This window comes from Pelodiscus sinensis, chromosome 1, assembly GCF_052426305.1.
Source record: "Pelodiscus sinensis isolate ZL-2025 chromosome 1, ASM5242630v1, whole genome shotgun sequence".
NCBI classification, from domain to species: Eukaryota; Metazoa; Chordata; order Testudines; family Trionychidae; genus Pelodiscus; species Pelodiscus sinensis.
Window position 1 is genome coordinate 357,244,725 of NC_143052.1, and position 113,257 is coordinate 357,357,981.

Sequence of the window (113,257 nt, forward strand, 5' to 3'; positions counted from 1 at the left end):
CCGAGGCTTTGCAAAGCCGCGGGGGGGCTCGGGCTGCCTTGCTGCTTGAGTCCCCCCGCGGCTTTGCAAAGCCTCGTGGAAGACGGCAGCAGAGCAGCCCAGGCGCGCCTGGGCTGCCTCGCTGCCCGAGCCCCTCCGCGGCTTTGCTCCGCGTCTTCCTGGTCTGCAGACCAGGGAGACGCGGAGAAAGCCCCGGAGTACACGGGCGGCAGGATCGCGAGGTCCCGCAGTCCGTGTCCTCCGGGGCGAGCCCCGTTTGTAACTGCGGATCCAACATAAGTCGGATCCGCGTAAGTCGGGGACTGCCTGTACATGGCTTAACTTTTATCTGGTCAACTCTTCAGAACTACCAAGTTTCATTCTCAATTTTCTGTCTGAATTTTTCCTGCCCATCAGTTCTGACAAATTTTGCCTGAGCTTAGGGGAACTGGCTTGTAGAGCCCTGAGTATCTAAAATATCACTGAAACAAAATACGGGACTATGTAGCACTTTAAAGACTAACAAGATGGTTTATTAGATGATGAGCTTTCGTGGGCCAGACCCACTTCCACTTCTGGGCCACGAAAGCTCATCATCTAATAAACCATCTTGTTAGTCTTTAAAGTGCTACATAGTCCTGTATTTTCTTTCAGCTACACCAGACCGGCTACATTTCTATCACTAAAATATCACTGGTTGGGAACTCTTCAATGTGTGTCCATTTAAATGCAATCATTCCCATTGTTTATTTTCCTCTCTTTCATAGACATCCTTACTTTTCGATTGTCAAGAGGTTTGCTTCGAACTAACGCGTTCCGGAGAGCACGTCCTGGTTCGAATCAGCTGGGGTGCGGAATCGTGCGTTGGTGAGATTATGAGAATGTAGCACGGGATATTTAAATTCCCGCTTCATTAGCAATTTCAGTTGGCTACATTTGCATCCGTAGTTTGAACGAGGAAGCAAGTGTAGATGTACCCGAAGGGATCTTCCACCTGGTACATATCTTGGCAAAGATTTGTTTTTGTTTTTTGTTTTCCCTTTCCCAGATTTGATGTTACCAGGTGAACCTGTGGAATCTCTAGCTAGGATTTGATTGCATTAAGGATGAATGAAGAACGATTAGCATTCCCCCCCCCCCCCTTGTTTCCTGGGGCTACCTATTAAGCTTTCTCACATAACAAGTTGTGAAAATTATTGATTCCCTGGACACCATCAGATACAGGACTTGCATTAGTGGGTCAGCTGCTCATATTACATTTCTGTGAATGATGAAATATTAATGTTTCTCTGTGAAGAGCAACCAGTTCTCTTCAACCTTGAGAACAGCTCCCATTCGTGCATGTCATGTCACGTACCAATATCTCATATTACCATTTTCTCAATTTCCAGGTATTTGTACCACATCCATCACCCAGGAACGTGGGCACCTTCAAGACGTCAGGGGAACACACGGTGCATGTAAAAGACAGTTCTTCCTGAAGGACACCTTACCCCTACACTATGTCAGATTCCAACACAACCTACTTCACCAACCCCTCCACCTTCATTCTGCAGGGTATTCCTGGCCTGGAGATGGCTCAAGTCAGGATCGCCATCCCTTTCTGTGCCATGTATGCCACAGCCCTTTTGGGAAATTTCATCCTCCTGTTCATTGTGAAAATGGAGCCGAGCCTCCATGAGCCCATGTACTATTTCCTCTGCATGCTGGCTGTCACCGACCTGGTCCTGGGCACATCCACTGTACCCAAAATGCTGAGCATCTTCTGGTTCAATTCTAGGGAGATCAATTTCAATGCCTGCCTCACCCAGATGTTCTTCATTCAGTGCTTCTCAGCAATGGAGTCTGGGATCTTCGGGGCCATGGCTTTAGATCGCTACGTGGCCATCTGCCACCCCCTGAGACATTCCACCATCCTGACAAGCCCCGTGGTTGCCAAAATAGGCCTGGCCGTGATGCTGCGCAGTGGTATTCTCGTACTGCCCTATCCCTTCCTGGTGAGACGTTGCCCCTATTACAGAACAAATCTCATCCCCCATACCTACTGCGAACATATGGCCGTGGTGAAGCTGGCTTGTGATGACATCCGTGTCAGTAATTACTACGGCCTCTTTGTGGTGTTCTTGATTACTGGTCTGGATGTGTTTTTTATTGTGATGTCATATACACAGATCCTTAGGGCCATCTTCAGGCTCCCCACAAAAGACTCCCGGCTCAAAACCATTGGGACCTGCAATTCCCACGTCTGTGCCATGTTGGTGTTTCAGATCCCAGGTCTATTCTCCATTTTTACACACCGGTTTGGCCACAATGTGCCCCTGCATGTCCATGTTCTAAGTGCCAACATAAATCTCCTCGTGCCTCCCACGCTAAACCCCATCATTTATGGGGTGAGGACCAAACAGATACGGGATAGGCTGCTGAAGCTCATTTCACATAAATAGACCTAACTGTTTGCCCCTGGTGGCCTTGCTCTCATAGGGTATGTCTACACTACAAAGTTAATTCGAACTAACAGGCGTTAGTTCGAATTAACTTTGATAGGCGCTACACATACAAACCGCTAGTTCGAACTTAATTAGAACTAGAGGAGCGCTTAATTCGAACTAGGTAAACCTCATTCCACGAGGACTAACGCCTAGTTCGAATTAGCTAGTTCGAATTAAGGGCTGTGTAGCCACTTAATTCGAACTAGTGGGAGGCTAACCCTCTCCTGCTTGCCCTGGTGGCCACTCTGGGCACCACCAGGGAAACTCGTCTGCCCCCCTCACGGCCCCGGAGCCCTTAAAGGGGCACGGTCTGGCTACGGTGCCCGTGCCAGGTGCAAGCCTGCCAGCACCCAGCTAGCAGACCCTGCACATGGCACAGCATGAGCCAGCCACCTGCTGCCACCCAGCCCTCCGCCTCTTCCCGGGACCAGGCTGGTGACTCCCGGGAGCCTGCCTGGGGTTGCAAGAGGCAAGCGCCCACCTGGTTTAGTGCGGACATCGTGGACCTCATCCAGGTTTGGGGGGAGGCCTCCAATGTCCACGACCTCCACACTAGGCACAGGAAAGTGGCCATCTAGGGCAGGAGAGCTGCCAGCCTGGCCACCCAGGTGCAGGTTTGCATGAAAATCAAGGTGGTCGAGTGAGACCTTGACCCTGAGCCCTGATCTTAGAACATAAAAACATAAGAATGGCCGTACTGGGCCAGAGCAAAGGTCCATCTAGCCCAGTAGCCTGTCTGCCGACAGCAGCTAACACTAGGGACCCTGGAGGGGATGGACCAAAGACAACGACCAAGCCATTTGTTTCGTGCCATCCATCTCCAGGCTTCCACAAACAGAGGCCAGGGACCATTTCTACCCCCTGGCTAATAGCACTCCATGGACCCAACCTCCATGAATTGATCTAACTTCTTTTTAAACTCTGTTATAGTTCTAGCCTTCACAGCCTCATGCAGCAGGGAGTTCCACAGGTTGACTATTTGCTTTGTGAAGAAGAACTTTCTGTTATTAGTTTGAAGCCTGCTACCCATTCATTTCATTTGGTGTTCTCTAGTCCTTCTATTATGGGAATTTATGAAGAACTTTTCTTGATGCACCCTCTCCACCCCACTCATGCTTTCATAGACCTCTATCATATCCCCCCTCAGTCGCCTCTTTTCTAAACTGAAAAGTCCCAGTCTCTTTAGCCTCTCTTCATATGGGACCCTTTCCAAACCCCTAATCATTTTAGTTGCCTTCCCCTCTCCCACCCTCTCTCTTCCCCTCTCCCATCTCCTTTTCCCAGTCTCTCCCAGTTTTGTTCAATAAAGAGAGTTTCTATTTTTGAACACACGTGTCCTTTATTTTGTACATCTGGAAGGGGGGGTTAGGGAGGGGTAAGTGGAAGGAGGTGAGGGAGGAATCTGGTACGAGCCTCTGACGGGAAGGACTGGGGTGGCTCTGTCAGCTCCTCGGGGTGGAAGCTCTCCTGCAGCCCCGTGCTTGCCCCCCCCAATGGCAGCCTGTGGCAAGTGCAGCCGGGCTGGTGGCTGAGTGCTGTGATGTGCCGAGTGTGGGCACTCAGGGCACTCCAAGCCAGGACTGCTTTGCAAGTGGGGAACCCCTGAGAACTGTCTGTCCAGGGTGGGGGTCAGGACCCTTTTAGCACAGCCCTCGGCTAGCCTGAGACAGCAGCTTCACGCTCTAAGTCCTAGCCTGATGCCCTGCCGGCACTGCTTCCGGCCATCCTTAACCCCGGTTCAGGGTCCACTCAATGCAGACATGCTAGTTCGAATTAGCAAAATGCTAATTCGAACTAGTTTTTAGGTCTAGATGCGCTAATTCGAATTAGCTTAGTTCGAATTAACTAATTTGAATTAAGTTAGTTCTCATTAGTGCTGTAGTGTAGACATACCCAGAGTGAGCATTGTGCAAGGCTGGCTGCTAACCTGAGAATGGGCCCTCCTCCCTGAATCTCTTGCTGGGGAATAAGGGAGACATTAAACTCTTTCACATCTGCACTGTGCTCTATGAGCGTACCAACTGGAGTATCGGCATGTGTCAAGTTCACTGGGTTATCACCTGGTAGCTGGACACCCATCGCTCCAACTTTCTGCCAAAGCTCCGCCCCTGCTCTGTCGCTTACGCCTATTCTCTGCTACCCTTCCCTTGTGTCATTGGACCATCCTCTTCCCCACCAGGACCTATGAAGTAGCCATTTCAGATGTTGTTGGGGGGGGTACTACTCCTGGGATCACAGGGGATCGTTAGGCTCCTGAAAGCCCTCTCTCTCTCTCTCTCTCTCTGTCTCTCCAGCTGACTGAAGAATTAGCTGGCAACAACCCTATATCTAAGTCCTATATATGTAAAAAATAAAATAATGAATAATACTCACAGTCAGCTCTAACGCTAACATATTCTGTCATCTTGTAGCAAGTTACATACGGGACATGGGCTATGCTTACAATTGTAAAGTATTTTCTTACTTTGTTACTAAATCTGTAGAGAGACCCTGTTAAGTCTCTGTCCTAGGAGTGGGGAACAGTTTCGAGCTCTAGGGGCAGCTGACCCACATGAAAAACATCAGTCAGGGGTTACGCACAAGTGATGTGGCCCCCAGCTAGGAAGGAGACACACACAGACCCCACATTCCCCTCACACACCAGAACTGAGGGGGGCACAGGCTAGTAGATTTCCCACCCTACAGGGGAACAGAAGGTTTCTTGAGTGCGAACATGAGCTTCCCAAGGGAATGTTAATGGGAAGCAGGTTTAAAACTAATAAAAGAAAGTTCTTCTTCACACAGCGTGTAGTCAACCTGTGGAACTCCTTGCCAGAGGAGGCTGTGAAGGCTAGGACTATAATAGAGTTTAAAGAGAAGCTAGATAATTTCATGGAGGTTAGGTCCATAAAAGGCTATTAGCCAGGGGATAAAACGGTGTCTTTGGCCTCTGTTTGTCAGAGGCTGGAGAAGGATGGCAGGAGACAAATCGCTTGATCATTGTCTTCGGTCCACCCTCTCTGGGGCACCTGGTGCTGGCCACTGTTGGTAGACAGGATACTGGGCTAGATGGACCTTTGGTCTGACCCAGTATGGCCGTTCTTATGTTCTTATGAAGGGAATCCCAGATTCAGGTCACATCTGGCTCCCGGGACTGAAGTTCTCCACCCCATATTTTATGGAAATTGGTTTTAAATCATGAAGATACATAACTCAGCTGTGCTTTATGCAAACAAGCCAAAGAACCTCTCCTTCAAGAGCCTGTAATCCCATTGAATACATATGTTCTGTGTGTTTGCACGTACAATGAGGAGTCCTGAAGTGCATTAAGAGATTTATTAGGACCTAAACTCAGACACAAACCTCAGGTAGGAAACTAAAGGCAGTCAAAGCACTCCAGACCCAGTCCTTAAATTAGGGCTACTCAACATGCCCACAGCCCAATTGCGCCCCACGGTGCGGTTTGGGTTTACATGGGGCTCAAACCCAAACGTAGCCTGCAGGTGGGAGCCAAAACAAAAAAAGTAGTCGTCACTATATCGGTCTTCTCTTGAGATGCATTTTAGTAGTTCAATTCCTGGACTGGCATTGCTCATGAAAGTGCTTTCAAATGGGTGGTAATCAAGTAACTATTTCATTTTATTAATGCCGGGAAAAATGACTTAGATGTGGCCGGTGTGTTGTGAAGTCTTGCCTTAATCTTTGGATTCATGCCTGTTGGTGTGAAAGAAGCTCGCTAGCTGCAGACGATCTTGGGGTACCCTGGGGGGGCAGAATTCAAGTTTCCTTCCTGATTTTTTCAAGGTTCTTTTAAAAAAATCATTTGCCGGTGGTAGCCTGTCTTCTAGAGTCAGTGCATCTGTGACTCTGAGGAGATTTTGTAAGCAGAGCCTATAGAGGCGAGGTATTCAAGGCCTCTTGTGGGCCCTCACCTTTTGCACTGGGAGTGCAGAGTGGGGAAGAGCCCTGACCTATTGGAAGAAGCATGAACCCCAAGGGGAGCTCTGGGAAGGGGGTACAGAAGCAATTAGAGTGTGCAGGAACCAGGCCAAAAACTCATCTCAGGGGCTTAGTGCTTCACATGCAGGCCTGGACTCCAAAGCTACGTCTACATAGCTTCCCTCTTCCGCAAAAGCCTATGCAAATGAAGCATGGATTAGCATATTGGCACGCTTCATTTCCATAATTAATTAGAGACTATTTTTGCGCAAGAGGTTTTTGCACAAAAAGGAGCCGTCTACACAGTGCCTTGTTGCACAAAAAACCCCTCTTGCGCAAGAGCCGTTCTTCCTGAAAAAATAAGGAAGGACGGCTCTTGTGCAAAATATGCTAATCCGCACCAATATGTGAATCCGTGCTTCGTTTGCATAGGCTTTTGCAGAACAGGGAAGCTGTGTAGGCGTAGCCCAAGAGGGAGGTACCAGAAGAGAAGCTGCACTCCGCGAGTGGGCCTAGAGCCCATTGGAAAAGCTTCAGAAAAGGGCATCAAAAATGGTTTGAGGTTTGGACTGTTTCCATGACGAGAGAGATTAAAAAGACTTCGACTTTTCAGCTAAGAAAAGAGGAGACTAAGGAGGGTTAGGATAGAGGTCTATAAAATCATGACTGGTGTGGAAAAAGTGAATAAGGAAAAGTGATTTACTTGTTCCCATAGGATAAGGACTAGGCATCGTCAAACAAAATTAATAGGTAGCAGATTTAAAACCCAAAAAAAGGAAGATTTTCTTCACGCAGCACACGGTCCATTTGTGGAAATCCTTGCGAGTGGATGTTGTGAAGACCAGAACTTTAACGGGGTTCAAAAAAGAAACAGATACATTCATGGAGGGTACGTCCATCGGTACTTTATAGTCAGGACGGGTAGGAACGGTGTCCCTAGACTCTGGAAATGGAGAGGGATCATGTGGTTTCCCTGGCCTCTGTTTGTCGGAGGCTGGAGAGGGATGGCAGAAGACAAATCACTTGATCATTGTCTTCGGTCCACCCTCTCTGGGGCACCTGGTGCTGGCCACTGTGGGCAGACAGGATACTGGGCTAGATGGACCTTTGGTCTGACCCAGTACGGCCGTTCTTATGTTCTTATGTTCTAACACCCTGTTCTGTTCCTTCCCTCAGGAGCCACTGGCATTGGCCACTGTCAGAAGACCGGACATCGGGCCTTTGGTCTCACCCAGCATGGCCGTTCTTATGCCCTGAAATTAAAATCTCTCTCTATTGTTCATGAAAGTGTTTTACATTGTTTTGTTGTCCCTAAAACAGTCTTAGAATATAAAAGGGCAATTTGTTCGGGAACAGAGGCTGGTGCATTGTTCTCCCCACATTGAGGGAAGGGCACACTGGGTAATATACCTGCACTTATCAGGCTTCTGACAAGGGTGAGATGGTTCAAGTAATGAGTCTAAGGCAGGGAATTGTAGGGAACAGCTGGGAGTCTCTACTGTTGGTTTATGAGTGGCTGGTGATAGGATCCATGTAGCAGCAGTTGTGTGTGTGAGTGTCTATATAGTGTGGTAAGTGCCAGACCGGAGATGGTTGTGGCTGTTCATAGACTCACAGAGTGTGAGCGGATCCAGGTGGTATACGAGAGGGTAGGCAGGATTCCAGTTCCAGGCTGTGTACCAGGGAAGTCTGCCACACCGGCGTACCCAATGGACAGGTCCTGCTACACCAGATTCCTTTCCCTTCTTCTCATGTGCTCATTTACTGTGCGAGAGACCTTCTGACCTTGGCCATTTCATCTCTTCCTGTGCCACAGTACAATGGGGATAGGTTCAGAGTGACTTTCTTTTCACACGTTATTTAAAGCTCTTTCAAGGAAAGACGCTGCACCGTATCAAAGTTTCACCTGAGAAGGGCTGATCTCTGGTCCTTCAGCGAAAGACCCGCGTCTCTGCAGACAGTGTTCCTTTCCCCCTTGGGTGTCTGTGTCCAGATCGCTCTGGTTTCTGTCTACACGGCCACCTCGAGCGTTTATCAGACCTTCTGCAGACCTAGGCATTATCCCCAATATTCTCCCTAGTCAACTGTAATTGTGAAATACCCACAAACACACCGAGCAGCCAATTCCTCCCTGACTCAGCCCAGAGCCCAGGAGTTCTCCTCCCCTGTTGGGAAGGCCCTTTAATTGCTGTTTACTTCTACAGATGGATGAAGCACACAGAAGGGTGGAGCAGCTTGTCTCCAGCTTGTTTACATCCCTCTTTCCACTGGAGGCTGAATGAACCCCATTGGGACAGCACAGAGCTGCATTATACATGGTGCACACACAGCCCTGTGCCGGTTCTCGGCGTGGGAGGCTGCTGCAGACGCTGGGCCGAGAGCGGCGTGGGACACGGCTGCCTGAGGAGGATTCCCAGGGAAGATCTTCTCATCTCAGATTTCTAAGGTACCTACATTGTTGCTCAGACGCTCACAAGCCGGACACACCCCGGGCAAGGCAGCGGTGAGGGGACACACTATGCACCTCCCGTCCTTTCTGCTTGGCACAGGTGCTGAGTCCCTTCCAGGATCATGGGCCAAAATGCCCCTTTTTTCCTGCGCACCCCACCCACCCCAGCTGAAGGCCCCCAGCCCCAAGCTGACTAGACCTGATTGGATGTTTAATACAAGTCCAAATTCTGAGGCTGTGGCCTGTAGTTTGCTCAGAGCCCACTAAGGCAAAAGTCCCATTGGAGTAGGAACTGAATAAACATCTCAGGAGCCAGCTGAGCATGAAAACACAGAGGTTGTCACCTCCTCCTTTTGCTGTTAAGGACCGTGGCTGTTCAGGGGAGGTAGATACCTGCTTTTAGCTGCTGGGAAACATGCAGGTGCTAGAAAATGATTCCTCACAGGAATCATTTTCAACCTGGGCAAGGAACCTTCACTCCGAGCTTCATTCCAGAAGTTGGCTGAACTGTTGTACCTGAATTTTTTTTTTAAGTTCAGCCAGAAGGAGACACCCAACATAGGAGAGTTCAGTGTAAGTGCTTAAAAGCCGGCAATCTTATAAGCAACTGAAAATGAGGTCTCTTAATTCAAGGTATTAGTCAGCTTTAACTAGAGTTGGTACCACCGGCAACACCTACAACGGCCAATCCATTTGTGAATCCTATTTGACTACTCTCTGCACCACTCTAATATTGGTGGCAAGGAGCTCCTCACGCCACATACAGACGGTGAAAACACTTTTCATTTCTCAGTCTTATATATTCTGATTTTCAATGGAATCAATGATCCCTCACTAGTATGCTGGGATACAAAAGAAATATAAATGCCTGATCTACTGGATTTATATATTGATTCACAGGTGTCAAGGTCAAAGGGACTATTAGATCAGCCAGGCTATTGGCTATTAATTCCACCCTGTAATCTCAGTACTGGTCCCATAACTTGGCTGTGCCTAGACTGGCCAGTTTTTCCAGAAAATCATCCGCTTTTCCGGAAAAACTTGCCAGCTGTCTACACTGGCTGCTTGAATTTCCGCAAAAGCACTGACTTCCTCCTGTAAGAAATCAGTGCTTTTTGTGGAAATACTATGCTGCTCCCGTTTGGGCAAAAGTCCCTTTTGCGCAAAACTTTTGCGCAAAAGGGCCAGTGTAGACAGCTGAGATTTGTTTTGCGCAAAAAAGCCCTGATCGCAAACATGGCGATCAGGGCTTTTTTGCGCAAATCACGTCTAGATTGGCCACGGACACTTTTCCACAAAAAGTGCTTTTGCGGAAAAGCATCCGTGCCAATCTAGATGCTCTTTTCCGAAAATGCTTTTAACTGAAAACATTTCCGTTAAAAGCATTTCCGGAAAGTCATGCCAGTCTAGACGTAGCACTTGTGTTTGACTAGGACCTGGTGTACACTAGCATTTTACATCATAAAGGCACAGAGCCACAGGCTGTGAATGAATATTTGATTAAATTTTAACATTTTGTTTGGAAGGATTCTGCTCACCAAACACTGCAGATGAATCAATATGCCTGCCCCAACCTCCTGTGTAAGTCTGTGGCTCGTGTGCACATTGTCTCGGCACTGGTTTTGTATTTGCTTCCACATGCTTGATGAAAATATTGAAAGCAACAGGCTGAAAAATGATCCATGGAAAATACAGCTAGGAGCAGCCCAATTCTCTAACAATGGCCCGATGACCCTTGCTTTCTCAGATCTGTTTGTGAGCCATGTTTTAGTCCATTTTTCATGTGCTCGATAGCGGGTCGTGTCCATTTTTCTCCTCTGAATCAAATGTCTCTGAAAACTCAAAGTCTGTTGTGCCAGAGAGATTCCCATGATTAACAGAAGGTTAGCTCTCACTAAAGGATGACGTTGGGTTGTTTGATAAGCTCTCCTATCTATAAACCCTGAATGATGTTAATTTTATTCCAAAAAATGTTGGAACTAATCCCATAAAACCTTTCCCTTGTTTGGTAGCCATGACACACTTATTGTAAAAAAAAAAATCTCATTTTTTAAAATAATTCACACACCACATTGGCCTGCCCTGGATTTCTACTTTTTCCTCTCTTGGTGCCTGATTATGTACTTCAGAAATAGACAAGGAGCTGATAGGCCACCTTGTCGTTCTGGTGTTTGTCATTCTAAAGTTCAATTGCAGATGCTGTTTAATATCTTCCTTGCCTGTTATTGGACTGCAAAGTATTTCACCTCCTCAAGATAAGAAGGTGGTGTTCTAGAGAACATGACCAATGAGGGAAGGCTGAAAGAATTGGGTTTGTTTAGTTTAGGAATGAGAATATTGAGGGGGGGGACATGATAGTGGTTTTGAGGTATTTAAAAGGGTGTCACAAGGAGGATGGAGAAAACTTGTTCATCTTGGCCTCTGAGGATAGAACAAGAAGCAATGGGCTTAGACTGCAGCAAGGGAGGTTTAGGTTGGACATTAGGAAAAAGTTCCTAACTGTCAGGGTGGTCAAACACTGGAATAAATTGCCCAGGGAGGTTGTGGAATCCCCATATCCCCAAACATCCTCTGGAGATATTTAAGAGTAGGTTAGATAAATATCTATCAGGGATGGTCTAGACAGTATTTGGTCCTGCCATGAGGTCAGGGGACTGGACTCGATGACCTCTCAAGGTCCCTTCCAGTTCTCGTGTTCTATGATTCTATTAATACCTAACACTGCTTATTGCCGAATGCAGCATTTATATGTTTCCTTTCTCTCCAGGGTATCCTAGTCATTTCCAGGACTTCTTTGTTTTTTATATACCCAATAACCTCCTTTTGGTGACTCACGGCCCTTCCAAGTGTGAATTTTTTTCCTAACATCTTTAAAATCTCTCATCAATTTTGATGACTTCCAAATTGTTTTTTCTCGCTATCCATTTTTCCTTGTTTCCATTTATTCTCTATTACTTTCTTTGCCTTCTAATCATTGCATTCAGTTTCCAGTTGAACTGAGTTTTGAGCAAAGTTGGCCATGTTCTTCATTGTGGAATCATGGCATTTTTGTTACCTGACAATCCCTTCTTCATCAGCTCACCATTTTCATTCCCAATTTTCAGTCTGGATATTTCCTCCCATTCCATTTTCCAGATAATTTGCTTCAGATTTGAGAAATTAACTTTTTGGAAGTACTAGGGTATGGCTACACTCGCCACCCTAGCTCGAACTAGGGTGGCTAATGTAGTCATTCGAACTTGCAAATGAAGCCTGGGATTTCAATATCCTGCGCTTCATTTGCATGTCCCATGGGAAGCAAGACTGAAGGGAAAAACAACTGAGGAGAGTTGGAAGTATTTCAAAGGGACGTTGTTAAGGGCCCAAAAGCAAACAATTCCGCTGTGTAGGAAAGATAGAAAATATGGCAAAAGACCAGCTTGGCTTAACAAGGAGGTCTTGCATGATCTCAAAATAAAAAAGGAGTCTCATAAAAAATGGAAACTAGGACAACTAACAAAGGATGAATATAGGCAAGCAACACGGGAATGCAGGGGCAAGATTAGAAAGGCAAAGGCACAAAATGAGATCAAACTAGCTACAGGCATAAAGGGAAACAAGAAGACCTTTTATAAATACATTAAAAGCAAGAGGAAGACCAAGGACAGGGTAGGCCCACTGCTTAGTGAGGAGGGAGAAGCAGTAACAGGAAACTTGGAAATGGCGGAGATGCTCAATGACTTCTTTGTTTCGGTCTTCACCGAGAAGTCTGGAGGTGTGCCTAACGTAGTGAATACAAGCAGAGAGAGGGTAGGTTTAGAAGATAGGATTCACAAAGAACAAGTTAAAAGTCACTTAGGAAAGTTAGATGTCAGCAAGTCACCAGGTCCTGATGAAATGCATCCCAGGATACTCAAGGAGCTGATAGAGGAGGTATCTGAGCCTTTAGCTATGATCTTTGAAAAATCATGGCAGACAGGGGAGATTCCAGAAGACTGGAAAAGGGCAAATATTGTGCCCATCTATAAAAAGGGGAATAAGAACAACCCAGGAAACTACAGACCGGTCAGTTTAACGTCTGTCCCAGGGAAGATAATGGAGCAGGTAATTAAGGAAATCCTATGCAAACACTTGGAAGGTAATAAAGTGATAGGGAATAGCCAGCATGGGTTTGTGAAGAACAAGTCATGCCAAACTAATCTGTTAGCTTTCTTTGATAAGATAACGAGCCTTGTGGATAAGGGAGAAGCGGTGGATGTCATATACCTAGACTTTAGTAAGGCATTTGATACGGTCTCGCATGATATTCTTATTGATAAACTAGGCAAATATAACTTAGATAGGGCCACGATAAGGTGGGTGCATAATTGGCTGGATAACCGTAGTCAGAGAGTTGTTGTTAACGGTTCTAAATCCTGCTGGAAAGGGATAACAAGTGGAGTTCCGCAAGGGTCTGTTATGGGACCCGTACTGTTCAATATCTTCATCAATGATGTAGATATTGGGATAGAGAGTACGCTTATTAAGTTTGCAGATGATACCAAACTGGGTGGGGTTGCGACTTCTTTGGAGGATAGGGACATAATTCAAAATGACCTTAGCAAGTTAGAAAAATGGTCAGAGGTAAACAGGATGAGGTTTAATAAAGAGAAATGCAAAGTGCTCCACTTAGGAAGGAACAATCAGTTCCATACATACAAGATGGGAAGCGACTGTCTAGGAAGGAGCATGGCAGAAAGGGATCTAGGGGTCATAGTGGACCACAAGTTGAATATGAGTCAACAGTGTGATGCTGTTGCCAAAAAAGCAAATATGATTCTAGGTTGTATCAACAGGTGTGTTGTAAGCAAAACTCGTGAAGTCATTCTGCCGCTCTACTCTGCACTAGTTAGGCCTCAGCTGGAGTACTGTGTCCAGTTCTGGGCGCCACATTTCAAGAAAGATGTGGAGAAATTGGAAAGGGTACAGAGAAGAGCGACAAGAATGATTAAAGGTCTAGAGAACATGACCTATGAAGCCAGGCTTCATGAACTGGGCTTGTTTAGTTTGGAAAAAAGAAGATTAAGGGGGGACATGATAGCGGTTTTCAAATATCTAAAAGGGTGTCACAAGGAGGAAGGAGAAAATTTGTTCCTCTTGGTTTCTGAGGACAGGACAAGGAGTAATGGGCTTAAAGTGCAGCAAGGGAGGTTTAGATTGGACATTAGGAAAAAATTCCTAACTGTCAGGGTGGTCAAATATTGGAATAAATTGCCAAGGGAGGTGGTGGAATCTCCCTCTCTGGAGATATTTAAGAACAGGTTAGATAGACATCTGTCAGGGATGGTGTAGGTGGAGCTTGGTCCTGTCTTGAGGGCGGGGGGCTGGACTCGATGACCTCTTGAGGTCCCTTCCAGTCCTATTTTTCTATGATTCTATGATTCTATGATTCTATGTTCCCGGGCTCCACCATTTTTAAATGCCCGGTAGCTCGAACTACCTGCCCGCAGCTACACGTGGCACGGGCTAGGTAGTTCGAATTAATACTCTTAATTCGAACTACCGATACTCCTCACTGCAGGAGGAGTAACAGTAGTTGGAATTAAAAGTGTTAATATTTAAATCTCGGGCTTCATTTGCAAGTTCGAATGACTATATTAGCCACCCTAGTTCAGACTAGGGTGGCTAGAGTAGCCATACCAACAGGCTACGTCTAGACTGGCCCTTATTACGAAATATCCATGATAATTTCCAACTTTGGAATAGGGAAATCCGCGGGGAATTTAAATATCCCCCGCGGGATTTAAATAAACATGTCCGCCGCTTTTTTTCCGGCTTGGGGAAAAGCCGGAAAAAAGCGTCTAGACTGGCGCGATCCTCCGGAATAAAGCCCTTTTCCGGAGGATCTCTTATTCCTACTTTCAGGAATAAGATGTTTTGTTAATCTTCAAGGTGCTACTCAACTATTCGTTGTTTAAGTTTTTCCTGTTACAGACTATCTTGGCTACCCCTGCTGATTCTTCATTTGCTTTTCCTATATCATCTGCCCATTCTTTGTCTCGTCTCTAAACTGCACAGTGCCAGACTTTTCCGTGTCTACATGTGGCAGCCTCCTGCATTCTCACAGCCTGTTTCAAAATCCCCCATTTTGACATGTTACATCAGTGGTCTCCAACCTTTTTACACCCAAGATCACTTTTTAAGTCTCAGAACAGGCGAAGATCTACCACCCCACCCCTTCCTTGAAGCCCCACCCTCTCTATTATCCTGTCCATCACTTGCTATCACCAGCCCTTATACACTCTGTTAAACAGTTTATTTTAAAATTATGCAATATATAAAATTAAAATCACATGTTTATAGTTATGAAATAAATGGTCTGTTTTTAATTCATGCTATTTAAATGTCAAATGAAGCATTTACAATTATACATTTTGTTCTCTGCTATTTTGTAAATCTAAAATCAAGTATTGATAATTATATATTTTTTTTCCAATATCAAAGTCTCAGTGTGACACCTGTGACTGAACAGTATCTTCCAGTGTCTTGAAGTCTGGGTGGTAGTCTGAGATTGCTAGTCGTATACAGTCCATCAGATGGGCATCTGTGATCCTGCGCTCAGCCTGGGAAGCTTGCTCCAGCACAGCTGGAGCTAGACACAGCCTCCCTGGGCTGAGCGCAGGGCAGCTGGGCTGGAGGGAAGAGAAGTGGCTGCCCGGCCAGCTGGCCATGGTGCTCAGCCAGGGTGCACCAAGCTCCACGTGGGCAGGTGCAGAGGAGAAGCTGCCAATAAGCTGGAGCACAGGGCAGCCTCTTTCAGCTGAAAGCCACAGTCTGGGCTGGGATGTTTCAGCCCTCCCGACCTCCCAGTTCCCACCATTCCTCGCAGCTACTCACCTGTGTTGTTGCTTGGTGAGTAGCTGCTCCTCAAATGAGGAAATCTAATGTAAATGTACTGTGCAGGCACGCAGTTCAGGGAGGGCTTAAGAGCTACTTTTAGAGCCCCTGAGATCTACCGGTAGATCGCGATCAACTGGTTGGTGACCATGGTGTTACATTGTTCATAGAGACCAAGTGGCTAAAACTAAGCATGAGTCCAGAGCCATTCTCCAGGACACCCATTAGATTTCCAAACATTGTCTTTGTTCGGTCACGGCAGTGAAAATACAGGTGTTTCCATGATGTGGAGAAATTGGAGAAGGTCCAGAGAAGAAAAACAAGAATGATAAAAGGTCTAGAGAACATGACCCATGAAGGAAAGTCTAAAAGAACTGGGCTTTAGTTTGGAAAGGAGAAGACTGAGAGGGAACATGATAGCGGTCTTCAGGTATCTAAAAGGGTGTCACAAGGAGGAGAGAGTAAAACTGGACTCCTTGGAATAAGTTGCCTAGGGAGGTTGTAGAATCTCTATCTCTGGAGATATTTCAGAGCAGGTTAGATAGGCATTTATCAGGGATGGTCTAGACAGTACTGGGTCCTGCCATGAGGGCAGGGGACTGGACTCGATGACCTCTCAAGATCCCTTCCAGTTCTAGTGTTCTTTTTTTATGATTCTATGTAGTATCTCACATTAAACTTGTCTTTCCATCCAGGCAGTCAGTCTGAGACCATCCCCCAAGATTCTGGGCATACATAGGACACCACAGGAATACGTGTTACCTGCAGGAAACAGCGTTCTTCCTCAGTAGGTTTTCACTTTCTCCATGTCAGATTACAACACAACCGACTTCACCAACCCCTCTACCTTCATCCTGTTGGGCATCCCTGGCCTGGAGACCTTCCATGGCTGGATCTCCATCCCCTTCTGCGCCGTGTACATCATTGCTGTCTTGGGGAACTTCACCATCCTCTTCATAGTCAAGAGGGAGCCGAGCCTCCATGGGCCCATGTACTATTTCCTCTGCATGCTGGCCATCACCGACCTGGTCCTTCCTACATCCATCATGCTCAAAACATTGAGCATCTTCTGGTTCAATTCCAGGGAGATCAGTTTCAGCGCCTGCTTCACCCAGATGTTCTTCATTAACTGTTTCACAGTGATAGAGTCTGGGATCTTTGTGGCCATGGCGTTTGATCGTTACGTGGCCATCTGTGATCCCCTGAGACATTCCACCATCCTGACAAATTCCCTGGTGGCCAAGACTGGTGTGGTTGTGTTGCTGCGTGGCATCATACTCATACTGCCCTATCCCTTGCTGGCAAGACAGTGGCCATATTGCAAAACCAACATCATCTCCCACTCACATTGTGAACACATGGCTGTGGTGAAGCTGGCCTGTGCCAACATCCAGGTCAGTAGTTACTATGGCCTCTTTGTGGCTCTCTTTGTGATTGGTCTGGATGCATTTTTTATCAGTGTGTCCTATGTCCAGATCCTCAGGGCCATCTTCACCCTCCCAAGAAATGGCGCCCGGCTGAAAACTTTTGGGACCTGCGGCTCCCACCTCTGTGTCATTTTATCCTCTTACACCCCAGCTCTCTTCTCCCTCCTCACGCACCGGTTTGGCCACAAGGTGACCCTGCATTTCCATATTCTCACTGCTAACATATACCTCCTGGTTCCCCCCATGCTGCACCCCATCATCTATGGGGTGAGGACCAAACAGATCCGGCACAGTCTTCTCCAGCTGTTTACTGTTAAGGGCAAGTAAATTTCTTCCTGATGCTCTGGCTCTCAGAGCAAGATCCATGTATTGTTGCTGGTAACATGACTCAGAAGCAGTTTTCCTGAATCACTTACTGGACAATGAAAGATATAATGAAATTCATTCCTGACCTCACTGTTTGTGTCAGTGTTATTAACTGTGGAATCTGTCTATTTACAATCCATAGGGTTGACATACTTTTCTGGTATTTGGACTTCTGATGTTCCTCCCACCCAACCCAGCCTCTTGTAGCCTGGGAAAGGGGTATAATAGAATTTTTGTGAGTAAGGCTTGCCAGTCTGACTAGAAGGTTCAAGGTTTTGCTCTCTATGCCCCAGATCACAGATGGTTATACTACTGGAGTAGGTCTGAGGGTCCACAACAGCACCCACATTCACAATGAGGATAGTATCAAATTACAAGAAGTTTTATGATGACAGGTTTTAAAATGGAAAAAAGCACACACAGCGATGATTGAATCACCTTTGTGGATAACTTTAATACAAACCTGGTTCTGTTGATTATACTTATCTATGGCTGTGTCTACACTGGCCACTTATTCCAGAAAATCAGCCACTTTTCCGGAATAACTTGCCAGCTGTCTACACTGGCCCCTTGAATTTCCGGAAAAGCACTGACGATCTAATGTAAAATCATGAGTGCTTTTCCGGAAAAACTATGCTGCTCCCATTCGGGCAAAAGTCCTTTTCCGGAAAACTGTTCCGGAAAAGGGCCAGTGTAGACAGCAGAGATTTTTTTTCCGCAAAAAAGCCCCGATCGCGAAAATGACGATTGGGGCTTTTTTGCAGAAAAGCGCGTCTAGATTGGCACGGACGCTTTTCTGCAAAAAGTGCTTTTCCAGAAAAGCATCCTGCCAGTGTAGTTTTGCTTTTTCCAAAAATGCTTATAACGGAAAAGTTTTCCGTTATAAGCATTTCCGGAAAATCATGCCAGTGTAGACGTAGCTATCGAAGTATACAGAGAGCATTACCTCACACAAAAACCTGTATTCGCCTCCCCTTCTCCCAACAGCCGAGATTGAAAGGTCTAGCCTTCCTCCACCTGTGGGACCTTGGTGCCGACTTCGAGTAGGAAACATAGGGTTCATCTACACTGCATCATTTTTCCACAATAACGGCCGATATTCCGGAAAAACAATACTAGCTTCCATACTGCCATTCTGTGATTTCAACAGAAAGTCGGCAGAATGGATGTCTTTTTCTGACAGCCGTAAACCTCTTTCCATGAGGACTAGGCCCTTTTCCAAAAAAGTTTTTTTCATAAGAGGGTGTGCGTAGATGCTCCACTGCTGCTATTTTGAAATAGCCCCTCCCTGGGGCCATTCTAAACTTATTCCTTCCCAGTCCCTCCTGGGGCTCTAAGTTGAGATAGCATGTCCCCATTAGGGGAGTCTGACTTGGCCTAATTTTAAGGCTTCCCTCTAGTGTGGACGCTCTTTTTCAAAATAAGCTTTTCCAGAAGATCTCTTCCAGAAAAGCTTATTCTGAAAGAAGCTTGTAGTGTAGCTGAACCCTTTAGAAACAGAGACTTAGAAAGGATAAGTAAAGTAAATCAAAGAGTTTACAGGAAGAAATACTTGACGTGGAAGACAACTATGTCTGGAGCCCCAAACTTCCTTATCTCACCGCTTTTATCCCTCTTTTTGCATCATTACTGCCTCTCCAAAGTTGGCAATCCGCACCCTAAGATTTTGTGGGTACACATACTTGATTAGATTATGGTATTGAGATATCTTTGGAATATGTATGAATACAACCACCTGCCATCACCTGGGATCTGGCCCTGGACATGGGAAAAGTGGGAGTTTTGTGGTTAAGTGCAAGAAGACCTGAGTCCTTAATTCAAGAAGATGGTTAGCTGGGTCTGGCATTTTCTGGTCTTATTTAGGTATCAAAAGCTCACAAAGAGCTGAGTCACACATCCATCCGTGTACTGACCCAACTGCCGATTTCGCCACAGGGTCTTTCATAATTTCCAAAAAGAAATATTAGGAACAAAGAATTTCTAGAAGATATAGTATCCCTTACGGATCCCACTATACTACCGCTAAAGCCAACTCATACAGGACAAATTACATTGTGCAGGCTTTGCGTTACCAGCATTCCTACTAAAATATATGTAAAAGGGATAGGCTAGGAAAAGGCAGCTTACACTCTTTCCCAAGCCCCTTCTCATCTCTGTGACGTTCCGGACCCCGGAGTACCCATTGTAGTTATATATATATATATATATATATATATATATATATATATATATATACCTATTATGCCTTGTGAAGTATCATTAAGCCTTATTCTGCTAAGAACTGGTAACTCATTGGGTTGCATGTACTTCATAGTATTTTATGAAAGCTTGCAATGTGTGAGTTATTACAATAACTGCAGCAAGGGAGGTTTAGGTTGGACATTAGGAAAAAGTTCCTAACTGTCATGGTAGTCAACCACTGGAGTAAATTGCCCAGGGAGGTTGTGGAATCCCCATCTCTGGAGATATTAAAGAGTAGGTTAGATAAATGTCTATCGGGGATGGTCTAGACAGTATTTGGTCCTGCCATGAGAGCAGGGGACTGGACTCGATGACCTCTCGAGGTCCCTTCTAGTCCTAGTATTCTGTGATTCTATGATTTTATGATGTTGGCCTGGAAACACTCCAAAACAGGCTTTCGGGTACAACAATGGGTTAGCCAGATGTTGTTAATTGTGGTCATCAACCCTCATCTAATGAAGAATCCTCCAACACCGGAACTCTATAGAAGGAAGCCTCCTGGGAGGGATGATAGAGACCAATCAGCATATCCAGCCATTGGGGCTGTATCTCCCATGTCATGTGCACAGACTTTCTAGCAAACTGGAAGAAACAATAAAAGACCGCGAGTGACACAACTTCTCTTCGCTCCCCCACACTTCAACACCTTTTGGCTTGTAGGGCAGGAGGCCTGCGGAGGGGAGCCCAGTCTGCAAAGTAGATGCAACTGGCTACTTGGGAATCTATAAGACTGCTTGTGTCATCAATCAGAGGGAGATACTGGCGAGTCCAATCCTGTCTAGTTAGTATAAGTCTTAGATTGTGATTTTGTCTCAATTCCCAGGTAACCTGGGTCGGAGTGTTTGCTATTGGCCATAATCACATCGAATTCATCATTCTGTCCTTAATAGATCTGCTTTATGTTTTAACTTAATCGGTGTCTTTGAGCCAAGCGATTTTGAATTTGTTAACAAAGGTGGGTGCATTACTTCACCACATCAATTGTAGGGAGGTGGGAGGTGAGGACTCCGTACCATAGAATCATAGAATCATAGGGCTGGAAGAGGCCTCAGGAGTCATCGAGTCCAGCCACCAACCCAAAGCAGGACCCACCTCAACTCAATCATTCCAGCCAGGGCTTGGTCAAGCCAGGACTTAGACACTTCTAGGGTTGGAGATTCCACCCCCTCCCTAGGGGACCCATCCCAGTGCTTCCCCACCCTCCTAGGGAAAGAGTTTTTCCTAATATCCACTCTGCCCCATCCCTGTTTGGGCACTAAAGTCACAGGTCCGGAGCGTCGGCCATAGGCCCTTAGGTGCTGCAATGCACCCCTTGGCAACAGTAGCTAGGCCAGAGCCTGGAATCCCAAAGAGGGCCCAGTCCTGGCATCTGCTGGGCAGGATGCCATGGGGCCTGGTGGGTCCACAGCTCCTATGGGAATTCAGCACAGGAACAAGAAGCTGTCCAGGCTGCTGGGTTCCCGCTGCTGTAGGCCATGTGCCTTGTGCTCCCCTGATTTGACAACTTTGTAGCCTGGCCCTGCCGGACTCCTGAGACCAGACTCTTGGTTTGCCTCAGGCCTTTCTGGGACTCTGACCTTCTGGTATCTGCCCTGGCCCAACTCCAGCTTTCAACACTGGGCCTGAATGCCCAGAGGAGGCAGGTAACACCAGGTGCTGAGAGAGCAGAAGCTTGACCGCTTGATCTGTCTAATAATTTCATATTTTCTTTCTTACTGGTTAAATGAAACCATTCCCCCCAGCTGCAGCACTGGCAAAATGGCTCCAGTGCAATCTTGTAATTAACGGCGAGTTTCCATTGTTGTTTCACAGAAAGGTTTGCATTGAGCCAGGTGGCCCACGGGCCAAACAGTTTGAGAACCACAACCTTAAACATGCCCTTCTTTTTGCAAATGTCCTTGCTTATTGGAAGAAAACAGAAGAATGACCTCAGTCCTTTTCCTATGTGTTAATTTGTGAGGTGGCATACCTCAGTTTCCACGTTTATACCACAGACTCACTCTGCATTAGTTTCCCAACAATGCCGACCTTTAAGGTTAGTTACAGATAATACCTGAATTATAGTATTTCTATGAGACCGTTACACATGAAAATGTATTTTAATTACCATTGAAAGTAGGAATAAGAGATCCTCCGGAAAAGAGCTTATTTTCCGGAGGATCGCGTCCAGACTGGCGCTTTTCTCTGGCTTATCTACAAGCCGGAAAAAAGCGGCAGCCATGATAATGCAAATTCCGTGGGGGATATTTAAATCCCCCGTGGATTTGCCTATTCCAAAGTGCTACATTTGCATCCCTATTATGGAATAGGGGCCAATGTAGACACAGCCTAGTAGTTTCCTTTCTAGCTAGTTCACAGTATTGCTGTAACCATGTTGGTCTCAGGATCCTAGAGACACATTCTGGGTAAAGAAATAGAGATGAGATTTCATGTGTACTCATTGGAAGTACATCGTTACAACACCCCTAGGCTACGTCTACACTGGCCCCTCTTCCGTAAGGGGCATGTAAATTTCAGCAGTCGTCGTAGGGAAATCCGCGGGGGATTTAAATATCCCCCGCGGCATTTAAATAAACATGGCCGCCGCTTTTTTCCGGCTTTTAAAAAAGCCGGAAAAGAGCGTCTAGACTGGCCCCGATCCTCCGGAAAAAGCGCCCTTTTCCGGAGGGTCTTATTCTTACTTCAAAGTAAGAATAAGACCCTCCGGAAAAGGGCGCTTTTTCCGGAGGATCGGGGCCAGTCTAGACGCTCTTTTCCGGCTTTTTTAAAAGCCGGAAAAAAGCGGCGGCCATGTTTATTTAAATGCCGCGGGGGATATTTAAATCCCCCGCGGATTTCCCTACGACGACTGCTGAAATTTACATGCCCCTTACGGAAGAGGGGCCAGTGTAGACGTAGCCCTAGAGTTCATAGAACACCTAGTGTTAATTTTCAAGGGTATGCCTACACTACAAAGTTAATTAGAACTAGGAAGCCTAGTTCGAACTACCTAGTTCGTGCCCCGTGTAGCCGCGCTGCACGGGGTTCGAACCAGTGGGGTTTTAAAAATGTCGGCTCCCCGCTTATGCAAATGAAGCCCGGGAAATTCAAATCCCGGGCTTCATTTGCAAGTGCGGTATGCCTACATTACCCTCCTAGTTCGAGAGGGTAGGCATACCCTCTAAGGGTATGTCTAGACTACATGCCTCTGCCGGCAGAGGCATGTTAATTAGACATACTGACATAGTCAATGAAGCGGGGATTTAAATATCCTCCGCTTCATTAAAATAAAAATGGCCTCCGTGCTGTGCCGGCTCAGCTGATCGTCGGCACAACTCAACAGTAAAGATGCATATCGGTCAGCAAGGAAAGACTTTGCTGAACGATCCCTTAAGCCTCTATTGCTCCAGGCCTCAAACCTCACAGCAGGCCTGCGATACCTGGGTTTATGTGCCAGGCCTTCATGTGACAACACTAACCTGACTATAGGGAACCCGTTTCCATAGCAGCTCTGGGGGATGGGAGGCTTCTATCTCTTGGACAAGCCCCAGCTGCCCTCCACCCACTCTGTTGGAGCTGCATTTTCTAAGTCTGTTTCCCCGAGGAGGCCCCACTGGCAGTGACCAGTTGGCAGGTCTTTGGGCGGGAGCATATGTGAGACTGGGGAGCTCACAAACCCCAGCTAGTTCTGGAATTCACCTGGAGAGGATGGTTCAGGCTCAGGCTTCCTCATCCAGCCTTTCCTCAGCCTCCTTCCCAAGCACCAATCCCCACTGGCGTGGGAGTCCATTTCCCTCTCCACAGGACTGACAGAGCCTGGGTATGGCCGGGAAGGCAGGGCTCCTGGATTCTCTCTGTCATCTGGCCTATTTTTCTTTGGGTGACCTTGGATAATTCACATCCCGCTGTGCCTAAGTTTTCCTATCTGTAGAATGGGGCCATATTCATACTGACATACAGACATTACTGCCGCTTCTCAAGATCCTACAGTGCAGGGGGCTGCACAGGATCATGATGGTTACTGATCAGTATTACTGATGTGTGATACCTTAACGAGAGCCCCATGTGCCTGCAGAAAGTCTTGTGTCTCCTGTCACACTTCTGTGTCCAGATCTGTGTCTCTATTATCTACCCATCCCTTTTGGCACTTACGGGGCATCACACTAAACCTTGTTATTTTTTTCCTAATCAACACAATTTTAAAAATACACAAATGCTCAGAGCAGACGATTCCTTGCTGACTCAGTGCAGAGCCCAGGAGTTCTCATCTACCTCTGGGAAGGTCCCTTAATTACTCGTTATGCCCACAGCTGGGTAAATAGCCCAGGGGCACAGACAGGCTGGTCTCCAGGTGGTTTACATTCAGGTCCCACTTCTCCTCTGGCATCTGAGCAAACCCCACCGGGCTGCCCAGAGCCGTGTTATAACCAGCGCCCACCCTGCCTCGGCACTTAGCAGAGGAAGCTGCTGCAGATGCCGGGCTGAGGGGAGGGGCACACACCTGCCTGAGGAAGACGCGTCCATCTCAGGACTCCCAGGTAACAATCTCGTGCTGAGGAGCTCCCCTCTGTTCTCTGCAGCCCGGCCCACCCCTGGTGACACCTCCAGCCCTGAGGTGGCTGCATGTCAGGGGCACCGGGGACCCTACAGGGTGACAGGTGTTTCTGGGTGTGCCGTACAAGGTGCCATTTTGAGCCCCAGGCCCATAGTTTACTCAGGTCATGCTGAGAGAGATCTGCCCTGGAGCCTCATGCAGCCTGAAGCAGACGCCCCACTTGGGAAATTTCACACCATATGCTTAAAGTTTCGAAAATGTGCAAACAACTGGAAATTAAGTTTTCTCATTGAAGGTGTCAGGGATCCTTAACACAAGTCAGTCTGACTAGTGCCACCAGCCATGGCCAATCCATCAGTGAGTCCCTTTCAGCTAAGCACTTCAATCCAGTAATGTCGGTGGGAAGGAGTTCCACAGGCCAAATGTGGTTATGTAAATAGATTTCTTTTATCAGTGTTACATGTTCACTCTCAATGGAGCAGAGTGTTCCCTTGTTCACGTGGAGTGGGACAACGTAAAAACAAATGCCGGATCTACTTTTTTTATGCACAGATTCATAGGGTTTTAGATGAGATTAGACCATTAGATAGAAACATAGAAGAGAAAGGGACCAGAAAGGTCATCTAGTCCAGTCACCTGCCCTCACGGCAGGACCAAGCCCCGTCTAGATCATCCCTGACAGGTGTTTGTCTAACCTGCTCTTAAATTTTCAGCAGGGTAGGCATCTTAGTCTGTATCTAAAAAAGCCTAAAAAATAATTAGTGATCTCACAGCACTTTGGAGACTAAGAAGAATGTTGAGTTTTCATGAGTTTTCCTGGCCGCAACCCACTTCTGCAGTTGACAGGAGTTTAAGGGGTCTAATTTCCAAAGACATTTCAGAGAAAGGAAGAGGAAGGGGAAGGTAAGGATTTGAGAAAAAAATGAGTCAATGAGTGTCCGTGATAATTGAAGCTGACGGAGTGGGTTCTAAGTACCCTTAAGTATCTCGTGTTTGTCCCTTTCTGTCATTAGGAAGTGGGATATAGCGGGTAATCTGGGTAAGGTCTTTGTTTAAACCTCTGTTGTAGCCATCACACTTGTAAATGAACTTTGCAGGGTGTACAAAACAACAACAGAACTCCTGCTGTAAATGAAATTAAGCCCTGCAGCTTCCCTTTGCAGCGTTTTTTTTAATTGGCTTGCAATGATGTGATCACTTTGAGATCTGTTAGTGAGAGCCAGGATAAGTTAAAATGTTCCCCAACAGGTTTCTGTGTGTTGTCTTTTCGAATATCTGTTTTGTGTTCATTAATCCCGTTGCAAAGAGACTGTCCAGTTTGGTCAATATCTGTGGCAGAAGGGCATTGCTGGCACTTGATGGCATAGATCACATGGGTGAATGTGCAGTTATATGAGCCTCAGATGTGGTGGTTTATGTGGTTAGGTCCTGTGCTATTTATTGGGAACTTGGACCCCTTAAACTCCATTTATCTGATGAAGTGGGTAGTTCCCAGCAATACCATCTACATTTTTATTAGTCTCTATGGTGCTGCAAGAATATTTGTTATTTTTAAACTTTCTTCTGCTCTTAAATATCTCCCGTGATGGAGATCCCACAAACTCCCTGGGCATTTTAGTTCAGCGCTTAACCACCCTGACAGGAAGTTTTCCCCCAAGTCCATCCTAAACCTGCCTTCCTGCAATTTGAGACCATGGCTTCTTGTCCTAGACTCGGAGGTTAAGGGGAATACTTTTCCCTCTTCTGCTTGTAACCATGTTTTAGATACCTGACAGAAGATCTGCCTCAGGGATTGTCAACCCTGCCAAGGGAGGTGGTGGAATCTCCCTCTCTGAAGATATTTAAGAACAGGTTAGATAGACATCTGTCAGGGATGGTGTAGACGGAGCTTGGTCCTGCCTTAAGGGCGGGGGGGTGGACTCGATGACCTCTCGAGGTCCCTTCCAGTCCTATTATTCTATGATTCTATGATTCTATGACCCTTAAATGCCACCGCTTCAGTAGAGACAGGACACATCTCAGCAGCAGGGTGCTCCCTGCAGCACAGCCAACCCAACCCAACCCCCAGAGTGATGCGAGGCCAATGGGAACGTTCGGTTATTGCTCTCATGCTGCTGACACCGGCCTTAGGCTGAAATAGCCCCCAGCACTCAGGGTGTTTTGTTGCTGAAGGAACTGGTGGAGATTAAAGGATGCGTGAGAGCAGCCTGAAAATCCTTCTCTGACTGTATGTCCAGAGATGGGCAGTTGGAGAATCCACCACTTGCCTTTGCACTTGGTTCCATTAGTTACTCACCTTCCATGCCCTTGTTACTAAAAGCAACTTGTGAGATTTTAGCTCCTCCCTCCCCCCCCACCCCCCCACATTGCGTCATTTTCTGCTTTACTCGGCTAGATTCAAAGCCCATTTTCACAGTGTACGATAAATCGATGAAGTTCTTTCAGCCTCTCAGAGTCCAGAATCTTCCCCAGGTTCCATAATTTGTGTGGCTCTTTTCTGCAGCCTCTCCAATTTCTCAACACTCCTGTGACATGCCGACCCCGGGGCTGTACGCTCTTGGTTCCCCAGTGCCAAGTACCGAGGGAAAATATTCCCATTACTCCAACTCACCCCTCCCCTGTTTCTGCATCCTAGGATTGTATCCGCCCTTTGGCCCAGGCATCGCACTAGGAGCTCACAAGGAATTGGGTCTGCACTGTGACCCCAATCCCATTTAGGGTCCCTGTGTTCCGTAACTCAGTGCCCTGGTCCGTGTGTTTGTCCTGTATTCTCAGTTCATCCCCTCAGTCAATTTGCCAGCCCCGGCCTCAACGTTACACGACTGAGCCTGGCTTTCGGTCACCCACAATTTATCTGCAGTGAGTTTCTATTTTCTATTGACTTCTGGATAATTGATGAAAATATTGAACAACATTAGGCCAAGCACGGACCCCTGCCGAACTCCCCTAGGAACAGCCCCATTCACTGACAGTGGCCCATTGGCAATGGCTTTCTCAGATCTCTCTGTTAACCAGTTTTCAGTCCACTTTGCCCGTGCTCTATTGGCACTGTGCAGTGCGCATTCTCTGTGTGAATATTCATCCCTTGTACAGTGGAACCCTCCCAGGACAAAAAATCTGTTGAATTTGCCTGGTTCTGGGCACCAGATTTCAGGTATTCTGGGGCAGCACCAACGACACTCCTTGTAAAGATGAGATGTTACGAAAACCAATCCCATCAGATTAAAAAAGTTCTTCTGATTCCAAAGCACCAGCCACATTCCGAGGTCAATTTATGACTTTCCCACAAACCTGCTGGAGCCTTTAGGATCTCAATTCTAAATCTTTATGTAAAGGGAAAGAAAGAAAGAAAGAAAGAAAGAAAGAAAGAAAGAAAGAAAGAAAGAAAGAAAGAAAGAAAGAAAGAAAGAAAGAAAGAAAGAAAGAAAGAAAGAAAGAAAGCTATAATTGGTGTGTATGGGTGGTAACAAAATCTTCCTTGATTCAACAAGTGGTGGATGCTGAACACTTTTCCTCCCAGGCTCCAATGACTGTCGGAGTAGCCAATCTATCTTGATGTAGTGGGAATCTCTTGCACGACTATCCCATTCACAGAGAAAACAGCAGTACTTTGTGTATCCAGTCTTCAGACCAAGCAAGAAAGCAACAACCTTCAAATCATCACAAAGCTGCCACTAATGATGGTCATAGTGTATGCACCTCAAATTTGTTTCATGTTGTCACAGGTTTCCTTCATATGGACTGCATGACCAACTGGAATTGATGGCAAAACATTGCCATTGTGCAGCAAAACATCCATGACTTCTAGGAATAACATGATGCAATTCACATCGGCTGTGTCTACACTGGACCCCTTTTCTGGAAAAGGGATGCAGATGAGACAAGTCGGAATTGCAAATGAAGCAGGGATTTACATCTCCTCCGCTTCATTTGCATGAACATGGCTGCCGCTTTTTTCCGGCTCGGGGCTTTGAAGGAAAAAAGCGCCAGTCTAGACGGGGATCTTTTGGAAAATAAAGCCTTTTCCGAAAGGTCCCTTATTCCTGATTTTAAGAGGAATAAACCCGTGTCCAAACCCAGTCATTCATAGATCCAGTCAAAGATGTATTTTAGTCATTTCTGGTTTAAATTGAGATCCCTTCCCTTTATAACTCACTTATCCCCCACCATTCGCAAGTCAAGGGTCATATACTGACCCAATAGCACATCTTGAAAACAAGAGCCAATCAACAATTTTAATCATCATTTTTGTTCTCAGTGACCCAGAATTAGTAAAGTTTGACTACATTTATTTCAGAAGCATTTTGGCTGTAGAGCAGTGTAATTGGTGAAGGAGTCAATTACAGTCACCAATTGCAAAGATCTTGGTGCAGGCTTGTAGCAGGGATGGGATAAGCTGCTGGCTTAAGTCCTGTTCCCGGGGCAACTGGGATTGGTGGACAGTCCTTTGTTCAAAGCTTCAGGACGAATCCTGAAGAGGTGAGGAGCAGGATCCAAGGCAAATGGAGGGATTTCCAGGGTACTTTATGTATCCTCAGCCTTGGGGTGGGAATCCCATTGTGCTTACTGTGCAAAGCACATCCCAAGGTGGGGTTCGGAGGCACAAGAGTAAGTCACTTTCCACGGGTAACACCAATAGGCAGAACGGACCCTGAGACTGCAGTGCATGAGACTGAGGCTGTAGAACAGACTCATTCTCATCTCTCTGGAAGTAACCTCAGTGCCACCCCATGGGCAGTGACCCACACCCAGTGGGTGTGTGGCTTCCACGTGCTTGGCTCCGTTCTCTGTGGGTGGACGCTTGGACCCACACTCCAGACGGAGGGTTTGCAGGAAAGTGTTTAGTCGAGTTGGCTGCCTCCCAACCTCCATTATCCATTGAATGTTTCTTGAAGGACCAATAAATCTGACTAGACTTTCCAAACACACTGGCTAATGATTCTGTTGGTGCTACTCCAGGATATAACCTCTGACACACAGACCCATAGCTAAGGCCTGTATCATCAAGGATATAAATATGCATAATATTTGCATAACATGCAAATGCTACAACCGTAACTAGGATATGAATAACACAGATAGGACACCCATAACCAGCCAACCATGAGCTCTTGGGAGACATCTCACTGGCAGACTTTGTGCTAGATTTCTTTCCAATATATTGTAGGGGTGTCAGCAGCGCTCTGCATGTTCCAATTACAACCCAAGGCTGTGTCTACACTGGCCTTTTATACTGGAAAATCAGTTCCTTTTCCGGAATAACTTGCCAGCTGTCTACACTGGCCCCTTGAATTTCCGAAAAAGCACTGACGATCTACTGTAAGAAATCAGCCGCTTTTCCGGAAATACTATGCTGCTCCCGTTTGTGCAAAAGTCCATTTTCCGGAAAACTGTTCCGGAAAAGGGCCAGTGTAGACAGCACAGTAGTGTTTTCCGCAAAAAAGCCCCGATCGCAAAAATGACAATCGGGGCTTTTTTGCGGAAAAGCGCATCTACATTGGCACGGACGCATTTCCAGAAAAAGTGCGTTTCCAAAAAAGCATCCTGACAATGTAGATGCACTTTTTCCGGAAATACTTATAACGGAAAACAGTTCCGTTTTAAGCATTTCCGGAAAATCATGCCAGTGTAGACATATCCCAAGAGTATCACAGAGGTATCTGAAGATTGTGTTTGCTTTGAACGCTATTTGTGTAACACTGCTATCACTAACAGCCAGGACTTTCCCCTGAAGTGTGTTCTAATTGGGGGCTTTCCCCTGGCACTTGACTTGTCAAAGTTTTGTATTATTTCTCCATTCTCATATTTTGAGTAACCAAGTCAATGGGGAATCTGTACGACATGATTGTCTCTCCAGGGTTTCTTTTCAGTAAGGGGCGATGAGGAAAACATGTATCCACAGCCCTGTTGCCCACTAGTAACTATTTTATTTTCTCTCATGATTCTGCATAGGAAATACTGACACATAAAATATAGAATTCTCATTAGTAGGGCCAGTGATTAATGATTCATATGTCCAAATAATGGAAATGTCTTTTTGTTGTGCAAAGAGCAGGGAATGTGCTTTACCCATGAAAAGAGTCTCCTGTAGTACGTGATGTTAACATTGTCTCTCCATCCAGGTACTGTGACCAGCCCACTAGAGCCTAGGCATATAAAGGAAGTTAAGGGAACGTACGGCACATGCAGGAGACACCGTTCTGCCTCAGCTTTGGATCCCTTCGCCCCTACTCCATGTCATATTCCAACGCAACCGACTTCACCAACCCCTCCACCTTCATCCTGCTGGGCATTCCTGGCCTGGAGGCGGCCCATGTCTGGATCTCCATTCCGTTCTCAGCCATTTATGCCATAGTCATCTTAGGGAACTTCACCATCCTGTTCATCGTGAAGACAGAGCCGAGCCTCCATGAGCCCATGTACTATTTCCTCTGCATGTTGGCCGTCACCGACCTTCTGTTGACCACGTCCACCCTCCCCAAGATGCTGAGCATCTTCTGGGTCAATTCCAGGGAGATCAGTTTCAGTGCCTGTCTCACCCAGCTGTACTTCGTTCAGTGCTTCTCAGCGATAGAGTCTGGGATATTGGTGGCCATGGCGTTGGATCGCTACGTGGCCATCTGCCATCCCCTGAGACATTCCATCATCCTGACACACCCTGTGGTGGCCAAGATTGGCCTGGCCGTGGTGCTGCGAAGTGGCATAGAGTCACTGCCCATTCCCTTCCTGCTGAGGCAATGGTCATATTGCAGAACCAACATCATCTCTCATTCCTTTTGCGCCCACATGGCTGTGGTGAAGCTGGCCTGTGGCGACACCCGCATCAGTAATTCCTACGGGCTCTTTGTGCTGTTTTGTGTGTTGGGTCTGGATGCGATATTTATTGCAATTTCCTACATGCAGATCCTCAGGGCCATCTTCAGCCTCCCCACAAAGGAGGCCCGATTCAAGACTTTTTGGACTTGTGGTTCACATCTCTGCACCATTGTAATCTTTTACATCCCAACTCTTTTCTCCTCCCTCATCTACCGTTTTGGACAGAACTTTCCTCTGCATGTCCATGTTCTCATTGGCAACATGTACCTCCTGCTGCCCCCCATGCTCAACCCCATCATCTACGGGGTGAAGACCAAACAGGTTCGGGGGAGGCTGCTTCGGCTCATTACTCAGAAGCAGTCTAACGTTTTCTCCTAGGTCCATGTCTTTCAGACAAAGCTCCTTGCTTTCCTGGCTGGTATGATGGCGCTGGGCCCCCTTCCCTAAATCACAACCTTTGCAGTCAGACTGATGTTGTTTCCTTCCCTTACTGTGTTGGATCAGGGTGACTCATGGTGGAATCAGTTTGCTTACGGCTCCATAACTCTCAGGGGGTATGTCTACACTACCGTCCTAGTTCGAACTAGGAGGGTAAAGTAGGCATACCGCACTTGCAAATGAAGCCCGGGATTTGAATTTCCCAGGCTTCATTTGCATAAGCGGGGAGCTGCCATTTTTAAAACCCCACTGGTTCGAACCCCGTGCAGCGCGGCTACACGGGGCACGAACTAGGTAGTTCGAACTAGAATCATAGAATCATAGAATAATAGGACTGGAAGGGACCTCGAGAGGTCATCGAGTCCAGCCCCCCGCCCTCAAGGCAGGATCAAGCTCCGTCTACACCATCCCTGACAGATGTCTATCTAACCTGTTCTTAAATATCTCCAGAGAGGGAGATTCCACCACCTCCCTTGGCAATTTATTCCAATATTTGACCACCCTGACAGTTAGGAATTTTTTCCTAATGTCCAATCTAAACCTCCCCTGCTGCACTTTAAGCCCATTACTCCTTGTCCTGTCCTCAGAAACCAAGAGGAACAAATTTTCGCCTTCCTCCTTGTGACACCCTTTTAGATATTTGAAAACCGCTATCATGTCCCCCCTTAATCTTCTTTTTTCCAAACTAAACAAGCCCAGTTCATGAAGCCTGGCTTCATAGGTCATGTTCTCTAAACCTTTAATCATTCTTGTCGCTCTTCTCTGTACCCTTTCCAATTTCTCCACATCTTTCTTGAAATGTGGCGCCCAGAACTGGACACAGTACTCCAGCTGAGGCCTAACTAGTGCAGAAATGAGCGGCAGAATGACTTCACGAGTTTTGCTTACAACACACCTGTTGATACAACCTAGAATCATATTTGCTTTTTTTGCAACAGCATCACACTGTTGACTCATATTCAACTTGTGGTCCACTATGACCCCTAGATCCCTTTCCGCCATGCTCCTTCCTAGACAGTCGCTTCCCATCTTGTATGTATGGAACTGATTGTTCCTTCCTAAGTGGAGCACTTTGCATTTCTCTTTATTAAACCTCATCCTGTTTACCTCTGACCATTTCTCTAACTTGCTAAGGTCATTTTGAATTATGTCCCTATCCTCCAAAGAAGTCGCAACCCCACCCAGTTTGGTATCATCTGCAAACTTAATAAGAGTACTCTCTATCCCAATATCTACATCATTGATGAAGATATTGAATAGTACGGGTCCCAAAACAGACCCTTGAGGAACTCCACTTGTTATCCCTTTCCAGCAGGATTTAGAACCGTTAACAACAACTCTCTGACTACGGTTATCCAGCCAATTATGCACCCAGAGAGAGGCTGAGGGCCAGGTGACCGGCTGAGACCAGAAGAGGCCAGGAAGGGGGTATAAAGAGGCCATGTGGTCGATGCCATTTTATTCTCAGCTCAGCACTTCATCCCAGAGGCAGCACTGCAGGGATCGAAGAGCCCGGAAGACCTGTGAACCCATCCTGATCTTAGGATGTGCAATAAGAACTTTTAAACCAGCAGCTGCAACATCTCTGCTAGAGCCTGCATCGAGAACTGGAAGATTCGGTGCATGTAACGTACTATTCTTTAACAACCTTACTCTCATGCTTTTCTTTATTGTAATAATAAACCTTTAGATATAGATTCTAAAGGATTGGCCCAGCGTGATTTGTGGGTAAGGTCCAGAGGGTAAATTGACCAGGGATCTGTGGCTGGTTTCTTGGAACCGGACAGAACTTGTTCAGGGTAGGTGGGATTGGGTGCAAGGACCCCCCCACCTGTGTATAGGCCCGGGGCCATCTGGGGCACGGATATTGCTGGGGTGTCGGAGGGGTTTTGCTTGGGAGGCTTCAGGCAGGTTGCTGAAGTGCTCTGTGGGACTGGTTTGTGGCCTGTTTGGAGAGGTCACCAGTCTGGGGGCTGTAAGGAGCCCCAGATTTGAGCAATTCGCCCTGAGCGGGCGCCCTCAGCTGTGCCCAGACACGGCCCGGTCCGTCACAACAGGGTCCAGAAAAGAGCAACAAGAATGATTAAAGGTCTAGAAAACATGAGCTATTAGGGAAGGCTGAAAGAATTGGGTTTCTTTAGATTAGAAAAGAGAAGACTGAGAGGGGACATAATAGTGGTCTTCAAGTGTCCAAAAGGGTGTTATAAGGAGGAGGGAAAAAACATGACCTATAAGGGAAGGCTGAAGGAATTGGGTTTGTTTAGTTTAGAAAGAGAAGATTGAGGGGGGACATAATAGCAGTTTTCAGGTATCTAAAAGGGTGTCATATGGAGGAGGGAGAAAACTTGTTCATCTTGGCCTCTGAGGATAGAACAAGAAGCAATGGGCTTAAACTGCAGCAAGGGAGGTTTAGGCTGGACATTAAGAAAAACTTCCTCACTGTCAGGGTGATTAAACACTGAAATGAATTGCCTAGGGAGGTGTAGCCAGACAGAAACCCCCCCTTGTAACATCCATTTTTGCTTGCCTGGAGCATACAGGGCACACAGAGCAGAAGGCCCAGGCTGCTGTGACCGTGAATGGCTGTAAACAGAGATACGCCAATTGCTGACCAAGAGGCTGCCAAGGAGTGCCCTTGACTCAAACCCATATTGATACGAACACACATCCATCCGCAGGAGGAGGAATCTCTCGCCCAGTAAAAAAATGTCTAGTATTCACAATTTAGTTATCTCTCTTGCAAGTGTAAATTAACTTGAAACTTGCTTGTAAGAACTGGCGCCACAAAATGGACCAGTACAATTCGGCATCTTAGATAAGAAAGAGAATACGGGCCCCTAGGGGTATATAGATGGGTCCAGCAGCACATTTTCTCTGAGTGTCAATCTACCATCTATCTGCTGGTCGGGTTAGGTGTTTGATCTCCCGAGGTTCCAAGGGGACGCCCACCTCGTATTCGTCTTTCCTAGGAATTGAGAGACCGGCCCTGGCCTGACACGCTGGAGTCGAGAGGCACAGAAAGGGGTAAAAATTGTACCTGGATGTGGTCCTTTGTAGAAGTATATATATACATAGTATTAGAGCTCTTTAAAGATTAAGCTGTCACTTGGTACCATTATTTCTATTTTCTATCTTTACCTTTTTCCTGTGATCATTTTTAAGACCTATATATATATATATATATATATATATATATATATATATATATATATATATGCTAGCATTTAAGAAATAGAGCAATAGCCATTGTAACCATATGCTCTTATAAGTCTTTTAATAAACCTGTAACTGTTTAAGCTTTAACCTGACTCCTCCAGTTGCTGTAACAGAACCAAGCACAATTTAAAAGAACTTCAGCCGGTCATAAAGGGACAGACATAGGGAGAGCTTGGGCGTTTGGATCTGTGTCACTCCCAGGTGACAAGATCCGTTGGGGAACCTTTCCAGCCTTTCCCAGGCTGCCCGCTGCGAAGGAACTTTGTGTTCTAGCAGTTAAAATCTAAGATGTAATAAGCTCTTCCTATATAACGGGGCATCTGTTGGCCTGCTGGCCACCCTCTGCGACGGGACCCCGGTCCTAGCAGTAAAGACACGGACGTTAAACCTTTTCTCGGAAGCATACACACACACACTGCCCTGACCGTCGGCTGACAGGAGGTTGTGGAATCTCCATCTCTGGAGATATATAAGAGCAAGTTAGATAGACACCTATCAGAGATAATCTGGATGGTACTGGGTCGTGCCATAAGGACCTTATCTTCCAGATGTTTGCAGACATATTCCTTTATTACTTGCTTCATTATCTTCATTATCAAATATGACAGACAACCACAAAATACCCATGGTAACAAACTGACGCTTACGATACTAAGTTGAGATCAATGACCTAATAGAAAAAGACACTTCACCATTAGTAAGGTGAGGAAATACAAATAAGGAGAAAAGGAAACATCCCCTACTGCATACGCATCCGATATAACACCATCAGAATAACAGATGATAAAATAGGCATCCCAGCCTCAGGGCAGGAGGAGAAGGAGACAGAGTCTTTGGGGGTGTGAGAATGAGGCTGTGGTGAGGACGGGGAAGGTTCCGGTGATGAGGAAGACGATGGCTAACACCTCGGTTGTTCTAGTAGGAGTGGTGTGAGTACTGGGTATGGAAATATTGATGGACATAACCTATTTAGCTTATGAAATTGAGGTGTTTGTGACTGCGTTAAATATGTTAATAAACTACATATATTCAGGAGTTTGTATAGTGTGAGTGTTGCATCTGTGCCCATCTGTGATCCCAACCACAGAATAATTGAATATTGGGCCTGACCCTGGGACAAAGAACCTGTCAGCCCTAAAGGAAAAAATTAAAAAACAAAGGGGGTATCCAAAAATATCATCAGCAGTCTCAGATCAGGCAACACGTTCCGTAATGGGCGGTGTAAACAGCAGGAAAGCTTCCCACAAGAGCTGGGCCATTCCCCCACTTCCATCTGTTTAGAATTCTTCAAAGACTTTTCTTACTGTTCCCTTGTGAGGTGCAACTTTTCCCTTTGGAAGTTTTGCTCTCACAGGATACACACAGCCCATCCCTCCCAGCCAGCCTCTGCCTCCCACGCCGGAAGGACGGTCACCCCTCCCCTCCTTCCCACGATGTTGTCGAGAACACAGCAAGCGGAGATCACCTCGGGGATTTTGTGTTCCACCACATTGAGGCTGGTCAGGAGGCACCTGAACTGCGCCATCAAGTGCCCAAAGGCGCATTCCCTATGCATGCAGGCCCTTCCCAGGCAGCCAATGAAGCAGTCATTGGACTGGTTCAGGTGGTTGCTTTATGGCTTCATCAGCCATGGCTTTATAGCTTTATCAGACCACGTCCCCCTTATGCACAGTGGCATCTCAATGTCCCTGACCCTGATGTTATGTTCAGGGAAGAAAGTGACAGCCAGGGCAGTGTGTGTGTGTTTGTGGTACAGGCTGGAGTTAAGGAAGACCTGGGCATCTTGCACCTTCCCTGACCCGCCAATGAAAATGTCTGTGAACTGTCCACGGTGATCCACCAGGGCCTGCAGGACCGTAGAAAAGTATCCCTTGCGATTTATATAGTGTGCTGCCCCGTGGTTGGGGGCACAGATGAGGATGTGGTTCCATTAAGAGCACCACCCGCAGTTGGGGAAGACCTGGGAGGAAAATCCAGCCACAATGGAGCTCCGGGGCTCCCAGGTGGATGACCCTGTGCAGCAGAATGGTGTTTATGGTCCACCCGCAGAAGGAGACAAACAAAGATCCAAAACAGAGAATCAGAGGGGGTGCCTGAGCCCTTTGCAGGTCGCCGAGCCCTCCCCAAAAAACACCCCAGGACAAGCCCATTCCCCGCCCCGCTCCCAGCAGGGCTGTGTGAACGTGGGGCTATGTTCATACTGACATACTGGGCTTCTCAAGACTTGGGATTGGTCCTGCCTTGGGAAGGGGCTGGACTTGTTGTCCTCCTGAGGTGTCTTCCAGCTCTTTGATTCTATGATTCTAAGATCCTTCTTTGGAAGGGGCTGCACAGGATCATGCTGGTTCCTGATGAATATTACTGATGTGTGACATCTTAACGAGACCCACATGTGCCCACAAAGTCTTGTGTCTCCTGTCACACTTCTGTGTCCAGATCTGGGTCTCTATTATCTACCCATCTCTTCTTGGCATTTACATGGTATCACACTCCAGGGAGACCTACACGTTAAACCTTGTTATTTTTTTTCCTAATCAGCACAATTTTAAAAACACACAAATGCTCAGAGCAGACAATTACCCCATGACTCAGCCCAGAGCCCAAGAGATCTCCTCTCCCCTGGGAAGGTCCCTTAATTACTCGTTATGCCTACAGCTGGATAAATAGCCCAGGGGCACAGATAGGCTGGTCTCCAGCCGGTTTACAATCGGGTCCCACTTCTCCCCAGTGTCTTATCAAACCGCACCGGGCTGCCCAGAGCCGTGTTATAACCAGCGCCCACCCTGCCTCAGCTCTTGGCAGAGGAAGCTGCTGCAGATGCCGGGCTGAGGGGTGGGGCACACGCCTGCCTGAGGAAGACGCGTCCATTTCAGGACTCCCAGGTAAGAATCTCTTGCTGAGAAGCTCCCTTCTCTTCTCTGCAGCCCGGCCCACCCCCGGCGACACCTCCAGCTCTGAGGTGGCTGCATGTCAGGGGCACCGGGGACCTGGGGTCTGGAGTGTCAGACAGCCTCAACCAGACACCCCACCTGGGAAATTTTTGGAAAATGTGCAAACAGCTGGAAATTAGGTTTTCTCATTGAAGGTGTCAGGAAGCCTTCACACATGTCAGTCTGACCAGTGCCACCAGCCATGGCCAATCCATCAGTGAATCCCGTTCAGCTAAGCACTTCAATCCAATAATGTCTGGAGTAAGGAGTTCCCCAGGTCAAATACAGTTATGTAAATAGACTTCTTTTATCAGTGTTATATGTTCACATTCAATAGAGTGGAGTGTTCCCTTGTTCATGTGGAGTGGGACAAAGTGAAAACAAATGCCAGATCTACTTTGTTTTTGGACACATTCATAGGGTTTTAGATGAGATTAGACCATTATATAGAAACATAGAAGAGAAAGGGACCAGAAAGGTCATCGAGTCCAGTTCCCTGCCGTTAAGGCTAGACCAAGCCCCATCTATATCATCCTTGACAGGTGTTTGTCTAGCCTGCTCTTAAATTTTCAGCGGGGTAGCCTTCTTAGTCTGTAACTGAAAAAAAAGACTTGAAAAATTATGAGTAGTCTTGCAGCATATTAGAGACTAACAAAAAGGGAGATGGTATCTTGAGCTTTCATGGGCACCACCTACTTCTTCAGATGAATGAAGTTTAAGGGGTCTAAGTTCCAAATAAAGAGCAGAGAAAGGAAGGGGATGAGGAGGGAAAAGGTTGGAGAAAAAGATGGGAAAAGAATGCTCAATGAGTCTCCATGTAAATGAAGCTGACAGAGAGTAAATGAAGGACTCTGAAGTATCTGGTGTTTGGCATTTTATGTCATTAGGATGTGGGAGATAGCGGGTAATCCAGTTAAGGTCTTTTTTTAAACCTCTATTGTAGCTTTCAAACTTGTACATGAACTTTGTAGGGCCTACAAAGAAAACAGCAGAACTTCTCCTGTAAATGAAATTAGGCCCTGCCGCTTCCCTTTCAAGCATTTTTTTTTAATTGGCTTGCAATAATACGGTCACTTTGAGATCTATTAGTGAGTGCCCGGGTAAGGTAAAATGTTCCCCAACAGGTTTCTGTGACTTTCCTTTTCGAATATCGGATTTGTGTCCATTAATCCTTTCTCATAGAGACTGTCCAGTTTGGCCAATATCCGTGGCACAGGGGCATTGGTGGCACTTGATGGCATAGATCACATGGGTGAATGTGCAGTTATATGAGCCTCTGATGTGGTGGTGTATGTGGTTAGGTCCTGTGCTATTTATTGGGAACTTGGACCCCTTAAACTCCATTCATCTGAAGAAGTGGGTTGTGCCCATGATTAACATCTACATACCATGAATGCAATTACCATCCTAACATCCAATGAAGGTGCAAACAAATCTTTATGCAGATTCCTGTGTTAGTATCCCCCCATCTATTGACTTTGATCCTTATCTGCTTCGTTTTCACTATCCAATCTTCAGGTACTTACTGATTGACTGTTCTGTCTTCCTCTTTTTCCCTTTGATTTTCTCATAACCTCTGCTCCTTGTTTCCCATCCTCCCCCCTTCTTTTTTTTCCTTCTCCCTTCTCCTCTATTTATTTTGTGTCTGCACATCCGAAACTTAAAACTCCGCTCATTTGAAGAAGTGGGATGTGCCCACAAAAGCTCATGATACCATCTAAATGTTTTGTTAGTCTATAAAGTGCTACCAGACCAGTTTTTCTTTTTTAAGTGTATCCTGTACAGACTAACTCAGCCACCCCCTGAAGCATCTACATTTTTGTTGGTCTCTAAGGTTCTGCAAGGGTATTTATTATTTATATACTGTCTTCTGCTCTTAAATGTCTCCCATAATGGAGATTCCACAATCTTCCTGGGCATTTGATTCCAGTATTATATCACCCCGACGGGTGGGAAGTTTTTCCTAATGCCCAACCTAAACCTGCCTTCCTGCAATTTGAGCCCATGGCTTCTTGTCCTAGCCTCAGAGGTTAAGGGGAATACTTCTCCCTCTCCTGATTGTAACCATGTTTTAGATACCTGACAGAAGATCTGCCTCAGGGATTATCGACCCTTAAATGCCACCGCTTCAGTGGAGACAGGACCCATCTTGATAGCAGTGTGCTCCCGACAGCACAGGCAAATCAACCCCCGGAGCGCTGCTAACGAGATCAAGGGGAGCATTAGGCTGTTGCTTTCATGTTGCTGACACCAGAGTGAGGCTGAAATAGTCCTAGCGCTCAGGGTGTGGATTTGGTTGTTTTGTTGCTGTGTGTAACAAGGACAGCTGAGGGAACTGGTGGTGTCTCGTTGTGAGATGTAGAGATTAAGGGAGGCATGAGAGCAGCCTGCAAATCCTTCTCGGTCTGGATGTCCAGAGACGGGCGGTTGGACAACCCACCACGTCCCATTGCACTTGGTTCCACTAGTCACTCACCCTCCGTGCCTTTATTACCAACAGCAACTTGTGAGATTTTAGCTCCCCCCGCCCAATTGGGTCATTTTCTGCTCTACTCAGCTAGATTAAAGACCCATCTTCACAATTTACGTTAGATCGATGAAGTTCTTTCAGCCTCTCAGTGACCAGAATTTTCCATGGTTTCTAATCATTCGGGTGGCTCTTTTCCACAGCCTGTCCAGTTTGTCAACATCCCTTGTGAAATGCTGACCCCGGGACTGCCCAAGGTTGGTTTCCCTAGTACCAAGTGCAGAGGGAAAATTCTCCCCATGCTCCAACTCACCCCTCCCCTGTTTCTGCCACCTAGGATTGAATCCGCCCTTTGGCCCGTGCATTGTACTAGGAGCTCAGAAGGAATTGGGTCTGCACTATAACCTTAATCCCATTTAGGGTCCTTGCGTTCCATAACTCAGTGCCCTGGTCCATGTATTTATCCTGTATTCTCAGTTCATCCCCTCAGTCAATTTGCCGGCCCCGGCCTCCACATTACACCTCTCAGCCAGGCTTTGGGTCACCCACAATTTACCTGCAGTGAGTTTCTATTTTGATTGACTTCCGGATAATTGATGAAAATATTGAACAACATTAGGCCAAGCACGGACCCCTGCTGAACTCCCCTAGGAACAGCCCCATTCACTGACAGTGGCCCATTGGCAATGGCTTTCTCAGATCTCTCAGTTAACCAGTTTTCAGTCCACTTTGCCCATGCTCTATTGGCACTGTGCAGTGCGCATTCTCTATGTGAATATTCATCCCTTGTACAGTGGAACCCTCCCAGGACAAAAAATCTGTTGAATTTGCCTGGTTCTGGGCACCACATTTCAGGTATTCTGGAGCAGCACCAACGACACTCCTTGTAAAGATGAGATGTTACGAAAACCAATCCCATCAGATTAAAAAAGTTCTTCTGATTCCAAAGCACCAGCCACATTCCGAGGTCAATTTATGACTTTCCCACAAACCTGCTGGAGCCTTTAGGATCTCAACCCTAAATCTTTATGTAAAGGGAAAGAAAGAAAGAAAGAAAGAAAGAAAGAAAGAAAGAAAGAAAGAAAGAAAGAAAGAAAGAAAGAAAGAAAGAAAGAAAGAAAGAAAGAAAGAAAGAAAGAAAGAAAGAAAGAAAGAAAGCTATAATTGGTGAAGGAGTCAATTACAGTCACCAATTGCAAAGATCTCGGTGCAGGCTTGTAGCAGGGATGGGATAAGCCGCTGGCTTAAGTCCTGTTCCCGGGGCAACTGGATTGGTGGACAGTCCTTTGTTCAAAGCTTCAGGACGGATCCTGTAGAGGTGAGGAGCAGGATCCAAGACAAATGGAGGGATTTCCAGGGCGCTTTTCGTACCCTCAGCCATGGGGAGGGAATCCCATTGTGCTCACTGTGCAAAGCACATCCCAAGGTGGGGTTCGGAGGCACAAGAGTAAGTCAGTTTCCACGGATAACACCAATAGGCAGAATGGACCCTGAGACTGCAGTGCATGAGGCTGAGGCAGTAGAACAGACTCATTCTTATCTCTCTGGAAGTGACCTCAGTGCCACCCCATGGACAGTGAATCACACCTAATGGGTGTGTGCCTTCTATGTGCTTGGCTCTGTTCTCTGTGAGGGGAAGCCTTGGACCACACTCCAAACTAAAGGTTTGCTGGAAAGTGTTCAGTTGAGTTGGCTGCCTCCCAACCTCCATTGTCCCTTTAATGTTTCTTGAAGAACCGATAAACCTGACTAGACTTTCCCAACACACTGGCTAATGATCCTGTGGGTGCTACTCCAGGAGGTAACCTCTGACACACAGACCCACAGCTAAGGTCTGTATCATCAAGGACTTAAATATGCATAATATTTGCATAACATTCAAATGGTATAACCATAACCAGGATATGCATAACACAGATAGGACACCCATAACCAGCCAACCATGAGCTCTTGGGAGACATCTCACTGGCAGACTTTGTGCTAGATTTATTTGCAATGTATAGTAGTAGAGTTAGCAGTGCTCTGCATGTTCCAATTACAATCCAAGAGCATCACAGGGGTATCTGAAGATTGTGTGTGCTTTGAATGCTATTTGCGTAACACTGCTATCACTAACAGCCAGGACTTTCCCCTGAAGTGTGTTCTAATTGGAGGGTTTTCCCTGGCACTTGACTTGTCAAAGATTTGTATTTTTTTCCCCATTCTCATATTTTGAGAAACCGGGTCAATGGGGAATCTGTACGACATGAATGTCTCTTCAGGGTTTCTTTTCAGTAAGGGGCAATGATTGAAAACATGAATCCACAGCCCTGTTACCCTCTGGCACATGTTACATTTTCCCACATGATTCTGTATAGGAAATACTGACACATAAAATATGGCATTGTCATTAGTATGGTCAGCGGTTAATGAATCATATCTCTGAATAATGAAAATGTCTTTTTACTGTGCAGGGAATGTGCTTCACCCATGAAAAGAGTTTCCTGTAGTGCATGTGATGTCTCTTGTTAACATCATCTCTCCATCCAGGTACTGTGAACTGCACCGTAGAGTCTGGGCATATAAAGTGAGTCAAGGGAACATACGGTATATGAAGGAGACACCATCCAGCCTCATCTTCGGATCCTTTCTCCCCTGCTCCATGTCATATTCCAACGCAACCGATTTCACCAACCCCTCCACCTTCATCCTGCTCGGCATTCCTGGCCTGGAGGTGGCCCATGGCTGGATCTCCATCCCGTTCTCAGCTATCTATGCTATAGTCATCTTAGGGAACTTCACCATCCTGTTCATTGTGAAGACAGAGCTGAGCCTCCATGAGCCCATGTACTATTTCCTCTGCATGCTGGCTGTCACCGACCTTCTGTTGACCACGTCCACCCTGCCCAAGATGCTGAGCATCTTCTGGGTCAATTCCAGGGAGATCAGTTTCAGTGCCTGTCTCACCCAGCTGTACTTCGTTCAGTGCTTCTCAGCGATAGAGTCTGGGATATTGGCAGCCATGGCGTTGGATCGCTACGTGGCCATCTGTCATCCCCTGAGACATTCCATCATCCTGACACACGCTGTGGTGGCCAAGATTGGCCTGGCCGTGGTGCTGCGAAGTGGCATAGAGTCACTGCCCTTTCCCTTCCTGCTGAGGCAATGGTCATATTGCAGAACCAACATCATCTCTCATTCCTTTTGCGCCCACATGGCTGTGGTGAAGCTGGCCTGTGGCGACACCCGCATCAGTAGTTCCTACGGGCTCTTTGTGCTGTTTTGTGTGTTGGGTCTGGATGCGATATTTATTGCAATTTCCTACATGCAGATCCTCAGGGCCATCTTCAGCCTCCCCACAAAGGAGGCCCGATTCAAGACTTTTTGGACTTGTGGTTCACATCTCTGCGCCATCGTAATCTTTTACATCCCAACTGTTTTCTCCTCCCTCGTGTACCGTTTTGGACAGAACTTTCCTCTGCATGTCCATGTTCTCATTGGCAACATGTACCTCCTGCTGCCCCCCATGCTCAACCCCATCATCTACGGGGTGAAGACCAAACAGGTTCGGGGGAGGCTGCTTTGGCTCATTACTCAGAAGCAGTCTAACGTTTTCTCCTAGGGCTGTGGCTTTCAGACCAAGCTCCTTGCTTTCCTTGGTGGTAACATGGTGTTGAAGCCCCTTCCCTGAATCACAACCTTTGCAGTCAGACAGATGTTGTGTCCTTCCCTTACTGTGCTGGATCAGGGTGACCCATGGTGGAATCAGTCTGCGTATGGCTCCGTAACTCTCAGGGGGTATGTCTACACTACCCCCCTAGTTCGAACTAGGGGGGTAATGTATGCATACCGAACTTGCTAATGAAGCCTGGGATTTGAATTTCCCGGGCTTCATTAGCATAAAGCCGGCTCCGCCATTTTTAAAAGCCGGCTTGTTCGAACCCCGTGCCGCGCGGCTACACGCGGCACGGGCTAGATGGTTCGAACTATGTAGTTATTCCGAACTATCTGTACGCCTCGTACATGATTTTTCAAAGATCATAGGCTTCCTAGTTCGAACTACCGTTACTCCTCGTGAAAACAGACTCCTCAGAGGGAGCTTGGAGAAAACAGAGAAGGTTTGGCCAAAGGGTGGAACCCTTGTGCCTCAAGAAGAGAATTTCCAGCCAGCTGGCAGATACGGTAGAAGACGGGGGGTGTCATTGTCACTTGTCTGCTCCTCCCACAACTCAGAGCCCGAAAGAAGCTCTGGGAGATGAAGGACGTTGGGTGGGGGAGGGGAACACAGGCTGCAGTGCGGATGGAGCTGCCACCTCAGGAACTTGTGAGCCTGCCTGTGTCATCAGCCAGGGAGAGACACTGTTGGTGCAAGTCCCATGTCATAGATTGTGAGTTTGTTTGATCCCTTAGGTAACCAGCTTTGACCAGATTCCTGTCACTTCTTATCACTCGCAATCTGTCGTGTTGTACTTAATAAATCAGACGCATATTTTATCTCACCCAGTGGGGTTTTGAGTTAAATATAGGAGAATCTTAGCTCGGCTTGCTGCATGTCTTCTTCCCTTAAACGTTAGTTAATTATACATAACGAAGCTTTCAGGCAGCTTATAACACATTGCAAACAAAGTATAGAAAATGAAATTCTTATACACGTTTCATGTAAAAGTCAGAATTTCCTTTTAATCTTTCAGGCCACAGTTGTAGCAACATCCAGTATCCATCTGAGCATATGGTCTACATCTGACAATATATAAATAACCACAGACTGTTTGTATTAACTCCATTTCCCTAACAATACAGGATCCCAGTTCAAGGGTCTAGCCCCTGCACCATGAATTTGTTAGCTGCTCATCAGTTCTAATCTCAGGTCATATAACAGGCTGGGGAGCATCCAGACTAGTGCGCTGAGCGACAAACAGCTGATCAGCTGTTTGTCGGCTCAGCGCGGCAGCCATGTAAATTTAAATAAAGCCGCGATCATTTAAATCGCGGCTCCATTTGACTTTGCCAAAACAAAAAATCTACATGGCTCCGTCGACAGAGCCATGTAGTTTAGACGTATCCTTGGAGTCTGGTGTCCAGCTGTGGGCACCACATTTCAAGAAAGATGTGGAAAAATTGGAGAGGGTCCAGAGAAGAGCAACAAGAATGATTAAAGGTCTAGAAAACATGAGCTATTAGGGAAGACTGAAAGAACTGGGCTTCTTTAGATTAGAAAAGAGAAGACTGAGAGGGGACATAATAGTGGTCCTCAAGTGTCCAAAAGGGTGTTATAAGGAGGAGGGAGAAAAATTGTTCTCCTTGGCCTCTGAGGATAGAACAATAAGCAATGGGCTTAGACTGCAGCAAGGGAGGTTTAGGCTGGACATTAAGAAAAACTTCCTCACTGTCAGGGTGGGTAAACACTGGCATAAGATGCCTAGGGAGGTTATGGAATCTCCATCTCTGGAGATATTTAAGAGCAAGTTAGATAGACATCTATCAGAGATAATCTGGATGGTACTGGGTCCTGCCATGAGGATCTTATCTTCCAGATGTTTGCAGACTTATTCCTTTATTATTTGCTTCATTATCTTCATTATCAAATATGACAGACAACCACAAAATGCCCATGGTAACCAACTAACGCTTACAATCCTAAGTTGAGATCAATGACCTAATAGAAAAAGACACTTCACCATTAGTAAGGTGAGGAAATACAAATAAGGAGAAAAGGAAACATCCCCTGCTGAATACGCATCCGACATAACACCACCAGAATAACAGATGATAAAAGAGGCATCCCAGCCTCAGGGCAGGAGAAGGAGACAGAGTCTTTGGGGGTGTGAGAATGAGGCTGTGGTGAGGACGGGGAAGGTTTTGGTGAGGAGGAAGATGACGGCTAACACCTCGGTTGTTCTAGTAGGAGTGGTGTGAGTACTGGGTATGGAAATATTGATGGACATAACCTATTTAGCTTATGAAATTGGGGTGTTTGTGACTGTGTTAAATATGTTAATAAACTACATATATTCAGGAGTTTGTATAGTGTGAGTGTTGCAGCTGTACCCATCAGGGTTCCCAACCACAGAATAATTGAATATTGGGCCTGATCCTGGGACAAAGAACCTGTCAGCACTAAAGGAAAAATGTAAAAAACGAAGGGGGTATCCGAAAATATCATCAGCAGTCTCCAATCAGGCAACACTTTCCGTAATGTGTGGTGTAAACAGCAGGAAAGCTTCCCGCAAGAGCTGGGCCATTCCCCTACTTTCATCTGCTTGGAATTCTTCAAAGAACTTTCCTTACTGTTCCCTTGTGAGGTGCAACTTTTCCCTTTGGATGTTTTGCTCTCACAGGATACACACAGCCCATCCCTCCCAGCCAGCCCCTGCCTCCCACCCCGGAAGGATGGTCACCCCCCGCTCCTACCACGATGATCACCTCGGGGATTTTGTGTTCCAGCACGTTGAGGCTGGTCAGGAGGCACCTGAACTGCGCCGTCAAGTGCCCAAAGGCGCATTCCCCGTGCATGCGGGCCCTTCCCAGGCAGTCAATGAAGCAGTCCTTAGACTGGTTCAGGTAGTTGCTTTATGGCTTCATCAGACCACGTCCCCCTGATGCACAGTGGCATCTCAATATCCCTGACCCTGATGTTGTGTTCGGGGTAAGAAAGTGACAGCTTCCAGCTTGTGGTAGAGGCTGGAGTTAAGGAAGACATGGGCATCTTGCACCTTCCCTGACCCGCCAATGAAAATGTCCGTGAACTGTCCTCTGTGACCCACCAGGGCCTGCAGGACCGTAGAAAAGTATCCCTTGCGATTTATATACTGTGCTGCCCCGTGGTTGGGGGCACAGATGAGGATGTGGTTCCATCAAGAGCCCTGCCCGCAGTTGGAGAAGTCCTGGGAGGAAAATCCAGCCACAATGGGGCTCCGGGGCTCCCATATGGATGACCCTGTGCAGCAGGCTGGTGTTTATGGCCCACCCACAGAAGGAGGCAAACAAAGATCCAAAACAGAGAATCAGAGGGGGTGCCTGAGCCCTTTGCAGGTCGCCGAGCCCTCCCCAAAAAACACCCCAGGACAAGCCCATTCCCCGCCCTGCCCCCAGCAGGGCTGTGTGAACGTGGGGCTATGTTCATACTGACATACTGGGCTTCTCAAGACTTGGGATTGGTTCTGCCTTGGGAAGGGGCTGGACTTGATGGCCTCCTGAGGTGTCTTCCAGCTCTTTGATTCTATGATTCTAAGATCCTTCTTTGGAAGGGGCTGCACAGGATCATGCTGGTTCCTGATGAGCGGTACTGATGTGTGACATCTTAACAAGACCCACATGTGCCCACAAAGTCCAGTGTCTCCTGTCACACTTCTGTGTCCAGATCTGGGTCTCTATTATCTACCCATCTCTTCTTGGCATTTACATGGCATCACACTCCAGGGAGACCTACACATTAAACCTTGTTATTTTTTTTCCTAATCAGCACAATTTTAAAAACACACAAATGCTCAGAGCAGACAATTACTCCATGACTCGGCCCAGAGCCCAAGAGATCTCTTATCCCTTGGGAAGGTCCCTTAATTACTCGTTATGCCTACAGCTGGATAAATAGCCCAGGGGCACAGATAGGCTGGTCTCCAGCCGGTTTACAATCGGGTCCCACTTCTCCCCAGTGTCCGATCAAACCCCACCGGGCTGCCAAGAGCCGTGTTATAACCAGCGCCCACCCTGCCTCAGCTCTTTGCAGAGGAAGCTGCTGCAGATGCCGGGCTGACGGGAGGGGCACATGCCTGCCAGAGGAAGACGCGTCCATCTCAGGATTCCCAGGTAAGAATCCTTTGCTGAGGAGCTCCTCTCTCTTCTCTGCAGCTTGGCCCACCCGGCTCTGAGGTAGCTGCTAGTCAGGGGCACTAGGGACCTGGGGCTTGGAGCATCAGGCAGCCTCAATCAGACACCCCACCTGGGAAACTTTTGGAAAATGTGCAAACAGCTGGAATTTAAGTTTTCTTATTGAAGGTGTCAGGAAGCCTTCACACAAGTCGGTCTGACCAGTGCCACCAGCCATGGCCAGGCCATCAGTGAATCCCTTTCAGCTAAGCACTTCAATCCAAAAATGTCTGTGGCATGGAGTTCCACAGGCCAAATACGGTTATGTAAATAGACTTCTTTTAGCAGTGTTACATGTTCACATTCAATAGAGTGGAGTGTTCCCTTGTTCATGTGGGGTGGGACAAAGTAAAAACAAATGCCAGATCTACTTTGTTTATGGACAGATTCATAGGGTTTTAGATGAGATTACACCATTAGATGGAAACATAGGAGAAAGGGACCAGAAAGGTCATCGAGTCCAGTTCCCTGCCGTTACGGCTGGACCAAGCCCCGTCTAGATCATCCCTGACAGCTGGTTGACTAACCTGCTCTAAAATTTTCAGCGGGGTAGCCATCTTAATCTGTAACTGAAAAAAAAGACTTTAAAAATTATGCGTCGTCTTGCAGCACATTAGAGACTAACAAAAATGGAGATGGTATCTTGAGCTTTCATGGGCACCACTTACTTCTTCAGATGAATGAAATTTAACGGGTCTAAGTTCTAAATAAAGAACAGAGAAAGGAAGGGGATGAGGAGGGAAAAGGTTGGAGAAAAAAATGGGGAAAGAATAGTCAATGAGTCTCTATGAAAATGAAGCTGATAGAGAGGGTTGTAAGGACTGTGAAGAACCTGCTGTTTGTCCTTTTATGTCATTAGGATGTGGGATATAGAGGGTAATTCAGTTAAGGTCTTTGTTTGAACCTCTATTGTAGCTTTCAAACTTGTACATGAACTTTGTAGGGCCTACAAAGAAAACAACAAAACTCCTCCTGTAAATGAAATTAGGCCCTGCCGCTTCCCTTTCAAGCAGGTTTTTTTTAATTGGCTTTCAATAATACTGTCACTTTGAGATCTATTAGTGAGTGTCCAGGTAAGTTAAAATGTTCCCCAACAGGTTTCTGTGCGTTGCCTTTTCGAATATCTGTTCTGTGTCCATTAATCCTTTCTCATAGAGACTGTCCAGTTTGGCCAATATCCGTGGCACAGGGGCATTGGTGGCACTTGATGGCATAGATCACATGGGTGAATGTGCAGTTATATGAGCCTCTGATGTGGTGGTGTATGTGGTTAGGTCCTGTGCTATTTATTGGGAACTTGGACCCCTTAAACTCCATTCATCTGAAGAAGTGGGTTGTGCCCATGATTAACATCTACATACCATGAATGCAATTACCATCCTAACATCCAATGAAGGTGCAAACAAATCTTTATGCAGATTCCTGTGTTAGTATCCCCCCATCTATTGACTTTAATCCTTATCTGCTTTGTTTTCACTATAAAGTGCTACCAGACCAGTTTTTGTTTTTTAAGTGTATCCTGTACAGACTAACTCAGCCACCCCCTGAAGCATCTACATTTTTGTTGGTCTCTAAGGTTCTGTAAGGGTATTTATTATTTTTATACTGTCTTCTGCTCTTAAATGTCTCTCATGATGGAGATTCCACAATCTTCCTGGGCATTTGATTGCAGTATTTCATCACCCCGACGGGTGGGAAGTTTTTCCTAATGCCCAACCTAAACCTGCCTTCCTGCAATTTGAGCCCATGGCTTCTTCTCCTAGCCTCAGAGGTTAAGGGGAATACTTCTCCCTCTCCTGATTATAACCATGTTTTAGATACCTGACAGAAGATCTGCCTCAGGGATTATCGACCCTTAAATGCCACCGCTTCAGTGGAGACAGGACCCATCTTGATAGCAGTGTGCTCCCAACAGCACAGGCAAATCAACCCCCGGAGCGCTGCTAACGAGATCAAGGGGAGCATTAGGCTGTTGCTCTCATGTTGCTGACACCAGAGTGAGGCTGAAATAGTCCTAGCACTCAGGGTGTGGATTTGGTTGTTTTGTTGCTGTGTGTAACAAGGACAGCTGAGGGAACTGGTGGTGTCTCGTTGTGAGATGTGGAGATTAAGGGAGGCATGAGAGCAGCCTGCAAATCCTTCTCGGTCTGGATGTCCAGAGACGGGCGGTTGGACATCCCACCACGTCCCATTGCACTTGGTTCCACTAGTCACTCACCCATCTTCACAATTTACGATAGATCGATGAAGTTCTTTCAGCCTCTCAGTGACCAGAATTTTCCATGGTTTCTAATCATTCGGGTGGCTCTTTTCCACAGCCTGTCCAGTTTCTCAACATCCCTTGTGAAATGCCGACCCCGGGACTGCCCAAGGTTGGTTTCCCTAGTACCAAGTGCAGAGGGAAAATTCTCCCCATGCTCCAACTCACCCCTCCCCTGTTTCTGCATCCTAGGATTGTATCCGCCCTTTGGCCCAGGCATCGCACTAGGAGCTCACAAGGAATTGGGTCTGCACTGTGACACCAATCCCATTTAGGGTCCCTGTGTTCCGTAACTCAATGCCCTGGTCCGTGTGTTTGTCCTGTATTCTCAGTTCATCCCCTCAGTCAATTTGCCAGCCCCGGCCTCAACGTTACACCACTGAGCCTGGCTTTGGGTCACCCACAATTTATCTGCAGTGAGTTTCTATTTTCTATTGACTTCCGGATAATTGATGAAAATATTGAACAACATTAGGCCAAGCACGGACCCCTGCCGAACTCCCCTAGGAACAGCCCCATTCACTGACAGTGGCCCATTGGCAATGGCTTTCTCAGATCTCTCAGTTAACCAGTTTTCAGTCCACTTTGCCCGTGCTCTATTGGCACTGTGCAGTGCGCATTCTCTGTGTGAATATTCATCCCTAGTACAGTGGAACCCTCCCAGGACAAAAAATCTGTTGAATTTGCCTGGTTCTGGGCACCACATTTCAGGTATTCTGGGGCAGCACCAACGACACTCCTTGTAAAGATGAGATGTTACGAAAACCAATCCCATCAGATTAAAAAAGTTCTTCTGATTCCAAAGCACCAGCCACATTCTGAGGTCAATTTATGACTTTCCCACAAACCTGCTGGAGCCTTTAGGATCTCAATTCTAAATCTTTATCTAAAGGGAAAGAAAGAAAGAAAGAAAGAAAGAAAGAAAGAAAGAAAGAAAGAAAGAAAGAAAGAAAGAAAGAAAGAAAGAAAGAAAGAAAGAAAGAAAGAAAGAAAGAAAGAAAGAAAGAAAGAAAGCTATAATTCGTGAAGGAGTCAATTACAGTCACCAATTGGAAAGATCTTGGTGCAGGCTTGTAGCAGGGATGGGATAAGCTGCTGGCTTAAGTCCTGTTCCCGGGGCAACTGGGATTGGTGGACAGTCCTTTGTTCAAAGCTTCAGGGCGGATTCTGTAGAGGTGAGGAGCACGATCCAAGGCAAAAGGAGGGATTTCCAGGGCGCTTTACGTATCCTCAGCCTTGGGGTGGGAATCCCATTGTGCTCACTGTGCAAAGCACATTCCAAGGTGGGGTTTGGAGGCACAAGAGTAAGTCACTTTCCACGGGTAACACCAATAGGCAGAACGGACCCTGAGACTGCAGTGCATGAGGCTGAGGCTGTAGAACTGACTCATTCTTATCTCTCTGGAAGTGACCTCAGTGCCACCCCATGGGCAGTGACCCACACCCAGTGGGTATGTGGCTTCCACGTGCTTGGCTGCTTTCTCCGTGGGTGGACGCTCGGACCCACTCTCCAGACAGAGAGTTTGCAGGAAAGAGTTAGGGCGAGTTGGCTGCCTCCCAGGCTCCATTATCCATTGAATGTTTCTTGAAGAACTTATAAACATAACTAGACTTTCCCAACACACTGGCTAATGATCCTGTGGGTGCTACTCCGGGAGGTTACCTCTGACACACAGACCCACAGCTAAAGTTTGTATAATGAAGGACATATATATGCATAATATTTGCATAACATTCAAATGGTATAATCATAACCAGGATATGCATAACAGATAAGACACCCATAACCAGCCAACCATGAGCTCTTGGGAGACATCTCACTGGCAGACTTTGTGCTAGATTTATTTGCAATGTATAGTAGTAGAGTTAGCAGTGCTCTGCATGTTCCAATTACAATCCAAGAGCATCACAGGGGTATCTGAAGATTGTGTTTGCTTTGAATGCTATTTGCGTAACACTGCTATCACTAACAGCCAGAACTTTCCCCTGAAGTGTGTTCTAATTGGAGGGTTTTCCCTGGCACTTAACTTGTCAAAGATTTGTATTTTTTTCCCCATTCTCATATTTTGAGAAACCGGGTCAATGGGGAATCTGTATGACATGAATGTCTCTTCAGGGTTTCTTTTCAGTAAGGGGCAATGATTGAAAACATGAATCCACAGCCCTGTTACCCTCTGGCACATGTTACATTTTCCCACATGATTCTGTATAGTAAATACTGACACATAAAATATGTCATTGTCATTAGTAGGGTCAGCGGTTAATGAATCATATCTCCGAATAATGAAAATGTCTTTTTACTGTGCAGGGAATGTGCTTCACCCATGAAAAGAGTTTCCTGTAGTGCATGTGATGTCTCTTGTTAACATCATCTCTCCATCCAGGTACTGTGAACTGCACCGTAGAGTCTGGGCATATAAAGTGAGTCAAGGGAACATACGGTATATGAAGGAGACACCATCCAGCCTCATCTTCGGATCCTTTCTCCCCTGCTCCATGTCATATTCCAACGCAACTGACTTCACCAACCCCTCCACCTTCATCCTGCTGGGCATTCCTGGCCTGCAGGAGGCCCATGTATGGATCTCCATTCCCTTCTGTGCCATCTATGCCATAGTCATCTTGGGGAACCTCACCATCCTGTTCATTGTAAAGACAGAGCCGAGCCTCCATGAGCCCATGTACTATTTCCTCTGCATACTGGCCATCACCGACTTGCTTCTGACCACATCCACCCTGCCCAAGATGCTGAGCATCTTCTGGTTCAATTCCAGGGAGATCAGTTTCAGTGCCTGTCTCGCCCAGCTGTACTTCGTTCAGTGCTTCTCAGTGATCGAGTCTGGGATATTGGCAGCCATGGCGTTGGATCGCTACGTGGCCATCTGCCATCCCCTGAGACATTCCACCATCCTGACAAACCCTGTGTTGGCCAAGATAAGCCTGGCTGTGGTGCTGCGCAGTAGCGTAGTTGTTTTGCCCTACCCCTTGCTGGTGAGGCAATGGTCATATTGCAGAACCAACATCATCTCTCATTCCTTTTGCGCCCACATGGCTGTGGTGAAGCTGGCCTGTGGCGACACCCGCGTCAGTAGCTACTACGGGCTCTTTGTGCTGTTTTGCATGTTGGGTCTGGATTTGGTATTTATTGCCATTTCCTACATGCAGATCCTCAGGGCCATCTTCAGCCTCCCCACCAAGGAAGCCCGATTCAAGACTTTTTGGACTTGTGGTTCACATCTCTGCGCCATTGTAATTTTTTACATTCCAACTGTTTTCTCTGCCCTCATGTACCGTTTTGGACAGAACTTTCCCCTGCATGTCCATGTTCTCATTGGCAGCATGTACCTCCTGCTGTCCCCTATGCTAAACCCCATCATCTACGGGGTGAAGACCAAACAGATCTGGGGCAGGCTGCTCTGGCTCATTTCTCAGAAACAGTTTAAAGTTTTCTCCTAGGGCTGTGGCTTTCAGACCAAGCTCCTTGCTTCACCGAGTGGTAAGATGGTGCTGGGCCCCTTCCCTAAATCACAACCTTTGCAGTCAGACCGATGTTGTATCCTTCCCTTATTCTGCTGGATCAGGGTGACCCATGGCTGAATCAGTCTGCTATGGCTCCGTAACTCTCAGGGTTACAGTCCTTCACATTGTCAGCCGCTGGTGCCCAGGGCTCTGTCCCCACCCACCTATTCCCCAGGCCCTGTGTCCTGGCTTGCTTCTTTCCCCATAGCCCCTACCTCTGCCCCAGCTAGTCCAATGTGCCCCTGCCCCTTTTGCCCCTTCCTCCTGTCACTGGCTGGATCTTCCCCACCTCCATCCCTGCTGCAGCTGGGTTCCCTCTGCTCTGGGGTTGGAGAGGAGCTTCTGCAGCCTGGCCAGGTACCTGCCTGCCTGGATGGCAGCATCTGAATAGGACAGTCCTGGGTCCATGACCCTACGCCTCCCATCTGCCTTTAGAGACCCCAACAAAGACTGGTCTCCTTTTCAGTGAGACTGTCCTGTTCAATGCCAAGTAGCTGGCAACCTTTCCTGTCATGCAGATAAAGAAGCCAACTGAGTGGGAAGTCTTGCTCTGTGTGAGTCACGGAAGTAGGGGTCCACTAAGGTAGGACAACGCCATCTCTAGACAGTGTCAGCGTCATGCAGGGAAGATGGAAGGAAGTCTCCTCAGAGGGAGCTTGGAGAAAATGGAGAAGGTTTGGCCAAAGGGTGGAACCCTCGTGCCTCAAGAACAGAATTTGCAGCCAGCTGGCAGAGACGGTAGAAGATGGGGGGTGACATCATCACTTGTCTGTGCCCCCCACAATTCAGAGCACGAACGAAGCTCTGGGGGACGAAGGAAGTTGAGTGGGAGAGGGGAACATGGCCTGCAGCGTGGATGGAGCCGCTGCCTCAGGAACTTGTGAGCCTGCCTGTGTCATCAGCCAGGGAGAGACACTGTTGGTGCAAGTCCCATGTCATAGATGGTGAATTTGTTTGATCCCTTAGGTAACCAGCTTTGACCGGATTCCTGTCACTTCTTATCACTTGCAACCTGTCGTGCTGTACTTAATAAATCACACCCATGTTTTACCTCATCCGGTGGGTTTTTGAGTTAAATATAGGAGAATATTAACTCTGCTGCATGTCTTCATCACATAACATTAGTTAATTATACATAACGAAGTTTGTAGGTACAACCTTGGCTGGGCCAGACTTCACTGCCCTTCTCCAGTGTCTAAAGAAACCCCCACATCCAAAGCAGTACTGGAGACCCAGAGTTCAGACAAAAGAAGTTTAGCAAGGATTGCCGAGGGTCAGCCTCCCTATATTCAAGTTCCCAAAGAAACTAAAATAATGAATTGAATTAAATAACTTTATAGAAATCTTATGACGAAACCAATAATCTAATTCTTACAACAGAACACAGGTATTTTATAGCCAGCAAATAATATCTATAATTACAGTAAACATACGTAAAGAGACAACTGAAAGTGAAATTTGAACAGTTCCGTCCACTCAAACACAGTGGCTGTGTCTAGACTGGCATGATTTTCCAGAAATGTTTTTAACGGAAAAGTTTTCCGTTAAAAGCATTTTCAGAAAAGAGCGTCTAGATTGGCACGGACGCTTTTCCGCAAAAGCACTTTTTGCGGAAAAGCGTCCGTGGCCAATCTAGACGCACTTTTGCGCAAAAAAGCCCCGATCGCCATTTTTGTGATTGGGGCTTTTTTGCGCAAAACAAATCTCAGCTGTCTACACTGGCCCTTTTGTGCAAAAGGGACTTTTGCCCGAACGGGAGCAGCATAGTATTTCCACAAAAAGCACTGATTTCTTACAGTAAGAAGTCAGTGCTTTTGCAGAAATTCAAGCGTCCAGTGTAGACAGCTGGCAAGTTTTTCCAGAAAAGCGGCTGATTTTCCGGGAAAACTGGCCAGTCTAGACACAGCCAATAAGAAAAGACTGAGAGTTCTCAGGAGCTTAGATTTGGTTCACCGATGTCTCCGTTTAAGCCCATGATATCAAATCTGTACCATATGCTGAGTCTGAACTCTCTCTCTACACTTGCTGGTAGGGAATCCTCAGTTGGAGTCCAGGCAGACTTTTCCTCTGCTATGGTCACTGCTAGGCAGGCAGCTCACTGATTAACTAGTCAGTTAGCTCCCAAGTGAACAGACTTCAAGAAACCCTGTTACAAGAAAATACAAAAAAACCCTGAGAACAACAGAGTAGAAACGACTCTTTTCCCCGTTGCTACATTTACCGAGGAGATGAAGAACCCCACGGACTGAGAAAGTGAACTAGACCAGTTTGACGACAATCAAAACAGCATTTAAAGCCAACAATTAACACATGTTATTGCCCCTCCCAGGTTCTCGTAGCTCTAAGTAGCATTGCCCGTGATCGCTGGTGCAGGGTTAACAACAACCTGCTGCCAAGTGCTGCAGAATGAGGAGCAGCAGCCAGTTCTCTGCTCCTGGCTTAGCTTCTTCCAGCTCACACAAGCCATAGAAAAGCATCTGCCCTGCCTGCTTGCTCATGACGTCTGACCCCAAATTACTGGACCCAACTCCAGAAGCTTCTGGGTGGAGGCTGAATCTGCCCTGCAACAGTAACACTCAACTCACTCCTATCTACCCCACAAGGGTCTCTTAAAGAGATCGCCCCCGATTAAGTGCATGGGTTACACAGGCAGCTTATAACACATTGCAAACAAAGTATAGAAAATGAAATTCTTATACAATTTTCATTGAAAAGTAAGAATTTCCTCTTAATCTTTCTGGCCACAGCTGTAGCAACATCCAGTAACCGTCAGAGCATATGGTCTACATTTGACAAAATGTAAATAACCACAGACGGTTCATAGTACCTCGATTTCCCTAACAATACAGGATCCCAGTTCAAGGGTCTAGTCCCTGCACCGTGACTTTGTTAGCTGCTTATCAGTTGTAACCTCACGTCATGTAACAGGCTGGTCTGGGGGCACCATTGAGAAGGTCAAATTTGGGCAAATTGCTTAGAACCAGGGCAACTTACAGCTCAAGACGGCAGGTCCTCCTCTATAAAGCACCAAACCATTTACACAGAGTAGTTCAGCTGCCCTCTGGCCAGCAACCAAATCCCCTTAGATACCCCGGCTTTACCTGTGCCACAGCCAGTTCTGTTCAATAGCTTCATCAACAATTTAGATGATGGCATAGAGAGTACGCTTATTAAGTTGGCAGATGATACCAAGCTGGGAGGGGTTGCAAGTGCTTTGGAGGAAAGAGTCAGATTTCAAAATGATCTGGACAAACTGGAGAAACGGTCAGAGGTAAATAGGTTGACGTTTAATAAGGACAAGTGCAAAGTGCTCCACTTAGGAAGGAACAATCCGTTTCACACATACGGAATGGGAAGTGACTATCTAGGAAGGAAGTGGGTCTTTGCCCACGAAAGCTTATGCTCCAATAAATCTTTTAGGGTATGTCTACACGGCATTCCTCTTTCGACAGAGGAATGCAAATGCAGTTGAGCGAAATTGCAAATGAAGCGTGGATTTGAATTTCCCGCACTTCATTTGCATAATCACATCTGGGCATTATTTTGGGGGGAAAATGTTATCTAGACACGGTTATTTCGAACGAAAACCCTTTTTTCATAATTACCCTTAAACCTCATTTTATAAGGAGTAAGGGTCATTTTGAAAGAAGGCTTTTCTTTTGAAATAACCACATCTAGACAGCGTTTCTTTTTTCAAAATAATGCCCAGACGCGATTATGCAAATGGAGTGTGGGAAATTCAAATCCACTCTTCATTTGCAATTTCGCTCAGCTGCATTTGCATCTCTCTCTGGAAAGAGTATGCAGGTGTACACATACCCTTCAGTCTATAAGGTGCCATAGGACTTCTCGTTGTTTTTGTAGTTTCAGACTAACATGGATAGCCCTGATACTTGTCTAGGAATGGGTCCTGCAGAAAGGAGTCTACGGGTCATAGTGGACAACAAGCTAAAAATGAGTCACAAATATGACACTATTGTGAACAAAAGGCAAACATGACTTTGGGATGCATTAACAGGCATGTTGTGAGCAAGACACGAGAAGTCATCCTTCCGCTCTACTCTGCGCTGGATAGGCCTCAACTGGAGTATTGTGTCCAGTTCTGGGCACCACATTTCCAGAAAGATGTGGAGAAATTGGAGAAGGTTCAGAGAAGAGCAACAACAATGATGGAAGGTCTAGAGAACATGAGCTATAAGGGAAGACTGAAAGAATTGAGCTTGTTTAGTTTAGAAAAGAGAAGACTGAGATGGGACATGATAGCAGTTTTCAAGTGTCCAAAAAGGTGTTATAAAGAGGAGGGAGAAAAATTGTTCTTCTTGGTCTCTGAGGATAGGACAAGAAGCAATGGACTTAAATTGCAGCAAGGGAGGTTTAGGTTGGACATTAGGAAAAACTTCTTCGCTGTCAGGATAGTTAAACCCTGTAATAAATTGCCTAAGAAGGTTGTGGAATCTCCATCTCTGGAGATATATAAGAGCAAGTTAGATAGACATCTATCAGAGATAGTCTAGATGTACTGGTTCCTGACATGAGGACCTTCTTATCTTTCAGATGTTAGCAGGTGGATTCCTTAATTACTTGCTTCGTTATATTCATTATCAATTGTGATAGACAACCCACAAAATGCCCATGGTAACAAACTGACATTTACGATACTAAGTTGAGATCAATGACCTAATAGAAAAAGACACTTCACCATTAGTAAGGTGAGGAAATGCAAATAAGGAGAAAAGGAAACATCCCCTACTGAATACGCATCAGATATAACATCACCAGCATAACAGATGATAAAAGAGGCATCCCAGCCTAGGGGCGGCAGGAGAAGGAGACAGAGTCTTTGGGGGTGTGAGAATGAGGCTGTGGTGAGGACGGGGAAGGTTCTGGTGAGGAGGAAGATGACGGCTAACACCTCGGTTGTTCTAGTAGGAGTAGCGTGAGTACTGGGTATGGAAATATTGATGGACATAACCTATCTAGCTTATGAAATTGGGGTGTTTGTGACTGTGTTAAATATATTAATAAACTACATATATTCAGGAGTTCCTATAGTGTGAGTGTTGCATCTGTGCCCATCTGGGATCCCAACCTCAGAATAATTGAATATTGGGCCTGATCCTGGGACAAAGAACCTGTCAGGCCTAAAGGTAACATTTTAAAAACAAAGGGGGTATCCAGAAATATCAGCAGCAGTTTCACATCAAGCAACACGTTCTGTAATGGGGGTGTAAACACCAGGAAAGCTTCCCACAATAATTAGACCATTCCCCAATTCCCTCTGTTTGGAATTCTTCAAAGGACTTTCCTTACTGTTTCCTTGTGAGGTGCAACTTTTCCCTTTGGAAGTTTTGCTCTCACAGGATACACACAGCCCATCCCTCCCAGCCAGCCTCTGCCTCCTACGCCAGAAGGACGGTCACCCCTCCCCTCCTTCCCACGATGTTGTCGAGAACACAACAAGCGGAGATCACCTCGGGGATGTTGTGTTCCCTCACACTGAGTCTGGTCAGGAGGTCCCTGAACTGCGCCTTCAAGCGCCCAAAGGCACATTCCTTGTGCATGCGGGCCCTTCCCAGGCAGCCAATGAAGCAGTCTTTGGTCTGGCCCACGACAGCTCATCACCTAATAAACCATCTTGTTAGTCTTTAAAGTGCTACATAGTTCTGTTTTTTGTTTCATGATTTTGTAAGGCATTAACAGGAGTGTTGCGAGCAAAATGTGAGAAGTCATTCTTCCGCTCTACTCTGCGCTGGTTAGGCCTCAGTTGGAGTATTGTGTCCAGTTCTGGGCACCGCATTTCAGGAAAGATGTGGAAATTAGAGGTCCAGACAAGAGAAACAAAATGATTCAAAGCTTCAGAGGGGAAGCCGAGTTAGTCTGAACAGGATAAACTTAAAAAACAAGTTATCTGGTTGCACTAATAAAACATGTAGATGGCATCATGAGTTTTTGTGGGCACAGCCCACTTCTTCAGAGGACTGCATTTTCTAAGTGTGTTCCCCTGAAGAGGCGCCAATGGCTGTGACCGGTTGGCAGGTCTCTGGGTGGGAGGAGACGTGAGGTCAGGGAGTTCCTACCTCCCAGGCCCAGGGAGCTCACAAACCCCAGCTAGTTCTGGAATTCACCTTGAGAGTATGGTTCAGGCTCAGGCTTCCTCATCCAGCCTTTCCTCAGCCACCTGCCCAAGCACCAATCCCCACGGGACTGGGAGTCCATTTCCCTCTCCACAGCACTGACAGAGCCTGGGTATGGCCGGGAAGGCAGGGCTCCTGGATTCTCTCTGTCGTCTGGCCTGTTTTGCTCTGGGTGACCTTGGATAATTCACATCCCACTATGCCTCAGTTTTCCTATCGATGGAATGGGACTGTGTCCATACTGACGCACTGACATTACTGGGGCTTTTCAAGAGTTGGGATTGGCCCTGCCTTGGGAAGGGGGCTGGACTTGATGACTGCCTAAGGTCTTTTCCAGCTCTATGATTGTATGATTCTAAGATCCTACAGTGCAAGGGGCTGCACAGGGTCATGATGGTTACTGATGAGCGTTACTGATGTTTGATACCTTAACGAGAGCCCCATGTTTCTGCAAAAAAGTCTTGTGTCTCCTGTCACACTTCTGTGTCCAGATCTGTGTGTCTATTATCTACCCATCTCTTCTTGGCATTTAGAAGGTATCACACCCCAGGGAGAGCTACACATTAAACCTTGTTATTTTTGTTCTTAATCAGCACAATTTTAAAAATACACAAATGCTCAGAGGAGACAATTCCTTGCTGACTCAGTGCAGAGTCTAGGAGTTCTCAGCTACCTCTGGGAAGGTCCCTTAATTACTCGTTGTGTCTGTAGCTGGGTAAATAGCCCAGGGGCACAGACAGGCTGGTTTACAATTGGTTTACATTCAGGTCCCACTTCTCCTCTGGCATCTGAGCAAACCCCACCGGGCTGCCCAGAGCCATGTTATAACCAGCGCCCACCCTGCCTCGGCTCTCAGCAGAGGAAGCTGCTGCAGACTCTGGGCTGACGGGAGGGGCACACGCCTGCCTGAGGAAGACGCGTTCCTCTCAGGATTCCCAGGTAAGAATCCCTTGTTGCGGAGCTCCCCTCTCTTCTCTGCAGCCCGGCCCAACCCCGGTGACACCTCCAGCCCTGAGGTGGCTGCTTGTCAGAGGCAATGGGGACCCTTCGGGGTGACAGGCATTCCTTCATATTCCAGACAAGGTGGAATTCTGAGCCCCTGGCCCATAGTTTGCTCGGGTTACCCTGAGAGAGAACGGCCCTGGAGCCTCAGGCAGCCTCAACCAGACACCCCACCTGGGAAATTTTTAGAAAATGTGCAAACAGCTAGAAACGAGGTTTTCTCACTGAAGGTGTCAGGAAGCCTTCACACAAGTCGGTCTGACCAGTGCCACCAACCGTGGCCAATCCATCAGTGAATCCCTTTCACGTAAGCACTTCAATCCAATAATGTCTGTGGCAAGAAGTTCCACAGGCCAAATACGGTTATGTAAACAGACTTCTTTTAGCAGTGTTACATGTTCACATTCAATGGAGCGGAGTGTTCTCTTCTTCACATAAAGTGGAACAAAGTGAAAACAGATGCCAGATCTACTTTGTTTTTGGACAGATTCATAGGGTTTTAGATGAGATTACACCATTAGATAGAAACATAGAAGAGAAAGGGACCAGAAAGTTCATCGAGTCCAGTTCCCTGCCCTCATTGCAGGATGAAGCCCCATCTAGATCATCCCTGACAGGTGTTTGTCTAACCTGCTCTTAAATTTTCAGCGGGTAGCCATCTTAGACTGTAACTGGAAAAAAAAAGACTTTAACAAATCTGAGTAGTCTTGTAGCACCATGGAGACTAACAACAATGTAGACGACATCTTGAGCTTTCATGGGCACCACCCACTTCTTCAGATGAATGAAGTTTAAAGGGTCTAAGTTCTAAATAAATTTCAGAGAAAGGAAGAGGATGGGGAGGGAAAAGATAGGAGAAAAAAATGGGAAAAAAATAGTCAGTGAGTCTCCATGTAAATGAAGCTGAGAGAGAGGGTTGTAAGGACTCTGAAGTATCTGGTGTTTGGCTTTTTATGTCATTAGGATGTGGGCGATAGCGGGGAATCCAGTTAAGGTCTTTGTTTAAACCTCTATTGTAGCTTTCAAACTTGTACATGAACTTTGTAGGGCCTACAAAGAAAACAACAGAACTCCTCCAGTAAATGAAATTAGGCCCTGCCGCTTCCCTTTCAAGCAGTTTTTTGTCATTGGCTTGCAATAATATGGTCACTTTGAGATCTATTAGTGAGTGTCCGGGTAAGTTAAAATGTTCCCCAACAGGTTTCTGTGTGTTGCCTTTTCGAATATCTGCTCTGTGTCCATTGATCCTTTCTCACAGAGACTGTCTAGTTTGGCCCAATATCCGTGGCAGAGGGGCATTGCTGGCTCTTGATGGCATAGATCACATGAGTGGATGTGCCGATATATGAGCCTCAGATGTGGTGATGTGTGTGGTTAGATTCTGTGCTATTTATTGGGAACTTGGACCCCTTAAACTCCATTCATCTGAAGAAGTGGGTTGTGCCCATGAATAACATCTACATACCATGAATGCGATTACCAACCTAACACCCAATGATTACCAACCTAACACCCTAACACCAAACAAATCTTTATGCAGATTCCTGTGTTAGTATCCCCCCATCTATTGACTTTGATCCTTATCTGCTTCGTTTTCACTATCCAATCTTCAGGTACTTACTGATTGCCTGTTCTGCCTTCCTCTTTTTCCCTTTGAGTTTTTCATAACCGCTGCTCCTTGTTTCCCGTCCTCCCCCTTCTTTTTTTCCTTCTCCTTTCTCCCCTATTGATTTTGGGTCTTCACATCCGAAACTTAAAACTCCAGTCATCTGAAGAAGTGGGCTGTGCCCACAAAAGCTCATGATCCCATCTCCATGTTTTGTTTGTCTATAAAGTGCTACCAGACCAGGTTTTGTTTTTTAAGTGTATCCTGTACAGACTAACTCGGCCACCCCCTAAAGCATCGACATTTTTGTTAGTCTCTAAGGTGCTGCAAGAGTATTTGTTATTTTTAAACTTTCTTCTGCTCTTAAATATCTCCAGTGATCGAGATTCCACAACCTTCCTGGGCAATTTATTCCAGTGCTTCACGACCGTGACAGGAAATTTTCCCCCAAGTCCATCCTAAACCTGCCTTACTACAATTTAAGCCCACGCCTTCTTGTCCTAGCCTCGGAGGTTAAGGGGAATACTTTTCCCTCTTCTGCTTGTAGCCATGTTTTAGATACCTGACAGAAGATCTGCCTCAGGGATTATCAACACTTACGTACCACTGCTTCAGTGGGACATGAAATATCTCTGCAACAGGGTGCTCCCAGCAGCACAGGCAACCCAACCCCTGGAGCACTGCTATCGAAGTCAAAGGGAGCATTTGGCTGTTGCTCTCATGCTGCTGACACCGGGCTTAGGCTGAAATAGTCCTAGCGCTCAGGGCGTGGATTTGGTTGTTTTGTTGCTGTGTGTAACAAGGACAGCTGAGAGAACTGGTGGTGTCTAGTTGTGAGATGTGGAGATTAGAGGGGGCATGAGAACAGCCTGCAAATCCTTCTCAGTCTCGATCTGCAGAGATGGGCGGTTGGAGAATCCACTGTGTCACTTTGCAGTTGATTCCACTAGTCACTCACCCTCCATGCCCTTATTACTAACAGCAAAATGTGAGATTTTAGCTCCCCCCGATTGGGTCATTTTCTGCTCTACTCGAGTAGATTAAGAGCCCATCTTCACAATTTACAATAGATCGATGAAGTTCTTTCAGCCTCTCAGTGACTAGAATTTTCCCCGGGTTCCAATCGTTTGTGCGGCTTTTTTCCACAGCCTCTCCAGTTTCTCAACATCCCTTGTGAAATGCCGAACCCAGGGCTGCATGCTCTTAGTTTCACCAGTGCCACGTGCAGAAATTAAATTAATGAAGATCGCCAATCTCCTAGAACTGGAAAAGACCTTGAAAGGTCATCAAGTCCAGTCCCCTGCCCTCACACCAGAACCAAGTACCACCCCTGACAATTTTTTCCCCAAATGGCCTTCTCAAGGATTGAACACACAACCCCAGGTTTAGCAGGCCAAAGCTCAAACCACTGAGCTGTCCCTCATGATGAAAGCCTCTCCAAGTTTTAACTCACCTCTTCACAATTTACAATAAGTCAATGAAGTTCTTTCAGCCTCCCAGCGACCAGAATTTTCCCCGGGTTCTAATCATTCGGGTGGCTCTTTTCCACAGCCTGTCCAGTTTCACAACATCCCTTGTGAACTGCCAACCCTGGGACTGCCCAACGTTGGTTTCCCCAGTGCCGAGTGCTGAAGGAAAATCCTCCCCATGCTCCAACTCACCCCTCCCCTATTTCTGCATCCTAGGATTCCATCCGCCTTTTGGCCCGTGCATCGCACTAGGAGCTCACAAGGAATTGGGTCTGCGCTATGACCGTAATCCCATTGAGGGTCCTTGTGCTCCATAACTCAGTGCCCTGGTGTAGGGGTTTGTCCTACATTCCCTCTTCATCCCCTCAATCAACGTGCCGGCTCCGGCCTCAAGGTTACACCTCTCAGCCTGGCTTTGGGTGACGCACAATTTACCTGCAGTGAGTTTCTATTTTCTATTGACTTCCAGATCATTGATGAAAATATTGAACAACATCAGGCCAAGCACGGACCCCTGCAGAATTCCCCTAGGAACAGCCCTATTCACTGACAATGGCCCGTTGGCAATGGCTTTCTCAGATCTCTAAGTTAACCAGTTTTCAGTCCACTTTGCCCATGGTCTATTGACACTGTGTCGTGCGCGTTCTCTATGTGAATATTCACCCCTGGTACAATGGAAACCTCCCAGGAAGAAAAACCTCTTAAATCTGCCTGGTTCTGGGCACCACATTTCAGGGATCCTGGGCCAGCACCAGCGACACTCCTTGTAGAGAGATGTTACGAAAACCAATCCCATCAGATTTCAATAGTTCTTCTGATTCCAAAGCACCAGCCACATTCCGAGGTCAATTTATGACTTTAGGATCTCAACCCTAAATCTTTATAGAACCATAGAATCCTAAGGCTGAAAGAGACTTTAGGAGTCATCAAGTCCAGCCCCCTGCCCAAAGCAGGACCAATCCCAAATAAATCAACCCAGCTAGGACTTTGTCAACACGGAACTTAAAAACCTCTAGGGAAGGAGACTCCACCCGCTTCCTAGGGAAGCCAGCCCAGTGCTTCCCCACCCTCCTAGGGAAATAGTTTTTCCTAATATCCAACCTAGATCTCCCCCACTGTAACTAGAGCCCATTGCTCCTTGTTCTACAATCTGTCACGACTGTGAACAGCCTCTCTCCAGCCTCTTTAGAACCCCCCTTCAGGAAGCTGATGGCTGCTCTCAAATCCCCCCTCACTCTTATCTTCTGCAGACTAAACAAACCCAAATCCCTCAGCCTGTCCTCGTAGGTCATGTGCTCCAGTCCCCTCATCATTTTGGTCACCCTCTGCTGGAACCTCCCAATGTGTCTACATCCTTTCTATAGTGGGGGCCCCAGAACTAGACACACTACTCCAGATGTGGCCTCCCTAGAGCCGAATAAAGGGGAATAATCACTTCCCTAGTTTTGTTGGCAATGCTCCTACTAATGCAGTCCATTATGCTATTAGCTTGTTTAGCTACAAGGGTACCCTGTTGACTCATCTCCAGCTTCTCATCCACTGTAACCCCCAGGTCCTTTTGTGCAGAACTACTCCTTAGCTAGTCAGTCCCCAGCCTGTAACAATGCTTGGGATTCTTCTGTCCTAAGTACAGGACTCTACACTTGTGCTTGTTGAACCTCATTAGATTTATTTTGGCCCAATCCTCTAATCTGTCTAGGTTGCTCTGGACTCTGTCCCTGCCCTCCAGTGTATCTACCTCTCCTGCTAACTTAGTGTCATCTGTAAACTTGCTGAGGGTGCAATCCAGCCTTTCATCCAGGTCATTAATAAAGATATTGAACAAAACCGACCCTAGAAGAGATCCTTGGGGCACTCTGCCGGAAACCGACCACTAACCTGACATCGAGCCTTTGATCACCACCCGTTGGGCCTGACAGTCTCGCCAGCTTTCTATCCATCTTACAGCCCATTTTTCCAATCCATACTTCCTTAACTTGCTGGCAGGAATATTTTGGGGGACCATATCAAAAGCTTTGCTAACGTCAAAGGCTGTATCTAGACTGGCCAGTTTTTCCAGAAAATAAGCCGCTTTTCCGGAAAAACTTGCCAGCTGTCTACACTGGCTGCTTGAATTTCCGCAAAAGCACTGACTTTCTATTAGCCCTGATTTGAAATCAGTGCTTTTTGTGGAAATACTATGCTGCTCCCGTTCAGGCAATAGTCCCTTTTGCACAAAACTTTTGCGCAAAAGGGCCAGTGTAGACAGCTGAGATTTGTTTTCCTCAAAAAATCCCCGATCGCGAAAATGGCAATCGGGGCTTTTTTGCGGAAAAGAGCGTCTAGATTGGCCACGGACGCTTTTCCGCCAAAAGTGCTTTTGCGGAAAAGTGTCCGTGCCAATCTAGTCACTCTGTTCTGAAAATGCTTTTAACGGAAAACTTTTCCATTAAAAGCATTTGCGGAAAATCACGCCAATCTAGACGTAGCCAAAGTGTATCACATGCACTGACTTTCCCATGTCCACAAAGCCAGTTACCTCATCATAAAAGCCAATGTTGAAAGAAAGAAAGAAAGAAAGAAAGAAAGAAAGAAAGAAAGAAAGAAAGAAAGAAAGAAAGAAAGAAAGAAAGAAAGAAAGAAAGAAAGAAAAATTTGTAATTGTTCAAGGAGTCAATTACATTCACGAATTGCAAAGATCTGGTGCAGGCTTGTAGCAGTGGTGGGATAAAATGCTGGGCTAAGTCCTGTTCCCGGAGCACCTGGGATGTGTAGACAGTCCTTTATTCAGAGCTTCAGTGCAAATCCTGTAGACCTAAGGAGCAGGATTCAAGGCAAAATAGAGGGCTCTTTATATATCCTCAGTCATGTGCTCACTGTGCAAAGCACATTCCAAGATGGAGCTTGGAGTTACATAAGTCCGTCACTTTTCCATGGGTGATGTCAAGAGGCAGAACCAAACCTGGGATCTCAGTGCACAAGGCTGATGTTGTAGAGCAGACTCAGTCCCAGTTCTCTAGAACTGGCCTCAGTGCCACCCCACAGACAGTGCCCCATACCTAGTGGGTGCGTGGCTGACACATGCATGGCTCGGTTCTGTGCGGGTGGACGCCTTGGCTCACGCTCCAGACCGAAGGTTTGCAGGAAAATGTTCACTCGAGTTGGCTGCCTCCCAAGCTCCATTGTCCATTGAATGTTTCTTGACGAACCGACTAGACATTCCCAATCATATGTTCCAATAACAATCCAAGAGCATCACAGGAGTATCTGACGATTCTGTTTGCTTTGAACGCTATTTGCATAACACTGCTGTCACTAAAAGCCATGACTTTCCCCTGAATTGTGTTCTAGTTGCGGGGTTCCCCTGGCACTTGACTTGTCAAAAAAAAAAATTTCCGTTCTCATTTTTTGAGTAACCAGGTCAATGGGAAATCCGTATGACATGAATCTCTCTCCCAGTTTTCTTTTCAGTAAGGAGCATTGAGGGAAACACATATTCATAGCCCTGTTACTGTCTAGCACCTATTATATATTCCCTCATGATTATCCATAGGAAATACTGAGAGATAAAATATGGAATTCTCATAAGTAGTGTCAATTGTTAATGATTTATTTTTGAATAATGGAAATATCTTTTCACAGTGTGAAGAGGAAAGAATGTGATGCAGCCATTAAAAGTCTCCGGTAGGACATCTGATATCTCCTATTAACACCGTCTCTCCATCCAGGTACTGTGACCACCACTCTGGAGCCTGAGCATTAAAAGGTGAACGTACGTTACATGCAGGAGAAACCTTCTTCCCTGCTCCATGTCATATTCTAATACAACCGACTTCACCAACCCCTCCACCTTCATTCTACTGGGCATTCCTGGTCTGGAGGCGACCCACGTCTGGATCTCCATCCCCTTCTCTCTCATCTATGCCATGGCCATCTTGGGGAACTTCACCATCCTGTTCATCGTGAAGACAGAACCTAGCCTCCATGAGCCCATGTACTATTTCCTGTGCATGCTGGCCGTCACCGACCTCTTTCTGACCACGTCCACTCTGCCCAAAATGCTGGCAATCTTCTGGTTCAATTCCAGGGAGATCAGTTTCAGTCTCTGCCTCACCCAGCTGTACTTCATTCAGTGCTTCTCAGTGATCGAGTCTGGGATTTTCGTGGCCATGGCGTTGGATCGCTATGTGGCCATCTGCCATCCCCTGCGACATTCCACCATCCTGACAAACCCTGTGGTGGCCAAGATTAGCCTGGCTGTGGTGCTGCGCAGTAGTGTAGTTGTGTTGCCTTACCCCATGCTGGTGAGGCAATGGTCATATTGCAGAACCAACATCATCTCTCATTCCTTTTGTGCCCACATGGCTGTGGTGAAGCTGGCCTGTGGCGACACCCGCGTCAGTAGTTACTACGGGCTCTTTATGCTGTTCTGTGTGTTGGGTCTGGATGCGATATTTATTGCCGTTTCCTATATGCAGATCCTCAGGGTCATCTTCAGACTCCCTACAAAGGAGGCCCAATTCAAGACTTTTTTAACTTGTGGCTCACACATCTGCGCCATCGTAATCTTTTACATCCCAACACTTTTCTCCTCCCTCATGTACCGTTTTGGACAGAACTTTCCCCTGCATGTCCATGTTCTCATTGGCAATATGTACCTCGTGCTGCCCCCCATGCTGAACCCCATCATCTATGGGGTGAAGAGCAAACAAATACGGAACCAGCTGCTCTGGCTCATTACTCGGAAACAGTTTAAAGTTTTCTCCTAGGGCTCTGGCTTTCAGACCAAGCTTCTTGCTTCTCTTTCTGGTAAGATAGTGCTGGGCCCCCTTCCCTGAATCATGTAATTTGCAGTCAGACCAATATGTCCTTCCCTTACTGTGCTGGGTCAGGGTGTCTTATGACAGAATCATAGAATCATAGAACACTAGGACTGGAAGGGACCTTGAGAGGTCATCAAGTCTAGTCCCCTGCCCTCATGGCAGGACCCAGTACTGTCTAGACCATCCCTGATAGACATTTATCTAACCTACTCTTAAATATCTCCAGAGATGGAGATTACACAACCTCCCTGGGCAATTTATTCCAGTGTTCAACCAGTCTGACAGTGAGGAAGTTTTTCCTAATGTCCAACCTATACCTCCCTTGCTGCAGTTTAACCCAAGTGCTTCTTGTTCTATCCTCAGAGGCCAGGAAGAGCAAGTTTTCTCCCTCCTCCTTGTGACACCCTTTACCTGAAAACCTCTATCCTGTCCCCTTTTAATCTTCTCTTTTCAAACTAAGCAAGCCCCCTTTTTTCTGTCTTCCTTCATAAGTTATGTTTTCGAGAGCTTTCATCATTCTTGTTGCTCTTCTCTGGACCTTCTCCAATTTCTCCACGTCTTTTTTGAAATGTGGCGCCCAGAACATTTTTGCCTAACCAGCGCAGAGTAGAGCGGAAGATGATTTCTTGGGTCTTGCTCACAACACACCTGTTAATGCAGCCCAGAATCAGAGAAGCCTCTGCCAGGCTGAATTCTGTGAACCTGCACCATAAACAATCTTGCAGCTCCTATTGGGTGGAAATCCAACTACACTTGGCCTCCGGAGCTGCTACAGGGGCATGGAAGGCAGGGACCTTGGCTGAGGAACCAGCTGGGCTCCAGCCGAACGCTCCTTCTCCCCAACCTTCTGTCCCCCTCCTGCAGCCTTATCCCATGAAACCAAATTCTGCTGCATCCCTGCTCTTGCACCCATACCCCTCCCAGTGCAGACCCTGCATTCCCTCCTACACCCATCCTTCAAGTCAAAAACCCCTCCCACACCATGCACCCAAATCCCCTATCCCCAGTCACAAGCCAATCCCTGCTCCATCTCTTACCCTTCTGCCCCAGGTCATAATCCCCACCTGCTCTGCTCCTAACCCCCTTCCAGACATTCCATCTGCTCCTGAACCTCTCCTGCATCCAAACCCACTTCAGGACCCTGGACACCTCCTTCTCCCCAGTCTCCTGCCTCAGGTCACAGCCTAGGTTCCCTGTTAGCTGCCCAGCCTTGCAGCCATGGAATGATCCCCATCCAGAGGATAAGATCTCCCATGCAGGCAGGGAGCTCAGCTGGTCGGTTGTGGAAGGTGCATCTCTCTGAGCAGCAGCTTCAAACAGAGCTGCCTGCTTCAAACGGAGGAGCTCAGACAGCAGGTAGGGAGGGGAGAAAATGCAGAGAAAGAGTGAAAAAGTGGCTGAGAGGGACATGTGTAGGGCAGGGCATTGTAGGTAGAAGAGGAGGGAGGGTGTAATTGGCTTAGGGGACTCAGAGAGGAGGGGAGTTTGGGGATGCCTTTCTCTGCCAGGAGTGGGGCTAGAGGCAGAGGTAGAGGCAGAAACCCAGCATCCTCCTCTATCCTTCTGGGCTGGGAAAGTGAGGGAGAGGAAGCTGACTGCATGGGGTAGATAGGAGACATAGGGGTGGGTAGGTGCTGGATTGGGTGAGGTGGAAGAAGGGTTTGTGATAGCTTCCCTTGCCCCGATGCTTTATGAAATGGGCGTATGGACATAAAGGGTATGTCTAGACTACATGGCTCCATCAACGGAGCCATGTAGATTTGTTTACTCGGCAAAGGGAAATGAAGAAGCGATTTAAAGAATCACCATTTCATTTAAATTAAAATGGCTGCCACGCTGTGCCGATCAGCTGTTTGGTGCTGTAATCTGGATGCTCCGTGGTCGACATCAAAGGCATTTGTCGACCTCCCCAGTAAATCTCATCCCATGAGGCACAATGAGGAGGATGACAAATGCCCTTGATGTCGACCAAAGTGCGTCCAGACTACGGCGCTGTGTTGCCAAACAGCTGATCAGCACAGTGTGGCAGCCATTTTAATTTAAATGAAGCGGCGATTATTTAAATTGCTGCTTCATTTCCCCTTTGCCTATCTCCCTAATCTACATGGCTCCGTCTACGGAGCCATGTAGTCTAGATGTGCCCAAATATACACAGCTCAAAGGTGCTTTGCTTCAGGTAATCTATCAATCTTCATGACATAATCCGCTGGATCTCTGTATCTTATTTTGCTGTGTGTATCATACTGGTGAGTAAAGTTAGACACGAGGCATGCGGAATGTTTCATGGTTTAAATATGTGACGGAAAGCCATCAAGGGTGTTTCCAATGCTGGGACCTCTCAAAAACTGGGCAAATCAAATCATATGTAAAAAGGTTTTTGATCTTAATTCTTAGCTGTGCTTGGTCTTAGGAAGCCGCGTGACCACCCCAGCTGGTAGTGAGTGGCCAGGTAACTTCTCAGGCAAAAGCGGGAATCGTTAAAACAATAGGAAACTAGCAAGTCTTGGTCTTTGGCTGGCACACCGGGGAGAAGGGAACCGGAGTCCCTAGGGAAGGAGAGATTCCCTTTGTCTTGGAGCCTTAGCTGCATAAGAAAAGTTTTAGGGTGAGTTTGTACTGACTTTGTACTGAGGTTTTAGTGTTAGAATTTGCTACATGTTTTCTGTTATTTTATGTCTGTAATCTACTTTGCTCTGCCTGTTCTCACTGATAGCTTGTTATATCCAACTGCTTGTACTTAATAAAATCACTTGTACAAGCCCAGTGTATATAATTGTTACCTGGGGGAGAAACCAGTGGGCACATTCTCCCTGTGATTGCTATAGGGGGCTCACCCAACTAATTCATTGGGATCTGATTCCATTTGGGGAGGGGGATCCCAGGAAGCTGGGCCCAAAACTACACTCGCCTTGGACCTGAAGAGACTCAGTGTCTGTGCTGCTCCTCGGGGGATGGGCAGTGATTTCACCTGGGGGCCTTGGTTGGGGCAGACCAGGGAGCAGGCCCTGCAGGACCGTGTGGTGAGGTGCCCCAGAGAGAGGGAAGGCGAGTGGCAGTGAGCTTGTCAGCAACCTGACAATCCCCCCCCAAGAGGTCGACTGTCACCGCCCCCCGTCACAGGGCTGATATTCCAGGAAGTGTCTATACTTATTGACACTCCTTGGGGGGGCAGGGATCTCAGCTCAGGGCCTCGGCTGGAGGAGACCAGCCCAACCCTGCACTGCTGATTAAAGTATAAAGGGCAGAGTAAAGTACATGGTTTAAGAGGGCATGGAGAAAATGGCCTGTTTGGCTGATGTGGGTGGCTCCCCCATGCCATTGCGGGGGCAGCTCTGTGAGTCGTGGCCCCTGAGAGCTGCTCTTTTCTGGGCAAGGGGCAGGGCACATGAGTCTGGTCAGTCACCCAGGGAAAACCCAGTCCCTGGCCAGCCCCCTCCAGCCGCCTGCAGCTGCAAACTGCACCCAGCTCCCTGTGAGCCTGTCTGGGGGGTTGCTGGGCAGAGGGAGGTTCACAGACAGGGCTGGAGGCTGCTCCAAAGTCGTGGGGCTGGTACGGCCGCAGCTGCTGCCCGGCTCCCTCCCACAGCCTGTGGCGGGGACTCATCACAGTGGAGTGACTACGGAGCTGGAGATCCCTGGAGAAACGGGCCCCAGTTCCCGAGGATGGGAGTGGTACAGAGGGCTGGGGAGGGCTGTAGGACTCCTTGCTAGACAGTCGCTTCCCATTCTGTACGTGTGAATCAGATTGTTCCTTCCCAAGTGGAGCACTTTGCATTTGTCTTTATTAAACTTCAACCTATTTACCTCTGACCACTTCTCCAATTGGTCCAGATCATTCTGAATTATGACCCTGTCCTCCAAAGCAGTTGCCACCCCTCCCAGATTCATATCATCTGCAAACTTAATAAGTGTCCTCTCTCCACAGGGCCAAATTTCGGAAAAACCTCCTCTTTCAACACATCCTCAATGAGGATTACAGGGATGGTGAAAGGACACTTCCACTTTTTCAGAAATTGTTCCAAAAATGCAGACGGATTCCTTGAATGTGACATAGCTTTTCCAGGATACCTCTGACCCGAATTTCCCCACCCGACTCCAGAAGCATCTGGGTGTGAAGTGCTGAATCTGCCCAGCAAGAGTAACACTCAACTCACTTTTACCTCCCTCACAGGGGTCTCTTAAGGCTTTGTCCAGCCTGCAGGCTTCTTTTGGGAGAAGTTCTTTTGGAAGAGACCTTCCAGAAAAACTTCTTGCGAAAGAGAGCATCCCCACTGCCAAAGCGCATCGAAAAAGAGATCTGCTTTTTCGAAAGATAGCGTTCACACTGAGGGTGTGTCTAGTCTACAGGAGTTTTTCGAAAAAAGTGGCCTTTATTTGAAAAAAAATTCCCCTGTGTCTAGACTGTTGCCATGTTCTTTCAAAAGTTAATCGAAAGAACGCGGCAGTTTTTTCTACTGCAGAAAACCTCGTTTTAGGAGGAAGAATGCCTTTTTTCAAAAGTGCTCTTTCGAAAAAAGGCACTACGTAATGCAGTAATTAGTGTGTGATCCAGACTGCCTGGGTGCTCTCTTTCAAAAAAGTGGCTTGCTTTATCGCAAGTACTGCTTGTAGTCTAGATGCTCTTTTTCGAAAGAGGCTTTTTCAAAAATATCTTTCAAAAAAGCCTTTTTCGAAAGAGGCTTGCAGTCTAGACATAGCCTGAATGAATGCTCTCTTGCATGTAAGCTGTGATTGCTAAAGACAGAATAAACATGAGGACACTGGTGCTTTTTTCTCTTTCGTCTTTCGCAAAAAGGCTTCTTCCTCATAGAAAGAGGTTTACCAATGTCGGGAAAACCCCTCTGTTCTTTCAATTTTTTTTCAAAAGAACACAGTTGCAGTGTGGACATAAGTGAAGTTTTTTTCAGAAAAACAGGCATTGTAGACAAACCCTGAAAGAGATCACTCTCTATTAGGCAAGTAGGTTACACGTCTATGATTTACCCGCCCCTTCTTGAAATTTACAGGGCATCACACCCTAGGGAAAGCTATACATTGCCCCTGGTTATTTTTTCCTAACTGGTATAATTGTTAAAAACACACAAATGCACAGAACCACTAATTACTCCATGACTCAGCCCAGAGCCCAAGAGATCTCCTCTCCCTTGGGAAGGTCCCTTAATTTACTTGTTATCCCTACAGCTGGGTAAATAGCCCAGGGGCACAGACAGGCTGGTCTCCAGCCAGTTTACATTCAGGTCCCACTTTTCCCCAGTGTCTGAGCAAACCCCACCGGGCTGCCCAGAGCCCTGTTATAACCAGCACCCACCCTGCCTCGGCTCTTAGCAGAGGAAGCTGCTGCAGATGCCAGGCTGAGGGGTGGGGCAAGTGCCTGCCTGAGGAAGACGTGTCCATCTCAGGTCTCCCAGGTAACACTCTCTTGCTGAGGAGCTCCCCTCTCTCCTCTGCAGCCCGGCCCACCCCCGGTGACACCTCCAGCTCTGAGGTGGCTGCATGTTAGGGGCACCAGGGACCCTTTGGGGTGACAGGTGTTCCTGGATGAGCCGTACAAGGTGCCATTCTGAGCCCCTGGCCCATAGTTAGCCCAGGTCACCCTGAGAGAGAACGACCCTGGAGCCTCAGGCAGCCTGAACTCACAGGGGTGCGACCAGCCCTTGGAGTGAGACGTGAGCACGGAGCGGAGGAGCCGGCTGTGTGAATGCTTCAGAGACTGCCCCTCCCCCTCTGGCATGTCAGGGCTCTGGTGTTAGGTTGTGGAGGATGGGTGGCTGTTTCCTGACCTGTAGAAACTAACAGATTTATCTTTCGTGGGTAAAAGCCTCTTCATGAGAAGAAACGGAGTGGAAATTACCGAGGCAGCAGGCTATAGAATCACGCTTGTTAGCCTGTCAAACAAAAGCTTTCAGGCTGGTTTGACAACATTCGTTCTTGACCAATCTGTGCTGACCACGACTTCTGCACTTAGTAATTTCTCAGTGTTTGCAAATGGATTCCTTAGATATTTCCTCCATTATCTTTCCTGGTGCAGAAGTTCAGCTAATTTGTCTGCAAACCCCTGAGTTGTCTTTAATTCCCTTTTTATAGATGGGCACTCAACATGACGTGTTCCAGTTTTCTGGAATCTCTAACATCTGCCATAATTTTCAACGATAATACCTAGCGACTTAGATATCTCCTCAGTCAGTTCCTTGAATGTTCTCGGATGCATTTCATCAGGCTCCAGTGACTTGAAGACATCCAAGTTGTCTACATAGTGTTAACTTTGTTAAGAATATAAGAACGGCCAACAGTCCATGTAGCTCAGTGTCCTGTCTGCTCACAGTGGGTTTCTGTCAAGGGCACTCCTCGGCAGCCTCTTGGCCAGCAATTGACATATCTCTGTTTACAGCCATTCACGGTCACAGCAGCAGCTCGGGCCTTCTATTCAAGGCTTACTGCTCTGTGTGCCCTGTATGCTCCAGGCAAGCCAAGATGGATGTTACAGGGGGGGTTCCTGTCTGGCTACAGAACCCAAAATCCTATTCAGGGTCCCTGCGTTCCATAACAAAGTGCCCTAATCTGCGGGTTTGTCCTTCATTCCCTGTTCAGCACCTCAATCACTGTACTTGTTCTAGTGTCCTCATTACACCACTCAGCCAGGCTTTGGGTTGCCCACAAGAAAAAAAGAAAGATTTTAAATTGTTGAAGGAGTCAGTTGTATTAATCAGTTTCAAAGATCTTGGTGCAGGCTTGTAACAGGGATGGAGTAAACTGCTGGCTTAAGTCCTGTTCCCGGAGCAGCTGGGATGGGTGAACAGTCCTTTGTTAAGAGCTTCCGTGCAGATCCTCCAGAGGTGAGAAGCAGGATAGAGACAAAATGGAGGGATTTCCACAGCTCAGTATACATCCTCGGTAACGTGGATGGAACCTCACTGTTCTCATGGTGTGAAAGTTTGTCCCAAGATGTAGTTTGCAGTCGCATAGCTAAGTCACTTGTCCATACACGGCTCAGTTCTGTGCAGGTGCATACATTGGCCCACACTTGCAGGAAAGGGGTCCACGTAGTTGGCTGCCTCCCATTCGCCATTGCGCATTGACAAAGACATTGGCTATCATTTCTTCTCATCTCTTCTTGTCTCTCTCTTTTCTCTTTTCTCTTGTCTTCTACTTTCTTCTCTGGGTGTTACTCCAGGAACTAACATTTGAAAGAATGACACACAGCTATTGTTCATGTTGTCAAGGACAAAAATATGCACACACGCAAATAATACAACCATGACTAGCAAATCATAAGCTCCTAAGAGACGTCTCACTTGGTCCAAGATTTGTATTGTATTACAATCCAATATCATCGCATGGGTATCTGAAGATTGTCTTTGCTTTGGACACTATTTCCCTGAAGTGTGTTCTAGTTGGGGGGTTTCTCTTGGCCCTTGTCTTGTCAAAGATTTTTTTTTCATTCTCTCTGCGGTGCTCCCCCATGCGTTATATAATGGACGTATGAGCACAAATGTGCGTAACTCAAAGATGTTTGGGACAAATTGCTTCATGTAGCCTATCAGTCGCCATGCCCTAATCCACAGGGTCTGTTTAACTTATTTGCTGTATCTATCATTCTTCTGTATAAAATTAGACATATGGGCTGCGTCTAGACTGGCATGCTTTAGCGCAAATACTTTTAATGGAAAAGTTTTTCTGTTAAAAGTATTTGCGCAAAAGAGCGTCTAGACTGGCATGGATGCATTTGCGCAAATGACATCTTTTGTGCAAAAGCATCCGTGCCCAGAATAGACGCACTTTTGCGCAAGAGAGCTCCGATGGCCATTTTAGCCGTCGGGCTTTCTTGCGCAAGAAATTAAGGTGCTTGTCTACACTGGCCCTCTTGCGCAAGTATTCTTGCACAAGTGGGTTTATCCCTGAGTGGGAGCATCAGAATATTTGCACAAGAAGCACTGATTTCTTACAGTAGAACGTCAGTGCTCTTGCGCAAATTCAAGCGGGCAGTGTAGACAGGCGGCAAATTTTTGCGCAAAAGCAACTGCTTTTGTGCAAAATCTTGCCAGACTAGACGCACCCACAGAGTGTGGAATGCTTTGTGGGTTTAATGAAACAAAAGACAGGACTATGCAGCACTTTAAAGACTAACAAGATGGTTTATTAGGGGATGAGCTTTCGTGGGCCAGACCCACTTCCTCAGATCAAATTCTGGTTTTACATGTGTGAATGAAACCCTCAGTGCTTCGATGACTAACTGTCAAACAATCTCTTTTGACCTTTATGTTTTAGGTCTGGGAAAATCACAGGTCCACCCCCAACAGGCCAGCTGACCTCCCATGCAAGTAGGGAATCTTGGAAAACAAGAGGAAAGCAAGAATCAGGGTCTTTTGGCTGGCGAGTGTGGCACACCCAGGAGAGGGAACCAGAGCTTCCAAGGAAAAGGAGACAGACCTGCTTTGGCCCAGAAAGAAACAGTTTTAGGGTGAGTTTGTACAACGTTTGAAATAAATTTGCACTGAAGTTTTGGTGTAGAAGTAGCGAAGCATTTTCTGTTATTTTGGGTTTGTAGTCTACTTGGCTCTGCCTGTTCTCAGCTATTATCACTTCAGTCCTACCGCTTGCACCTAACACGTTCACTTTTATTATCTATCCAACACAGTGTAAATAATTGTTACCTGGGGGAGCAACCAGTGTGCACATTCCCCCTTTCATAGCGAAAGGGGGCTTACCCAGGTAATTCACTGGGGTCTGATCCCATTTGGGGAGTGGTATCCCAGGAAGCTGGACCCAAAACTGCACTCGCCTTGGACATGAAGCGGTTCAGGGTCTGTACTGCTCCTTGGTGGCACAGTGACCTCAGCTCAGGGGCTTGGCTGGAGGAGACCAGAGAGCTGGACCAGCTGGATCAGGTGCTGAGAAGCCCCGGAGATCAAAAAGGAGGGTGGCAGTGGCTGTGTCAGCACCCTGGGAATAACCCCCAAGGGGTCCTTTCTGACCTCATCCCATCACCCTCATATTTTGAGCAACCAGATGAACAGGGAATCCGTACGACATGCAATCCCTCTGCTGGTTTTCTTTTCACTAAGGAGCAATGAGGGAAAACACTTATCCACAGACCTGTTCCCCTCCCCTGCATATTAGGTTTTCCCACATCATTTTCTTCAGGGATGATTGACACGTAAAATATGGAATTCTCATCAGTGTTTAATAATTCATTTTTTCTGAATAACAGAAATGTCTCTTCACTGTGCGAAGAGCAGGGAATGTGCTTCACCCATGAAAAGAGCCTTCAGAGGTGCATGTGATGTCTCCTGTTAACATCAGCTCTCCATCCAGGTTCTGTGACCATTCCCCTACAGCCTAAGCATATAAAGGAAGTCCAGGGAACATACAGCAGATGTAGGAGACACCGTTCTGCCTCAGAGTTGGACACCATCTCCCCTACTCCATGTCAGATTCCAACACAACCGACTTCATCAACCCCTCCACCTTCATCCTGTTGGGCATTTCTGGCCTGGAGGAGGCCTATGTCTGGATCGCCATCCCCTTCTGCATCGTGTACGTCATCACCATTGTGGGGAACTTCGCCATCCTGTTCATTGTGAAGACGGAGCCGAGCCTCCATGAGCCCATGTACTATTTCCTCTGCATGCTGGCATTCACCGACCTGGTCCTGTCTATGTCCACCCTGCCCAAAATGCTGGCAATCTTCTGGTTCAACTCCAGGGAGATCGATTTCAATGCCTGCCTCACCCAGATGTACTTCATTCACCTCTTCACAGCAATTGAGTCTGGGATTTTGGCAGCCATGGCTTTTGATCGCTATGTGGCCATCTGCCATCCCCTGAGACATTCCACCATCCTGACAAACCCTTTGGTGATTAAGATTGGCCTGGCCGTGGTGCTGCGCAGCGGCTTAGAGTCACTGGCCTATCCCTTCCTGACGAGGCGATGGCCATATTGCAGCACCGTCAGCATCAATGCACCGTACTGTGTGCACATCGCTGTGGTGAAGCTGGCCTGTGCCGACACCAGCATCAGTAGTTACTACGGCCTCTTTGGGCTGTTCTGTGTGATGGGTCTGGATGTGGTGTTTATTGCCATCTCCTACATGCAGATACTCAGGGCCATTTTCAGACTCCCCACAAAGAAGGCCCGATTCAAGACTTTTTGGACGTGTGGCTCCCACCTCTGTGTGATCATAATCTTTTATATGCCCAGTGTCTTCTCCTCCCTCATGTACCGTTTTGGGCAGAATTTTCCACAGCACGTCCATGTTCTCATCGGCAGCATGTCCCTCCTGCTGCCTCCCATGCTGAACCCCATCATCTACGGGGTAAAGACCAAACAAATACGGGGCCGGCTGCTCGGGCTCATTACTCAGAAATAGTCTAACGTTTTCTCTTGGTGCTCTGACTTTCTCACCAAGCTCCTTGCTTCCCTGGCTGATAAGTTGATGCTGGGCCCTCTTCCCTAACTCACATCCTTTGCAGTCAGACCAATGCTGTGTCCTTCTCTTACTGTGCTGGATCAGGGTGACCCAGGGTGGAATCAGTCTGCGTACGGCTCTGTAACTCTCAGGGTTATGGCCCTTCTCATTGTTGGCAGCTGGTGCCCAGGGCTCTGCCCCCAGCCACCAATTCCCCCATAGCTCCTCCATCTACCCACCTAGTCCAAAGTGTCCCTGCCTCTATCACCTCTTGTGACCGACCAGGCCGTGTCTGGGCACAACTGAGGGCGTCCGCTCAGGGTGAATTGCTCAAATCCGGGGCTCCTTACACCCCCCCCCCCGACTGGTGATGTTTCCAAACAGGCCACAAACCAGTCCCACAGAGCGCTTCAGCTGCCTGCCTGAAGCCTCACAAGCAAAACCCCTCCGACACCCCAGCAATATCCGTGTCCCAGATGGCCCCGGGCCTCATACACAGGTGGGGGGTCCTAGCACCCAACCCCACCAACCCCGAACAAGTTCTGTCCGGTTCCAAGAAACCAGCCACAGATCCCTGGTCAATTTACCCTTTGGAACTTGCCCACAAATCACGCTGGGCCAATCCTTTAGAATCTATATCTAAAGGTTTATTAACACAAGAAAGAAAAGCCTGAGAGTAAGGTTATTAAAGTACAGTACGTTACATGCACCGAATCTCCCAGTTCTCGATGCAGGCTCTAGCAGAGATGTTGCAGCTGCTGGTTTAAAAGTTCTTATTGCACATCCTACGATCAGGATGGGTCCACAGGTCTTCCGGGCTCTTCGATCCCTGCAATGCTGCCTCTGGGATGAAGTGCTGAGCTGAGAACCAAAATGGCATCGACCACATGGCCTCTTTATACCTCCTTCCTGGCCTCTTCTGATCTCAGCCGGTCACCTGGTCCTCAGCCTCTCTCTGCTGGCAGCTCTTGGGTCTCCGCCCTCCTGCTTTAGGTGTGTCCTTGGGCCATCAAGGGCCATTGTTCCACAGGGCTTCATTACTCAGCCTGTCCATAGCAATGTTCAACCACATTCACAGAAATATTCAGCTTCCACACAGATTACAGATTCCTACCTACACACACAGACATTATACACTCACATAGCTAGCGTACATAAGATCAACAAACGATAAGCTCCCATTCAATACCCCACATGGCTCCCTTTCATACCAATTTCTGGGGCCAACACCCCCACCTAGGGGTGCAGCAGCGATCTGGCTGCTTCCCTCCAATTCAGTAATGTGACACCCCCAACGCAAAATTGATGCAGGAAGTGGTGCCAGTAACATCACTGAGGGCATCACATGGGTTCCCCCGCCCTGGACAAGGCGTCCGCCACAATGTTCTCCTTCCCCCTTATGTGGACTATGTCCATGTCATATTCCTGCAGGGCCAGGCTCCAGCGCAGCAACCTGGAGTTGGTCCCCTTGGCCTTGTGCAACCAAAGCAGAGGGGCATGGTCACTCAGCACAGTGAATCGCCTGTTGTACAGATAGGGTTTGAGCTGCTTGACAGCCCACACTATGGCATAACACTCCTTCTCAATTGTAGCGTAATTCTGCTCCGTGGGGGACAGCTTTTTGCTGAGGTACGCCACAGGGTGTCTCCTGTCCCCCGCCCCGTCCTGCATCAGCACCGCCCCCAACCCAATGTTAGAGGCCTCGGTGCACAACCAAAAGGGCTTGTTGAAATCCGGGCTGGCCAGCACGGGTTCCTGGGCCAAGGCATTCTTTATGCTCTGGAACCCCTCCTCACAGGCCGCTGACCACACCACCCGGTCTGGCCTCTCCTTCTTGGTGAGGTCCGTGATCGGGGCTACACCCTCACTGAACCCCTTCACAAACCTCCTGTAGTAGTTGGCCAGGCCCACAAACGCCTGGACCTGCTTCTTTGTTTGGGGAACCGGCCAATTCTTAATGGCCTCCACCCTCAGGGGCTCGGGGCGTACCGCCCCACTGCCGACCCTGTGCCCCAGATAGGTCACTTCGGCAGCCCCCATCCTGCATTTGGACACCTTGACAGTCAGGTTGGCCTCCCCGAGTCGCCGCAGCACTGCCCCCATGTGATTGAGGTGGTCCCGCCAGGAGTCACTGAAAATGGCCAGGTCGTCAATATTGGCCATGGCGAAACCCTCCAGCCCTTGCAGGATCTCGTTGATCAGCCTCATAAAGGTGGCCCCGGAATTCCGCATGCCGAAGGGCAGCACCTTGAACTCATACAGGCCAGACTCCACTATGAATGCAGATTTCTCCTGCGCATCCGCATCCAGGGGGATCTGCCAGTACCCCCTAGTCAGGTCCAGAGTACTTATAAACCTTGCCCCCCTCCCCCCAGCGTGTCTAACAGATCCTCTATCCTGGGGGTGGTGAAGGGGTCAGGCTGCGTGACAGCATTTAACTTCTTGTAGTCTACGCAAAACCTCATGGTCCTGTCCTTTTTAGGCACCATCACAATAGGGGATGCCCAGGGGCTCCGGGACCTGGTGATTATGCCCATGGCCAGCATGCTCTCCACCTCCTCCTGAATCTGCCTCTGCATCTCCCCCTTGGCCCTATAGGCTCTGCTGGGTGCTGGCCGGGGCCTTGTCGTGTGGATAGAATGTGATATCCTGTCTGTGAGCCCCGGCCTGTTGGAGAACGTTCGCCGGTGGTGCTTCAGTAGCGCCAGCAACTCCCCCCTCTGCAGGGAGGTCAAACCCTCCCCCATCTCTATGCTCTCGAGGGGCATCTCTTCCTGACTCTCCGCCACCATATCCACCAAAGGGACGGACATGGCTTCCTCCTCAGCACAACAGATCATGTTCACATTCACCCCCCTCTCCATGTACGCCTTCATCCTGTTCACGTGCACCGTTTGCACCCCACCCCGGCCACTGGCCTTCCTCATGTCATAGGTCACTTCGTTCGCCCTCTCCACTACCTCATAGGGCCCGCTCCAAACATCCTGCATCTTATTCCTCCTCACCGGGTCCAGCACCAACACCAAGTCCCCTATTTAGAACGCCCTCTCCACGGCATCTCTGTCATACCAGGCCTTCTGGGCCCCTTGGCTGTCACTCAAGTTCTCCCGAACTAACTCCATCATTTCCTTCAGCCTGTCCTTGAACTGTGTCACATACTCAGTCACCGGCTGCTCTGCCACTTCTACATTGCCCTCCCAGGCATCCTGGATCAAGTCCAGGGGCCCCCGGACCTGCCTCCCATAGAGCAGCTCAAAGGGAGCAAACCCCGTGGAGTCCTGGGCCACACTCCTGTAGGCATACAACAGGTAAGGCAGCAGCACATCCCAGTCGTTCTGGCGCCTGTCCACATACATCTTCAGCATGGACTTCAGAGTCCCATTGAACCTCTCTACTAGTCCATTCGTCTGTGGATGATAGGGGGCAGCCTTCAGGTGCTTGACCCCACACAATTCCCACAACTGCCTGAACACCACGGACATGAAGTTCGACCTGCGGTCAGACAGGACCTCCCTGGGGAAACCCACCCTGCTGAACACAGTGAACAAGGCTGTTGCCACCGTCTCTGCCTCCACGTTGGACAGAGCCACGGCCTCCGGGTACCTCGTAGCAAAGTCTACCACTACCAGAATGTACTTCTTCCCATTCCTGGAGGGCCTCGGAAGCGGGCCCACAATATCCATTGACACTCGGGCAAAGGCTTCCCCAATAATGGGCAGAGGCTGCAGGGGTGCCTTGCGGGGCCCCCTGGATCCCTTCCGCTTCTGGCACAACTCACAGCTTTGGCAATATTCCCTCACCGACCCGAACATGCGCGGCCAGTAGAAGTTCTGCTCCAGCCTGTCACAAGTCTTGCCCACTCCCAGATGCCCTGCGAACGGACCGTCATGGGCCACCCTCAATAATTCCTCCCTGTACGCCTCCGGCACCACCAGCTTCCTGCGCGTCGCTGCCTGGGAACCCTTCTTCCCCGGGGGGGCTCCTTGTATAGCAGCCCCTCTTGTGTGAGAAATCTGCCCCTCTCCTCAGTAGCTGGGGTCTGGTTCTGGGCCTCCTCCCCGGCTCTCTCCAGGGACTCATCGCTCTGCTGGGCCTCCTGGAACTCCTGCTGTGTGCCCCTCAGCGCTGGAGCAGCATCCGCCCCCTCGGGCGCCCTCTCAACCTCCCCCGCCTGGGGCACACTCTGGGCCTGATCTCCCTCCACCCCGCTGATACCTGCCGGGGCATCGGCTTCACCCCCATATTCCTTCTGTGACCTGGTCACCACATTAACCTGGCTGGGCACCTCCGCTAGGTCGTTCCCCACCAAGACATCCGCGGGAATCAAGTCCCGGACAGCCACCAACACCTGCCCGCTGAAGTCCCCCCACTCAAGATGGACTCTAGCTACAGGCAGGCTCACCGAGTACTCCGACAAGGCCACTATGGTTATACTGTCCCCGGGCACCACGTCCTCCGGTCTCACCAGGTGCCCCTTGACTATTGTGATGTCCGAGCCAGTGTCTCGCCAGCCACTGCATCTAACTCCATTGACCTTCGCCTCCCCCATAAACTTCTCACTGCCCTTCCACGCCTCCGTCCTGACATACTGGGTGAGCTCACTGCCCCCCCTCACTCCTCCGCAGGTTACATTGTTAACATTAGCTACTGCATCACTCACATCTGGACTCAGGGCGGTGTCAGGGGTCTCGCTGGGGTCCAAGAGCCCAGCCTGCGTGCACACTGGAATTGAATTGGTGCTTATAGAACGGCTGGGAGCCCCCAGCCTGGGGCCGCTCCTTAGGTCTGGACAGTCAGGCCTTATATGGCCAGATCGGCCACAGTGATAGCACTTGGCTTGCCTATCCCTGAGGGGGGCACCCCTGCTCTCGGGGCTCCTCCGCATCCCCTCGATGGATTCTGGGCCGGGTCTGCTCCTGAACCCCTCCCTCCGTTTAGACTGGGGGGATAGGAGCCGAGTCTTCCCCCCGGGTCTGTGCCCATCCCGCGCCCTGTTCTGGGTGTGGGCATCTGCAATCTCTGCAGCCCGTAGGACCGATTCGGGCTCTCGATCACACACAGCCGCCCTGACCTCGTCAGGCACCACATTCAGAAACTGCTCCAGGGTGACCAAATCCAGCAGTTTCTCATAATCCCCGTTTACTTTTGCCCCCATCACCCACCTTTTAACAAAGCCCATCAGCTTATGGGCACATTCCACATAAGAACAATCATTGGACATCCTGAAACTCCTGAACTTAACCCGGTGGGATTCAGGGGTAACCCTGAACCGCCTCAGTGCATAGTCCTTAAACCGCCCGTAGTCCAATGCTTCCTCCTCCCCCATGTCATTGAATACCTCCCTGGCCTTGCCAGTCAGTTTGGTCATCAGGACAGGCATGCGCTGCTCGTCTGGGATCTGGTTCACGTTGCAGATGCGCTCGAACGTGGCCAAAAACTCCTCGATATCGTCATTATCGCTGTAGACGGGACAGATCCTCTCCCAACTCTTGTTGGCAAGCGGGGCTGGGCTCGCAGGTTGCTGGACCCTTTGTTGTGCCTCCAGTATCTGGAGTTGGCGCCGCTGGGAACTCTCCTCCGCCGCCCTCTCCTCCATGCGCCGTGCGTGGGCCTCTCTCTCCGCCTTTGCACGTATCTCTGCCAGGGCCCTCTCGTGTTCTAGCTCCCTTTCTCTCGCTGCCTGTTGCCTCTTGATTTCCTCCGTAATCGCATCTGTAGCCTCGGGTGGGGGCCACCCCTTGGCCCGCAGGTCGTCCTGCAGCAGCAAAATTGTCAGCTGCTGCTTAGTAGTCTTCTGTAGGAAGCCAATGCCCCTCTGTGAGCACAAATCCTTCAGAGCCTCTCTGCTCAGGCTCTCATATGGGCGCTGCTGATTCATTTCGACTGCCCTTTAACCAACCGCACTCTCAGTACTAAAAATCAAATTTAGACAGCGTGGGGTCCTGATCCCAAAGCTCAATTGACCAAGATCTGTGGATCCTGCCGACTACGCCACTGTGACGGTCCGGGCCGTGTCTGGGCACAGCTGAGGGCGTCCGCTCAGGGCGAATTGCTCAAATCCGGGGCTCCTTACAGCGCCCCCGACTGGTGACGTTTCCATACAGGCCACAAACCAGTCCCACAGAGCGCTTCAGCTGCCTGCCTGAAGCCCCACAAGCAAAACCCCTCCGACTCCCCAGCAATATCCGTGCCCCAGATGGCCCCGGGCCTCATACACAGGTGGGGGGTCCTAGCACCCAACCCCACCAACCCCGAACAAGTTCTGTCCGGTTCCAAGAAACCAGCCACAGATCCCTGGTCAATTTACTCTCTGGACCTTACCCACAAATCACGCTGGGCCAATCCTTTAGCATCTAACATTTAAAGGTTTATTATTACAAGAAAGAAAAGCCTGAGAGTAAGGTTATTAAAGTACAGTACGTTACATGCACCGAATCTCCCAGTCCTCGATGCAGGCTCTAGCAGAGATGTTGCAGCTGCTGGTTTAAAAGTTCTTATTGCACATCCTACGATCAGGATGGGTCCACAGGTCTTCCGGGCTCTTCGATCCCTGCAGTGCTGCCTCTGGGATGAAGTGCTGAGCGGAGAACAAAATGGCACCGACCACATGGCCTCTTTATACCCCCTTCCTGGCCTCTTCTGGTCCTCAGCCTCTCTCTGCTGGCAGCTCTTGGGTCTCCGCCCTCCTGCTTTAGGTGTGTCCTTGGGCCGTCAAGGGCCATTGTTCCACAGGGATTCACTACTCAGCCTGTCCATAGCAATGTTCAACCACATTCACAGAAATATTCAGCTTCCACACAGATTACAGATTCCTACCTACACACACAGACATTATACACTCACATAAATAGCGTACATAAGATCAACAAACAATAATCTCCCATTCAATACCCCACATGGCTCCCTTTCATACCAATTTCTGGGGCCAACACCCCCACGTACGGGTGCAGCAGCAATCTGGCTGCTTCCCTCCAATTCAGTAATGTGACACCTCTTCCCCCACCATCCCCCAGCTCTTCACCATTTCTGTTCTACTCCCCTCCTCCTGACACTGGCTGGATCTTCCCCAACTCCATTCCTGCTTCATTTGAACTCCCTCTTTTCCAGGGTTGGGACAGGAACTTCTGCCACCTGACCAGGAACCTTCCTGCTTGGATGGCCCCAGATGAATGGGACAGTCAGGATTAATGACCCTACTGCTCTCCCCTGCCTTCAGAGACCCCGACCCTCTTTTGGAACATCCGTTCTTCCTCGTAAAATGAGGTTTCCAGGGATGCCAAAAAAGGCATCTACTTTTCTGATTTTTTTTTCAGAAAAGCAGACACATTCCTTAGATGTGGCAGAGCTTTTCCAGGATACGTTCGATATCCCAGGAAAGCTCAGTAGTCTAGACATACCCTTAGTCTGTAACTTTAAAGAACCAATGAGTAGTACTGTAGGGCGTGTGCACTCTCTCACACACATACACATAGATGAGGGTATGTCTACACTATAGCATTAATTTGAGATATCTTAATTCGAAATAGTTAATTCAAATTAATACATCTACACACAAAATGAATTTCCAGTTAGCGTTTTCCTAATTTGAAATGCCGCGTCCACACTGAGCGGACCCTGATTCGGATTTAAGGCTGGCTGGAACCAGGTCAGGGATAGGGCATCGGGTCAGGAGTGTCTTTGCGCGGCTGTTGCCTGAGGCTACCTGAGGCTTGTGCTTAAAGGGACACACACACACACACACACACACACACACACACACACACACACACACACACACACACACACACACACACACACACACACACACACACTCCCCAACCAGCCGGTTCTTGCCAGCCTCGCTGCAGGACAGCAAAGCATTTGTGTCCCAGAGTGCTCTGGTTGCCCTCACTTGAGTCAACACAACACTCTGCAACATGGAGCCAGAGCTGCCCCTGGCACTCCGGTGCGTCTTGTGGATGCGTTGCTATTAGCCTGGCTGCACCTTCTGGAGGCTGCTATCTGGGATGACCATCGGGGGGGCTGTCACTATCCAGGAGGCCCTGCGGGAGAGCGTCCACCCTGAGGAGCACTAAGAGCCACCCTGGTCTGCCCCACTGGGGGCTCGTGCCCAATTCCTCCCTCACGTCCTTCCACTTACCCCTCCCTAGCCACCCCTTCCTGATGTCAAATAAAATACTCGTATTTTCAGAAACACAAACTCTGTTTATTTCATAAAACTGGGAGGGGGGGAATGAAACCCTGGTGAGACTTGGGAAAGGAGGTGAGAGAGGAGAGAAGAAAGGGTGGGAGAGGGGAGGGAGACACCTGGGAGGAGGGAGCTGGAAGGGGGAGGCAAGAGGAAGAAGGGGGAGGAGAAACTCAGTATTGGGGTCTTGCTGGCCCTCTTGTCGTGCAGCACTGAGCGTTCAGGGGCCTCAGCATCTCTGTGGTGGGAGGGGGAGCAATGGGTGGGATGAGGGGGGCAGAGGGAGCTGAAGAAGTGAGAGGGGGAGCAGGAGTGGGAGAAGGAGCAATAGCTGGGGGGCCACAGGAGCTGGAGCGGGAGCAGGCACCAATCTCTGAACCAGGGTCTGCAGGTGATCTCGTATGGCACAGCCCTGGTCCAGCAGCTCCTGCAATCCCTCCCGCTGCAGCTGCAGGTCTTCCTCCACCCAGTGCTCCTGGCAGCGGACCTGCCTAGCATATAATGCCAGGTGCTGCTGGTGGTACTCCTCCAGGTGGCGGGTCATCCTGCTGGCCCGGGTGTGGGAATCTGTTCTGGACGGTGTGGTGCGCAACCTGACAATCCCCCCCCCCCCCCCCAGGGGTCTACAGTGACTGTCCCCTGTCACAGGGCTGATATGAAGTGGCCATCGTGAGGGGTGGTCTGTGTGTCACAGCCCCTGAGAGCTGCTCCGGCTGGGCCAGAGGCAGGGCACATGAGTCTGGTCAGTCACCCAGAAAAAACCCAGTCCCTGGCCAGCCCCATCCAGCCGCAAACTGCACCCAGCTCCATGTGAGCCTGTCTGGGGGGTTGCTGGGCAGAGGGAGCTTCACAGACAGGGCTGGAGGCTGCTCCAAAGTCGTGGGGCTGGTACGGCCGCAGCTGCTGCCCGGCTCCCTCCCACAGCCTGTGGGGGGGACGCATCGCAGTGGAGCGAGTACAGAGCTGGAGATCCCTGGAGAAATGGGCCCCAGCTCCCGGGGATGGGAGTGGTACAGAGGGCTGGGGAGGGCTGCATGAGCCTCCTTTTCAATGCTCCTTGTTCCCAGCAGCTGCTCCATAGGAAGAGGCAGCACAAGATGGGGAGGGCAGGGAGGAAACGTCCGATGGAAACACTAACTCGGCCTCTCACTGTCGCAGTCAGTGGTGTCCTGACACCTTTCCTGCTTCTTCAGTGACAATAACTGTTCCGGAGTGAGGAAACAGCCAATGCAAACAGTAACCCAGCCTCTGACCGGCCTACAGGGCCCATTATCCCACAGCAGCATCATGGGAGGGGAGACAGGTCCTGGCTGCCCTCCCCCACAGGAACACCCTGTAGGAGCTGCATGTTCTATGTCTGGTCCTATCAAGTGACCCTCTGGTCCTATCAAGTGACCCTCCTGGCTGTGGTCAGTTGGCAGGTCTCTGGGTGGGAGCAGACATGAGGTTGGGAAGTTCCCACCTCTCAGGAGCAGGGAGCTCACAAAGCTCAGCCAGTTCTGTGAACCTCAGATGGTCCCTTATCCAGCCTTTCTCCTTCCTCCTGCCCAAACACCAATCCCCGCGGGCGTGGGAGTCCATTTCCCTCCAGCCAGGAGTGGCAGAGCCTGGGGAAGGCAGGGATCCTGGATTCTCTCTGTGTCCAGCCACTTTTTCTCTTGGTGATCTGCTGTTCTGCTTATAAGAAGCACACGGGATATTTTTCAGGGGAAAAGGGATGGCTCAGTGGTTTGAGCATTGACCTGCTAAACCCAGGGTTGTGAGTTCAATCCTTGTGGAGGGGACTTGGGGAAAAAGTTTGTCAGGGATGGTTCTTGGTCCTGCTGTGAAGGCAGGGGGCTGGACTTGATGACCTTCCAGGTCTAGGAGATAGGCAATCTACATTTATTTATTTAATTTATTTTAATTTTATTTAAAGGCAACACACTGGCTGTGTCTACATTGGCAAGGTATATATGGTTGTGCCAATATCTTCCACTATTTGATCTGAGGAAGTGGGTCTGGCCCACGAAAGCTCATCATCTAATGAACCATCTTGTTAGTCTTTAAAGTGCTCCATAGTTTTTCCTTTTGTATTATCTAATCATGGGAGACAGAGAGAGAAATAGTAGCTACAGAACTTATAAGCAAGTCATTGTATATGAAAACATAATGCATCATGCTTATAGTCTTAAAACCATTACTAACCAATACGAAAATCTACATTTTGTGCTACTCTTGGTTAATTCACATCCCTCTCTGCCTCACTTTTCCTATCTGTAGAATGGGGCGATGTTCATACTGACGAAGGGTATGTCTACATTACAGCACTAATTTGAACTAACTTAATTTGAATTAGTTAATTTGAACTAAGCTAATTCGAACTAGTGCATCTAGACCTAAAAACTAATTCGAATTAGCGTTTTGCTAATTCGAACTAGCATGTCCACATTGAGTAGACCCTGAACCGAAGTTAAGGCTGGCCGGAAGCAGTGCTGGCAGGGCATCAGGTTAGGACTTAGAGCGTGGAGCTGCTGCCTCAGGCTAGCCGAGGGCTGTGCTTAAAGGGACCCGAACCCCACCCCGGACAGACAGTTCTCAGGGTTCCCCGCATGCTTGTTTACCTCGATGAGGGACGGCAAAGCAGTCCTGGCTTGGAGTGCCCTGAGTTTCTACACTCAGCACATCACAACACTCGGCCATCAGCCCGGCTGCACTTGCCACAGGCTGTCATCCGGGGGGGTCAATCAGGAGGTTGTCAGGATCCAGGAGACCCTGCAGGAGAGCTTCCACCCCAAGGAACCTGCAGAAACACCCTAGTCCTCTCCATCAGGGGCTCGTACCCCATTCTTCCCTCACCTCCTTCCACTTACCTCTCCCTAGACCCCTTGCTGATGTAAAAAATAAAGGACACGTGTGTTCAAAAATAGAAACTCTCTTTATTTAACAAAACTTAGGGGGATTAACCTCTGGGGAGACTGGGAAAAGGAGGTGGGAGAGGGGAAGAGAGAGGGTGGGAGAGGGGAGGGGGAAACCTGGGAGGAGGGAGCTGGAACGGAGAATCCAGGGGAAGAAGGAGGAGGGGAAGTATAAAACTATGGTACACCATATCTTCAGTACTGTGTACAGATGTGGTCTTCTCACCTCAAAAGAGATGTTTTGGCCTTGGAAAGGGTTCAGAAAAGGGCAACTACAATGATTAGGGGTTTGGAACAGGTCCCATATGAAGAGAGGCTAAAGAGACGGGGACTTTTCAGCTTAGAAAAGAGGAGACTGAGGGGGGGATATGATAGAGGTCTATAAATCATGAGTGGTGTGGAGAGGGTGCATGAAGAAAAGTTCTTCATTAGTTCCCATAACAGAAGGACTAGAGGACACCAAATGAAATGAATTGGTAGCAGGCTTCAAACTAATATCAGAAAATTCTTCTTCACAAAGCAAATAGTCAACTTGTGGAACTCCTTGCTGCAGGAGGCTGTGAAGACTAGAACTATAACAGAGTTTAAAGAGAAGTAAGATAAAGTCATGGAGGTTGGGTCCATGGAGTGCTATCAGCCAGGGGGCAGAAATGGTGTCCCTGGCCTCTGTTTCTGGAAGGCTGGAGATGGATGGCACGAGACAAATGGTTTGGTCATTGTCTTCGGTCCAGCCCCTCTGGGGTAGCTTGTGTTGGCTGCTGTTGGCAGACAGGCTACTGGGCTAGATGGACCTTTGGTCTGACCCAGTATGGCCGTTTTTTATGTTCTTATGTTCTAAGCTCAGGGCTTAGGGTGGGGGTCTCACTGGACCACCTTGATTTTCATGCAAACCTGCTCCTGAGTTTGCATGTGGCATTTGGTGGCCAGACTGGCAGCTATTCTGCCCTAGACGGCCACTTTCCTGTGACTAGTGCGGAGGTCGTGGACATTGGAGGCCTCCCCCCAAACCTGAATGAGGTCCACGATCTCCGCACTAGAACAGGCGGGCGCCCGACACTTGCAGCCCCAGGCAGGCTCCTGGGAGCCGCCAGCCTGGTCCCAGGAAGAGGCGGAGGGCTGGGTGGCAGCGGGTGGCTGGCTTGTGCCATGCCAGGTGCAGGGTCTGTTGGCTGGGTGCTGGCAGGCTTGCACCTGGCACAAGCACCATAGCCAGACCGTGCCCCTTTAAGGGCTCCGGGGCTGGGAGCGGGGCAGAAGAGTTTCCCTGGTTTGACCCAGAGCGGCCACCAGGGCAAGCTGGGGAGGGCTAGCCTCCAACTAGTTTGAATTAAGTGGCTACACAGCCCTTAATTCGAACTCCTTAATTCGAACTAGGCGTTACTCCTCGTGGAATGAGGTTTACCTAGTTCGAATTAAGTGCTCCGCTAGTTCAAATTATGTTCGAACTGGCGGTTTGCCTGTGTAGCGCCTATCAAAGTTAATTCAAACTAATGGCTGTTAATTCGAATTAACTTTGTAGTGTAGACATACCCATACTGACATTACCAAGGATTCTTAAGAGCCTTCAACGCGAGGGGCTGCACAGGATTATGGGTGTTACTGATGAGCATTACTGTTATGTGACATCTTAATGAGAGCCCCATGTGCCTGGAGGAAGCGTTGGGTCTCCTGTCAGTTTTTTGTCTCTAGCTCTGTGTCTATCATCTACCCATCCCTTCTCGGCACTTAGAGGGAATCAGACCCTAGGGAGAGCTGCACGTTACTCATTGCTATTTTTTTAATGAGTAAAATTATTAAAAATACACAAATTCACAGAGCAGACAATTACTCCATGTCTCAGCCCAGAGCCCAAGAGATCTCCTCTTCCTTGGGAAGGTCCCTTAATTACTCGTTATGCTTACATCTGGGTAAATAGCCCAGGGGCACAGACAGGCTGGTCTCCAGCCGGTTTACATTCAGGTCCCACTTCTCCCCAGCATCTGAGCAAACCCAACTGGAATACCCAGAGCCGTGTTATAACCAGCACCCACCCTGCCTCGGCTCTCACCAGAGGAAGCTGCTGCAGATGCCAGGCTGAGGGGTGTGGCAAGCACCTGCCGGACGAAGACGTGTCCATCTCAGGACTCCTAGGTAAGAATCTCTTGCTGAGGAGCTCCCCTCTCTTCTCTGCAGCCTGGCCCACCCCCGGTGATGCCTCCACCTCTGAGGTGGCTGCATGTTAGGGACACCGGGGACCCTTTGGGGTGACAGGTGTTCCTGGATGAGCCGTACAAGGTGCCATTCTGAGCCCCTGGCCCATAGTTAGCTCTAGTCACCCTGAGAGAGAATGGCCCTGAAGCCTCAGGCAGCCTGACCTCCCGGGGGTGCGACCAGCCCTTGCAGTGAGATGTGAGCACAGAGCGGAGGAGCCGGCTGTGTGTGAATGCTCAGAGACTGCCCCTCCCCCTCTGGCATGTCAGGGCTCTGGTGTTAGGTAGTAGATGACGGGTGGCTGTTTCCTGACCTGTAGAAACTAACAGATTTATCTTTCGTGGGTAAAACCCTCTTCATGAGAAGAAATGGAGTGGAAAGTACCGAGGCAGTGGGCTATAGAATCACACGTCTTCCATTTCTCCCCAGCCACAAGGCTTGTTACCCTGTCAAACAAAAGCTTTCAGGCTAGTTTGACAAGATCTGTTCTTGACCAATCTGTGCTGACCACAACTTGTACACTTAGTAATTTCTCAGTGTTTGTAAATGGATTCCTAAATATTTCCTCCATTATCTTTCCTGGTGCAGAAGTTCAGCTAATTCGTCTGCAAATCCCTGAGTTGTCTTTAATTCCCTTTTTATAGATGGGCACTCAACATGACGTGTTCCAATTTTCTGGAATCTCTAACATCTGCCATGATTTTCAACGATAATACCTAGTGACTTAAATATCTCCTCAGTCAGTTCCTTGAATGTTCTCGGATGCATTTCAACAGGCCCCAGTGACTTGAAGACATCCAAGTTGTCTACATAGTGTTAACCTTGTTAAGAATATAAGAACAGCCAACAGTCCATGTAGCCCAGTGTCTTGTCTGCTCACAGTGACCAATACTAGATGCTCTAGAGGGAGGGAACACAACAGGTAATCCTCATGTTTCCTATTTTAGCTTCTGAACCTTTCCCATATTCCCCGGTATTCTCTGTGGCTATGTCTGGACTGCCGATTTTTATTGGAAAAGGGTACACTCTGCAATTTGAGTTCCTTTTTCTGATAGTTTTGTGGGAAGAGGCTTTTCCAAAATTTGGCTCATATTCACTGGGTCAAATTTCAGAAGAAAACCCTCTTTCAGATGCGCCCTTCTTCCTCATGGTATAAAGAGGACAGGGCTTCTGAAAAAGCGCGTCTGCTCTTCCGCAAAAGATGTCTGAATTCTTCCAGGTCTCCTTCCCATGGATCCAGATGATGATCTCATCAATGTAGCATAGGTAGAGAAGGGGTGTGAGTAGACCAGAGCTGAGGAAGCATTTTTCTAGGTCAGCCATAAAAATGTTGGCATATTGTAGGGCCATGTGGGTGCCCATAGTGGTGCCACTGGTCTGGAGGTATATATAGTCACAAAAATATGTACAAACACAAAGGCTACGTCTAGACTGGCATAATTTTCCGGAAATGCTTTTAACAGAAAAGTTTTCGGTTAAAAGCATTTTCGGAATAGCGCGTCTAGATTGGCAGGACGCTTTTCCGGAAAAGCACTTTTTGCGGAAAAGCGTCCGTGGCCAATCTAGATGCATTTTTCCGCAAAAAAGCCCCGATCACCATTTTCACGATCGGGACTTTTTTGCGGAAAACAGTACTATTCTGTCTACATTGGCCCTTTTGTGCAAAAGTCTTTCGGAAAAAGACTTTTGCCCAAACGGGAGCAGCATAGTATTTCCGGAAAAGCACTGATGATCGTCAGTGCTTTTCCGGAAATTCAAGCGGCCAGTGTAGACAGCTGGCAAGATTTTCCGGAAAAGCAGCTAATTTTGCGGAAAAACTTGCCAGTCTAGACACAGCCAAAGAGTACAACCATAACCAGAAAAGCATTAGCTTTTTATAGACGTCTGTCCCAGGGAAGGTAATGGATCAGGTAATTAAGGAAATCATATGCAAACACTTGGAAGATAATAAAGTGATAGAGAATAGCCAGCATGGGTTTGTGAAGAACAAGTCATGCCAAACTAATCTGATAGCTTTCTTTGATAAGATAACGAGCCTTGTGGATAAGGGAGAAGCGGTGGATGTCATATACCTAGACTTTAGTAAGGCATTTGATACGGTCTCACATGATATTCTTATTGATAAACAAGGCAAATATAACTTAGATAGGGCCACGATAAGGTGGGTGCATAACTGGCTGGATAACCGTAGTCAGAGAGTTGTTGTTAACGGTTCTAAATCCTGCTGGAAAGGGATAACAAGTGGAGTTCCTCAAGGGTCTGCTTTGGGACCCGTACTGTTCAATATCTTCATCAATGACTTAGATATTGGGATAGAGAGTACGCTTATTAAGTTTGCAGATAATACCAAACTGGGTGGGGTTGCAACTTCTTTGGAGGATAGGGACATAATTCAAAATGACCTTAGCAAGTTAAAGAAATGGTCAGAGGTAAACAGGATGAGGTTTAATAAAGAGAAATGCAAAGTGCTCCACTTAGGAAGGAACAATCAGTTCCATACATACAAGATGGGAAGCGACTGTCTAAGAAGGAGCATGGCAGAAAGGGATCAAGGGGTCATAGTGGACCACAAGTTGAATATGAGTCAACAGTGTGATGCTGTTGCAAAAAAAGCAAATATGATTCTAGGTTGTATCAACAGGTGTGTTGTAAGCAAAACTCGTGAAGTCATTCTGCCGCTCTACTCTGCACTAGTTAGGCCTCAGCTGGAGTACTGTGTCCAGTTCTGGACGCCACATGTCAAGAAAGATGTGGAGAAATTGGAAAGGGTACAGAGAAGAGCGACAAGAATGATTAAAGGTCTAGAGAACATGACCTATGAAGCCAGGCTTCATGAACTGGTCTTGTTTAGTTTGGAAAAAAGAAGATTAACGGGGGACATGATAGCGGTTTTCAAATATCTAAAAGGGTGTCACAAGGAGGAAGGAGAAAATTTGTTCCTTTTGGTTTCTGAGGACAGGACAAGGAGTAATGGGCTTAAAGGGCAGCAGGGGAGGTTTAGATTGGACATTAGGAAAAAATTCCTAACTGTCAGGGTGGTCAAATATTGGAATAAATTGCCAAGGGAGGTGGTGGAATCTCCCTCTCTGGAGATATTTAAGAACAGGTTAGATAGACATCTGTCAGGGATGGTGTAGGTGGAGCTTGGTCCTGCCTTGAGGGCGGGGGGATGGACTCTTGAGGTCCCTTCCAGTCCTATTATTCTATGATTCTATGATTCTATCTCACTTGGCATGCTTTGTGCAAGTTTATGGCTGAAATAGCCCTTTTCCTGTTCCAATTACAATCGAATAACATCACAGGTATCTGAAGCTTTTCTTTGCTTTGGGCACTATTTCAATAGAGTTGCTATCAGTTTGGTCAGGACTTTCCCCTGAGGTGTCTTCTAGTTGGGAAGTTTCCTATGGCACTTGTCCTGTTAAAGATTTTAATTCCCCCCCGCCCCTCCCCCCCCCGTTCTCGTACTTTGAGCAGCCAGGTCAATAGAGAATCCGTACGACAGGAATCTCTATTCTGGTTTTCTTTTCCATAAGGGGCGATGAGGAAAACATGTATCCACAGTCCTGTTTCCCACTAGCAACTATTACATTTTCCCACACGATTCTGTATAGGAAATATTGACTCGTAAAATACGGAATTCCCCTTAGTAGTATCGGTGGATAATGATTCATTTCTCTGAATAATGGAAATGTCTTTTCTCTGTGCAAGGAGCAGGGAATGTACTTCACCCATGACAAGAGTCTCCAGAGATGTGATGTACCCTGTTAACAACGTCTCTCCATCCAGGTACTGTCACCATCCCCCTGGAGCCTGGGAATATAAAGGAAGTCAGGGGAACATACAGTAGATGCAGGAAAAACCATTCTGCCTTAGGATTGGACACTTTCTCTTCCACTCCATGTCATATTCCAACACCACCGACTTCACCAACCCCTCCACCTTCATCCTGCTGGGCGTTCCTGGTCTGGAGGCAGCCCATGTCTGGATCTCCATCCCCTTCTGTGTCATCTATGTCATAGCCCTCTTGGGGAACCTCACCATCATGTTCATTGTGAAGAATGAGCTGAGCCTCCATGAGCCCATGTACTATTTCCTCTGCATGTTGGCCATCACTGACCTGGTTCTGGCTACATCCACCGTGCCCAAAATGCTGAGCATCTTCTGGTTCAATTCCAGGGAGATTGATTTCAATGTCTGTCTCACCCAGATGTTCTTCATTCACTGCTTCACAGCGATCGAGTCTGGGATATTGGCAGCCATGGCTTTGGATCGTTATGTGGCCATCTGCCATCCTTTAAGATATTCTGCCATCCTGACAACTCCTTTGGTGGCCAAGGTTATCCTGGCCGTGGTGCTGCGCAGTAGCATGGAGACACTGCCCTATCCCTTCCTGGCGAGGCGATGGCCATATTGCAGGACCATCAGCATCAATGCACCGTACTGTGTGCACATCGCCGTGGTACAGCTGGCCTGTGGCGACACCAGCATCAGTAGTTACTACGGGCTCTTTGTGCTGTTCTGTGTGTTGGGTCTGGATGTGGTGTTTATTGCCATTTCCTACATTCAGATCCTCAGGGTCATCTTCAGACTCCCCACAAAGGAGGCCCGACTCAAGACTTTTTGGACTTGTGGCTCCCACCTCTGCGCCATCATAATCTTTTACATCCCAAGTGCCATCTCGTCCCTCATGTCCCGTTTTGGACAGAATTTTCCCCTGCATGTCAATGTTCTATTTGGCAACACATACCTCCTGCTGCCCCCCATGCTAAACCCCATCATCTATGGGGTGAAGACCAAACAAATACGGGGCCGGCTGCTCAGGCTCATTGCCCATAAATAGTCTAAAGTTTTTTCCTTCGGCACTGAATCTCAGGCCACGCTCCTTCCTTCACTGGCTGATAATACAGTGCTGGGCCCCCTTCCCCGAATCACGTCCTTTGCAGTCAGACCGATGCTGCATACTTTCCTGACCTTACTGTGCCAGGTGAGGTGACCAGTTGAGGAATCAGTCTGTGTACGGCTCTGTAACTCACAGGGTAACTACCTTTCTCATTGTTGGCAGCTGGTGCTCTGGGTTCTTCCCCCATCCACCTATTCCCCCAGGTCCTGTGTCCTGGCCTGATTCTTTCCCCAAGGGCCCTCCTCTGCCCCACGTAGTCCCTTGTGTTCTAGCCAGTTCTGCCCCTTCCTCCACTATCACCAAACCCTTGACCATTTCTGTTCTACTCCCCTCCTCCTGTTACTGGCTGGATCTTACCCACCTCCATCCCTGCTGCAGCTGGACTCCCTCTGCTCCAGGGTTGGGACAGGAGCTTATTCAGCCTGGCCAGGAACCTGTCTGCCTGGATAGCCCCAGAGGAATGGGACAGTTTTGGGTTCATGACCCAAAGTCAAAGGGCAAAGTCAGGTCCCCTTCTCAGTGAGACTGCCCTGTTCAAAGCCAAGGAGCTGGTGACGCTTCCTAGCAACCAGACAAAGAAGCCAGCTCAGAGACCTGAGTAGGAGATCTTTCTCTGAGCAAGTTACTGAAGCATAATGAGGAGGTTGAGAAATGCCCTTGATGTCGACCACGGTGCGTCCACACTACGGTGCTGTGCCGCCAAACAGCTGATCAGCACAGTGTGGCAGCCATTTTAATTTAAATGAAGCGGCGATTATTTAAATTGCTACTTCATTTCCCTTTGCCTACCACCCTAATCTACATGGCTCCGTCTACGGAGCCATGTAGTCTAGATGTGCCCAAATATACACAGCTCAAAGGTGCTTTGCTTCAGGTAATTTATCAATCTTCATGCCATAATCCGCTGGATCTCTGTATCTTATTTTGCTGTGTGTATCATTCTGGTGTGTAAAGTTAGACATGAGACATGCAGAATGTTTTGTGGTTTAAATATGTGAAGGAAGCGATCAAGGGTGTTTCCAATGCTGGGACCTCTCAAAAACTGGGCAAATCAAATCATATGTAAAAAGGTTTTTGGTCTTAATTCTTAGCTGTGCTTGGTCTTAGGAAGTCATGTGACCGCCCCAGCTGGTAGTGAGTAAATCTCTTCCGTGAGCCTGGGAACACTCCAACCAGCTAAGAAGGTAGGACAACGCCATTGCTGGACAGTACCAGCGTCATGCAGGGAAGACGGAAAGAAGCCGCCTCAGAGGGATCTTGGAGAAAATGGAGAAGGTTTGGCCAAAGAGGGTGGAACCCTTCTGCCTCAAGAACAGAATTTCCAGCCAGCTGGCACAGACGGTAGAAGATGGGGAGTGACATTGTTGGGGAAATCTCACTCCCCTGGGGTACAGAGTCCCCAGAAGGATCTGAGGCTGGAGGACAAAGCAGTGAGGCAGGAGAGAAATCTAGAAGGAAAACTTTATTATGCATGCATGCAGGCTGACAGCTACCAGAGTGAGAGCAGCAGCAGCCCTGAGAGACAGTTTCAGGGATTCTTTATACAGTATGTTCAGACAGATTTGTTGTTGATTGTTTTCTTTAACATCAAAGTCTCAGCAGAAGTAAAATACAGGACAATGTAGCACTTTAAAGACTAACAAGATGGTTTATTAGATGATGAGCTTTCGTGGGCCAGACCCACTTCCTCAGATCAAATAGTGGAAGAAAATAGTCACAACCATATATACCAAAGGATACAATTAAAAAAAAAGAACACATATGAAAAGGACAAATCACATTTCAGAACAGGAGGGGAATGCGGGGGGGGGGGGGGGAGAAGGAAGGTAAATGCACTTGAAAGGGAATCCTCTGAACTGTCATTCATGTTAAAATTCGACACTCTCCAAAAAGGAATGAACAAACACTCGAACTATCTTACCCATTACCAAGATAGCTTCCCCAATTATCACCTGTAATACCATTAACTCACAAACATCCCACTCTCTCCACCTCTAATATCATTAATTCACAGACACTTACCTTCCTTCCTCCCCCCCCCCCCCCTGCATCCCTCTCCTGTTCTGAAATGTGATTTGTCCTTTTCATATGTGTTCATTTTTTTAAATTGTATCCTTTGGTATATATGGTTGTGACTATTTTCTTCCACTATTTGATCTGAGGAAGTGGGTCTGGCCCACGAAAGCTCATCACCTAATAAACCATCTTGTTAGTCTTTAAAGTGCTACATTGTCCTGCATTTTGCTTCAGCTACCCCAGACTAACACGGCTACATTTCTATCACTATTCAGCAGAAGTACTCTGAGATGTTTCTGTTCACACCAGAAGTGCTAGAAGTAAGTTTTACAGAACAAAGGCACATGAGAACCTGAGTGAGGAGTCTACAAGGCAAACTGACAAAGATAAGGGTTTACATGACAACTTGTGACAGACTAGGAGTCTCCATGAAGTTGAGATAGGAGGCATTGTAAGGGTCTTGATTAGAGTTAAGATGATTTCTCTCTGTTACAGGGAGAGAGGCCTGGAAACTTTTAACCCTTACAGCAGTTTTCTTTTAGAGAGTTTTGATTTCCTCCACAGTCCCCCCTTAGACACAATTGGAGTTATTTGATTTTTCTCCTGCAACGTCATCACTTATCTGCACCCCCGACAACTCAGCTCTGGGGGACAAAGGACATTGGACGAGGAAGGAGAAAAGGGCCTGCAGTGCAGATGGAGTTGCTGCCTCAGGAATTTGTGAGCCTGCCTGTGTCATCACCCAGGGAGAGCCACTGTTGGTGCATGTCCCATGTCTTAGATGGTGAGTTTGTTTGATCTCTCAGGGGTATCTACACAGTAGAGCGGAGGTCAAATTAAGTTAGGCAACTTGAGCTAGGTCAATTGTGTAGGTTAAGTCAAAATAGCTTAGTTCGGGTTTTGGCACTGTCTACACAGCAGGAGGTCGAAGGAAGAACGCTCCTTCTTGGCACTTACACCCCAGGAAGAGCTACAAGTAACACATTGCTATTTTATCTTAATGGGTAACACTTAAAAACACACAAATGCTCAGTGCAGACAATTACTCCATGACTCAGCCCAGAGCCCAAGAGATCTCTTCTCCCTTGGGACGGTCCCTTAATTACTCGTTGTGCCTACAGCTGGGTAAATAGCCCAGGGGCACAGACAGGCTGGTCTCCAACTGGTTTACATTCAGGTCCCACTTCTCCCCAGTGTCTGAGCAAACCCCACCGGGCTGTCCGGATCCGTGCTATAACCAGCGCCCACCCTGCCTCGGCTCTCAGCAGAGGAAGCTGCTGCAGATGCCGGGCTGAGGGGAGGGGCACACGCCTGCCTGAGGAAGACGCGTCCATCTCAGGACTCCCAGGTAAGAATCTCTTGCTGAGGAGCTCCCCTCTCTTCTCTGCAGCCCGGCCCACCCACGGCGACACCTCCAGCCCTGAGGTGGCTGCGTGTCAGGGGCACCAGGGACTCTTCGGGGTGACAGGTGTTCCTGGATGAGCTGTACAAAGTGCCATTCTGAGCCCCTGGCCCATAGTTTGCTCAGGTCACCCTGAGAGAGAACGGCCCTGGAGCCTCAGGCAGCCTGAAGTCACAGGGATGCGACAAGCCCTTGGAGTGAGACATAAACACAGAGCGGAGGAGCCGGCTGTGTGAAATGCACAGAGACTGCCCCTTCTCCTCTGGCACCTCAGGGCTCTCGCTGTTAAACACAGAGATGGAGGCTTCTCACTGGACCAACGTGGGCCAGACCCATTTTCTCCCGGCTCCAGGGATGTAGTGGATCCTTCTCTGCCTTCCCTGTCTTGTTTGGGTCGCCAGCGGCTCTCAGCAAGGCTGTGTCCTAGTTACATCTCAGCCACAGAGCAAGCGCCTGTGTGTTTAATATAGAAGGGAAAACCTCCTCCCTTTTCCCCGGCCCGTACTTCCTGAGCCAGCCGGGCCCTTTCTGCACCAATATTCCAGCCCTGCGTATTGTCCCCCCAGTCTCTGTGAGGCCACATGACCCACGCTGACCCGCTGAGCTAACATTAGACACAGTCGTTGCCCACTGCCCATTGACAGCGGCTTTCTGAGATCTGTCACGTAGCCCGGTTTCAGTCCACTTGGCCGCTGCTCTACCAAATCTGTGCAGGGCGCGTTTCCTGTCAGGGTAGTTATCCGTTGGATAGTGGGAGCCTTGGGGGGGGGGGGAGGGAGAAGTCCGATGAATCTGCCTGGTTCCCTGAAACAACCAAACATGAACTTTCATTACAGCTCTGTACGAAGTTCTGTAACCCATCCCAGCCGTTCCAGAGCCATGACATAAGCCAGCTGTTTATTGCATCCCTGCTACAAGCCTGTGTCAAGAACTTTGCAGCTTGTGTGTGTAACAGATTCCGTCAACATGTGTGACATGCATCTGACGAAGTGGGTCTTTGCCCACGAAAGCTTATGCTCCTACACTTCAGTTAGTCTATAAGGTGCCACAGGACTCTTCGTCGCTTTTGCAGATTCAGACTAACACGGCTACCCCTCTGATACTAGATTCCGTCAACAATTTTCAGTTTCTTTCTTTCTTTCTTTCTTTCTTTCTTTCTTTCTTTCTTTCTTTCTTTCTTTCTTTCTTTCTTTCTTTCTTTCTTTCTTTCTTTCTGAACACAATGCTTTAGGTTTTAGATTGTAAAGGTTTGGCTACAGCATGTTTTTGGTAAGATTCTGTGGTTGGTGCTTTGGGATCAGAAGAACCATTTTGTCTAGTGAGAATGGTTTTTGTAACCACTTATCTGCACAAGGAGGGTGTGTCTAGACAGCACCCCTCTGCCGGCAGAGGGATGCAGATTAGGCAGGTCGAAATTGATAATGAAGCGGGGATTTACATACCCTGCACTTTATTAGCATAAAATGGACGCCACTTTTTTTCAGCATGGAGCTTTGTCAGAGAAAAGCGGCAGTCTAGAGGCTGATTGTTCACTAAAGAAAGCCTTTTCCGGTAGATCCTGTATACCTCGTTTTACGAGGCATAAGGGATCTATTGGAAAAGGCTTTCTTTAGTGAACAATCAGCCTCTAGGCTGCTGCTTTTGTCCGACAAAGCTTCAAGCCGAAAAGAAACGGCAGCCATGTTTATGCTAATGAAGCACGAGATATTTAAATCCCTGCTTCATTAGCAATTTTGATACATCTAACTTACATCCCTTTTCCAAAAAAGGGATGTAGTCCAGATGTACCCCGAGAGTCGCTGGTGGTGATACAGGTGACCTGGAGTGGTGGAGGAAATTGCCTTTATGGCTTCTTGTTAGTGGGTGTGGGGCATAGACGTGCTCTCTGGGACTGGTTCTGTGCCTTACAGTGGAGGATCCTCAATCTTGGGCTGCAAGTAGCCCTGTCTCTGATTAATTCACCCTTTATTGATATTCTCAGCAGTCACTGATTGATAGAAGCGTAGGGTTGGAAGAGAGCTCAGGAGTCACCAAGTCCAGCTCCGTGTGCAAAGCAGGACAAGCCCCAATACGATCAGCCTAGCCAGGGCTTGGTCAAGGTGGAGCATAACACCTCTAGGGATGGAGATTCCACCATCTCCCTAGGGAACCCATCCCAGTGCATCCCTACCCTCTTAGTAAAGTAGTTTTTCCTGATATCCAACCTAGATTTTCCCCATCGTGACTTGAGACCATTGCTCCTTGTCCTGCCATATGTCACCACTGAGAACAGCCTCCTCTTTGGGACCCCACTTTAGGAAGTTGAAGGATTCTGCCAAATCCCCCCTCACTCTTCTCTTCTGCAGACTAAACAAACACAACTGCCTCAGCCTTTCCTCGTACATCATGTGCTCCAGCCCCCTCATCATTTTGGTTGCCCTCCACTGGACCCTCTCCAATGCATCCACATCTTTTCCATAGTGGGGCCCCCGAGTTGGATGCAATACTCCAGATGTGGCCTCACCAATGCTGAATAAAGGGGAATAATCACTTCTCTGGATCTGCTGAAAATGCTCCTCCTAATAGAAACTAATATTCCCTTAGCCTTTTTGGCTACAAGGGCGCCCTATTGACTCATCTCCAGCTTCTCATCCTCTGTAACCCCCAGGTCCTTTTCTACTGAACTGCTTCTTAGCCAGTCAGTCCTCAGCCTGTAACAACGCTTGGGATTCTTCCGCCCCAAGTGCAGGACTCTGCATTTATCCTAGTTGAATCTCACCACGTTTCTTTTGGTCCAATTCTCCACTTTGTCTAGGTCACTTTGGACCCTATCCCTGCCCTCCAGCGTATCTACCTCTCCCCCTAGATTAGTGTCATCTATGAACTTGCTGAGGGTGTAATCCATCCCTTCATCTAGGTCATTAATAAAGATGTTGAACAAAGCATGTTACAGTGGTTGCAATAGTGCTCTGCATGTTTGAACAGCACATGGGTATATGAAAGGTGTCTTTGCTTTGGACATTCTTTCCAGTGACAGACAGGAGTGTTTCCTGAAGTGTATTCTAGTAAGCAAGTTTCTCCAAGCACTTGTCAAAGATTTGTGTTTTTTTCCCATTCTCACATTTTGAACTACCAAGTAACTGGGGAACTCTGTACAGCATGAAATCTCAATCCTGGTTTTTCTTTCATTAAGGAACAATGAGGCAATGAAGTGTCCACATTCCTGTTCTGCTCTTGTGGCTATTCATAGAATCATAGATCATAAGAACTGGAAGGGTCTTCGAGAGGTCAACGAGTCCTCACAGAGGATCAAGACCCTCCTTGACAGGTGTCTATCCAACCAGCTCTTAAATATCTCCAGAGAGGGAGATTCCACAAACTCCCTAGGCAATTTATTCCAGTGTTTAACAACCCTGACAGGTAGGAAGTTTTTCCTTAACTCCAACCTGAGCCTCCCTTGCTGCAACTTAGGCCAATTCCTTCTTGTTCTATCCTCAGAGGCCAAGGAGAAAAAATTTTCTCCCTCCTCCTTGTGACACCTTTTTAGATACCAGAAAACTGCTCTCATGTCCCCTCTCAATCTGCTCTTTTGCAAACTAAACAAGCCCAATTCCTTCAGTCGTCCTTCATAGCTCATGCACTCTGGACTTTTAATCATTCTCGTTGCTCTTCTCTGGACTTCTCCAATTTCTCCACATCTTTCTTGAAATGCGGTGCCCAGAACTGGACATAATACTCCAACTGAGGCCTAATCAGTGCAGAGTGGAAGAATAACTTCTTGCTCATAACACTCCTGTTAATGCATCCTAGAATCATGTTTGTTTTTTTGCAATAGTGTCACTCTGTTGACTCATATTTAGCTTGTGGTCCGCTATAACCCCTAGATCCCTTTCTGCTGTTCTCCTTCCTAGACAGTCGCTTCCCATTCTGTATGTGTGAAATGGATTGTTCCTTCCTAAGTGGAACACTTTGCATTTGTCTTTATTAAACTTCATCCTGTTTACCTCTGACCATTTCTCTAGTTTGTCCAGATCTTTTTGAATTTTGAATGTTTCCTTCAAATCACTTGCAACCCCACCCAGCTTGGTATCATCTCCAAACTTAATAAGTGTACTCTCTATGCCAATATCTAAATCATTGTTGAAGATATTGAACAGAACTGGTCCCAAAACAGACCCCTGCGGAACCCCACTTGTTATGCCCTTCCAGCAGGATTGTGAACGGTTAATAACTATTCTCTGAGAATTGTTATCCAGATAGTTACACACCCACCTTATAGTAACCCCATCTAAGTTGTATTTGCCTAGTTTATTGATAATATTATCATGTGAGACCGTATCAAATGCCTTACTAAAGTCTAGGTATATACCATGTCCACCACCTCTACCTTATCCACAAGACTCGTTATCCTATCAAAGAAAGCTATCACATCGGTTTGACATGATTTGTTCTTTACGAATCCATGCTGGCTGTTCCCTATCACCTTATTATCTTCCAGGTGTTTGCAGATGAATTACTTAATTGCCTGCTCTATTATCTTTCCTGGCCCAGAAGTTAAACTGACTGGTCTGTAGTTTCCTGGGTTGTTCTTATTCCCATTTTTATAGATGGGCACTAGATTTGTCCTTTTCCAGTCTTCTGGAATTTCTCCTGTCTTCCATGATTTTTCAAAAATAGTGGCTAAAGGCTCAGATACCTCCTCTGTCAGCTCCTTGAGCATTCGAGGATGCATTTTATCGGGCCCTGCTGACTTGCAGACATCTAACTTTTCTAAGTGATTGTTAACTTGTTCTTTTTTTATTTTATCTTCTAAATCTACTCCATTCCCACTAGCATTCACTATGTTAGGCATTGCTTGATCATCAGACTTCTTGGTGAAGACTGAAACAAAGAAATCAGTAAGCACCTCTGCCAAGGTTCCTGTTTCTGTTTCTCCCTCCCCACTGACCAGTGGGCCTACCCTGACCTTGGTCTTCCTCTTGCTTCTAATATATTTCTAGAAAGTCTTCTTGTTTCCCTTTATATCTGCAGCTAGTTTGAGCTCATTTTGGGCCTTTGCCTTTCTAATCTTGCCCCTGCATACCCATATTGTTTGCTTATATTCATCCTTTGTAATTTCTCCTTCTTACCACTTTTTATGAGACTACTTTTTTATTTTTAGATCATGCAAGATCTCCTGCTTAAGCCAAGGCATTATTTTGCCATTCTTTCTATCCATCCTACGCAGAAGAATAGCTTGTTTGTGGGTCCTTAATAATGTCCCTTTGAAAAACTGCCAACTCTCTTCAGTTGTTTTCCCCCTTAATCTTGCTTCCCATGGGACCTTACCTACCAGCTCCCTGAGTTTTCTCAAATCTGCCTTCCTGAAATCCATTGTCTCTATTTTACTGTTCTCCCTTCCACCATTCACTTTCACCCAAGCTGCCTTCCACTTTCAAATTCTCCACCAGCTCTTCCCTATTTATTAAAATCAAATCTAGAACAGCTTCTCCCCAGGAGATTTTTCAACCTTCTGAAATAAAAGAATTTTCTTCAGTGCAGTCCAAGAACTTATTGGATAGTCTCTGCCCTGCTGTGTTAGTTTCCCAGCATATGTCTGGATAGTTGACGTCCCCCATCACCACCAAATCCTGCGCTTTGGATTATTTTGTGAGTTGTTTTAAAAAAGCCTCGTCCACCTCTTCTACCGGGTAGGTGCTCTGTAGTTGACCCCTAGCATGACATCACTGCTGTTTTTTACTCCATTTAAGGTAACCCAGAGACTCTCAACATCACACCATTAAATTTTCCCACACCATTATGCTGAGCATGGTCCTGCACTGGGCAGTGGGCGGGACTCCTTCACTCCTGAGGTCTCTTCCAACCAGCGGATTCTATGTTTAGGAATTATTGACACATAAAATATGGACTTTTCATTAGTAGGGCCAGTGGTTAATTATTAATTTCTCTAAATAATGGAAGTGACTTTTCTATCTATAGCTTTTAGCAGAGGGTTGGATTAATGATTCCTAAGGACTCTTCCAGCCCTAGGAGTCTATAAACCAATGTGCTTCACCAATGAAAGGGGCATCTGGTAGAGCATGTGATGTCTCCTGTTAACATCATCTCTCTATCCAGGTGCTGTGATCATCACCCTATATCCTGGACATGTAAAGGAAGACATTGTTGATGTAGAAGCTATCGTTCTGCCTCCAACTTGAATGCTGTCTTCCTAACTCCATGTCAGATTCCAACACAACCGAGTTCACCAACCCCTCCACCTTCATCCTGCAGGGCATTCCTGGTCTGGAGATGATCCATGTCTGGATCTCCATCCCCTTCACCACCATGTATGCCATAGCTGTCTTGGGGAACTTCACCATCCTGTTCATTGTGAAGACAGAGCCAAGCCTCCATGAGCCCATGTACTATTTCCTCTGCATGCTGGCTGTCACCGACCTGGTTCTTACCACATCTACCCTGCCCAAAATGCTCTCAATCTTCTGGTTCAATTCCAGGGAGATCAAGTTCAGTGCTTGCCTCACCCAGCTGTTCTTCATTCACTGGTTTGCAGCTATTGAGTCTGGGATATTGGCCGCCATGGCGTTGGATCGGTACGTGGCCATCTGCCATCCCCTGAGACATTCCACCATCCTGACACACCCTGTGGTGGCCAAGATTGGCCTGGCCGTGGTGCTGCGCAGTTGCATGGAGTCCCTGCCTTACCCCTTCCTGGTGAGGCAGTGGTCATACTGCAAAACCAACATCATCGCTCAGCCCTATTGCACACACATAAGTGTGGTGAGATTGGCCTGTGGCGACACCCGCGTCAGTAGTTACTATGGGCTCTTTGGGTTGTTCTGTGTCTTGGGTCTGGATGCGATATTTATTGCCGTTTCCTACATGCAGATCCTCAGGGCCATCTTCAGACTCCCCACAAAGGAAGCCCGGCTCAAGACTTTTTTGACCTGTGGCTCACACATCAGTGTCATCATAGTCTTTTATATCCCAACGCTTTTCTCCTCCCTCATGTACCGTTTTGGACAGAACTTTCCCCTGCATGTCCATGTTCTCATTGGCAGCATGTACCTCTTGCTGCCCCCCATGCTAAACCCCATCATCTACGGGCTGAAGACCAAACAGATCTCGGGCCGGCTGCTCTGGCTCATTACCCGGAAATAGTCTAAAGTTTTCTCCTAGGACTCTGGCTCTCAGACCAAGCTCCTTGCTTCATTGGTTGGTAAGATGGTTCTGGGCCCTCTTCCTTGAATCACGTCCTTTGCAGTCAGACCGATGTTGGGCCCTTCCCTTACGGTGCTGGGTCAGGGTGTCCCACGGCGGAACCAGGCTGTGTACAGCTCTGTAATTCTCAGGGTTACGGCCCTTCTCATTGTTGCAGTTGGTGCCCAGGACTCTGCTCCCTCACCCACCTTTTGCCCCAGGCCCTGTGTCCTGGCGTGCTTCTTTCTCAAGGGCCCTTCCTTTAACCCATCTCGTCCATTGTGTCCCTGCCTCTTTCACTCCTTCCTGCACTATCCCACAGCCCTTGACCATGCCTTTTATATGCCCCTCCTCCTGTCACCGGCAGGATCTTCCCCATCTCCATCCCTGCTGCAGTTGTCCTTCTGTAGCCAATAAATCACTTTGATGTTTTATCTCACCCACTGCCTTTTTGAGTGAAGTATTTTGGAATCTTAGCTCTGGTGCACGTCTTCCACTCCCCAGCAAATGTCTACTATATATTGTAGAAAATTTGTCTCTTTGGGTATGTTCCACAAAGAGTACAGGTAGTTCGGAATAGGAAGCCTAATCCGAACTACCTAGTCTGTGCCGCGTGTAGCCGCGGGCACGGAGTCCAAACTAGCAGGCATTTAAAAATTGCGGCGCCCGGCAACATGCAAATGAAGCCTCGGGAAATTCAAATCCCGGGCTTCATTTGCAACTCCGGTTGCCTACATTAACCACCCTAGTTCGAACTAGGGTGGTAGTGTAGACATACCCTTTGTCTGTCTATTTGATCAAGAACTTCTCCTAAATCACTGGTTCTGAAACTTTTCGACATCATGACCCCTTTTTGAGTTTTGAAAAACCCTCATGCCTCCTCACCTCTTCTTTACCATCACCCAACACCCCTTGTAACAAAAAATTCAATTTGTAATTGAAAACTAAAAATAAACACAAAAAGTCATTTAAAATTAAAAATAAGCACAAATAGTGGGGGTCTGGGCAGGAGGGGCAGGGTACTCATGGGGGTCTGGGTGAGGGAGGGTCAGGGACAGCTGGCACCTAGGGGTCCCACAGCTGTGTGCCAGGTCCGGATCTCAGGAAGCATTTGTGCTGCTTCCCCTCCCCCCAAAATCAGGCGAATTTCCTGAAAAGCTGGGTCTGTCATGCCACCAGGGACTTCCTTCCCCCTGCTGCCTGCCTGCAAAGAGAAGAGGGGAGTAGGAATCCCGGGACCGCACCAGCTTCAACTGCTCGGGAAGAGCATGGCCTGCTCCTTCACTCCCCTTGGCAGCTGTGCACTGCCTCAGCAGTTGGAGCTGGCGTGGTCCTGGGACTCTTACTCCCCGCGCAGGCAGGCAGCAGGGGGAAGGAAGTCCCCGGCAGCATGACAGACCCAGTGTTTCAGGAAATGAACCAGCTGTTTGGGGGACAGGAAGCCACGCACTTGCTTCTTGAGACACCAGCTCTGGCGTGCAGCTGTAGGATTTCCCCACACCTCAGGAAGGCGGTGCTACAGACAATTTCACAGGAGGTAGTGCCAGTACGGGCTCTTTCTTGGGGTGGGGGTGAATGATGGGAGGGCTGGGTTGCTCTGTGCCCCCCCCTTAGAATTTCTTCATGCTATTCCAGGGGGGTTTGCCTCCCAGTTTGGGAACCAGTATCCCAAATAGTAAGAGCTATGGCCACAACAATCTATAGACACCTTCCTCTTATCATACCTTAAAACAAAAAAACGTGTTGGTTGGATCAGGAAAATGGGCTGTACCTCGAATGGGATTGTGCCCCATACAACCAACCAGAAAAGAGGCAGAATTCCTAAATCTAGTACAGTCCTCAACATTGACCTAATGAAGAAATGTTGAAGAAGACTGAACGAAGCTGAGCCAAAGTAAAATAGGATGGACCTGGAGTAGGTGGGCTTCTCAATAAACCTGAGATCAACAAGAAAAAATAGAGGAATTTGGAGTAGTGCTTTATTTTGGCACTGTTCAGTTCATGCTTAAGGTTTCAAAACTAGAAGAAAATGTTATTAGAAACAAAATTAACTAAAGCCCCTTTCCAGGTTCAAACATAGCAAGAGTTCAGAATTTACACCAATGAAGAACAAAATACATTTAATGGAATTCCCATTTAAAAATTATTTTAAAAAGGAACATTCAAACTATCCTTTTTTCAAGAATTCCAAAATAAGAATTAACGTAATAAAATAACACCGTGTTTTTGAAAAATAAAATCATTTAAGTAAAGCCTGTGCATTTTCCTTTTATTTCAAAAATAAACCCCGTACTGAAGTGAAGGTCCAAGAAACGTCGGGTAAAGTAGCTAGTTAATCACGGCACATTATGGGAAGCACAGATTAGATCCTAGTCTACATCTCAAAAATAAATACGTTGGTCATTAAAGACCAGCAGCACCTATAGAAATACAGCCTGGATAGAAGACACGAGTGACTGAATCTTAGATAAAGCCAGTTTTCTCCAGCTTCTCAGCTCCATGAGGGGTGTAGATGTAATGGAATCCCCCACCCACCCCCAATACTTGTAAAATGCAGAAGCAGGATAGGTTAGATTGGAAGAAGCGGAGGCAGGAGAAAGGCATAAGGTTGGCAGAGGGCGCTCTTTCACAGGGCGGAGGGGTGGCTCAGTTGTTTGAGCATTGGCCTCCTCAACACAAGGCTGTTAGGTCAATCCTTGTAGAGGCCTTTTGCAGCAAAAATTTGTCAGGGATGGTACTTGGTCCTGCTGTGAAGGCAGGGACTGGACTCAATGACCATTCAAGGTCCCTTCCAGTTGTAGGAGATAAGCAATCTCCAATAATTTTTAAAAAAACTTAATTTATTGCTGGGATGTGACATAGAGGCAGACGCCGGTGGGAGGGGAAGCCAGAAGTGGGAGAAGATGGACCTGGGACATCCCAGAGAACTCTGACCGAATCCCAAAGAAAGCCCCAGGGTGGAGAGGCCGGCAATGGGGTCCACACGTCATTATGTTTCCCGGTATCTGGGTGTCCCTTGTGCTGTGGAAAGCAGCGGAATTGTTCTAAGAACCCCAGTTGCAGAGCCGGGCTGTGTTTGCTGTAAGGACCGTGCGCCCCGACAGAGACACGCTGGACACAGAGGGCTCCCAAAGGGGAGCTCTGGGGAGGTTTTGTTGGAGGCTGAACCAGAGCGCATCCCAGGAATGTGGTGTTTGGCGTTACGGTCTCCACCCCCAGAGGGAGGGGCCAGAATGGAAGCTGCCCCCTCTGTGTGGGTTTGACCACCGAATGCCTCACGGGCTCAGAACGCGGGAGGCAGCGGGAGGAGCCTGTGAACAGCCAGGCCAGCCCTCTTGGAGCCGCTCTGCGGGGGCTGGGGAGTGGGGCTGAGGGTGTCGGATGTTCCTGACACCCAAATGCACCTTTCCTATACTTGTCATTCCCTCAAGTGCAAGGGAGGGAAAAACCCGGCCCAAGGGCCTCCTTCGGCCCCCCGAGCTGCCAGACCCGGCCCATGGGATCCCTCGTCAGGCTGAATGCTGAGAACCTAGATAGGGGGAGGCTTCGCACTCTGTCCCCACCTTCCAAACAGTTCCACAGCTCTCATTGGCTGAAAACTCAGCCAATCACATGCAGCCGGTGTTGAAGAAGCAGTGGGTGACAGGGGGAGGGGTGTCCCGCTGAGCAGCAGCTTCGACCAGAGGGGCTGCCAGAGTAGGGGGGGAGAGAAAGGGGAGGGGAGGGAATAAATGGGGAGGGGTAATTGTACGGAGGGCAGTGGGGGGAGGGAAGGAGGGACGGAATCATTGGCTGAGGGATCTCAGAGGGGAGGTAGAGGCAGAAACCCAGCACTCTCCTTAGGCTGGAAATGGGGGTGGGAGGAAGCCAACAGCAAGGTCTAGGGAGGGGAAATACAGGGCGGGTGGGTGCTGGCACTGGGGTGAGGTGGAAGAAGGGCGAGTTGCCGCCCCTGAGAGCTGCTCCAGCTGGCAAGAGGCAGGACACATGGCTCTGGTCAGTAGCCCAGGGAAAACACAATCCCTGGGCAGCCCCATCCAGCTGCCTGCAGCTGCAACCTGCACCCAGCCCTATGTGAGCCTATGGGGGGCGTTGCTGGGCAGAGGGAGCTTCACAGACAGGGCTGGAGACTGACCCAAAGTCGTGGGGCTGGTACGGCCGCAGCTTCTGCCCGGCTTCCTCCCACAGCCTGTGGGGGGGACTCATTGCAATGGACTGAGTGCGGAGCTGGAGATCCCTGGAGAAATGGGCCCCAGTTCCCGGGGATGAGAGCGGTACGGAGGGGTGGGGAGGGCTCCTTGTTTCCAGCCGCTGCTCCGTAAGAAGGGGCAGCACACAGTAAGGAGGGCGGAGAGGAACAGGCCAATGAAAACACTAATTCAGTCTCTGACGTGCCTATAGGGCCCCTTTTTCCACAGGAGCTCTGGGGCAGGGGAGGCCTCTATCCCTGAGGCCTCATCTGCCCTCCACCCACAGGGACAGTCTCTTGGAGCTGCATTTTCTAAGTCTGGTCCCTTCACGTGTCTCCACTGGCTGTGTCCGGTTGGCAGGTCTCTGGGTGGGAGCAGACGTGAGGTCGGGGAGTTCCCACCTCCCAGGAGCGGGGAGCTCACAAAGCCCAGCTAGTTCTGGAATTCACCTGGAGAGGATGGTTCAGGCTCCGGCTTCCTCATCCAGCCTTTCCTTTGCCTCCTGCCCAAAAACCAATCAATCCCCACAGAAATGGGAGTCCATTTCCCTCTCCATAGGACTGACAGAGCCTGGGTATGGCCGGGAAGGCAAGGCTCCTGAATTCTCTCTGTCATCCAGCTACTTTTCTCTGGGTGACCTTGGTCAATTCACATCCTGCTGTGCCTCAGTTTTCCTATCAGTAGAATGGGGCTATGTTCATACTGACATGACCAGGGCTTCTTAAGAGCCTTCAGTGCAAGGGGCAGCACAGGATCATGATGGTTACTGATGGGCATTACTGATGTGTGATTCCATGTGCTTGCACAAAGTGCCGGGTCTCCTGTCACTCTTCTGACTCCAGATCTCTGTGTTTATTATCCATGTACCCTTTCTCAGCACTTAGAGGGAATCACACCCCAGCGAGAGTTACACATTGTCCCTGGTTATTTTCTAATGAGTAAAATTCTTAAAAATACACAAATGCTCAGAGCTGCCAATTCCTCACTGCCTTGGCCCAGAGCCCAAGAGATCTCCTCTCCCTTCGGAAGGTCCCTTAATTACTTGTTATGCCTACAGCTGGGTAAGTAGCCCAGGGGCACAGACAGGCTGGTCTCCAGCCAGTTTACATTCAGGTCCCACTTCTCCCC

The 113,257-nt window shown here is 47.9% G+C and overlaps 9 protein-coding genes across 9 annotated transcripts; all 9 read left to right on the plus strand.

Moving 5' to 3' along the window:
* The first annotated feature begins 1,384 nt into the window (after nucleotides 1–1,384).
* Nucleotides 1,385–2,423, plus strand: LOC102459139 (olfactory receptor 52N4-like). Its single transcript, XM_006116207.4, has one exon. The coding sequence runs from the start codon at nucleotides 1,482–1,484 to the stop codon at nucleotides 2,421–2,423; it is 942 nt and encodes a 313-aa protein (XP_006116269.3). The 5' UTR covers nucleotides 1,385–1,481.
* Nucleotides 2,424–16,496: 14,073 nt separating this feature from the next.
* Nucleotides 16,497–17,444, plus strand: LOC102458893 (olfactory receptor 52R1-like). Its single transcript, XM_075896963.2, has one exon. It carries the CDS (start codon nucleotides 16,497–16,499, stop codon nucleotides 17,442–17,444), a length of 948 nt encoding a protein of 315 aa, XP_075753078.2.
* Nucleotides 17,445–30,441: 12,997 nt separating this feature from the next.
* Nucleotides 30,442–31,452, plus strand: LOC102459375 (olfactory receptor 52M1-like). Its single transcript, XM_006116208.3, has one exon. It carries the CDS (start codon nucleotides 30,442–30,444, stop codon nucleotides 31,450–31,452), a length of 1,011 nt encoding a protein of 336 aa, XP_006116270.3.
* An 11,314-nt stretch (nucleotides 31,453–42,766) lies between these two features.
* LOC142818306 (olfactory receptor 52M1-like) lies at nucleotides 42,767–43,726 on the plus strand. The gene has a single exon (XM_075897147.2). It carries the CDS (start codon nucleotides 42,767–42,769, stop codon nucleotides 43,724–43,726), a length of 960 nt encoding a protein of 319 aa, XP_075753262.2.
* A 9,000-nt stretch (nucleotides 43,727–52,726) lies between these two features.
* Nucleotides 52,727–53,686, plus strand: LOC102453475 (olfactory receptor 52K2-like). The gene has a single exon (XM_006113782.5). It carries the CDS (start codon nucleotides 52,727–52,729, stop codon nucleotides 53,684–53,686), a length of 960 nt encoding a protein of 319 aa, XP_006113844.4.
* Nucleotides 53,687–67,748: 14,062 nt separating this feature from the next.
* On the plus strand, nucleotides 67,749–68,708 carry LOC102453210 (olfactory receptor 52M1-like). The gene has a single exon (XM_006113781.3). It carries the CDS (start codon nucleotides 67,749–67,751, stop codon nucleotides 68,706–68,708), a length of 960 nt encoding a protein of 319 aa, XP_006113843.3.
* Nucleotides 68,709–78,186: 9,478 nt separating this feature from the next.
* LOC149526114 (olfactory receptor 52R1-like) lies at nucleotides 78,187–79,128 on the plus strand. The gene has a single exon (XM_089777319.1). The coding sequence runs from the start codon at nucleotides 78,187–78,189 to the stop codon at nucleotides 79,126–79,128; it is 942 nt and encodes a 313-aa protein (XP_089633445.1).
* A 17,212-nt stretch (nucleotides 79,129–96,340) lies between these two features.
* Nucleotides 96,341–97,282, plus strand: LOC142818332 (olfactory receptor 52R1-like). Its single transcript, XM_089777322.1, has one exon. It carries the CDS (start codon nucleotides 96,341–96,343, stop codon nucleotides 97,280–97,282), a length of 942 nt encoding a protein of 313 aa, XP_089633448.1.
* Nucleotides 97,283–106,958: 9,676 nt separating this feature from the next.
* LOC102451235 (olfactory receptor 52R1-like) lies at nucleotides 106,959–107,900 on the plus strand. Its single transcript, XM_006113773.5, has one exon. It carries the CDS (start codon nucleotides 106,959–106,961, stop codon nucleotides 107,898–107,900), a length of 942 nt encoding a protein of 313 aa, XP_006113835.5.
* The last annotated feature ends 5,357 nt before the right edge of the window (nucleotides 107,901–113,257 follow it).

Excerpts from the sequence above, each read along its gene's own strand:
- LOC142818332 (XM_089777322.1), top strand. The coding sequence starts at position 96,341 with ATGTCATATTCCAACACCACCGACTTCACCAACCCCTCCACCTTCATC.
- LOC102453210 (XM_006113781.3), top strand. The coding sequence starts at position 67,749 with ATGTCATATTCTAATACAACCGACTTCACCAACCCCTCCACCTTCATT.
- LOC102451235 (XM_006113773.5), top strand. The coding sequence starts at position 106,959 with ATGTCAGATTCCAACACAACCGAGTTCACCAACCCCTCCACCTTCATC.
- LOC102453475 (XM_006113782.5), top strand. The coding sequence starts at position 52,727 with ATGTCATATTCCAACGCAACTGACTTCACCAACCCCTCCACCTTCATC.
- LOC102459139 (XM_006116207.4), top strand. The coding sequence starts at position 1,482 with ATGTCAGATTCCAACACAACCTACTTCACCAACCCCTCCACCTTCATT.
- LOC142818306 (XM_075897147.2), top strand. The coding sequence starts at position 42,767 with ATGTCATATTCCAACGCAACCGATTTCACCAACCCCTCCACCTTCATC.
- LOC102458893 (XM_075896963.2), top strand. The coding sequence starts at position 16,497 with ATGTCAGATTACAACACAACCGACTTCACCAACCCCTCTACCTTCATC.
- LOC149526114 (XM_089777319.1), top strand. The coding sequence starts at position 78,187 with ATGTCAGATTCCAACACAACCGACTTCATCAACCCCTCCACCTTCATC.
- LOC102459375 (XM_006116208.3), top strand. The coding sequence starts at position 30,442 with ATGCAGGAGACACCGTTCTGCCTCAGCTTTGGATCCCTTCGCCCCTAC.